The 104,661-nt window shown below is 42.5% G+C and overlaps 3 protein-coding genes across 19 annotated transcripts; 2 read left to right on the forward strand and 1 right to left on the reverse strand.

Annotated features, from left to right (window-relative positions):
- Positions 1 to 294: 294 nt before the first annotated feature.
- On the forward strand, positions 295 to 53,531 carry mprip (myosin phosphatase Rho interacting protein). 7 transcript variants are annotated; one of them, XM_062560273.1, is made up of 24 exons: positions 295 to 521; positions 12,307 to 12,384; positions 15,730 to 15,816; positions 18,791 to 18,856; positions 33,989 to 34,140; positions 34,226 to 34,310; positions 34,412 to 34,580; positions 35,291 to 35,726; positions 37,052 to 37,178; positions 37,573 to 37,671; positions 39,651 to 39,707; positions 40,139 to 40,207; positions 40,287 to 40,376; positions 41,042 to 41,151; positions 42,805 to 43,369; positions 43,664 to 43,789; positions 46,782 to 46,929; positions 47,124 to 47,241; positions 49,149 to 49,308; positions 49,397 to 49,510; positions 49,689 to 49,775; positions 49,876 to 50,038; positions 50,630 to 50,715; positions 51,483 to 53,531. In XM_062560273.1, the coding sequence occupies exons 1-24, from the start codon at positions 363 to 365 to the stop codon at positions 51,552 to 51,554; spliced, it is 3,423 nt and encodes a 1,140-aa protein (XP_062416257.1). In that variant the 5' UTR covers positions 295 to 362; the 3' UTR covers positions 51,555 to 53,531. The 7 variants fall into 7 exon arrangements, with proteins under 7 accessions (XP_062416257.1, XP_062416258.1, XP_037318687.2 ...); XM_062560274.1 differs by having other exon boundaries at positions 37,579 to 37,671; XM_062560275.1 differs by having other exon boundaries at positions 380 to 1,215.
- Positions 53,532 to 54,185: 654 nt separating this feature from the next.
- Positions 54,186 to 102,090, forward strand: si:dkey-94l16.4 (retinoic acid-induced protein 1). Of its 11 annotated transcripts, XM_037462858.2 has the most exons (7): positions 54,186 to 54,576; positions 55,544 to 55,681; positions 55,763 to 58,167; positions 59,438 to 59,531; positions 59,816 to 59,868; positions 60,014 to 60,076; positions 61,266 to 62,770. In XM_037462858.2, the coding sequence occupies exons 2-7, from the start codon at positions 55,549 to 55,551 to the stop codon at positions 61,302 to 61,304; spliced, it is 2,787 nt and encodes a 928-aa protein (XP_037318755.2). In that variant the 5' UTR covers positions 54,186 to 54,576; positions 55,544 to 55,548; the 3' UTR covers positions 61,305 to 62,770. The 11 variants fall into 11 exon arrangements, with proteins under 11 accessions (XP_037318755.2, XP_037318742.2, XP_037318743.2 ...); XM_037462845.2 differs by having other exon boundaries at positions 54,189 to 54,576; positions 55,544 to 58,167; XM_037462846.2 differs by having other exon boundaries at positions 54,189 to 54,576; positions 55,544 to 58,167; positions 59,819 to 59,868.
- On the reverse strand, positions 83,824 to 86,911 carry LOC119213942 (uncharacterized). The gene is made up of 3 exons (XM_062560216.1): positions 86,432 to 86,911; positions 85,009 to 85,089; positions 83,824 to 84,831 (listed from the first exon to the last, which is right to left on the reverse strand). The coding sequence occupies exons 1-3, from the start codon at positions 86,909 to 86,911 to the stop codon at positions 84,025 to 84,027; spliced, it is 1,368 nt and encodes a 455-aa protein (XP_062416200.1). The 3' UTR covers positions 83,824 to 84,024.
- Positions 102,091 to 104,661: the final 2,571 nt, after the last annotated feature.

A 104,661-nucleotide genomic window follows, 5' to 3' on the forward strand; every position in this document is an offset into this window, starting at 1 on the left:
GTGACCCTGAGAGTGCATGCAGCCTTTTTAGCAACATCTTTGTGTGCTCCGGGTCATACACAGCCTCCACTCATTATTATTATTCTATTATTGTTCAAATGTAATTGCAGTCTAGCGTTAGCATGCATGATTATATTTAATACTCAACAATACTATCACATTGATTTCATAATTAGTCATAATTATAAGATACTAAATGGGCTTCCATAAGATCCACAGAGGTAACATGACGAAGAACTCACCATCTGTGCTCTCGCTGTAGGCGGCCACAGTGATCGGTCATCGCGAGACTCGGCCACGGTGGTCAGTCATCGCGAGACTCGGGAGTGGAATTCCGGGCGCTCCACCTTCGCTCCGTTGGGATGAAAAATACACTTACTGCTGCTAACCAGGCTAGTAATGGAAACAAGCCCTTAAATACCTATGCTGTCCTGTTTGACTGGCCAATAGATGCTTTCCGTCCATGCATCGTCTACTTGCGAGCAAAGACTGGAGAACTTTGCATCTTGGACATCTTGGACGTATGTTAAATTCGCCAGTCCGTTGACATTTTCATTGCTAACATATTTGCAAGTTAGCCAACTGGGCTAACCGAAGCACTGGACGAACTTCGCAGGGGCTGAATGCTGCGACTGGGAGAGAGGAGTAGGAGGAATACTGTCGAACTGCAAGTTTTCTTTGCTATTAAGTCCTTCACATGAGAGTCTGTCGTTGAAGCTCAAATGTTTTGTGTCGTAAGCCACCTCATTATTGATGTGAAAATCCCACTGGTGAGCTAACAGGATATTAGCCAGCTCTCTCGACACTCCGCTTTTTGGTCGCAGGCCATGGACTGAAACGCATTCAGTGATGCGTAGGCTGTCTTGATGGCAGGTAATTATTTATTGGGAAGAAGCAATTTAATACAGCTAAACAGACAAAAGGCCCGCCATATTTGAACCCTGCTCCCAAACCACTTGAGAATGCATCCAAGTCATAGAGCTTTGTCTACAGTGAAATAGAACGCTGAAGAACATAGCGGGATTAACGGGATTTTACTCCACTCCGCTGTTGATAAAAGCTTCACCTGGAATTCAGAAGGTGGGAAATACAATGTCTGCCGCGAAAGAAAACCCTTGTAGGAAATTCCAGCCGAACTTCTTCAACAAAAGTAAATGTCAGAATTGCTTTAAACCACGAGAGTTGCATCTGTTGACGGACCAGGACTTGACCCAGGTAAGCCGTGCTAACGTTACATATACGACCAATACTATCTACATTAATAACATGTATATTCTCCTGTGTCTCCAATGAATTAACATTAATGTCCTTGCCAGTTTGTTCACCGTGGTTGTTTGTGTAAGCCTCAGCTGTTGTTCATTTTCAGTTGTTGGTTTTTAATGTGCACACATTGCAGACTACTGACCACTAAGTGGGAACTACAGGGGAGTTAATGGAAGTAAAAAGGTGTGTGCTATTAAGATGAAGAGCAGTTCAATTCAGCTGTCGAGATCCTACTATCAGCATCTCTTATTTTAAATCATTAATTTAGATTAGTCTTATATCCTGTAATTCACGCTCCTCACTGAACGGTTTCATGTTACAAAATATTATGAATTGTGAGGGACAAGCTCACGTAATTGGAAGAGAATCCGGTAATTTTTCAAAATAAAACATAACATTTTTTCTTCTTTCTTCGGCTCTGTACCAAGGGGGTGGTTGGTGACCCCTGCTGTAATTAATCCCAGACCTGAGACCCAGATTGCCCTAAAAAAAAAAAACCCGGCAGCATCAGCATTCTAGTTTCCTGCGAGTGTGTGGGGTACTTAAGCCTAGTTTATCCTTCTGCATTTTCAGAGAAACGCAAGAGCCCATTGCGCGCCCCATGCATGCTTTTTCATCCCCGCTTGCTTGCGTGCATCAACTAATTTTTCTAGGCTTGAGTCAAAAGCTACGCAAGCTCACGCAGCCCCCAAAGCTGTGATTGGTCTGCTAACTACATCCTTTCCGGTTCCATAGCATAATTCCATAATTAGAAGATTTTTTACAAGATAATTGATAAGTTTAAAGAGCTGTATATGACCACTTATACAACGTCATTGGTGTCATAAGGACATGCAGATGGCCTCCAATTCATGGAGGGAGATCTCAGCAAACGTCTGTTTGCAGGGGTGTACAAAGTTGTGGAGGAAAATACGGGACAAATATGTCTGACAAAAAAACGATGAAAAGCAGTAGTGGCGATGCAGGGGGCGAAAAAGTCTCTGATAAATAAATAAACAAACCAACGACTTCCACACTCAAAGACGTCACTCTCTAGGTCGTCTTCAATAAAAAACTTGATCTGCCTCACCAAATATGTAGATTATGTCAGCACTGCATTACTGAACATACCCTAATTTTTAAATAATGAAACACCAGGGTGTGCTGCAGTTAATCACTCAAAATCTGCATTTCTAGTCTATTTTCATTGTTTTAGGGAGTTGTAAAAGCTCAAACTCCTCCCAGAGATTCATCCTGATGCTTTTATATTAGGGCAGTGTGATCTGGAGAGCTTTACCTTTTAGAACTTGTATGAAGATGGAAAAGATATTTGGGCTATCAACATTAACACGTTAATCTATGCAATTAATGTGGCCGAGATTATAGGGCTGCAACGATTAGTCGACGTTATCGGCTAAGTCGATTTATTAAAAAAATCATCAACGCAGATTTCTATCGTTGATGCGTCGTATATTATAAAAAGATTCTGAGCTGCGGGTCTTTTTCATTCAGCATTGCAATACACTACAGGAAGTACTGGGGGCGCTATTGTCTATATGCACCAAGAAAAATAAGTCGATCAAGTTGAACGGGGGAGAGTCCAAAAGAGTATTTCATCCCGAAGAGTTGTTGTTTCACAGCAGCATGACGGCAACGGACGGATATTTAAAACGTGCTGGAGCCACCATGTCTTCACTGCGGTCAACTCGGCCGACAATCGGATTCGCGTGGTCAACTCAGCAGACGCTTCAATTTTAGTGCACGTTTATGCAGACATTTACGGCATTAAACACGTAACCGGAAAAAGGCTATTTAAATAGTAAATTCCGGACAATGATAGAAGTGTGTATGTACAGGACCTCTTTGACTACTCTTGTACTACTAGCATGATGAATATGAAGTATTTTTACTGTACAGATTTAAAAATATCTTCAAAGAAAAAGTCATATTTTTGCTGGTTCAAAAACACCATGTACAGGATCGTATTGTTGCTGTAATGTTGAGAGTCAGGGAGAGTTGGCTGTCAAGCGTCACATCGAGATTCCTAGCAGTCAATAGGGGCGTTATTGCGGAGTTGCCAAAAGTTAAGTCAATTCCTGGGTAAGAGAATCTTTTCACAGAAAGAAGTAGTTCACTCTGGTCGGGGTTGATTTTCAGATGGTGAGCGGACATCCACTGAGAGATGTCAGTCAGACAGGCAGAGATCCGTGCCACGACCTGAGTGTCTGAGTGAGGGAAGGAGAGAATTAGTTGGGTGTCATTTGCATAGCTGCGGTAGGAGAAACCATAAGAGAGGGAATGACAGAGCCAAGAGAGTTGTTGTAGATAGAGAAAAGGAGGGGACACAGGACGGATCCCCGAGGAACTCCTGTAGTAAGAGGACAAGGTTCCGGCCCTCAAGGTAGGATGAGAGAAGGGAGAGAGCAGAGCCTGAGACACAAAGTTCTTGAAGGGAGGATATAAGGATCTGGTGGTTTACTGTGCCAAATGCAGCAGAACGGTCCAGAACGATGAGGACAGAGGAGAGAGAGGCAGCTCTGACAGTGTGGAGTTGCTCTGAGACAGCGAGGAGCGCAGTCTCTGTGGAATGGCCTGCCTTGAAGCCTGACTGGTGGGGGCCAAAGAGGTTGCTACGGTTTGTAATGGAATGATTTTAAAAGGAAAAATGTAATGCATGTTTCATGCCGTAACAACTGATTAAATGGTATAATATTTAAGATGATGAAGGGAATGGCGCACATGCACATTACATAAAAGTGTAATTCAATGGCATGATCGGATAAATAATATATATATATATATATATACATATATATATATATATATATATATACATATATATATATATATATATACATATATATATATATAGTATATTTTTTTCATCTTTTGCATCGTTCGGAAGGTTAATATGTAACTCACTGTCAGGTATTAGGTGTGTAATTATCTATGTTATTAGGTTTTATGATAGCATTAAGGAGAATAAAAAATATGTTAAAGACAAGTCAACAAATTTGTTCTTTCAAAATATTTGAACATTTGAAATGGAATGCTCAAAGATGTCCTGAACACATGCATCAATCATAGTTTGGACTTGTTGAGAAAATAATTGTCATTGTCATTCAAACATTGAGAAATTACCCTTTTTGACATTGCAAAAATAGGACTACTACTTTGGATAATTTTCCTGAATTTGTACAGTAAAAATGTAGAAGTCAGAGAGGTTCTCAACCGATGTACAATGGTCTTTATTTGGAATTATTAAGGAGAATGTTTTATTGCAGCTCAAATCTGGAGGAATTATCTTTTTGAACATGTACTTATGGGACTTTTACTTTGGAGATATCTCCAAATTTCTACAGTAAAAATACTTTATATTCCGCATTCTAGTAGTCAAAAAGGTCCTTAACACATTTGCATTGGTCTTTGTCTGGAACTATTATATAAAATGTGACTTTTACTTTGAAGATATCTCCAAATCTGTACTGTAATAATGCTCCATATTCATCGTGGTAGTAGTCGGAGAGGTCCTTAACACCCATGCATTAGTCATTGTCTGGAACTATTGAGAAATCTGTTTTTATTGCAGTTCAAATATGGAGAAAAAATATGACTTTTGATATGGGGGCTTTTACTTTGGAGAAATCTTTATTGTACAGTATAAATATTGCATTTATTGTACAAGAGTAGTCAGACTGGTCCCGAACCAACTTACTTCAGTCATTATCCAGAATCTTTGATTAAAGAGCTTTTATTCCGGTTACTTTCTCAATACCGTAAGTATCAGCATACACGTGCACTAAAATTCAAGCGTCTGCTGAGTTGACCGCATTGTCTTCTCCTCATGGTAAGTTTAGCTAACTAAAGTAACGCTAGCCTTGTTAGCTTATTGTAAGGTTTACATTTATGTGTTGGAGAACATAACGTCTCTTTAAATGTAATGTACTAAATTGGTGAATTGTTGTAATCTGTCTTTTCGTTTGTTCTGAATAGTTAACGTTAACCTCCACTTAGCACTCTTCAAACACAAGATTGTGGAAAAAAAAAAAAAAAAGATCTACTCTGACATAATAAAAATCTACTAAAGCCTACAACGTGATAATTAAAGCTCTGTTTTTCTCTTTCTATTTCAGTACTAAGCAAAGGCGCGTGCACGTTCAGATGAAGGAGTCTGAACAGAGAACATCCCCAACATGTTCGACACTTGCAAAGACTTGATTGCTTTAAGTTACTTTTAAATGCATATTTGCACCTACATTTTGTATTACTATTCAATGTATTTATTATGATTACATTTGTATTAATGTGTTCAAAATCCAAGGTTATTAGATAACATTAACAACTAAACAACGGTGTCTAAAATACATACTTTCTAAATTGATTTAGTTTTTAGAAGAAAAAAAAACGTAACCCAGAGTTTTCACAATTATCGTGATAATTTAAAGAAATTCTATTGACAGCCCTAATATTGAACTAGGTGAGCCTGCGGCATCGGCAATTGAAAATTGAAGTGGGTTTAACGCGGCCATATATTATACAATCTGCTCTATTTCTCATATGCCATGACATCCATATAAATTTGAATCCTTGTCATAGCGCCACCTAGTAGCAACAGAGAAATTAATTATTCATCTTCTCACCGATTAATCAGATCCTCAATTTGTTAGAAAATAATTTAGCCTGTGATAATATTAAATATAAAGTTTGCAAAGCCTCATTTGCGGCGTCGCTCCACGCACTTAACGACGACTGACACTGCGGTGCCCTGTCCGGCGGCCGCAGGCATTCTCGGCCGCGCTTGTAGCCGTCTAGCTAGTTCCCCAACGTGCGTGGAGTAGCGAGGAGGTAAATTCCTGAAGGTGAAGTTAAGCATAATAATTAGGGCCGGGACTCGATTAAAAATAATCTAATTAATTAGAGGCTTTGTAATTAATTAATCAAAATTAATCTCATTTTAATTGCATAAATATTTGACCTGAGAACAGTGAGAAGTAATTTTTATCACATGGATTTTTATTTTTGTTCAACCAATTCCAAGTGTAGTAATAGGATATTTAGAAATATAGTACTTTCAGAAATTCAGGTAGCCTATAGGTAAGTAGACCTTCTGTAAACTATGTTTTTTTAAGTAGACCAATACTTTCAAGTACATTCAGAACATTGGTTATTTTTTCAGACGTGGACTTACCTTGGTCCTTAAACCAGTCATCTGGTGCAGTGTGGGTTGGGTGTGGGTCCTTGTACTCTGAGTCGGGCTAACGTCCACGCTAGCTGCTAATTGTTTTGCGTTGAGGTGATACTTGAGGCTCGATGTGAATTCCTTGTTGCATAGCTTGCACACAACCATGCTCTTATCGACGCTTCCATCTGTGTGTTTATTATAATAAAATTTCCCATTCACAGGGCCAACCGACACCGTCTCGTCAGCTTCTTCGTTCATGTTCACTGTGGTTTGTTGTTGTCTTAAGTCATGAACGCTAGTTGGTGCTCCAGTATAATCGGCCCCCCGAAACTCATCCAGTGAGAAACGTTCCGCTGTGCAAAAAATAAGTGTAAAAATGCGTAAAAAATGTTTAATGTGTTATTTTTTTGTGTAATTAATTGATCTTAATTCACATTGTAATTAATTAATTGTATTTACGCGCTAAAGTCCCGGCCCTAATAATAATCTATTTCTAATATGGTGGTATCTATTTGGTGGTTTAAAGATGGGTAGAAAAAAACTTTTGGTTTGTAATATTTTTTCATTCAAAATTATCGACACTCAGGCGGCGCATGGGCCGTCCAAATTATGCAGGCAGGCCGCACTGAACGGCCAGCCAGACACCGGCAGCGGGCCACACTGGACGGCCACAAAATACATTTAAAATCATCTTTGTTATCCAGCTCCTCGTCCCATCCCATGGTACCATGGGTGGCAGCTATAACACTGGACCCACAACACCAACTCCTCGGAGTGTTCAGGCAGGTCAGCTTCCCTGCACCGGCCACACTCTTTCTTCAGGAGTGTGACCTATTAACATAATTTAAAAAAATGTTTAATTAAAGAAAGTGATCACATTTCATGAAGTGACATGCAAAGAAAGTTAACAGTAACTACCGATGGATGTCATGGGTCCAGCAGAAGAGGAGCTGGATCACAGGTCCTGTGTCTGCAGGTTGGAAAACAGAAAAAGCATAAGCATCTTTTGTGTACTCTGAATTGTGTCGGCAACATCAGCATGTGTGCTTGTTTGTTTTTTCAGATTATATAAAGCATTTGCACTGGGAGGGAAGGGAAGAAGGTTGGGACCCATGGAGGCCACATTCAGCTTCCAATGTTGAAGGCTCTAAAATAATATTTTATTATCACAACATACGTTTGAGTCATAATAATTCATACATTCTGATTTAAGTGCACTGCCGTGAGGGATGGCGGGGATGAGGGACTGGCGATGGAGTGTCCGAAGCTGATGCAGCCCCGAGGGAAACCAGTCCTCTGCGGCTGGGGCGGGAGCCACCAGACAGGGTGGCGGAAGTCGTTGCTGACCTAGTGCCCGCTGCTGCTCTCTGTCTCTTCTGACCAGAGTTTGGGCCTCCCTCCTAGCTGCACGGTTCTCAGCCTCCACAATAACCCCAGACATCTCCTGAGCTGTCAGTAAGCTGGTCTTGGTGGTGTTCCTGGCCTTATCAGTTTGTTTGTTGTAATTTATCTCGGCCTCGACCGGGCGATTTGGGCTATACCACCAGGGACATGCCATCCCATTGTGTGTGAACTTAGTTGGACCATTGGACAATGAGCCCTAACACACATCTAGGCTCTTTAAGGGCTATTGAGATTGAGATTGTCTGTGGTGAGTTGGACCGCAAAGTAAAGGCAAAACACCCAACAAGTGCTCAGCACCTCCTTCAAGACTTTTGAAAAACCATCCAGGTCAATATATGACCTAAGATGACCAAAGCTGATTAAAATAATGCCAGTAGTGGGCAAAGTCATCAAAGCAAAAGGTCTAAAACAGATCTGGACCCAGGAGCCGTCCCATCCGGAGCTCGACCAAAAGCTAAAAAACAACGGTTGTGATTTACTCCCCTTTACGGGCTTTGAGCACTGACCAATTACATTCAAGTTAAACCACCACGTGATACCACTCGACCAATCAAGTCATTACATTCCAGGCAGGACGATGATATTGTCTCCATACTGTGGACAGGCAAGAGAGGTAGCGGCAAATTACAAATAAAAAGACAATAGGAAGAAAAGAAAGATAGCGAAATTTGAGACGGGTCAGACGCAGAAAGCGAGAGAAAGGAAAGGAGGGAGGAAAACATTTTGTTGATGTATTCAGGCCCAGGCTTAATTCTTTCACCCACCAAAAAAGACGTTAGCCCGACTCCCGAGTACAAGGACCCACACCCAACCCACAATGCACCAGATGACTGGTTTAAGGACCAGGGTAACTAAGTCCACGTCTGAAAAAATACCCAATGTTCTGAATGTACTTGAAAGTATTGGTCTACTTAAAAAAACATAGTTTACAGAAGGTCTACTTACCTATAGGCTACCTGAATTTCTGAAAGTACTATATTTCTAAATATGCTATTGCTACACTTGTCTGCTAGAATTGGTTGAACAAAAATAAAAATCCATGTGAAAAAATTACTTCTCACTGTTCTCAGGTCAAATATTTATGCAATTAAAATGCAATTAATTTCGATTAAGTAATTACAAAGCCTCTAATTAATTAGATTAATATTTCTAATCGAGTCCCGGCCCTAATATATATATAAATTTACAGAGCCTGTCAAGTCCAAATGTGAAGCAGAAAAGGGGAAATTCAAGCGTATTTTCCCATTACTTTATTTTGTTTTCTGAATTGAAGCACTTAATTTGAACATGCAGAAATGTTCACAATTAATTTATTATTTTGAAATGCAGCCCTACTTTTATTTAGTTAATTGAGAGAACATTATATTTGCAGTCACATATACACTCACCGGCCACTTTATTAGGTACCCCATGCTAGTAACGGGTTGGACCCCCTTTTGCCTTCAGAACTGCCTCAATTCTTCGTGGCATAGATTCAACAAGGTGCTGGAAGCATTCCTCAGAGAGTTTGGTCCATATTGACATGATGGCATCACACAGTTGCCGCAGATTTGTCGGCTGCACATCCATGATGCGAATCTCCCGTTCCACCACATCCCAAAGATGCTCTATTGGATTGAGATCTGGTGATTGTGGAGGCCATTTGAGTACAGCGAACTCATTGTCATGTTCAAGAAACCAGTCTGAGATGATTCCAGCTTTATGACATGGCGCATTATCCTGCTGAAAGTAGCCATCAGAAGTTGGGTACATTGTGGTCATAAAGGGATGGACATGGTCAGCAACAATACTCAGGTAGGCTGTGGCGTTGCAACGATGCTCAATTGGTACCAAGGGCCCAAAGAGTGCCAAGAAAATATTCCCCACACCATGACACCACCACCACCAGCCTGAACCGTTGATACAAGGCAGGATGGATCCATGCTTTCATGTTGTAGACGCCAAATTCTGACCCTACCATCCGAATGTCGCAGCAGAAATCGAGACTCATCAGACCAGGCAACGTTTTTCCAATCTTCTATTGTCCAATTTCAATGAGCTTGTGCAAATTGTAGCCTCAGTTTCCTGTTCTTAGCTGAAAGGAGTGGCACCCGGTGTGGTCTTCTGCTGCTGTAGCCCATCTGCCTCAAAGTTCAACGTACTGTGCGTTCAGAGATGCTCTTATGCCCACGTTGGTTGTAACGGGTGGTTATTTGAGTCACTGTTGCCCTTCTATCAGCTCGAACCAGTCTGGCCATTCTCCTCTGACCTCTGGCATCAACAAGGCATTTCCGCCCACAGAACTGCCGCTCACTGGATGTTTTTTCTTTTTCGGACCATTCTCTGTAAACCCTAGAGATGGTTGTGCGTGAAAATCCCAGTAGATTAGCAGTTTCTGAAATACTCAGACCAGCCCTTCTGGCCCCAACAATCATGCCACGTTCAAAGTCACTCAAATCACCTTTCTTCCCCATACTGATGCTCGGTTTGAACTGCAGGAGATTGTCTTGACAATGTCTACATGCCTAAATGCACTGAGTTGCCGCCATGTGATTGGCTGCTTAGAAATTAAGTGTTAACGAGCAGTTGGACAGGTGTACCTAATAAAGTGGCCGGTGAGTGTATGTTCAGTTCTTTGGGATCTTTTATGTGACAATAAATATTGTTAAAGGAGAATCATACTGAATTAATTTGATTTATTGTGTATTGATTACATGCAGATGTTTATACAACTCTATTTATTCACATTAAGTTGTCACATTATGATCTTCCGGACCTCCTGCTTCTAGAAATATTCTCTATCTTGACCTCTTCACATTTTAGATGAAGAACCCCTTGTCTAAAATATAAAACGCATTTGGGTTTGTTGAGCATTTCCGTTAAACATATAATTCTGTGTCAATTCCTTCATAGTTATGTTGGCGTTAATATTTATCTACAATGTACTGTAACAAGTGTGTTTAGATTATAAAATGTAAGAAACCTTGGGAAGAACGACCAATAAGGAATCCCTCTACCAGGATGTGTACAGAATGAAGATCGTAAAAGATTGACAATATGAATAATGCAAATGACACATTATTAATATATTGAATAGTAAGCAGAGTAATAAAGATATCAACATTGCTATTTATATAAGTGTGTTGTTATCTGTTAACTATAATAACACAAGTAGTAATGGCAGCAATGGGTTAGAAAGACTACATCGTTGCATTATTAAAGATGTAGACTTAAAATGCGAATGCAAGTATTGTGGATAGTTCTGCCTGCTTTTAATGTTGTTCAGAGGAATTGAATGGAGTTGAGAATTGTACTAAATGTTGACAAGTAAATGGATGTGCTTCTCTCGGTGAAAGAAGCCAGCTGGCGATGCCTGTCACACATTTTTTTAATAAGTTGATCACACTAGTTTGAATGCATGAATACTTTGTATATTTGTGAAATGACATGAACTGTCTTACAGAAAATACTTCAGAAAGAACTGCTGCAAGGAATACATAAACCCAATAGACATAACTATCAGCAATAGATCATGATTTTTTTTTAAATCCATTGATACCAAGCCACAGTCACCTCCACCGGGTACTCTCTACTGCTACTCTTTTGTAGCAGAATTCTGCACACACTCGAAACAACATCCCCTATTCTCTGGATTTGTGACAGTGCTCACAAAACCTTTTACCTCTGGTTCTTTGGTCTTTGATCTTCTCATGATAAACCAGCATATGTGTACCTCTGAGACACATTTGGTGTTCCAAAGGAAGAACACTATGGATAAAGTGTGTGTTTCACCGCCTGTGGTGTTTCTTTATGCAGGAGCAACCTACTGATTGCTACCTTTTGATTTAAAGTGCATATCTTTTGCTGCTTTTATGCCTTACTTCCACACTATTCCCAGTTTATGAAAACTATGTAACATAGTTCAAAATCTAAACTTTTGTATGTGTGTGTGTGTGTTAAAACATGGTGGAGGTTTCCAGTACAGCCTTTTATTTGTAAAGACAACAACACGGTCTGTATTTCCCCTAGGTTAATAACTTTGGGGGTTGGGGGGGAAGCCCAATTTAATGCTAGGGGAAACACGATGTATTTTCTGTCAATAAGCCACCAATGTAACTGTTTACGATAACACTTGCATGCCCAGTATACATGTTGATTTCATGTTTCATGTGTGTTAGTATGGACAGCGATGACTGCTGAAGCGCTTATGACAATGGATATTGCTTTTGTTTTAAAACAGGGTGATAAAATATTAGTGGGAATGTTGCCTGAATGATATTTGATGCAAATGTCTCTTGATACTTTTAATTGTTTTTATGTATGTTTAGTCTTTTTATTTGAATATTCAGTTAGACACTGCCATTTTGGCCAGGACCCCTTGTAAATGACATTTAATCTTAGTGGGATTTTCCTTTTTTAAATTAAGGTTAAATAAAAATAAGTTTCTTTTTTAGCTCTCATACTGCTTCAGCTAATAATAACCCATCTTTCTTTTACAGGCTAAACCTATATATGGTGGATGGCTGTGCTTGGCCCCTGAGGGAACCAACTTTGACAATCCTACGCAGAGATCCCGGGTATGAGAGAATGCATCAGAGGCATGGGTGTTTTTTCCCTAAATGTGTGTACAAATTATGTACTAGTCAGTACACTGCAAAAAATTTAGATATTCTTCGGTTCCCGCAATTAGGGGATAAAAAAGAGCTCTCTAGTGCCCCCCATAAGTGATTCCTATGGGGACATTTTTTCCCACATTTACCGATTTACTGTACTTGATCCTTTGCACACAGGTGCTCTTGGATGTGCTCTACAAAAAAGTCAATTATAGTAAGCAAATGCGCCTGGCGTTTTTTTCCGCCATTTTGAATTTTGTGAAAAACATGTTTTTGCGAACTCCTCCCAGACGCTATGTCTGATTCTTACGAAATCTTTGGCAAAGTGACCCTTGGCTCAATGCCATCAAACGTTATTGAAAGAATGTTTATATCTCATTTTTCATTAAAGTTATGAATCGATGAATTTTGTAGGGGTGTGGCCTGGAAAGGAAAGACCTATAACTTCAAAAGTATAAGGCCTGTCCTCACCAAATCTATAGGACATGTTCACATTGAGTCTTAGAACATCCCCAAATTTTCCAAGAATATTTGAACATTAGAGGGCGCTATAGTGATTCTGCTTGTTTTTTGCACTTTCCAGGTTTTTTGCATTTACAAACAAACTAATTCCTCTGAGAGTTTAAATCGGATCGATTTCAAAATCAGGCAAGTTGATCCTGACAACCGTGGGGTTAAAAGTTATGAAAATCAAGAGTTTTCATAAACTCCCTGGGCGTGATCTTGCGTCCAGTTTGGACGATTTTCTTCAAAATGTAAAATTTTATAACTCCAAGGAACATTGATATTTCTGGCTAGAAATGTTTATTCATGATGCTTGTCTAGGCCTATAAGTATTGCCATGCAGTGATTTTCAAAAAAGTATAGCGCCACCTATTGGCTTAGGTCAATGCAAATTTCTACAGTTAGATGTCCATCTCCTAGCCCTTTAATCTGATCCACTTCTGGGAATATAAGCCTTAAGACTGTGACGATAGGTTACAGTGAATATTGGGAGTTTTGGACCAACTTTGTTGCCGTGACCAAGCCATCTTCGCATGAAAGTTTAAGCACATCTTCTGAGCCTCGGCAAACTCCAAAACACTTGAAAAGCTCTGCGAGTGTCCTAAGTGATGACCTTTACAGACCTGATGTGGAGTTTTGGATCAAAAGTGAAAAATTGCCTCCATAGCGCCCCCTGGAAGTTTTTGACGAAGCAGCGCCGGCACCCTGTTTGACCTACAAGTATGGTGATTTTTTAACAAATGTATTACAGGGAGACTTTAAAAAGTCTCTGAGGACTATGCTCTAAAACGAATAAGAAGTCAGTTATAATTTCTTTAGTGTGAATATTCCCTGTATTTTAGACGCAAAAAACCTATTTGAGTGACGTTTTGATTCTGAATTGCAAGAAAGCCCCTTAGCCGTTTTGATTTTGCATCACAAGTGAGCCGATGGCCCAGTGGTTATATCTGCGCACTGAATGCTGAAGATCTGTGGTTTGAATCCTTCAGAGCACAGATTTCTTTTCTTCTATTTTCAATCACTTGTCCAGCTGATATAAGAAACAAAGTTACTTTTGATATACTAAATATGCTCCATTCTTTACTCAACTTGTCTTCCACAATAAAGTAAAGACATAGTCACTTATGATTTTAATGCTTCCACATTTGAATTTTGCTTGGTATTTCATCTAACCTGCCCCAGCACCTGTTGTGATCAATTCTTTCCCACGGTGTCAAGTGTGTACCTTGATTTTTTTTTGTTGCTCGTTGCAACCCTTCTCTGCAAGGAGGGCTAACAATTCATGGTGCTATTCATTAAGGAACTGAGTAAAGAGCTTGTCACGCCACATGAAAAGGTTCATGGAGAGCAATCTTGCCTTGACTGAATGGGGGCGATAAAAATTATTTTAGTGACGTTTTGATCATTGATTCACAACAAGTCCTGGGTTGTAGAGGTTGGCTTGATGCTTTGGGATCTGTAGACACGTGGTCATCCAGTGTGTAGTTAAAAGGTTAATATTTCTTGATGGAGCAAAAGTGGTGTGATTAGTGGTCATCCTTTGCCTTGACTGAACCAAGGTGATCCTACATTTCATTTACTATTTGCAGGTCTTTTGCAGCTCGGCAATAGCCTAGTCTTGGTGGATTCCATTTATGAAACCACAGACTCGGGTTAGAATGCCAGCCCCAAGAGTGATTTATTTTGTCGCTTTAGTCTCTTTTTGACCCGCGTGTCCTGCTGACCGCTGCCCCCCCCCCCCCGACTTGCAAGGAGAGGTGAAGGCCCGTTCATCGCTGCTCGCAGCTTTATTTATAATTACTGTTTTAGCACAACAAATACAAGTTGGTTTTTTACAGTGTAGTAGTCTGTCCACTGGTGGTCTCTGTCCGCTGCGAGCGCCACGTGCGTGCATATGTGGACATAAAAATATATATATATATATATATATATATATATATACACATACATACATACAGCGGGTGAAATCAGTATCGAACACGTCACCATTTTTCTCAGTAAATGTATTTCCAAAGGAGCTATTGACATGAAATTTTCCCCAGATTTGTTAGTAATACATACAAAGAAAACTTTATTTCTGGACTTCTATGTTATGTGTAATAATGTGAAATCACACAGGGAAAAAGTATTGAACCCCCTTACTGATATTTATACTTTGTACAAAAGCCTTTGTTGGTAATGACAGCTTCAAGATGCCTCCTGTATGGAGAAACTAGTCTCATGCATTGCTCTGGTGTGATTTTGGCCCATTCTTTCACACAGTCTTCAAATCTTGATCTTCAGTTCTTTCCATAGATTTTCAATGGGAGTTAAGTCAGGTGATTGGCTTGGCCATTCTAGCAGCTTTATTTTCTTTCTTCGAAACCAGTTGAGAGTTTCCTTGGCTGTGTGTTTGGGATCATTGTCTAGCTCAAATGTCCACCCTCGTTTCATCATCATCATCCTGGTAGATGGCAGCAGATTTCTGTCAAGAATGTCTCTGTAAATTTTCCCATTCATCCTTCCTTCAATTATGGGAAGTTTGCCAGTACCAGCATACTGAGCATATGAGACACTTGTTTAGTGCTGCAATGGAATGGGAAGTATGAACAGAAACAAGTCCGTTCATCGAGGATTAAATTCTCTAATTTTGCTGTCCATTTGTTCTTAATTTTTATCACCTGTCCCTTTCTCTCGCTTTCCAATTCTTTCTTTTCTTTCTACCGTATTTTTCTTTGTAATTTGCCACTACCTCTCCCGTCTGTCTGCAGTATCGAGTTGATATCATTGTCCTGGCACGTTTAAATCACAACAGTTTTTTTCTAGCTTTCAGTCTGGGTCCGGATTGGACGGCTTCTGGGTCTGGGTCCGAATCCGGACCGCGGTCTGCCAGTTAGTAACCTCTGCCTTATGGTGAGACCTGGGCTTTAGGGTAATGGGTATTGATACATTCGTAAGTAAGCACACGCATAGGTCACAGACGTGACATGCATATGTGTGTGTGTGTGTGTGTGTGCACAAATCAGTTTCTTTTTAAACTAATTGTATAAATTCATGACATCATTTAATTCTTGAAAAGCTATCCCTTATCAATATATTACTTATATCAAAAATAAAATATATTTTATGTTTTTGCCTCACAAACCCTGGATATGTAGGGTGGTGTGACTGTCCGAGCAAGGGAACAGACTATTAAAAGTTTTAAACAAGGTATGTAAATATGAATCCATTCAAAATAAAATAGTATGGCATACTTATATTGTTAAAACACATTAAATAAATTGTTACCTTTTGAGATTTTTTTTGGTTTAAAAGACGTTGATGGCCGACGTTGCAAAGTGGTTCAAAAATGAAGACGTATCAGTCTATTTATACATGTGGAAATTTAACAATTTATACATTTTAAACACGTTTCATTCTCTACTTTGTAAACCTCGAAAGTAATGATATAGCACAAAGAAACAACGTTTTGTAAGTTTCCGGCAAATATAAAATCTGCAATTAAAACTGGTCTAAACATAGACGTCTTTTTTGACGCCTGTAATTAGATTAGATTAGATTAACTGGATAATTTTAACCAATTTTCAACGCCGGCCATAGACTTCTTTTAACGGATAAATTGCTCGCTGGGAACATACATGTTATACATAGTCATAGTTGTTAACTGAAATAAAAACGAATTTCCCAATAGTTGCTAAAAAAAATAGGGCTTTTACTCTCAATTTATATAAATAAATCAAATGTGTATATGTATATATTATATTTTAAAATTCTTCCTATTCAGCATTTTAGTCATCAGATGTCCTTAACACATGCATTGGTCTTTGTCTGAATCTATTGAGAAATCAGTTTTTATTGTAGTTTAAATATGGAGAAATTATCTTTTTGAACTTGCAAATATGGGGCTATAAACGGAGAAATCTCTAAATTTGTCCAGTAAAAATATTTCATTTATTGTACAAGAGTAGTCAGAGAGGTGCTGTACATCCATACTTCTATTATGGTGTGGAATTTGCTGTTAAAATAGCCTTTATTCCAGTTACATGTTTAATACCGCAAACGTCAGCATATACGTGCACTAAAATTCAAGCGTCTGCCGAGTTGACCACGTGAATATTTGTAAATAGTGTTTACTTATTACATTATAAACAAGATAACAGTTCATCTGCAACCTATTACATTTCTGGAGTAACATTTCCAGGTATAATTCACAGTATCATACCATTTTTGCTTTAAGCATGCACTAACTTACAATATATTTTACAAAGTAGAACTTGTTGAATTCAGCCCTTCGCCCATGCAATCTGTATTTAGCCCAAATTTCTTAAAGTGTATTTTGGATATGAAATACATATATAATACAATTATTTTGTATGGATACAGTAATAACCCAACCCATTAGCAACACCAAACACACAAATATTCTGGGATGTTTTGTAAACATGCTGAACGCTAGCATGCTCCTAGCCAGCATGCTCCAAGCTAGCTATGCCAACTTACAAACTAGCTGCTTTAACGCTAACTAGCTGACTAAAAAGAGCAGTCCAGCCCGTACAGAGTGGAAATCACAAGTAAAACAACTGGTTATAGTTACAGGTGTGCTCACGTACTTGGAGTATTGGAGCCTGTAGCCTTGGTGACTTGTCGCAGAGGAAGCAAATTTTAAACGGGCGGTGCGTAGGACGCAAAAAAAGTGAACTGAGCGAAGCGAATGTAATTAGAACGCCCCGTCAATCTACGTTTGCCACCCGTACCTTAAAATACCAAATCGGCCAGTAAATTAAAATAGCGAATCAATACAGGACGGGTTTGTCTGAGTTTTTTTTCTCTTTTTTCTGAGTCTCCAATGCAGCATCCAATGCAAATAAACCCACCCGAATTCTGTGACGACCCGTCCTATTCAACCCCTGATGGGTAATACTCGCTGCCATCGTTGGTTTAATTGGCTGTGAACCTGAAACAAACCAGAGTCAGAGGTCGCACCCTACCCGCCCTGTAACGTCCACTTCCGCCCCCGGTCGGACGTAGAGTCACTTATTTTTCTGTACTAAATGTGGCAACCCTACCGGAGACACACACACAGCTGAGACTGAACCTTTGTAAGCTAATTGGTGTCTAACCGAACCGACACAACAGGTCATCAAACCGGCTCCTGGTTAGCCTTAAGTAGCGCTGCAAGCGGAAGTCATCCAGACGCACTTCCTGGAGTAAATTCAAGCTGTGTGCGGCGACGGTTAAAACCCTACCAAAAAAAAATTGCAGCATCAATCAGTTTCAGTAAACACCCCAGTATTATTCAATGCAAAAAAGGTATCAAACATGCATTATTACTTTGCAATTAAATATTTAACATTTATTCCAAAAGTGAATAAGGCAAGAACTTGCGCATGTTCGTTAAAGATATGAGCAGAGTTACGTATTTACAAGTCACTCAAATTCAAACTGCCTGCATTACGTTCTTAGATCATCTACACAGCCTACAATTTGATATTTATGACTTTTGAAGAGAAATATTGAATACGTTAAAATCACGTCTTCCAAATTTTTTCGACCAATTCATTAATTATAAAAATCGTAATGTTAATATCGTCTCTCTTTCAACCTTACGTTATTATCAACGAATTAGCGTTTTTTAAAATGTTTCATCCGCTTTTTAGCCGGTCGAAATCAGGTCTGAGACGTTCAGACCTAAATTTATCCGATTTAAACCATATTTTAATGTTGAAATTACGTCTAGTGCTCACTGGTTACACCCATTACTGAAATAAGGAATGTGAGGCTTAACACGAATGCTTAATTCTTTTCTAGTCTGTTGAAAATGAGAAATGTGTGTTTTTGTGAATTTTAAAACTAATCATCCTTCCTCCTCCTTCTTTTTACCTGACAGAAATGGCAGAGGAGGTTCTTTGTGCTGTATGAACATGGATGTCTACGCTTTGCCCTCGACGAATCGGTAAGCAATGCATCCTATCTACTCACCAGACTTCTTTCTCTAATCTCTAGTGCTGTTAGCATAGCTAATCTTCAGTTGTTGATTTAAACCAGGTATCGGCAGATTGCATCACATTTATTTTACAATTACTAATACATAGTGGTTACGTTATTTAACATTTTTAAAGTTACACATCACGACTGATCATCAGAAGTGGGGAATTTAAAATCACTTAAAGCAGTGGTTTCTCAACTTGTCTGGCTCCGGGACCCACCCATCACCCCTTAATGACAAGCTGCGACCCAAATCGTCCGGTCAACGGGGGGGGGGGCTTCGCGTTCTAATTGCTGCGCTGACTGAAAACATGGACGGACGAGCCGAAAAAAAACCCGACACTCCGCTGTCCCTTCAAAATAAAAGCACATGGTGAAATTTTTTTTTTTTATTACATTTTTTTTTATTTTTTATTTTTCCATGCAAAGACCCACTACAAACGGGTCCGCGAGAAACACTGACTTAAAGCCAGTAAACCACGGAAAGAACAAACAGTAATAAAACATTTGTTTTTTTCTGTCAAGATGGGGTGCTGAGTGTACATTAATGAGAAATTAAATAAAACATTTCGATTTTAGCAAATGGCTGCAATGAAACAGAGTGAAAAATGTAAAGGGGTCTGAATACTTTCTGTACCCACTGTATATAATGATATCTTGAAATCATGTGTGTTCCTTTTCATTATGGACACAACAATTATTCAAATAGTCTGTAGTTCCAGAGAAAAAACCCTTTAAGTATATGGATGCATTTTTTGGAGCAGAGGCCTAAAAATGGTGCTAGGATGTGAATGGGTCATCAATGTGCATCCATGGCAGACCTCTGCCCACTATGTGGAAACTGGCAACTTAATTGAAGAACAAAGGCGTTCCGGCTAAAAGGGGGTGGCGCTGACCGGCTAACTGTACGGTTGACGGGTTGCTGACGGCGCGGCTGTCACCGGGCAGGCCGCACACACTCTGGCGGGAATCGCCTTGTGTGGAAAAAAAAACATTTTATTCCACACTTTGTCAGGGGGGCGGGGGATAATTTCAGCGGGAAGGCGCTGTTAAAACGGTAGAGGAAACACTTGACTTACGATAATTCCAACCATTTAGCAGAGGTGGGACAAAGTCATTGTTATGCAAGTCACAAGTAAGTCTCAAGTCGTTGCCCTCGAGTCCCGAGTCAAGTCGAGTCAAAGATGAGGCAAGTCCCAAGTCGAGTCAAAAGTCAAAGCCAACAAGTCTCAAGTCGAGTCCAAAGTCTTACCATTTTAGTTTCGAGTCATTTCAAGTCCTCTTATTACAGAGATAAAATGTATACAAATCATGTATGTCTGTAAGATTTGTATCTGTTTAAACCTATTTATACAATGACAATAACCAAATACAGTAAGAAACAGAAAATGCAATTGTCACAAAAAAATTCAATCTACGATGCTTTTGTTCATCTGGTATTCTTCATGCCTGTAACAGAAGAATATGAAACAGATGTCAGAAAATCCCCTATAACTAGGGATGAGCGAGTACAGCATTATCTGTATCTGTATCAGTATCTGTTGAACCATATGAATTATCTGTATCCGTATCTGTACTCGGATTGGGCGGGGCCTAACCCGGAAGTAGGAAGGATTTACCCCGTAAGTTGTCGGGTTGTCTTGAAATGGGCGGGGCTTTAACCGTTATGCTCTTTTTTAAGCATGCAATTGACCCTTCGCAGGGAGCTTGATTAACAGGTGATATGACCAATATAAAACATGAACTTTGAAAACAGTGTACTGTACTGACGCATTTCTGCGGTTAAAACAGCATTCCTTCTTAATTATTGTGGTGTGTGAGTGTGTGTGTGAAGAGAGCCACCAGACGGTAAAAAAAAACTCCGGCAGAGAAAGAGAGAGAGGAAAAGAGAGAGTAGGTCAGTGCGTGAAGTAAAAAAACAAAAAACTGGTTCGAGCCAAATGAAAAAAAAAAGGCAGAGACGCAACGCAAGTCGCATTCTTACGAACCACGTCTTAATAAACCCCACGTTTACCTAAACTCTACTAGTTAACAACAACCGAAGTAAAAAAATAATAATCTGAAGCCGAAGAAATCCTTTAAATTTATCGCGAAAGACCCGCGAACCTGACGACAGAGAGGGAGAGAGAGCTGTTCACTTCTCAGTGTTCTGTGTGTGAGTGAGCCGAGCGGGACACGACAACACAAGCAGTATGTGTGTAGGGGAGGGGCGCTGTGACTACCAGCCAATCACAGAACGCAGACACAGACAGCTACCCAATGAGGACTTGTATTCAATCCGAGGACAGATATTGACTCGTATTACTCGTATAATACTCGTACTCGGCAAAAGTGCTTTATCCGTACCGGATACTCGTTTCAGCCGAGTATCCGGCTCTACTTTAGAGCTGCAACTAACGATTATTTTAATAATCGATTCATCTGTCGATTATTTGTTCGATTAATCGATGAATCGGATAAAAAACGAAAACAAATTTAAAAACATTAATTTCCAACCCTTTATTGAAAAATAGAACTGACAGTGCAAAACATTTAGAAAGTGCACAAACAGATGCTCCTTGAACATCCCTAAGTAAGCAAATAAAATGGACTAACACAAAAAACACACATCGCATGATGTATACTTTACAGCTGCCAAATTAAATAGATTAGGCACAAAAAATATTTAGATTAGATTTTTCCAACATGTTTCGGTTTAAGGTGCTGAATCATCGCCGTGGTGCTCCCGTGCCAGGCCATGTCGCTTTTGCATATCTTACAATCAGACTCCCGAATTTCAAAGCCCCTCCCGAAAATCTCCCGGACCGACCTTTCTCCCGAATTTCTCCCGATTTCCACCCGGACAACAATATTGCTGCACCATCCGTCACTGGGCGCGCCGTTTCCGACCGAACAATAATAAAGGTTACACCTTCAAGTCAAGCGCGGCGATTAGAACGGAAAAAGATGAGACTGGCGCTGCAAAGAAAAGCGCTAGCACCCGCCCCGTGAAATATCCCCATACCTGGGAGGATTTAGGTCGCATTGGTTTCTCTTCCTCCGCATGTTTCAGAACAGTATTACGGGTCTCTCCGGGGGTCTTTCCTCTACCTCAGCGCTGCTCTTTTTTATTTATTTTTCTTAGCAATGCTCTGCTGGGCGGAGCTTTTCTTCTTTTCTGTTCTGCTGCGCGAGCGCTCAACTTTCTTTTTCTCAGCTCTGCGCGGCGCGCTCAACTTTTTTTTAATACTCAAACATAATAGTCGCGCGACACAACGAATTGATAATGAAATTCGTTGCCAACGCTTTTAATAATCGATTTTAATTGATTTCATCGATTCGTTGTTGCAGCCCTACTCTACTTATAACCACATGTTTTATTTGAAACTACTCTTTACTCATATCAATGTTGTGTTAATATTCATTGTCTATTGTACACTAAGGTATACGATAATACATTTCCGTTTATGCAAAATTAAGAATATTTTCACTGCTTCAAAAGCCCTTCTCTCAAGAAACCGAAGTCATATGCTTTAAAGCAGTGGTTCTCAACTTGTCTGGCTCCGGGACCCACCTTTACCCCTTAATGACAAGCCACGACCCAATTCGATCTGTCGACCGGGGGGGGGTTGCACTGACGGCAAACATGGACGAACGAGCCGGAAAAAAAGACGAAGCTCCGCTGCATTACAAAAAGTCCCTTCAAAATAAAATCACGGGATAATTTTTTTTTTTTTTCATGCAAAGTCCCGCGACCCACTACAAACGGGTCCGCGACCCACTAGTGGGTCGCGACCCACCAGTTGAGAAACACTGCTTTAAAGCAAAGTGGGGACGGGGAACCATGGGTGATGGTGCGCTGCCTCACAGACCTAGACTACGTAGGGAAGGGAAGGGTAATGGTGGATCGACTGTGACTGTGTTATAGTACTTTAAAACGGACATTGACATAATGTTGGCGAGGATTTCCATCGTAGTCTGAATCCGGGTTCAAAAATCCCGATTTTTGTAAGCATGAACGAGCTGTCTCGTTGATACGGTAAAATGCTAGTGAGTTTCGGTACATTTGATAAGGTGCTCAGCATTCATTCAAAACTTACCTTTCTTTGTGCAACTTCAGGTGTCGAACAAAGTTGGACGTTGTGGCAGCTCCGTCTGTAATCTTCTACCCGCATGTTTTGCAAATAGCAACTCGTTTTTTGTCGACTACCTCGTAATTTTTATAGCCAAACGAAACTATCTTCGGTATCATTTTTCCAACCCTTTATTGATAAATAGAACTAACAGTGCAAAACATATTTAGAAAGTGCACAAACAGATTGCTCCTTGAACATCCCTAAGTAATCAAATAAAATGGACTAACACAAAAAACATACACACATCGCATGTATACTTTACAGCTGCCAAATGAAATATATTGGGCACAAAAAATATTTTGATTCGATTTTTCCAACATGTTTCCGTTTAAGGTGCTGAATCATCGCCGTGGTGCTCCCGTGCCAGGCAATGCCGCTTTTGCATATCTTACAATCAACCCTCCCGAATTCCAAAGGCCCTCCTGAAAATCTCCCCGACCGACCTTTCTCCCGAATTTCTCCCGTTTTCCACCCGGACAACAATATTGCTACACCATCCACCACCTTGGAGGATTTAGGTCGCATTGGTTTCTCTTCCTCCGCCATGTTTCAGAACAGTATTACGGGTCTCTCCGATGGTCTTTCCTCTACCTCAGCGCTGCTCTTTTTAATTTATTTTTCTTAGCAATGCTCTGCTGGGCGGAGCTTTTTATCTTCTCTGTTCTGCTGCGCGAGCGCTGAACTTTTTTTTTTCTCAGCTCAGCGCGCGCAACTTTCTTTTAATACTCAAACATAATAGTCGCGCGACACAACGAATCGAAGTCTGGCCTTGGTTTGCTGCATTTTGGTCAGAGTCAGTTGTTTCTCTGCCAGACCGGCCCTTTCAGTCTCTTTGCAGAAGTGCCTTGTAATCATCATCTTTGTTTGATGAAGGGCGCTTCAAGCCTTTCCTCTGAGATCCTGTGGCAACTTCCACTGGCTCAACCAATGAGGATCCAGCTTCTTCCTCAGGAACAGAGCTGAGATTCAATATAACGCTCTCTGGATCAGCCTCAGGAGGAACTGGCAGATTCTCCTCCTCCTCAATCCAAGGCTCGCCATCCCCTACAACACCTTGAATACCATGGAGAGCTTGCGACTTCTCACCTCCAATGATGTCGAGGACCACATCTGTGTAATCTCGCCTCTTGAATGGCTTGTTGCCTGTTTGTGGGTTTTTGGCTTCAGCATGGTCCTTTGTTGCCCTGGCCTTAAGATTCTTCCACCAATTTCCTTCCAATTTGATTTGGTCTGTGGTCCTCCTCGGGCCAGTCCCTATGGCATTCACATTTTGTGATTAAAACCCAAACATAATTTTTCTTTTTGTTGGTATCCTTAGCAGAATTTAAACTTCCAACTATTGTTCCATAATGACACCGAACACCCTCTAGTAGTGCATTGGTTTCAGCAGCAGTGAAGTTACAGCTTCCTGAGTCCATGGTTCCGTTGCTTTACACAAGCCAAAACTAATCAGTTGTAATAGGTGTGTTTGAAAAGACTAACTACACAGCCATATAAATCAGGACTCAGAGAGAGACAGTGAAATTGCAGGTGTTGTCCACCGCCACCACCACTTTGGCAGGAGAGGATACCGTCAAAGGGTGTATGTTTAACGTATCAAGCCACTGGAGCAATACACCACTGAGGAGTATGTCCGGTTTCGCTTTGGGAAGGCTGATATAGAGTACCTTGTGAACCTTCTCAGGCCAAAATTATCAACACAGAACGCAAAGGAGTCACGCTCTGTCTGTGGAAGACCAGATCCTCATTGCTCTCCGATTTTATGCATGTGGGACTTTCTATCAAGTTGTTGGTGACACAGCTGTGTGTGATGTGGTGAGAGATGTGTCAATCGCACTGGCCAGCCTGGTCAATGAATTTGTTTCTTTTCCAAAGGACAACCAGATTGCCCAGGCCAAGCGCAGCTTTTTTCTTTTGGGGAATATGCCCAATACTATTGGAGCAATCGACTGCACACATGTGCATATACAAGCACCTTGTGAGAATGAATGGGAGTTTATGAACAGAAAGGGGAGGCACAGCATCAATGTCCAACTTGTGTGTGATGCTGATCTCATCATCACCAACTGCGTTGTCAAGTGGTCTGGTTCTGTCCATGATGCACACATTCTGAGGGTGAGCGCTCTATATAGAGACCGCCAAACCAACCGACCGGATGGCATATTAGGAGACATCCACCATTACCCTTCCCTTCCCTACGTAGTCTAGGTCTGTGAGGCAGCGCACCATCACCCATGGTTCCCCGTCCCCACTTTGATTTAAAGCATATGACTTCGGTTTCTTGAGGGAAGGGCTTTTGAAGCAGTGAAAATATTCTTAATTTTGCATAAACGGAAATGTATTATCGTATACCTTAGTGTACAATAGACAATGGAGTTCTTAAGAGGCGCTTTGCATGCCTTAACTACCTGAGAGCGGAACCACAGAAAGCATGCAACATAACCCTTGCCTGTATTGTCCTGCACAACATCGCTACTAAGCGCAATGTCCCTCTCTGTGCTCACAATGATGCACCTGAGCCCCTTGGAGACTCTAACCAACCTCTGAATTCTGCCAGAACGAGCAAACAGGACGTGCAACAAGGGACGCAATAGTACACTATTTCTGATTTGGATTTGTTTTGGATTTCAAAAATCAGTGATTGCCATTCTTTGCATTTTTTGGTTATTCTGTAATCATTGCATGCATCACTAATAAATATTCTAAACAAACATATTTTCGATTGTGATGAATATATTTATCATATAATATATAATATACTGTATATCAATTAGTGACAGAATAAAATGTATTGTTTTTGGTAAATTTTGACAGCTGTTTGGGGGATTATTTTATGAGGCCAAACTCTTTCTACTTTGCTGTAGGCCTATACTAAAAGGCTGAATATGTTAAAGCCTACCTAATCACTGTAGCCAGAAGAACAAATAAAATTAAAACCTTATGAATAAATAGGATATCTTGTAAGATACTGCATGATCCAAATATAGTATTATTTGATACATTTTTAAAGTTTTCATTACATTTTGGGCATGAAATCCACGCTGAATCCACCCTTCTGATGGGATCAGTTTAATCCAGATATTTTGGATCAAAGTGATCCAAATCTTACCAAAAAGTTTTGAAAAACCCAAACCAAAGGTTTGATCCAGATCAAAACCAAGATTGGATTACGTGATCTAATCCGATTATGTAATCTGTTTTTTCTTTTGAAAAACCCATTCTCAAGATTTGATCCAATCCGTTATCCAAAAGCCTAATGGATTACTTTTGAAAAAACGGGGCCCAGGAACCGATGACTTTGTCTGCTATTTTTTTATCCTGCAGACTGTTTCTGAAGCAATGGCATTTTATTGCCAAGATATTTTCACTGTTTGTGGAGGAAAATATGTGCTCCCATCTAAAGCAACATTCCTCCTCCAATGTAAAAGATGTACAATACATTCAATTTCTCTAACAGAAATGATACAAATAATTGCAAGTAGCAGAACAAGTGTACGGCAGGACCACTGCAGGGACAACCACCATCAGGTCGAACCACCATCCACAGAGGCTTCTGTGGGAAGGGAGAGCAGAAAGATGTTGGTTTATGATGACAGTAATATGAATCATATTTAAAGTAATGATGATGGCAGCAGCAGGTTTTAGCAGAGCCCTGCCAGGAGTCAGAACCGGGGTCTGCACGAAACTATGATCCACGGAGACCTGCTAGGCGAAAAAGCACAAAACTCCCAGAAAGAAGCTTAATTAGTGATGTACATTAATAAAACATGGATGATTGTGGAAGGAGAGAGAGAGTGTGAGCGTGAGAGAGGGGCTCGGTGTGTCCTAAGAAGTCCCCGGGCAGTCTAAGCCTAGAGCAGCTTAACTAAGGGCTGGCTCAGGTTAGCCTGGACCAGCCTAACTATAAGCAATATCAAAGAGGAACGTTTTAAGCTTTATCTTAAATGAACTGACCGAGTCTGCCCCCCGGACTGAAAGTGGAAGCTGGATCCACAAAAGAGGAGCTTGATAACTGAAGGCTCTCGCCCCCATCCTACTTTTTAAAACTCTAGGAACCACAAGTAGCCCAGCATCTACGGAGCGCAGATGCCTTGTAGGGCAATACGGTGTAACAAGCTCTTTAAGATAAGACGGTGCCTCACCAGCAAGTGCCTTGTAGATGAGGATAAGTACCTTAAATTCTATTCTTGATTTAACAGGAAGCCAGCGCAGAGAAGTTAATACAGGAGTTATATGATCCCATTTCTTACTTCTTGTTAATACATGTGCTGCAGCATTCTGAATCAGCTGGAGAGGTTTAAGCGATTTACAAGAGCAGCCTGATAACAAAGAATTACAGAAATCCAGTCTAGAAGTAACAAATGCATGAACTAGTTTTTCTGCATCACTTTGAGACAGGAAGTTCCTGATTTTCGATATATTACGTAGATGAAAAAAGGCAGTCCTTGAAGTCTTCTTTATATGAGAGTTGAAGGACATATCCTGGTCGAAGAGAACTCCAAGATTTCTGACGGTGCTGTTGGATACCAGAGCAATTCCATCCATAGAGACTGTATCACGTGACAGCTGACTTCGAAGGCGCTCTGGGCCTATCATGATAACTTCAGTTTTTTCCGAGTTTAACATCAGGAAGTTGCAGGTCATCCAAGTTTTGATGTCTCCAAGACAATCCTGAAGTCTAACAAGTTGGTTGGTGTCTTCTGGCTTGATCGATAGATACAGTTGAGTATCGTCTGCATAACAATGGAAGTTTATGCGGTGTTTTCTGATAACGTCGCCCAAAGGAAGCATGTAAAGGATAAATAGAATCGGTCCAAGCACAGAACCTTGTGGAACATTGGTGGTCCTCGATGATTCACCGTTCACAAACACAAACTGGGATCGATCCGATAAATAAGATTTAAACCAGCTGAGTGCAGTAGAAGTGTTCCAGTCTCTGCAGCAGGATACGGTGATCGATGGTGTAGAAGTCAGTTGATCAAGGTTGATGGAAGAGAAACCATTCAAGTAGGTATCAGGGCCCACGGCTGCGTCCCAGGTTCCTACATCCGAGAACGGGTCGGCTCCGGTTGGGGGTAGTAGACCATCAACTTTCTCTTTGATAGTCAGAATCTTATTATTGAAGAAGTTCATAAAGTCGTTACTACTGAGGTCCACAGGAATACACGGCTCGACAGCGCTATGACTCTCTGTCAGTCTGGCTACAGTGCTGAAGAGAAACCTGGAGTTGTTTTTATTTTTCTCAATTAATGATGAGTAATAAGATGCACTTGCATTACGGAGAGCCTTCTTATATGTTTTAACGCTGCCTTGCTAAGTAAGCCTAGATCCTTCTGATTTGGTGAAATTCTTCTGAAAGTCAGACTTTCAAATGAGTTATAATCCAGTTTAGGTTTAAGGTTTATTAAAAGGCAGGAGTCATAAATAGCTGCCACTCCACCCCCTCGGCCTGTGCCTCGGGGGATATGAGTATTAACTAGGGCTGTCCAAAATAGCGCGTTAAAGACGTTAATTAGTTGTTTGTTGTTAATTACGTCAATTTTTTTAACACATTTCACACATGCGCAGTGTGACAAATTATTCAGGTCAGGAAAGTACCTCTTCTTGTAGGGAATCCAGTTCATCCTAACGACACATTACTTCCACCTGTAGGCATATGTCAGACCGTCAGGTTCAGCAAGTCGTTTGCGCCAGTCCACGCTGAATGTTGTGGACCGCGGGGGGGGGTGCGGGTGCTAGCGGTCAACTGGGGGGTGCTAGCGGTTTTCTTTGCAGCGCCAGTCTCATCGTTTTCCGTTCTTATCGCTGCGCTCGACTTCAAGGTGTAACTTTTATTATTGTTTGGTCTGAAACGGCGCGCCCAGTGACGGATGGTGGAGCAATATTGTTGGGGGTGGAAACTGGGAGAAATTTGGGAGAAAGGTCGGTCCGGGAGATTTTCGGGAGGGGCTTTGAAATCCGGGAGTCTCCCGGAAATATCGGGAGGGTTGACATGTCTGGTCATCGCAGCCCTGGACCATCAGCAGCACAAACACGTTTTGCGTGACCCTTCTAGAACCATGCAGGGAAATCAGTCTGTAACTTATCAAAAAACATTGATTTGATTATTTTCTGGAATGAATTAAACCAAGTCAAATATCAATAAACTGTATTTATGTAAAAAATAATAATGATGATACTAATAATGATAATTATGTATCTGTGTCCTGTTATTTCTCTTTAGTATGCATTTCAGAAAGAAAAATGGTTAGGATTAAGGTGTAATCGCAAATAGTGATTAATCATGATTAATCCACTGAAAATTCTGATTAATTTGATTACAATTTTTAATCATTTGACAGCCCGAGTATTAACGTGACTTGGAGGAGTCGCTTCGTTTAAGCTAAAGTACTCCCCATTCGATAGCCATGTTCCAGTAAGACAGAAAATATCAACATGGTTGTCAGATATTAGTTCATTTACTAAAACAGCTTTAGAGCACAGAGATCTAATATTCAAAAGTCCCCCTTTAATTCTCCTAGTTTGTTGCACAGTTGTATTGTTACATTTAACTTTGATTAAGTTATTAAATATAACTCCTGGGTTGTTTACCTTTAACTTAAATAACGGTGTCCGTGGGGCATAAACAGTTTCTATAGAGTTAATTACACTATGGCTGAGTGACTGCTCGGAAGGAAGCGCAGAGAAGTGTGTAAGACTTCGACTCTGCTTCCTGGTCTGAACTCTGGGTCATGGATTAAGTCCATTAAGAAACTGGGTCAGGTTCTTAGAAATGAGTTGAGCTCCATCCAAAGTTGGATGGATGCCATCCCTCCTAATCAGACCAGGCACTCCCCAAAACGTCTTCCAGTGATCAACAAAGCCCACATTATTTACTGGGCACCACCTCGACAACCAGCGGCGGAATGACGACATGCGGCTATACATGTCGTCACTGATCAAGTTTGGGAGGGGGCCAGAGAAAACAACAGCAGTGGTTCCAAAACCTTTTCTGTCAGGGCCCTCTTTAAGGAAAAAAGAAAATCTAACAAAAAAAGGATTGTTCCTTCTTTTCTTTTCTTTTATTAATTATATCATAATATATAAACTAGAAAAAAGTGTTTTTATTCATAAAATGAGTAAATTTCACATTTCCAATTAATAGTTGTATTACATTTCGCAAACATATTTTCAAGTAAATGTATTATATTAAAATTGAAGCTGAGAACAGTGCAAAAAACTACATTTCCACATTTAACAGGATGTTTTTCAAACCATTTTTTACTGTTTTTCTGATGCTGCGCGCTTCGCTGTATCTGTCTTTTTGTTGGATCAAATGAGACTATTGAATAACCTTGCTGGAAAAAAGGAAAGGCCTCTGTTGATATTGTTGTCTTTGGTAAATAAAACTGTTTACATCCAGGGTCCTGGCTTAAGTACAGTTTCAGTTAGGGCTGCAAATAATGATTATCTGCATATTCTATTCCCAACTGAGCAATTTTGGATGTTAATTATTAACCATATACATTACATTACATGTCATTTAGCTGACGCTTTTATCCAAAGCGACTTACAATAAGTGCATTTCCACATAGAGATACAAACTCAGAAGAACAAGTAGCATTCTGGATAAGCTGCAGTGGTCGAATGGCGGTAGCAGGAACCCCTGCCAGGAGAGAGTTACAGTAGTCAAGGCGGGAGATAAGAGCCTGAATCAGTACCTGCACCGCCTTCTGAGTGAGAAGGGGTCGTATTCTCCTGATGTTGTAGAGCGTGTATCTACAGGATTGTGTTGTCACTGTGATGTTGGCAGTCAGGGAGAGTTGGGAGTCAAGTGTCACGCCGAGGTTCCTAGCAGTCAGAGTGGACGTTAACACAGAGTCGCCGAAGTTAACAATCAGGTCCTGAGTGGGAGAGTTTTTTCCGTGAAGAAAAGTAGTTCAGTCTTGTCGGGGTTGATCGTCAGGTGATGAGCGGACATCCACTGGGAGATGTCAGTCAGACATGCAGAGATCCGTGCCGCCACCTGGGTGTCCGAGTCGGGGAAGGAGAGAATTAGTTGGGTGTCGTCGGCATAGCTGTGGTAGGAAAAACCATGCGAGCGAATGATGGAGCCAAGAGAGTTGGTGTAGATTGAGAAGAGGAGGGGACCCATGACGGAGCCCTGAGGAACTCCAGTAGTAAGAGGACAAGATTACCCGATAGGTGCGGCCGTCAAGGTAGGATGAGAGAAGAGAGAGCGCGGAACCTGTGACACCAAGTTCCTGAAGGGCGGAGATAAGGATCTGGTGGTTTACTGTGTCGAATGCTGCAGAAAGGTCCTGAAGGATGAGGACGGAGGACAGAGTGGCGGCTCTAGCAGCGTAGAGTTGCTCCGAGACAGCGAGGAGAGCAGTTTCTGTGGATTGGCCCGCCTTGAAGCCTGACTGATGGGGATCAAGGAGGTTGTTACAGTGGAGATAGGAGGTGGTTAAAGATGGCTCGTTCAATAGTTTTGGACAGAAAGGGAAGACGAGATACCTGATATGTCTGTAGTTGTTTTCTTCAGAAGGGTTGAGGGTGGGTTTCTTCTTCAGAGAGTTGGGGAAACAGCCAGATAACAGCATTGTCAATGGAACAGGTGAGGAACGGAAGAAGATCAGGGGCGATAGACTGTAGAATGTGGGATAGAATGGGGTCGAGGGGGCAGGTGGTGGGACGGGCAGAGGTTACCAAGGTAAGAACTTTGTTAGGAGACAGGGGTGTGAAACAGGGAAGCGAGGGCGATAGAGGTGAAGTGTGTGGGATACAGTTGGAAGGAGGTGGGTTGGAGAAGGAGGAGTGTATGTCAGCTATTTTCTGGTAAAGTAGGTGACAAAGTCTCCTGGAAGAAGGGGGGAGGGGGGAGGATGACTGGGGGGGATCGAGGAGGTTAGTAAAGATAGAAAATAGTTTTTCGGGGTTGGAAAATGAGGACTCAATTCTGGATTGGTAGAAAGCGCTTTTTGCGGCAGAGATGGAGGCAGAAAAAGAGGAGAGAAGCAACTGAAACGCGTGCAGGTCGTCAGGTTGTTTGTATTTACGGCATTTCCTTTCGCAGAGTGGCTCTCACAGCACGCACCGGTTCAGACAACCACGGAGCCGGAGGGGATCTGCCAGCCCGTCGAGTCTTAAGCAGACACATCGAGTCAAGAGAGGAGGACAGAGTATTTAGGAGAGTCTCTGCGGCAACGATCGAGGATGCAAGAGTGCAAAAGAGTCGGTTGAGGGGAGAGCCGATAGAACAGAGGAGGCCAGGGAGGGGGGAGAGAGTGAGCGAATGTTGCGGCGGACAGGTATAGAGTCGGTTGATGGGGTGGAGTTGTTAGTTGGGGAGAGCGGAAGAGAGTATGAGACAAAGTAGTGATCAGAGACATAGTGTGGAGGTACAGTGAGGTTAGTTGTAGCGCAGTTCCTAGTGAAGATGTAGTCAAGGTGATTGCCAGCTTTGTGAGTAGGAGGGGAGGGATTGAGTGATAGTGCAAAGGAAGAAAGTAGGAGTATGAGGTCAGATGACTTCTCTGTCGGGATGTTGAAGTTTCCTAGGAGGATGAGTTGAGGGCCATTTTCAGGGAAGTTGGACAGGACGATGTCCAGTTCTTCCAGGGAATGACCCAATGAGCCTGGCGGACGGTAGAAGACAACAATGTTTAATTTTACCGGGCGAGTAACTGTCACAGCATGGAATTCAAAAGACGGGGGAGGAGGAAGATATAGGGTACGGGGAAAAGATCCATTTTGGTGAAATGAGTAAACCTGTGCCACCAGGTGGGTCTGGGTGTGTGGCTGAAGGAGAAGGCAGAGGAGAGAGCAACTGGGGATTTAACTGTCAACTTAAGTGACCGATTTATGCTATCATTTAAAATATAGCAATAGGGGGGTGTAGGGGAGGGCTTGTTTAAGGTCTCTCTTTGGGGAATTTTATCTCTATAGATGTTCAGTTTGCCTTTGCTTACAAGTCTAAGTGAAATATTTAACCTAGACCTAATCATTCTGAAACAAGATGTTCTTTCTTTATAGTAGAAGAGACTCTTCCACAGCGTCTTAGCTCTCAAGTGGGATGCAATGTCGTTGCCATCTTTGGCAAACCTATGGGGTTTACAGGCATATCTTAAAAAGGCTGGGTTCTGTTCAGTGGCCTTAAAAGGAGCTGAAATGTGACTCTTCACCTGTTTACATTTGCAGCAGCAAAGCCTGATAACAGAGCCGCAGGGTTCAGAGCAGACACACTATGAAAGATTCTTCCTCGAGACTAGTGTCATATTATTAAACAGGATATTTATTAAACATACTTGCCAGTAGGAACACTCAAAACATGTACATGACGGGCTGCTCGGATGTCTGCGTCTCAGCCCCTGTATTATCTAGCAGTGTTTCCCCTACCATTGAACAAGGGGGGGCGCCCTCTCCCATAGCGCCCCCTTAAGAAAGTGTGTAATAAAAAATAGCAGTTGCCCTGGCACGCAAAAATGTCCGTGCATGCGCACACGTGGAGAACACAAACCAAGCCACAAAGTCAAAGGATTTGTCTTTTGACTTCCGAGACGGGGAGGTATTTTGGCACACATTTTGGGAGGGTACAGAAAAATGTCTTCAGCATTGAAGGTCCCAATGAGCACATTATCTGTAAATGGAAAAAAGTATAGAACCACCACAACTCTTCTTAGAGTTAGCAGTCTCAGCGATTGGGGAAGAAGTGTCCTACAACCCGATGGTCCTTTGACGAGAGCGTTGCCCTGAAAAGAGAGAGGGGAACCTTTTTTATGAAGGACAGAGATGCTAGAAGGCCGAAGGAAAGTAACGCCTCATTAAAAGGTACATAACAGCCAGCCAAAAAGGCACCTGGAGAACTGACCATGAGAAACTAATCTCTGGTCCACTGCCTTTAAAATTGAATCTTTGGAGTCTTGTATAAACAAAATGTATATTTTCATTCAATTCAAAGATTAGATAGTACTGGCTTATATGTAATTTTGTGTCTCCTCTAGCCAAGCACGCTGCCACAGGGCACAGTGAACATGAACCTCTGCACTGACGTCATAGACTCCGAGCCCAAGACAGGTCAGAAGAACTCCCTTTGCATCATCACCCCGGACCAGGAGTACTTTATCAGAGGAGAGAATAAAGAGATCATCAATGGGTTAGTTTTCTTGATGTGTCTTTTGATGGGTTGGAGAAAATATGATGTGCATACACATTTAAAAACATGTTTCCACTGTTTCCAGATGGAGTGAACAGCTGGTAGTATACCCCCAAACTAACAAACAGAACCAGAAGAAGAAACGCAAGGTGGAACCAACAACCTCCCAGGTAATTCTTCTTACGACACAACCGGTACCGGTCATAGCTTGATTTTCTATTCCACTTGACTTGTGCCATTGTTTTTTACTATTTCATGTGTCCATATCTAGGAGCCAGGTCCAGCCAAGGTAGCAGTGACTGGCTCTGGTATCCCAGAGGCAGAGAAGGTTCCAAACTCAAGCTCCCTTATATGGCAGGAGGAGCTGAACCAGAGAGAGGCTGAAGGGGCACCAATCTGGGCCTCTGACCTGCCTCCAGGATCACCGCTGCCCCCTGCTGGTAAGGAAGAAGGCCATCTTTATATATTATATATTTATATAGGACCTCTGTGTTATGTTACTTCATCCTCAGGTGTGAGCCTAAAGGTGCATTCACACTAAACGTAACACAAAATATTCACGCAACAGCATTACACACTAATTTACTAATTACTTACTAATTTGGCAACTGTTCTATCAGAAAAAATAAGGATAAATTAAGAGTAAAGTTAGCTGGGTACCCCGAGCTGTTTGATACATCCTCTTCCCGTTATTGCGACCAGTCCAGGAAAGACCTTGCAATTTTAAAACCGCATACTCAACATTCTATCACTGCACGGCATAGTACATTATAGTGTAGGATAATTGTATTTTTAAGGACACTACTACTAAATAATTAAGTAATATGGCAGGAGCTTTGCTCAATATTTAACGTGTTGGCTCTTAAAAGAGCCGTTTGGATGTTCTTAAGCACACAGTGTCTTGCCATGGGACAGTTCCCTCTGGGGATATTTATGAAGTAAAGGCGGCCAAATGAGCAAACAGGTTATCAAAATGGCTACTAGCTTTTGCCGTCCAGGTTAGGAAACCGCTATGTAGGTTAATGAAGACTTAAATTAAATCATCATTAAATTAAAAAATGTAACAAATGTTATCAATATAAGTATTAAAAAAACAGTAAAGGAAAAATTATTCTTAATTATCAGTCATGATTTTGTTTCTTTTCTGTAGTTGACTCTGCCTCCCAGGGCTCTGACTCTGGCTCACTGAATGGCGACGAGGTGGATCAGGGTGGCCTCGCACTGCATGGCTCTGCTCCTCAGCCGCCCAGAGACCTGGTCTCCCCAACAGGCTCATGCTCAAGTGTGGGTGGGGTCCCACACTGCCTCTCCCCAGCCCCCAGCGACCCCTTCCCTTCTGGTAGCTCCCTGCTCTCTAATGGCTCACACATTAGCGGCTCAGTCAGCTCTCTGGACTCTGATGCCAGCGAAAGCACCGTGACTAGCACCGAAAGCCACCCGGCCAATCAGAGGGGCAGCCACTCTTATAGCCACCATGACAATCCACGCTCCCGAAGACTGGAGGCAGAGGCTAGAAAGGCTGAGAAGAGGAGCCGGTTTAGGAGCCCAGACAGGCCTGAGATGAAGGTCCTCCCACGCCCCGAGAGGTCTGTGTCAACCTATTTTCTCTGCTGATTCTGTTCCATAAGGGTTCATACATAACAGTGTTCATCCATAACTATGTTCATCCGTAAATTGGTAACTTTTGGAGAAAGATGTGTTACAATGGGATTATATCATATTTTATGATTATTTTACATAGGTATTTTCAGACCATTGCTCTCCCCCCTTACTACTTTGGACTGTGTCTCCAGCCTGTTTCACATTAGCAGAGTGCCCACAGTGAGCTGACTGGTTGGACACCATTACCTACTCTCCCGTACCTTTTTTTCTTTAAAGATTCAGCTGAGCTCCCTTATTCAGACTGACATAATAACAGGCATCAACGAAGGGTACATGGTTTCCCCAGACTCGTGAAAATGTTTCACTCTTCCTGCTGTAACTCCTGTATGCACAAAGAAAGCAATGACCTCTGCCCCTCTTGCCAGTCATCTAACTTTCGGCCCTCTAACTTTCTTTGAAGTCACATTCAACGTTTCTGCAACCAGCCTCAGGGATGCTTCAATACCGGCGTTAGTGCTAATGTTGAGGGAACTTGAGCCACTAGTGTCCACCCTGGTCCAAAGGCGCCCTCACCCATGTCGGAGACAATGTAGGAGGACCCACTATACTGTCCCAGTGTTTGAAGTGCCAATGATCTTCTGACATTTAGCCAGGACGTTTTTTCCAAACCACTATCTTTTAGGGACACATACATTGGTGGTCCTCTGCAGGGTAAATGTTGAGATGAAAGTAGCCTAGCAGCTCGCTTAGCCTAGCGTTGCGTAAAGTATCCCTCCTCCTCCCTTCTGTTTGACACGTGGAGGATTTCCGGATTTCCGTGCATTTCAGGGGTCAACTTTGTTTACTTACGCCTAAACCATGTTGCGTTAACTGTGTTAAAATAGATTATTGTATTAATCCCAGTCACATTAATCACATAGATTAGAGTATTCGTTTTGACAGCCCTAGTTTATTCACGTTTGCTCATCGACAAAGGACATATAGGAAAGAATTGCACCTTATATGGACAACTTCACATCCTCTGTCTTGTGGTCTTTGTAAGAAAAACTATTTTTTAAACTGAATTAATCTTGATTAATGAATTTCAAAATTTTAGATTAATTAGTTACTTTTTATGTCTCTTAAAAGTGCCACTATGTGTGTGTGTTTGTCAAAGGCTTCCAATGTTGAAAAAAAATCAGATATTATAGGTATTATAGTATAGTATAGATAGTTTTGATATCTATCTTTGAAAAAACTGATAATATAAGAAATACTTAATCGGTTGTAATTTGTTTAATCCACCAGTGTTTTATGTGTTTATCTGCAGTCGTTTCGGTGTTATTGAGAAGTTGGAGGCCTTGGAGCTCGAGAATCCAGAGAAAATGGAAGTGGAAGATTTAATCAGGAGGGGAGCCAGACAGGGCCGTAGTGAGCACAGAGGCTTCCACAGAGAGGTAACGCATTTGTTTGTTTGTGTGTGCGTGGCTAAATTACAATACATTTAGCAGTTGATATAAATACTAGTGAAAAAGTTTGTTTTTTCTCAGCTGAGCTTGACCCACACAGCAGAACAGATGTGGGCTCGCCTCTCTTCTATCCCCTGCATTTTTTTCTCTCTTCATTCTTTTTTTTCGTTCTCCTTTGATTGTTGTCATGATATTTCATACATTGCAGCTCACCTAAACAGACTAAATCTAATTACGTTGTTATTTCTGTATTTTGCATGCTTAGTATCAAATAGTAAAAAAGGGCTGTAATGTTATTTATACATTGTATTTTGTAGATATTTTCGTTAATTAGCCATGCTCAGTTCTAAAATGTAGACAAACTTCCCATTGTGATGTTGAGGTGCAGAGGCAGGACGTGGGTGCGGACTTTCCCTCATCTCTGCCACCTCTAAGAAGATCCAAGTCCCTCGACAGAAGGACCACTGAATCGGTCATGACGGTAAGTGTGCTCTAGTTTTTCCAAAACAGGAACTTTTTCCACAAACCTAAAACTTAGATGTAGATGTAGTTAAAAGCTGTCTTCTGAAAGTCTGTGGTATGTAACAGTAGTCTCTCTAGCAATGATTGAGAAACCAGATAAAAGGAGAGAAGAAAATTTCTGTGAAGATTTCTCCTGAAAAAAAAAAGAATTAGTCTGCACATCCAGATGTTGTTTTGAGACGTCAATGCATCAGGGACGTAGTATATGCACTGTTATATCTTAAATTGTAAAGAAAACCCAGATGGAGCTCTTACCGAAGATATTTGGTGTTGTGTGTGTGGTGAGGCTCTCATTCCTGTGACGTAAGAATCACATTAAGCAGATTTGGATTGCTACATCATGATTGTCATTCATACTTGAATTTATTTCTTAATTGAAGATCCTGAAGCAGTTTCTTTCAAACAATAACTGACTGCATAACTTGTACTGCACATCATGACCCACAATTTGCCCAGAAACCCTGCAAATGAGTTGCGAACAAACTAGTAATTCTGCAGAGGAAATTTGAAAAATTATGATAACATATGGGTTAAAATGTGTTCTGATTGTTTCAACATTAACCAACACTTCTGTCTGAAGGCTAATGTGTTTCTGTGTGTCTCTGATTTGGCAGAATAAAGCCCCTCCTGTTTGTCTAGGCTGATCATCATTGCCAGGTCTTAAGCTGTGTGGAGAGAGATTGCTGATTGTTGTTATTGGCGCTGTAGCTGACAATCTACATTCAGTTATGTAACAGATGAGATAATAGAACTTCTATTTCAACCGGCACAGCTTTGGTAGTCTTTACAGTAGTGGGTTAAAGCACAGACCGATTGCATTCAATTTAAACCATCCCACGTGGTACTACTCAACCAATTGAGTCTGTGATTCCAGGCAGGATGATATCTACCAAATCTCAATTCGCACCCTTACACACTCACAGACTTTGAGTCGCTTCTGCTGACTCTATGAGGGTTTAGTTCGGTCCATTGTCAGATCATTAAGTGTTTGAGGCTCTCAGACAGACATTTTAAGCCCATAATGAACCTTTTCATTGGATGTCAGCATTGGATGCTATTCAAACTGTCATAATAAAATGTACACATTTAAAACTTCAAGAATTGAATATGGAGAAAAAAGCACTTTAAATCAGACCATTTTTATTCATCTACATAAAATATAAAATGTCAACACTGTATAAAAATACCTCATTTTATGAGGAAAGAGAGAGAAATAACTAACAAATGGCACTCTCCAAAAAGAGAAAAGTGGACTGCAAATATAGAGCATTTAATCAGACTCATTTCTGATTATACTTCCCACTGAGAGCACTACTTAACACACGTTTACATTGATAATTAATTCTGGCTGAGACTGTCTTTATTGATTTATTTGAACATGCACAATTTTCACAATTTATTTATTTTCTCTTATTTTGAAATCCAGCCCTACTAAACATTGTTTAGATTTGCCGTATATGTATGTATACATGTTCAATTCTTTATTACCTGACATCGTACTGAATTCATTTGATTTGTCAGTTGTGTATTGATTAACCCTAACCCTATTTAATCACTCTAAATTGTTACATTATGATCTTCTGGACCTTTGCTTCTAGAAATGTTCTCTAGTTTGACCTCTTTACGTTTTAGTTGAATACCCGTGTTGTAGGCAGACCTCCATGCTGCATCTCCTCTGCAGGTTATCCTCATTCAGGTTCCTCTGTGCAGGTTTGGCCTGCTGTGTGTATTCATTGCATCCAATGTCATTTGGTTCATTTTTTCATTCCTGTCAGCTGGAGAAGCGACAGTTTATATGTCTGTGTGACTGTGTATATCACAACTTGCCCTTTATGCAAGACTTTCAAAAATAAGTCAATATTTTGCATGTTGAACAGTTTAAAATAACACAGAAAAAATAATTGTGTAGTGCCAAACATGTTTTTTTGTTTTTTTTAGCCGGATTTACTGAACTTCAAGAAAGGTTGGGTGGTGAGGCTGGATGTGCAAGGCCAGGTAAGTAATTAAGCTTTAGTCTGCCTTTGTCTGAAAAAGTACTCATTATTAAATTATCTATGTGGCCAAATAAATTATTATTTGTGTTTGTGTTTGTTTTATCCTGAGTAAAACCTCAAATTAAAAGCAGACACATTGCAATAATGTTTGGGTAGTAAAACCGCATAACTGACCACAATGAACCCGTGCATGTATGTAGAATTCTGTGGCCTTTATATGTGAGATCATAATCTGATGTTGTGTCTTCAATGAACATTAAAAACGGGTGTAGCCTGAATGCTTTTTATATACATCTGTAAAAGATACCAAGGCATACTCTGTGATTGTAATGCAGTTATTATTGACTGGCTTGATGTGTAATATATGATGATCTCTTCCATTTTTCCAAACATGCCGTGGATGTGAGAACTTTTTCTTTGTCCATGTTTTAGTGGAAGAAATACTGGTTTGTTTTGACGGATCACAGCTTGAGATACTACAAGGATTCCATTGCAGAGGAGGTAGGCCTATTATTGTATCATTTTGTTGAACATTCCACATTGTTTTTATTCCAAATTGTCTTTGTTTGTGTTTGATCAGGCCTCTGACCTGGATGGAGAGATCGACCTGTCTACTTGCTATAGTGTAACTGAATACCAGGCTCAACGCAACTATGGTTTCCAAATACATGTAAGAAGCTTTGCCTTGGGGTAAATGTTTTCAGGCATGTTTTATATCTTAAGAAAAGTGCTTTGTCTTAACTAACCTAGCTCTTTACTAGTAAAGCACATACAAAAGCCTTTAGACATTTTGTGATTAAAGGGGCAAAGTCTGCCGTGATACTTGACTGTTAAGTTGTAATTGTAATTTAAAACTGTTCCCTAGTTACAATACAAAGTATTGTTGTACTGTTTTTGTTCTGGACCTTATGTTTAAAAACTGTATAAGGAAAATTAACCAGATTAGAAATAGTTTTTAGCTAATCCAGTGAATTAAACACAAATTCCTCAGTGGAGTCATGAATGTGGCTTCCTCTCGGCATGTCAAAGTGTCGTTGATGGATACATTATACCTGAGGGAGCTGCTCCTGATGCTTAGGAATAGTTAAATGCATAGGTCACCTTTCATGTATGTACCTCTATTTACGTGGTGAATAAAATAACACATAGTAGTTAGTAATAACGCATTACCAAAATCTCTCATGTAATACCTTAGTCAAATGTATCTCATTTCCCCATGACATCCTTAAACTAAACAAAAACAGAACCCCTTGAAATGAGTTGGCAATTAATTCACCATTTAGCATATAACAAATAGGATCACATCTTAATTTTGTGGTGATTTTAAATGTTTAGACTCGGGAGGGAGTGTACACTCTCTCGGCCATGACAGCAGGTATACGCAGGAACTGGATCCAGGCAGTCATGAAGAACATCAGACCCTCCACAGCCCCTGATGTGGCAAGGTGAGCACAAATATGTCAGCACTACTGTGCACACATTTTAACTAGGAAAGAGGATTAAACCTCTTAAGATGGAAATCTGATTAAGCTCTCGGCAGCAGGTTCTCGTCATGGCACCGCAGCTGTCAGTGTTCATATCAAAATAAATGGTATTCTTGTATACAATACCAATAATATTATTGTATACGCCTTCCAACATATTTCATTTTTTACAAACATATTTTAAAAATATATATATGATAGCAGATACTTTGACACTATATTAAACTTTATTTATATATTAGCATTCTTTGTCGTGCCTTATAGACTTTGGAGTGGAAGTGACATTAACAAAAGAAAGCCAAGTGTTCTGTGTGTACATAAATGTACACTAAATAAACTAATGAAGGCGTTGGAAACCTATTGTGAAATTAGCAATATTAGAGCTTATTTACATTACAAGTCATTTTCAATGCTTTAGAAAGACATGTTTTTTTTTGTTGTTACAAAAATAGATATACAGTGAAGACTACTGTAGTCCATGGGTGTCAGACTCAAGGCCCACATCAGGTCACCACGCATGCATGGTCGACCGCGGGAGCTAACAGAAAACTTGGTAATGCTATTTAGTTATTGATCCTTGCTTACTAACAAACCCATTAAATTTCATTCAAAAGCAACCCTGACTGACTCCAATCAGTCATCCAAGTAATGGTCCGTTTCCACCGAGCGGTACGGGTCGGGTCGGTACCCTTTTATTTGTGTCTCCACTGAGAAAAGTACCAAATATCCGCACCGTACCGTACCACTTTTTGGGTACCCTTCCGTTGGGGTACCTGGCACAGTTGTTTAGTACTAAAGGGAGGAGCTAGACTCACTGCAGAGCGTTGATTGGTTGAAAGAGTGTCGTCATTTGAGTGTGCCGCAAGGGGAAAGACAACACACGAAGGAACACCGTCGCACACTGTCGCCGCGCAGCATTTACTTTAACAGCCACATATCGAAACGCAAGAACAGGATCGGCTGTATGTCCTCCATTGTTGTTTGCGGTTAGCTTTCAGTTTTCGCGCGATCGAATGACGTCAATCTACTTTCCGTCCAATACCACGCCTATCAAGTAAGGGTACTGTTGGCGGTGGAAACGCTCGCCAAATCATGGTTAACAGACCCGACCCGTACCGTACCGTACTGCTCGGTTGAAACGCGCCATTAGGTAATAGCCAAGAATGTGTGGAATAACATAGTTGTGACTGTTCCCTCCCTTCTGACAGATCAGATGCTCGTTTTTCTATTTAAAATCGTTCTGTTTTGCAGTTACGGTATGCAGCATCGTGGTTCCGTTTGGTTGCCTCTACTACTCATTATTATTTTTCCGGCAAACGGGCTGACGGGAGGGGTTGAGGTAGATCGCTATGATTTGGTTGGTTGAATTAGGAATGCCTAAATATGTTAAGACATACAAGGAATTTGACAGTAGGTTGCGAGCCAAAATAAAGTACTGGTTTGGAACACAGAGTTTGACACCCCTGAGTCTAGTCAATATGTAAAGTATTACATCATTCTAATAAAGCCAGTTGAGTCGATATGGTTAGGGTAAGTGCAACACAACCACACCCAGTGGACTTTAGGGTTTAGGATTCTATAATGTACTTGCCTGTTTTTCTCACTGACTTCCAGCTCAACTGAGGATCATAGCACCTTCTGTGTTTTGGAGGCTGCAGTTAGGCCAGACATTACGCAAGATTCTATCTTCTCTGAGGCTTTGTCTGTGGGGAGAGAATCCACTCCGGCTGTCACAAAGAGCAGAGCACGAGAACGCAGAAGAGAAGGACGTTCTAAGACCTTCGACTGGGCCCAGTTCAGACCCATCGCTCAGGCACTGGCTCAGCAGAAGGCTGAAGAGGCCGGGAACCTCCATGCAGACCTGGACGAGTTGGAAAGAAGTCAAAGAAGCGAAAACAGGTGGAAGAGGTGTGAGTCTGTGTCTAGCTCATCAACAGAACAAACATCCATTGACAAAGGAGGGCGAAAAGACTGCAGTGGAGAGGGAGTTTTACAAACCAATTCAGGTCCCGCATCCGTGGGGGGGAAGCAGAGGGTGGTGGAGGAGGAGATTGAACAACACTGGCAGCAACTGGAGAAGACACCCATACGGGATGAGAGGAGAGTACCTCTGCCTGCCACTCTGCAATCTGGAGACACTGTTGAGCTACAGAATCTAGTGGAGAATCACAAGCAAGAGGTATATTCATTTTCTAACTTCCCTTGTAACTTGATACTGTCAGCTTTTGCTCAGCTACCAACCTACCTGCCTGCTAGCTTCCTCTCTCAAATGAATAACAAGTGAGATACATATCATTTTGTATTTGTAGTTACAACTAATCATCATTGCCAAAATGCACAAAGAGCATGGTGAAAGCAGTTAACAAGGACACAGCCAGACTTCATCATCATTTGGAAATGTGATACTTTGAATTGTTCAGGCCAAACAATGGTCATTGGTAATATGTCCGCACTTTCCCTGCTGCTCCTATAGATTGAAGACCTGAAGTCCCAGCTGGAGAGCTGTCACCAGCAGCTTATGGACTCAACCAGGCACAAGCAGGAGCTGGAGCTTCAGCTGAGAACGTCTCCTGATGTCCGGACAGGTTACATCTCCCCTGTGAGTTCAAAGTCTATCCATTCTGTGTATAACTGCATCGCACTGTTGTTACTCCGCTATGATGCAGTCATGTAATAAATTACTTACGTATATTCTCAAATGACCAGTGTTGTCTCCTCCATGTTGTAACATTGTTTGTATTTTATTGTAGGAAAACATCAAACAAACATATCAAAGCAACAACGTGGCTACACAGATGTGCCTATGCATGAGTTAATTGCATGCAAAAAAAGACTGAGATCTTATTACTACTTATTAGTATAACTACTTTCTCTCCTGCCTTTGTATCATACGTTTGCACTGTATCTGAACTAACACATTTCTGTGCTTGTGTGTGGATGGATGAATACATGTTTTTTAGGCTGAATTATTACTTTTAGATGATTTAGTTGGTTATGTTTGAATTGGAATTAGGCTGTTCACTGATTATAGATTGTAGTGTATGCAATTTTTGTCTTGTGTGTTTGTTTTGCGTTGGAATGCTAAAAGCTGAAATTCATTTAAATGAAATTGCCGAAAATACAGAAATGAGAAAAGCTGAAAGCAATTTTAAAGAATTGCAAATAAATACGGAAATACATTGTTGAAAATAGCTTAAATGAATTGCTGAAAATACAGAAATAGGAGGAGTTGAAATGAATTTTAATAGTGAAAATACGCGGACGAGAAAAGCTTAAATGAAATACAAAGAATTGCTGAAAATACACACATGGCAGAAAACATACATTGCAGAAGCAATACGAATTTCAAAAGCTAAAAATACAGAAATGGCAGAAACTGAAAGCCGACAAAAGCTGAGAAGAATAAAAAATTATATATTTTTTGTAGTAATATTAGTAGTAGTAGTAAAAGTTATTGTGATAATAGTTGTACGAGCAGTAGTAGAATTAATAGTAATTTTAGTATCAATAGCAGTAGGAAAACTAGAAGTAATAGTGTTAGTAGTAGTATTAGTATTAGCTGTAGTACTAATACTATTAGTCATAGTAGTATTTGTAGTAACATTAGTAGTAGTTGTCATAATAGCACTAGAAAGACTAGTATTGATAGTAATAGTATTACAACCAATGAATCAGTAGTAGTAATATACGTAGTAGTAGAATTAACAGCAGAATAAAAAATAATAGTACTTTTTATAGTAGTAAGTAGTAATTTCAGTTGCAGTGTCACTACTTCTGGTAGTAATAGAAGTAGTAGTAAGAGTGTTTTATCTATTAATACTTTTCTAGCAATTTAAATACTAGTAGTATTAGTAATGGTAGTGACAGTATCAGTTGTAGAAGTACTACTAGTAGTACTAGTAATATTAGTAGTAGTTGTACTAGTATTTGAAAGAGCAATATGTATTTTATTTTTAAAGGATGGAATTGGGTGTGTGTGGGGGGGGGGTTAGAAAAGGAGGACCGGGAGGAAGGACTCAAGGCAGGGGAGAACATCTGTGAGTCGGGGGAAAAGGCAGTGTTAGAAAATGGGTTAAAAGGGGGGTGGGGGGCTTATGTATGGGAAGGGGTTCAAAGGAGGTTCTGAAATGTTATCTGTCAGAGCTGAATACCTTCAGGTCCTGTTAGGCTGCACTAATCAGCTCATACGTGAGTCACAGACAGAGCCATGCGTCTGTGCGTATCCACGACAACGGAGCACCTGCGATCACTAACGAGCTCAAAGGGCAGAGAGAGAGAGTGATTTATACAGAATCCACACCTCAAACAAATGTCCTCTGGCGCAAAACTATAAGGGTTATATAAAGAATGTGTTATATTTAGAATATGATTTTGAGAGACCCAAGACTCTACCGAACGCGCATGTGGTTTACATGTCTGTCCGTTTTTTTAAATGGCCATAGCAGCAGTTTACAAAACGTGTACTTTTACTTTTTTTGGAGAAATATGTCAGCAGATTTGTATTGGAGCCTATGTTGTCTCACTCTCGGGCTCCTCAGGCAAAAATAACTAGATGAAGCCTGAAAGGTGAATATTGTGGCCGTGAGGGCAGAAGTGCCATATTTTATTTTATCGGATTCTGATGCTGCTGCCCACTCTAAATGTTCAGCCCTCACTCTAAGAAACGCAATACACACTAATGTAAAACTCAGAAATGGACCCAAGAACTAATGAAACCCAATCAGTCATTGTGAAAAAAGTAGGATATCAAGAAGCTGTTTTAAAAAAAATAGTTGAGACTTTTGTCAAAATTTTAAAGTTTAAATGGTGTCTCTATCTGAAAAATGAAAAAGTTTAAAGTTTGAGGATTTGAAAATGAACTATATTGGGAAACCATGTTTAAAAAGTTGATGATTTTAATTCATATAACTTCAATTATAAGAGCAAGAAAGCTCAAAAGTCATATCTGGAAAGCAGTGTTAATTTTGTTGACGAAAACTATGACAAACTATGACAAAAAATATTCGTTAACGACTTTTTTTCCATGACTAAGACAAGACTAAGACGAGACAAAAACAGATCTTAAAAAATAAAAACTGACTACATCTATGCTAACTTTCGGAGACAAAGTCACAATACTTTTTTAATTCGCGAGCACCTAACAGACATGGGCAACGTACGGCGGGCCGTAACGGCGGTTATTAAAGTGTCATGATGACATCATCCACGGACCCAGACCGCCCAGCACTGTAGGGGCAGCGGTTGTACATTTTGCCTGGGAGCAATTAGGGGTTAGGTGTCTTGCTCAAGGACACTTCGACATGGCACATGTCACAAGCCGGGATTCAAAACCAACAACCTTGCAGCTCCCAGCGCATCACACTACTCCATGCGCCACATCTTGAGTAGACGGTGTTAAACCGTGGGCTAACCCACTTTCTCATAGCTAACAGGTGGTAGTTTGCATGTTTATGTTGACATGAATGAAGATGGCTTACATTGTTAGGGCCCCGGGTTTGTTCCTGCTCGACTTACATGGTCAGGGGAAGCTTTTGGTCCATTTCCAAATGGCCCATGGACTCACAATTGCACCATGTGTTCCTGACTCATAGACCACTTGTGAGAGGGGCTTTGCTGCCATGGAAGTGTCCCATCAGAAGGTAATAGATGAGCTGCAGAGGAAACACCAGAGAGAGCTGGAGAACCTCCATGAGGAGAAAGAGCGACTGCTAGCCGAAGAGACTGCAGCCACCATTGCTGGTATCTATCTTAAATCCAATAACCTTTGACCTAACAGGATAAACCCAAGATAGCATAGAGCTGCAATTGTGCTCATTTATCACTATCATCATTTTAAATGTTTCCTTATTTGCTTACTCTACCATGGTAATAAAACAGTTACCGGATACATTATGAGGTTGTTTATAATTATTCAAGCTTTTTTGTTATTTTAGCCATTGAAGCAATGAAAAATGCCCACCGGACAGAGTTGGAGAAGGAGCTGGACAAAGCTCGCAAGGCCAACAACAACACCGAAAACGCAGACATAGAGGAGATCCGCAGACAGCATGAGTAAGTCGTCCATGCTATATGTGAAGTATGGGATTAGGAATTATGCTAATATTGATCAAGGTTCCCTAATCAATTGTGTTCTTAAAATACTATGCTTCCGTCTGTCTACTAATTAAGATTATATATGAACACAATCAGGACCAAGGTCCCTAATTACAGTCAGAAAGCATGCAAGCAGAATATGTTTGTGCTGAAAGGAACACAACCCACAGAAAGTTCAAATTATAGGATGGACTGTAAAAATGTAAAAGGTTTTTCATGTTTACAACTTGATTGCATCCATGTGACCAGACAACTCTAAACAAATGATTACCGTATTTTCGCGACTAGAAGGCACACTGGATTATAAGGCGCACCTTCAATGAATCGCCTATTTTAGAACTATTTTCATATATAGGGCGCACCGGATTATAAGGCGCATAGAATAGAAGATACTGTAGTAAAACGTTTGACTGGGGTTGCGTTATGCATCCACTAGATCGGGCTGTGCTAAATCAAACTTTATTAAGCGTTCTGAAAACTCTTCACTCCCATGGTAGCGTTGTTCAAACGTTAATGTGGATATTAACAATATCCTTTTATTAATTAACCTCCAACTTTTGTTCTTGATTAATTAAAACATTCTTGGCAAATGCTTTCGTCCATCTTGCACCGAGAGGCAGCGGCTGGAACAGACGGTGGCGCCTCGTGGCGGACCGTCTGTCAGGGTGGGTGCTGGTGCAGGCGGAAAGAGGCAGGCCTCAAGCGAAGGGTTCAAAGTTTTCCAAAATGTACTCTTTATTCAGCACAAAACCGAACAGAAGCAAAAGACCGTGCGCCAACAATGACTGACTAAGACATTAACAATGACGCGACGAGGGACAACAGGCACACAGGGCTTAAATACACAAGGGAGGTGCAGGTGATTGGACACAGGTGGGAACACTCAGGCAATCACAGGACAGGACAGGAAGTGAAGCTCACCCAGAGACACGAGAGACAAGAAAACTACAAAATAAGACAGGAAGAGGACCCAAACCGTGACACCGTCAGCTCGATCCTGAGATCCAACTACGAGCTTTTTAACTACAACAGCTTTAATATACGCTATTGGAGCTGAAATTACCGCGGCTGCTGGCACCAGACTTTCCCTCCACTGGATCCTCGTTAACCAGTATGGATCAACCAATTGATCCATATATATGGCGCTCCGGATTATAAAGCGCACTGTCGTTTTTTGAGAAAAAAATATATTTTAAGTGCGCCTTATAGTCGCGAAAATACGGTAGTCAGAGAGTCGGTCATAATGATACTGCATTGACCAGCTCTCCATCCAATACAATTATTACATTATTCAATTATTTATTACGATAGGCCGTATACAAAAGAACAAGAAAAAATGCAAGGCAATCTCATCTGTAGCCATATTCAGTCTCTCAAAATATTAACCTCACAACCACTATCTACAGATTGCTTGTGGCCATTTGTATAATAACTTCTTACTAGTGTTTCCGACATAATGTGCTGCTGTAAGCATAAATATAAATCCTACATAAATTTAAAAAGTTAAAACAATATTGAACCACACTATGTACAGATTTATAGTATTTCCTGAAATATCTAATCTGACGTGGATCTCAATGATCCAGTATCTGCTGGTCTGTACTCTTACATGTTCTTATGTACTTCTAAGACTACTCTAACTGCTGGATTAAGTAAGGTTTCATTTGATTGATAAAGTAAAGATGTTGCTGTTGTTGCTTGTGACTTCCTTGGACATCTGTTTCTGTACTTTGAGTTCCAGCTCCCATGTTGTGTTATGGTCTGTGCTCTTGGGAGAAGCGCTCATTCAACTGTAAGATTGAGTGATTCACTAAATCAGAGCCTTAACATCTATCTATTTGTTGTGGCATTGTGTTATGTTTTAGGGAGGAGCTGTGTTCTTTCCAGCGGGAAATTGAAGTGTTGTCAGAGCAGTATTCCCAGAAGTGTCTGGAAAACGCCCACCTGGCCCAGGCATTGGAGGCCGAGAGGCAGGCCCTCAGGCAGTGTCAGAGAGAGAACCAAGAGCTCAACGCACACAACCAGGTGCAAACACACACTGTGAAACAAAATTATAGGTACAATCTAGTACACCTGCCTTTCTGCTTAACTCCTCTAAGCACTTGCTTTTTAGGAGCTGAACAACCGTCTGGCAGCAGAGATCACAAAGATGCGCTCAATGACATCTGAGGATGGTGGGACACACACACACACCACCATACCAGGAAAAGAGCTCTACGAGTTAGAAGTATGTTCAAGCAAAAAACACTCAAACAAATCAATGGATTATAAAGATTTTCAGAAATCTGGTATACAAAGGAATGTGTATTAACAAGCTGGTACTAGGGAAGTTTTACAAAGCAGGGTTAGGGTTTGGAGGCAAGTTCCTGCATCTGTTCATTTGTCATTCCAATATTTTTATCTAGGTGATGTTGAGGGTCAAGGAGTCAGAGGTCCAGTACCTGAAGCAGGAAATCAACTCCTTGAAAGATGAACTCCAAGCTGCCCAAAGAGTATAGTGCTTTTTAAGATATCACTGGAACCTCCATGATTTTCTTACTAAGAGATGACTTATATACCCTTCTTCTGAAATGCAAAAAAAATTGTTTTCAGGACAAGAAATATGCAACAGATAAGTACAAGGACATTTACACAGAGCTGAGCATTGTGAAGGCCAAAGCCGAGCGGGATCTGGGTCGGCTCAGAGATCAGCTGCAGATTGCTCATGAGGCACTTGGGGAGCCGTCGCTAGAGGAAGTGGAGCGAGGAGGATACGGTATGAACAAAAAGACTCCGGGGCTTATGCTAGGATGAGAAAAGCAAAGGTAACCTCTACCTTTGCTTTTCTTTCATGAGTCCTGGTACAAGTGATCCAAGTCACATTGATCAAACTCGGGACACAAGTTGACATGTGTACAGATTGTAAAGCCTTCTGCAGAATATTAGTGATTTTGATTTATAAATAATTGAATTGATGCCCCCAAATTACCATTTAATGCTACCTGTTCCAGATTTGGTGTAACTGTGGTTCAGTGTGGGGACGCAGCAGTTCCTTCAGGCTCTACCAAGACAGGTCATGTGTCCTTAGGCAAGACCCTGCTAAATAGTTCCTGTAGCCTGTCCCTACGTTGTATGACTGGGTGACTACCGTGCAAGGTGCTAGTCCTGATGTGCAGGAAGCATCTTGCATCAGTATAGGAATGGGTAAATAATAACATGAATACTATGAACACAGCTCGCTAAAATCACTCAAATCTGCTGATTAGGAATGACTGACTGAATGACATAAAGGTGTCAATTAAATTACCATTGAGTACACCTGAGGCCTAGATCTTGTGTCTAAACTCTAATACATTTTCCTTCTTAGATATCATGAAATCCAAGAGCAACCCGGACATCCTCAAGATGGCAGCTGCTGCGGCCAAACGCTCAGAGCGCACAATAAGGTCAAAGGTGGGTTTATTTTAGTCCATTTTGAGTCAAATTGATCCTTCATCCTCTTGTGATTAACAGAGCTGTCTTATTGCTTAAGCAGCAACGCTTCACAAATCAGTCATGACATTGAAAGTGTCCCACCAATTCCAGGCTGAGCAGTTTCATGTGACTTACTGATCTACTGGTTGCTTGCGGCATTGCATGAGTGTAGGAGGGGCGGCTTTTGTTTAACCAATTCTGTCTCATATTAAAACTGCCGTCTTGGGATAGTGATACAGATTAAACACCACGTTAGTCTAACTCACACTTGCTGGTGTATTTTCCCTTCTGTCCTCAGTCTGTGAGTCGAGACATGCCCTGGGACAGTTAGGGCTGCTGAGGACGTGTAGGCCTCCTTCTTTTTTAGGTAAACCAAAGCAGACTCACAAACCAGTGAATTAAACACATCCTCTTGTTCTCCCACTCCAAAGCACTCCATAGATCTGAACAGTGGTTCACGTTAATGAGCACAAATAGTCTGCTTCATGGACAGGTCAGGTCAAGACTCTATCTGAGATATCACTAGCTATTTAATAATTAATTAGGCCGTGGGTAATTTCACATTGTTGGTCATATCTGGATAATGCTAATCGGTTTAGCTTACTTTGACAGGATTGTGTTTTGAATGTCATGATTCTAATTACCGGGTAAAAACTGATTTACACTGCCTCAGGAACAGCTAATCTGTCTGGAGAAAGCTTTATTTAATTATTAACGTCTCCTCTTTTTTCTCGACACCCTTGCAGAGTCTTAAAGAAGGACTGACAGCTGAGCAGAGACTACATCTGTTTGAAAATGAAGACCGTAAGGAATTCTGAAAATGACTAATGTATACTGACATTGATGCATGTTTAGAGGCCCACTATATTTTAGCTCTGTAATTTATTTTTTAGTTGCACTACACACTGGTTAGAAAACACAGATCACATATTATTAAAGAACCATGTTATGAAGTTTCAATATCATGTCTAGACTTTGCATTCAATGCACTTCAGTTTACTGTGACATTTTTGTACTGTTATTTTTTTCTGCCAGGTCTTAATGTAAATACTGTTTTAAATTGAGCAACTATTCTGCATATATTAAAACTATGACCGTGTAAGCTACTGTTTTAATTGGATAGAATGTTTTGCGAGCCAAATACATAACTGTGATGCTAACTGCTAAACACAACTACTTATTGGTGAGTGATACTTGCTTTACAAAACCATAGGAATGAGTTTGGTGTTCAGGTTAATGCTCCACCACTACATCATCATTCCAAAACGAATGGAAGAGGATCTCCGTAAACCCGCTAATGAACTAAAGTGGTGGTCTGCATTAGAAAGCATGTTGCTTGACCCTCTGACTTCTATAATAAGATCATCAATGTCCTCTGCAGTCCTTGGATCAAATGTATTTATTTAAATGGTTTGGATTTTTCTTTCACATTCCCATTCCTGTGTACTTGTAAATAGAAAGCAAATATACACCGACTGACTACAGGTTTATAGGCAATAAATATTTTTGCACCCTTTATGATTTGGGATTGTTTGGAAAGTTTCAATCAGTTTTTTTTTTAAACAGGAAAATGACAGTACATATATTTAAAAAACAGTGATTAAGATAGCATTCCAATTTAATGAATTATTGATGCTCTGCCACAGGTTTGAGGTGTAACCATATAGCCTATTTAATTGATATTTTATTAATTCACTAATTTGTCTCAGAGGGCTATGCATTCTGTACACAGGTCCCTAGCAGTCAGGGAGGGGTTGGAAATGAGTTTTCAAAGATAACAGTCAGATCGTTGGTGGTAGAGCCTTTCCCTGAAAGGAAAAGAAGTTCAGTCTCGTCAAGGTTAATTTTCAGATGGTAGATGGCCATCCACTGAGTGATGTCAGTCAAACAGGCAGAGATATATTACTGCTACCTGTGTCTCAGATTGGGAAAAAGAGAAGATTAATTGAGTGTCATAAGCATGGCTTTGGTCGGCTTCCGTTAAGAAAGATGAAGAGGACTTTTACCCTTCAGCACGACAACAACCCAAAGCATACATCCCCATAAACAAGAATGGCTTCACCAGAAGAAGTTTAAGGTTTTGGAGTACACTTGAATCCAACTAAACATCTGTGGGGTGATCGAAGAGGGCTGTGTACAGGAGATTACCTCGAAACCCTATCAAAGAGTGGGCTAATATTACCCAGTCAAGTTGTCCCATGCCTATAAACCCCTCCCCAAAGAGACCGAGTGCTGTAATAAAATCAAAAGGTGATTCAACAAAATATTAGTTTAAGGGTGTGCAGATTTATGCACCCAGGTTATTGTATGTTTCTAATTTTTTTTGTTCTTTTTCAAATTAATAGATCATATTAACGGTGGGAAAGGTTGAAATGTGATTTGTCTTTGTTTCATTTTTTTACATCACAAAAACCTGGCATTTTAAGGAACAATTTTGTGGTTGCTTTATCAACATTGAGCCTTCTTAACAATTAGCACCAGGATGTCGTGGGTGTGAGGGGTAGGTAACAAAACCGTCAGACCTCTCCATCACATTCAGCCTCATCTCACCCAAAAGAGAGCAGCCTAATCTAAAGCTAGCTAACTAGGCTTAAAAGTGTTCATAACTTTGAATCTGTTGTCAGAGACTGTTATTTGTTCCCCGGTAATGTAACATTTGTTTAAGGGCAGAGTTTAGATTCATTACTTAATGTTTTAATATCAAGTGTTTTTGCTTCTGACCCTATTGTTTGCTTTTATGTATTCATGTGCATTATAACTAACAATGTTTAAATTAAAGGACATGCATGACAGGAGACCCGGATTGTCATCAAAACTCTAAAACGGCAGCAGGACGGTTCGGGCAGCTTCAAAGAGACTTGAAATAATGATAAATATTTTCCAAATGGAGTCAGCTCCTTGCTTATATCCTTGAAAATGTTTCTATTTATTTCATTGTATGTGCACAAATGACAGTATGTGCACATATCTATGAACTAACATAACAAATACTATGAAGTGAAGAAATAAGATCTATCTATCTATCTATATCTTAGAGCAGCCTCATTCACTATCACTATAGTATATACATTAAGGTTACATACATGGGGTTAATCACTATTAATGTAGTGACACAAGTACATATACATTTAATTTATATCGATGTTTGTGCATTGCAACTGGACGATGGCTACCACCCTGATTATTGTCCTCTTTAAGTTTGAGTGACAAGAAGAATGTCATTATATATATATATATATACAAATATCATTATTCATTTTGTTTCATTTAAAATGAAAACGAAACAATCGTTTAATAGTAAATATACTTAACAGTCAAGAACTTTATTAAATTCATTAACAAGACCAGCTGACGTGGTGACGTCATCAAGTCAGCTGCAGTCTCAATTACACAAATAGGACCGTTCTCGTAAATTTAGACTCCCGAGTACTGCTAATAACGCGAGTTTGTTCTAGGGATTGAGAAGCGGCTGCTGTGTCCTAACGTCTTATGCAAGAGGCTGGTTCAAGGGGAAATTATTCAGACTAACGAGATCAATATACTGATGTCCTGCTAATATTTAATAGAACAATGCTTTATTTATGGTTTAATTGTACATTTGATGATTGTTTTATTTGTTTAAGAAAGAAAAACACTAAAACGCATCAATAATAATTTTATTGTGAAGGGGATCCGGAAGTTTGAGATTACACTCAACGGAATTGACATTGGTGGTATCAGAAGTGTTTTCCTGGAGAGCGTGGATCTTTGTTTGACGTGGAGCTGTCTGTCCTCGGGCTCGTGTAGAGTAGATGTGTTGTTGAGGGTCAGACCCTTTCTTTCTGCATCCCTTTCGTCCGGGTAAGTTTGATAAGCAACGCCGCGCTTTGCTGTACATTCACTCGGTCTTTGTTTCACCAAGCCGGGCCTTGCCCAGAGGCACACAGCAATACATACGATGTGTTGCCAAACTTCATGAAAGTGTTCCACAATTATGCGACATCTTTTATTTCGTTCTATTCGTGCACATAGTAGAAATCAAAACGGTACTCCTCGAACCGCTGCCATTCACCCTTCAATTCGGTGTGCATGTAGCCACAAGAAGAAGGCTCTTTGAGGCAACATGTGACATTTTAAAATGGTGTTTACTAGCAAAAAAAGTTACGAGTCATAACGTTAGTGTACAAACAATTGCGCCACTAAGCTATTCACGTTAACGATAGCAGCTGGTATGCAATAGTAATAATGAGCTATACGTTCAGTAGAGCTAGCCAAAATGAAGAGTGGCATCCATCTATCTGTTAGTAAAACATGTGAAGGAGTTCAGTGGGTGGCTTCCTGTCTTTATTGAGAAGCACTTTGAGATGCCAGATATTGTATCTAACTTAAGTTAGTAAATAGCGACGTTAGCGGAGTTACAATAAGCATAACTAGCTAGTTAGCAATGGCTAGGTTGAGCTAACTATATTAGTGACCTGTCAGTGTTGGTGGTGAGAAAACAGCAGTTTAATTTTTTTCATGTTATTTATTGAAACTATCAAAAGGGTATTATGCATATTGCGATTGATTATATGAATGTAAACTGTAAATCAGTCAAATCTCACATTTTCAATCAATGCTATGTTCTCTCATGAAGTTATAGCGACCCAAAGCGTCCTTGCTAATTACTTGATGTAAGGGATAATTACGGATTAAACATAACTGACAACTCAAGCTTGGTGGTCAAAGGAGCTTCTTTTGTCAACCACTGTAAGAAAACATAAAGGCAATATGTTTAAGTCCTCGCTGTAAGCTTAACACATTATTTTCGTCTCTCTATTTACTGCAGTTGTGATGGAGCAGCGACCTATGAGTTTAGGTCATCTACAGCCTCAAGACCTCTCCACATCCAGCATCCCCAATGTGATAGACCTGACCAGGAAAGGCGAGGAGTGCGTCCTCAACAGCCCATCCCTCGATCCTCTGAGTATGGTTAAGAACCCTTGTTGGTACCCAAATTCAGTGCACAGCAACCCCAAATTACCGTTCTTGCTTTCTCGCTCCTCAGAAACTACTCTCCAATCAGGGGATCCAATTCAACCAGACGATGCCTTCTCGCACACTACAGTAACCCTCTCTTATATGAGCAGGTCTTGTGTTTTCTCCTCTCATGGTGTTCCGCCTATTGGCAAATTGACCCTTCACTCTCCTTGTGGCTTGGATAAAGGGCGTAAGGAGTCTGGCTATGCACTGAACCAGCACTACTTGGAGCCGGCTGATGGGTCCATGGACCTTGCTACTCAGACAGACTTCTTTCAGTCATTGACTCCGGCTCAGGTGGGAGCCGAGAACCATGGGGGGGTATGTCTAATGCAGGAGTCTCAGAAGTTCAAAGGAGGACTCTACTGCAAAGAAATTAACACGCCCAGAAACGGCAAGGAGTATCATGGTCTTCCTTTGGACAGGATTGCGGGTTTGGAAAATGAACGTGATGATAATGGCACCAGTTCTGGAGCCTGTGCTGATTCCTCAATCGAGAAGCTCACCTCTGTCGCAGGAGAGGATCAGGGAAGGGGCACTTCTGAGGCCCTCTCTGTTAATTCTAACAAACAGAACCCACGAGTCCTCTTAGACAATGTGAGTGATAGAGATGTCTGCTTGCCAAGCAGGGACTACATCAGTCCTCTGGAGGACCCTGTATCCCCCTCAGCTACATCCTTGGACAATGTGGAGGATTTGTTTGTCCTGCCTCAGGCGTCCAGCTCACCCAGTGGTGATAACTCTTATCTAGAGACATTAAATGAAGTTACAGGGGATGGCTTGAGGACAGAGCGAGCCATTCAGAAAGGCTCTGGCATTAGTGATACCACTTCAAGGTTAGAAGCAAGCGCTGAAAATAAGCAGCCGGTCAGTCGACTGAAGGCAGTGTTGGAGCCCTTGATTGTCTCGACCGATGATGTTTGTGTGTCAAATGTTTCCAAAAATAAACCCAAGACCGTCACCTCTCACATGAATGGGAATGCAAAGGCAGTACAGGGAATGTTAATTGAAAAGAAACGTCCTGGTAGAGGTACACGGTTAGATGCTATAATTATGAACATAAATTCCAGGCAGTATAAAGTGTCGGGATGCATACGTACAAATAAAAAAGCAAAGACTTCCCAATTAACAGGTGGGGATCCTAAATTAGCCACTTCTGAGAGAAATGCCACCCTGTCAGCGGAAAAAAGGAGAAACCGAGGGAAGGCTCCTTTCTCAGTGAAAACTATGAAACAAACAGCAGTAACTTCAACAAAAAGGATTAGAACCAACATGAACACTGACATTTGCAAAATCAATACTGATTCTCAATGCAATTATTCTACAAAGTCTAATGGCAACATATCTCCAAAAAGCAGTATTTTTTCTGTTCACAAGAAATCAAAGCGAGGGCCAGAGGATGTTCCTAATCCTGCACATGAAGAACAGACCAGCCCTGTGGGATTAAAGAGGAAACCCCCCAGTCCTCAGTTTGATGTGCACAACAACTCAAAGGAGCCAGAGCATATATGCCACCCTGAACCCTTAATGGAAATTCATATTGCTAGACTTGCCCCAAGACCATCTCCAAAGAAAAGCCAAGGCCAGACCACAAGTAGCAAACAATTTCCCACTGTTAAGGCTAAGGCAGATGGTATTCACAAGAAAAGGAAAAAGAAATGCACATGGAGCCAGTATTCCTCCATTTTCTCCCGGAAAGAGCCAGAGATCAAGTTGAAGTACATCAACTTTAGAGAGGAAAAAAAGGACTATAGGTTGGACAGTTTAACTCCATTTGTCCACGTAGAGGGTTGGCAGTCAGCATCATCACTGTGTACTATCATCAACTACCCCGAGGAGGTGAGTGCACAACACAAGAGGGGCCAACAGCAGCAGGCGCACCACTTTGGCTTAATTTCTGCAGTCGTACCCAGCACATCATCGCTGCAGCTGGGCCGGCCGTCCACACTCAGCAGGCAGCAGCGCGCTCTTGTCTGCTGCCTGTGTGAACAAGCAGCGAACGCCATGGACTTGGGTGACCTTCATGGCCCCTATTACCCAGAAGGGTACCAGCGAATCACCAAAAGACTGGGCCTCAAAGTGGACAGGGATGACTACAGTGACACAGACTCTTCGTCCTACAGTGTCAGAGGCAAGAGGAGGAAATGTGCCATTTCACTCACACCAGGGACCCTCGGGCTGTCTCAGCCAAAGCAGAAGGGCCTGGACAGTTACCAGGGGACAGCTAACAAAACAGCCAGCACTGAAGCTAAACAGACGCGGTCAGATGGGGGCCGCACGGATGTAGAGGACTGGTACAGCCCACCTGTGTTGCCTCAGCAGCCCTGCGAGTACTGGCTGCACGAAGACTGTGCAATCTGGACGGCGGGTGTGTTCCTGGTCAAGGGCAAAGTGTACGGACTAGAGGAGGCTGTCAAGGCAGCCCAGGAGACGGTAAGAAGTAGTCTTCCACTATTGCGTTTGGTATCGTTTAGCAGAAAATTAATGAAACGTGGATGATAATGGATTCATACTTTTGTGATAAAACTAAATTTGTGATGTTTATACACATTAAATTGAACTGAATTGTTGAAATTGAACATTTTTTGTATGTATTATCATCCGTCAGATTTCGTTTTGAATTACAGCATCTTTCAAATACTGCCCTCAAGTCTCTTCGAAGGAGTTAATGGGATCTCTAAGCGAGAATCTGATCTTTTTGAGTTTTACATTGTTTAAGATCTCGAGGCGTCTAGCTAGGAGTGTCGTAAAGGTCAGGAATAGTCTTCCTGTTGATGGCAGATCGACTACCCCCGGCGGCTGGATGCTGAATAGAGCTGTAAAGGGTCTAGTTTTGTGCCTAGCACTGTCCCAAGTGTTTTGAAATTCTGACCCAACGTGTTCAATTTTGGGCATGACCAAAACATGGGTTTGATTGGCGGGTGACAGTTTGCAGCTGTCATTTGTACAGCTGCAAACTGGAAAGAGATTTTGGTAGTCCCTTGGCTGATGCATTTATGGGGAGAAGCTCACTTTCATGAAAATTCGATAGGATAGGAGATAGGATTAGACACATCCAGCAAGAGGTCATCCGCATAAAGTGATAAACCCTGGAATCTTTCCTCCCCCTGCAGCCATATGGCTAGAGGGTCAATAACCAAAGCGAATAGATTCGGCGAGCAGGGCCAACCTTGTCTGGTGCCACGGCGTAAAGTGAAAGGGTGGGATTTTATACCGTTAGTGAGAATGGAGGCAGTCGGAGAGTTGTTTAGCAACTCGATCCAGGCTATAAAGTCTGGGTTACCAAACCTTCCTAAAATATATTATCCACTGGACTCTGTCGAAGGCCTTTTCTGGATCTAAAGATACTATTGCTTCAGCGGTGTGTATGACTATTTTAACAATGACAAAAACTGATAATGATGAAGGGGCAACGTGTCATTGTTGTTCATTACATATAACCAATACGTTAATTTGAATTTCAAGCCTTTATTCAAGCCTTTTTTGCCGAATGCAGATGTAATCCGCTTTGCATGGAGTTAAAGCGCGAGTTGACATTTTCAGCCAGGCACTTTAGTATTTTATGACCTCAATTTGTTAACAAATCATGAAGAGTCCTGTATTTAGAGAGAGAGAGAGAGAGAGAGAGATCAATAGAGATCGATCCGTACAGTTCTACTACTGTGGAGTATCACATGCTTTTCCTTTTCTCTGCTGTGTTTAGAGGTGCTCAGCGTGCAGTCTTCATGGTGCTACACTGGGCTGCTTCTTCAAAGGCTGTGCCAACAAGTACCACTACAGGTGTGCTCTGGAGTCAGGTAGGTGCTGCAGTCTTCCCTCTCTGTGCATGTTCAATAGTGTGGTGTGCTATTTTAAATTATCAGTTCACCAAATTCATTTTATTGACATCTAGCCACGCAGTGATGTTTAGATTTTGATACCTCACCATTGTTTCTTTGATAATATCATGTTTAATCCAACGATAAGGAGAGCCTTGCGTGATTTTGTGAAGTAGCTTTATTCCGTTGGCTGTTATCGCTTGGCCTAAGCTTGTGTGAGGTGGGGCATCGTTAACCTCTGTTCTGTTCTGTTCTTGTTCTAGCAGACTGTGTACTAATAGAAGATAATTTTTCCATGAAGTGTAAAAAACACAAGGTGAGCATGAATAAGTCAAAATATAACCGTTAATCATAATAGGTAGGTATTAGGTGTGGTTCTACTATCAGAAACCTGCCGTTTTGCTGTTTAACAGTCATGTGTGATTGTATTATTAGCTACATATTGTCCATTCCCAGAACAGGATATTCAGAACCCCTCCAGGGAACCAATGAGAGGACAGGTGACACAGCAGAAACCTCATCAGGTTGGTAAATACTTGCTCTGTTAGGGTTTTGGGGTCCAATGAAAGACGCTAAGGAGTTGTGTTGTAGGAAGTGTAGAATGCTTTTGGACCTCAAGCCATACTAGGAACTAAAAAGTCTGGATTTGCTAACCTCAGCCAAATGTTTTTTTTTTTATGTACAAAAAAGATCAATGTGATAGCCCTTTTACAGCCTTCATAACTGGGTCAACACAGCTGTAATCAATGTATGTATGAATGTATGGTTTAGGTAACAGAACCACTTGGTTAGGAAATAGTGTGGTTGTCATGAATTGGATTTAGATCTAGTGTGAAGAGACACACATGACTAGCAACTTACAAGATTACTAAGGGACGCGCAACTTGCGAGACCCACGAGCAGCAGTGAGCTGTGTATTCCCCGTCTCTGCCTTCAGTCGTGTTTTACACAAGCCTACTTATTAATCCACCGCCTAACACCATCGACCAACCTCTTTTAATGGGACATGAACAGTAACCTGTTTGACCCACCCACTTCCCTATGTGGACTATCTTTATTAAAATATGTCTGTTAATCTACCCCTAATGCAGGTGGGTATGTTGCCTTTTGAGAGACGAGTTGGTCATCGACATCTGAACAATGATTTGTAACATACATAAACGGTGAAACTCCAACATTACATTCCAATTAATCCCCTTTCAACTCCTACATGGCTGTTGTTGAGATGTGCAAATTAGATGATGAAACCAAACATTAGGAACACAGAAAAAACTATGTAGCTGATTCTGATGTTCCTGACAGCCCAAATGAGTCACTGTAACACCGTGACACTTTCTGCTGATATGGTGCAAATGTCCACCTCTGCTTAAGGATGAACTTGTTAATTTGTCATCAAAGGTCAATTTCTGATAAGATTAAAAGAAGTGATTGAAATGAAGTGATTTTAGACTAACATAGATTGTCCGTTGGTGGAGAAAGTAATCCTATTAAGTTTTTCGCTTATTTTAAGAAACAAATGGAAAGGTTTTCAGTGCGTACTTCATTTTTTTTTTTCCTCTTTTATTTATCCAGACATTCACACACAACACCCGATAGGGGCTCTACTTCAGTCTGCTGGTATTCCTGGCAACTGTGGTGCAGGGTTCTTCTGACTGAAAGCTACCACTGGTAAACCTTAACTTCCCCCCTTGCTCTTGTTAACTCCCCATACAGTGGCTGGAAACACCCGTCACCAAACCTCCCTCGGTCTGAGGCTACTCGATGTTCTTGTGAAGTGCTCAATCCTTCATTTGTGTCTTCACTCTGTAGTTATTTATATTACATTTTTGTTCATGTATTAAACATGAATTACAACATTTTGAAGAAATTAAATTACTTTGATTGTAAGTGTTTGATTTACAAGTTTATTTAATCCTGGAATTTTCTTTACAGTTGTACAAGAGGTTTGATTGTGTGTTTCTAGGTTACTGGTAAAGTTTAAATACCAAGCCAGTCAATTAGCTGCTGGTGGGTGGAGCTATGACACATGATTGGGTGCAGTCAACATGAAAGGCTTCCACAGTAAACACGTAGCAAAAAGTCCCATCCTGGACACTGGGCCATGTTTTTGAATGTATTCACTCCATGTTTCTTTGCAGAAAGCACTTTGGTGTGACCTTGAACATATTGCCCCGCCCCCACACCTGCCCTGTTGTATCATTGGTATGCGTTCCGTCATGCAGCTCTTTTGCGTTTCAGAGCTTATGCTTAAAGCCATTAGACGATTCAAATTTGTTGTTCTGCTCAACCCAGTTTGGATTTTTATTTTGAGCTTTGCTGCACATTATTTAGACTGTACCTCTTTTGAAATGAAAGGACCACTTGGCTTCCCCTGATTCACTGAAGTCTAAGAAGCGTCTTTTTTCAGATTTCTGTCTTGACATCTTTGTATTATTTCTGCCTTAATTTCAATAAGAATGGCCATGGTTGTATAAAGATCCCCGATCGTCTGCTGGCATTTATTTTCTTGACCTTCCACCACAACCTTTCTGTAACAGCTGATCGTTTAAATACAGTTTTTCCGGTTTCACTATATTTTGGATGTTCACCTTATTTTGGGCTTCATGATGACTGAAACAACTTGAGTACACTGTTCTGCTGCATGCTATTTTCTTATTAATGCTGGGGGCAATGAACTCTTGACACACGGGTACAACCCTGTGTTAACCGTGTACTGAGAATATCATTGCTACCTGTGTTCTTGAGGTGCTTTGACCTGCCTGTTTGTTGTAGAGAAGCCTCTGTGTACTCTCGCCGCCAGCGCTGTGCTGTTTGAGACAAGTGAGCCAAGAAGCCAAGAATATTCACTCATACAGACACACAAAAACAAAATATCCTTTCATTTCTGCCATTTATGTTCTGTGTATTATAAATTACGGGAAATGTTTCCCATTGTATTCTAAATGTTTATCATAAAATGTTAAACGTTGCGTTAATCTCAGGGCTGGATTTCAAATGTTTTATTGATCAATATAGTGTTTTGTGACTTGTTTTCTGGAACAATGATGCATCCCATTCCAACCCCTCAGTGTGTGCTTTGTGACTTTGGGTTCAACATGGGATGAGGACAACTGGTGTCCCTTTAAGGGTCTTTATTTTATGCCATATTTTTGTACCATCTTGCTCACCTCTTAAGGCATCAGAAGTCTTGGTCAAAAATAAATATTTTGTTCAATGTAGTATTTCTCTTTATTTGAATTTGTTTCAATACTTAGTGAACCTTTTAATCATTAGTCAATATCTATTTTATTCTGATATCGCACCAGTCAAGTCAAATTCCTCTTTTTGTATGGCAGTACAAATCATGACGTTAGCAATAATGAAGCATTTAGCAGCTAGCCAATTACCTGGCAACCATTTGTTTATTATCCTTGTTTTTTTTCACCGATGTTTTTTTTGCCGGAGGAACATCTTGATAATGAGCAATTAGATGTAATATAATCCAGTAGTTATAGAGCGGACATTTTGCATTCGTGTCTGCATCCACAACATCTCCATCTAGTAAGAGCTGGATAATTAAAAATGTTTTTATTAACTAGAAAATGCATTTCCTGCTGAAAATGTGGAATGCTAAAAGCTGAAATTATTTGAGAAAGTTGCTTAAAATACAGAAATGAAAAAAGCTGATATTAATTCTAAACATTGATGAAAGAATACAAATAGAATATTTATAGAAATTATAATATTTATAGAATAGAAATTAATTTAAAAATTGCTGAAAATACAGAAATGAGAAAAGCTGAAATGAAGTTGAAAGAATTGCAAAAACAAATGGGAGAAGTATATGAATTTGAAAAAATAAAAAATGCTGAGTATTTAAAAAAAAAATTGTAGTAATATAGTAGTACTATTTATAGTTGTAATTGTGGTACTAGTGGTAGTAGCAGTAGGAATAAGTACTAGTATTTGAAATTTACCCAGAATTCACACCTAGGAGAAAAGGAAAGGAAGGTTCTGAAATGTCCTCTGTAAGACGTGAATACATTCAAGTCCTGTCAGACTGCACTAGTCCATCCAGTGTTAATTTCGTTAACGAATATTTTTCGTCATAGTTTTCGTCAACGACCTTTTTTCCATGACTAAGACGAGACGAAAACGGATCTTAAAAAATAAAAACTGACTAAATCTATGATAACTTTCATTGACGAGACAAAACGGTTGTTGGTGATGAAGTCACAATACTTTTTTTAAAATTTGCGTGCACCTAACAGACGACCCATACGGCAGTTATTAGTGTCATGATGACGTCATCTACGGACCCAGACTGCTCGGTCACTGTGGGGCTGTCACAGGGTGGACAATTGCATGTTTATTGGTTTATTTTATTCATATTGCTGCATGTTTTATGTTTGAATACGTGTTTTGTGTGTGGCGATTTGTGTTTGCAGTTTTGATTGGCATTGTGTCCTTAATTGACATCGATCGGCCCCAGTGACACATCAACAATCAGCCGCTAATGGGCAAAGGGACTTTATCATATTGAAAAACTCTTGAAAAGTGCAAAAAATTTAGATATTCTTGGGGTCGCGCGATTAAGGGATAAAAACATTTTTTGCCCACTTTTACCAATTTACTTGAACCTTTGCACACAGGTCAATGATAGTATGCAAATGCGCATATTGATTTTTTTTTCCCGCCATTTTGAATTTTGTGACAAGTTTTTGCGAACTCCTACCAGACGCTTGATCCAATTCTTAGAAAATCTTCAGCAAAATGATCATTGGTTCAATGCCATCAAAAGTTATCGAAAGAATGTTTAATTTAATTTTTCATTAAAGTTATGGACCAATGATGTTTGTAAGGGGTGTGGCCTAGAAAGGAAAGATAACTAAGGCCTGTCCTCACCAAATCTTTGGTGAGGACATGTTCACATTGAGTCCTAGAACATCCCCAAATATTTTCAGATTATTTGAACATTAGAGGGTGCTGTAGTGATTCTCTGTATTTTTGCTTGTCTTTTGCAATTTGCATCGTTTTTTGCATTTACAAACGAACAAACTCCTCCAAGAGTTTAAATCCAGTCGATTTCAAAATCATGCAACTTGATCCTGACACCCATGGTCTTTCAGTTATTAAAATCAAGAGTTTTCATAAAACTACCTGGGCGTGAACTTGCGTCCAGTTTGGACAATTTGACTATTTTCTTCAAAATGTAAAATGTTATAACTCCAAGGAACATTGATATTTCAGGCTAGAAATTTTTATTCATGATGCTTGTGTAGGCCTAAGTATTCCCATGTAGTGATTTTCGAAAAAGTATAGCGCCACCTATTGGCTTAGGTCAATGCAAAATTTCAACAGTTTGATGTCCATCTACTAGCCCTTTAATCTGATCAACTTCAAATCTGTGAAAATAAGCCTTAAGACTGATGATAGGTTACTGTGTATATTGGGAGTTTTTGACAAACTTTTTTGCCGTGACAACGCCATCTTCGCATGAAAGTTCAAGCACATCTTCTGAACCTTGGTAAACTCAAAAACTCTTGAAGCTCTGAGTGTCCTAAGTGGACCTGATGTGGAGTTTTGGATCAAAAGTGAAAAACTGCCTCCATAGCACCCCATGGAAGTTTTCAACGAAGCAGCGCAGGCACCCTGTTTGACCTGCAAGTATGGTGATTTTTGAACAAATGTATTACAGGGAGACTTGAAAAAGTCTCTGGGGACCAGGCTGTAAAATAAGCAGGAAGTCAGTTATATATTTTTTTGGTGTGAATATTCCCTCTATTTTTGCGTTTCACATTTATTGCATCAAAAACTATATTGACGAAAAATGTTATTAAAGTGACTACAAAAACTCTTAGTCTTAATATTATATCAACCTAATAAATTAAACAATAACATTTAAGAATGAATAGGCAAATAACTGCAAATGAATAGTCCCCACAGATCGCATTCTCTGCCCTGACGGAATAGAGGTGATCCAATCTATTTGAGTGACGTTTTGATTACGCAACTGCAAGAGAGCCCATAGCCTCGAGGTTTGCTGCTGTATACTCGGGTTCAAGTCCTGTATGAGACATGATTTTTCTTTTCTTCTTTTCTTAACCTCTTCCTTTTTAGATGAAAGTAAATGGCTTAACTGATTTAATTTACCAAAATATAATGCGCTAAATTAAGTGAAATAAGGAGAAGATTATCCTCCCTGTCTGTATTTTAAATGTTTTTTTTAGGGTTTTACGGTTTTTACTGTCAAGTGCAGCAGGTTGCTAGGCAACCACAACAGTGGAGGTAAAGGTGATGACTCAAGCAGGAAGTCCTTCCGTAGGTCCGACCGTCCCATTTGAGAGACCGCTCGGTAATTGACTACAAAAACTCTTAGTCTTACTATTGTATCAACCTAAAAGAATTAAACAATAACATTTAAGAATGAATAACTAAATAATAACTGCAAATGAATAGCTCCCACAGGTCACATTCCTTGCCTTGACTGAATAGCGACGCATCACCCCGACAAGACATGCAGGAATAACCGCAGTAGCGCCGAGTGCGGAAAGTGTTTGGTGGAAGGATCCTTTTTCAGAGCGGCACAAGCCGATCTCAGTTGGGTATTAAGCGGCATGCAAACTCCATGTAACGTTAAATGAGTATCTTCATGACCATGGGTAAACTTAATTGATGATCTGGCACAACAAAGCGACTTGCAAATAGCGCACAGTCTTAAATAAAGGGATGTACGTCCTAATGCGAGGATTTAGAAATGAACACAAAGGGATCCTGTATTTGCTCATAAAGTCTGAAACGAGAACCCATTTTTTAGTGACAGTGTTACGTGCCTACTGGCCCTGGAGGAGAAGCGTATCTTACTAAATGTATTAATAAATTAATTAAGCAAAGCTCTCTTCAGGAAGACAGCCACGTAGTAATTCAGTGTGTGTAGCAGAGATGGGGACTCGAGTTTGAGACTCGGACTCGAGTGCGACTCGAGTCGCACACACGCGTGACTTCCGACTCGACTCGGACTCGAGCTTTGGGACTCGTGAACAATGTTTAATTTTAGGAAAAATCTGATGAGCTCGCTATACCGCTCCCTCCGTTACCTGCCTACGTAACACGTACATCGACATCTATTGCTGCGCGGCCACACACGAGAAAGACAGCAGCCGCTGCTGGGTGGCGCTGACGGTGGGGGGGGGGGGGGGGGGGGGGGCTGGGGCTGAGGGTCCGACCGACGGTTCGCTGACGTCGGGACGTATGCGTTTACTCTGCGATCTCCTTAAACTGTCTCTGCTCTGCTCACTGAAGCAAAACAATACGTGGACAAGAGCAGCGAGTGTAGTCAACTACTGCTGCTAACACATCCCGTCAGACCAGGCTTATTTATTTATATCCGTTCATGAACTTTTCTCCTCTTGTTACCCTGGTAACCGCTGTCATTAGAAGGTTGCGTCGATTCTTACTGTGAAAATCTACGTACTTCCGGTTTAGCGGCTACGCTTCGTATTTTCATTTTATGGGAAAAACCACAAAAAAAAACATTAAGTAAAGAGTAAAGGAGGAGTAAAACGTTGTTGGTATGTTTTTTTAGGGTAAAAGGGACGTTGATAAGAGATGGGGACTCGAGTTTGAGACTCGGACTCGAGTGCGACTCGAGTCGCACACACGCGTGACTTCAGACTCGACTCGGACTCGAGCTTTGGGACTCGTGAGCATCTCTGGTGTGTAGTTAAAAGGTTAATATTTCTTGCTGGTACAAAAGTGGTGTGGTTAGCTGTCGTCCTTTGCCTTTACTGAAAGTGATTCCTACATTTCATTTACTTTTTTCAGGTCTTTTGCAGCTCGGCAATAGCCTAGTGTTGTTGGATTCGGTTTATGAAACCACAGACTCAGGTTTGAATACCAGCCCCAAGAGTGATTTATTTTGTCTCATTTTGACCCGCGTGTCCGCTGACAGCTGGCCCCCCCGACATCCAAGGGGAGGCGAAGGCCCGTTCATCGCTGCTCGCAGCTTTAATTTTAATTCTCCCACGAGTTACACGTTAGAAGACGTAGCTAACGTATGTTATTTGGGGGTTAAAAACCCGCTTTGCATTTTAAACGCTATATATTCAAATAACTAGATATTTTCTAATGTTTCTTCTGAATTTCTAATATCATCAATATGCAATATTACGGCAAGTGAATACTCTAAATGTTATATATATATATATTATCGGGACGATTTGTTTGAGTAATTTGTTTGTATAGGTTTTTTATGGTAAGCATCTCAACAATTAGAGTTAAATGTTGTTTGGTGTCATATTAAAGAGGGGTTTGTGCTCTTTAAAGGGATAGTTCACCCAAAAAGGAAAATTGTGTCATAATTTACTCACCCCCAAGTTGTTTCAAACCTGTATGAATTTCTATATTCTGCTAAACAAAAAGAAAGATATTTTGAAGAATGTCGGTAATCAGACAGTTGATGGACCCCATTGACGTCCATAGTATTTTTTTTCCTACTATGGAAGTCAATGGGGTCCATCAACTGTCTGATTACTTTGTGTAGGCCCTGCTCCACTGCCAGCTTTGATCACCAGGGACTGGGAGTCAATCAAGAGAGTGTGAGTACACTGGTCCATGGCACTTACAGTAGTTCTCAGCTTTGTATGGGTTTTTGAGAACGGAACAGTAGATATGCATACTCACAGGGACCGCAAGGATAGTGTACTGGTTGGTGGTTGTGTCTGACCGATTGTGGTGGGCCGGTCTGAGCAAAAATGCCAGGGCACTTTTTTTGTCCCAGTCCAGCCGTGGTAGATTGACATTGGAGCTCGGTTGGTCAACAGCATAGTGCAGTCGTACTGTAACGTATTGCTGTTTTGCTAGACAGGGTTCGAATCGTATGAAGAAGTACATGAAAGAACATTTATTAAAAGTTTGCCACAACCTGGATTCGAACCCTGTCGAGCAAAATAACATGCTGTAGGGCGGCTGCGCTACGTCGTCAGCCAACCAAGCTTTTAGGATGGTTTGCTGATTTGTATACTTGTAATAAAAATGTATATCGTCAGTGGCAAGAAAACGTTTTGGTTTAGGGTGAACATTATGTTCTTTTATGTATTTCTTCATATGTGGTCACACTGATGGCATTAAGGAGAGTTAAAGCCCCGTTATTATTGGACATGGCTACAATCCGGTCACCATGCTGCCGACAAGCCGAAGTTGTATTGGGTGCTCGCTCCTTTTGCTTGACACACGCTCCTGATCTTGAATCTAGAATTGATCGCTCTTCCTTGAGATCCCGGATGTTGTGGTTGAATTTTTTGCGGTTACATTTTTTTTTATAGATTTTTTTTGCACTATTTTAACGTTGAAAAACATTCAGATACATAATTTCAATGTGTAAATATTCAGTGCTAGAAATTCAATCACCTTTTTCTTTCAAAACACGATGACACAGATTTACTTCCATAACTTTGCTGTTTGTTAAAAGCCAAATCTGTTCATGTAATGATTTTTAACATGTCATTTATATTATCTGTGAACACAACGACATGAACTTCTTACGGAAAGGCTAGGGCCTCTCTTTCAGAGGACGGACCCTACTGATTGGACAGACGGACTGACTGACTGTCTTTTAACAGGGAGTAGATATGAAAACACGGAAACACGCCCTCTTTGAAAACATGGACTACTCCCGAAGAAACTTTTGCTAATATTACAAATTATTTTGATGCAGGGCTTACATACAACGTGATTGTTGATATGTTGTCCACCCATCACAACATCAGTATGAGTATACGCACTTTGAAGTCACGTTTGAGAGAAGCAGGATTGTACAGAAGGATAAACTATTCACAACGGGATGAAGTGAGGCGTGCCGTTGTTACGTGCCTACTGATTTTTGAACCTACTGGTTTGCCTACGCGTGCGTGTTTTTTTCCCCCCGACAGTGGCAAATGTTGTCTGCCTCGGTCACCAATCGCAAACATATTGCTGAAAATGTAAAAAATGCATCACATTTCCATTGCAGCGGTTACGATTGTATAAGTGAGCACTACATCACTGCCACGTATGGAGAAATACATAAAAAAATCATAATTTTACTAAAGGTCGCCACAAATTTAAAAATCAGTAGAGTGACATTGGAGCTCGGTTGGTCAACGGCATAGTGCAGTCGTACTGTAACGTATTTCTGTTTTGCTAGACAGGGTTCGAATCCAGGTTATGATGTTTCATTAGTTTTGTCAGTCCTCTTCTGAGTTTTACATGGGTTTCTATGTGGAGAGCTAGAGGGCATCTTTGGAATGTTCTGGAAATTTTGAGTAAGCAAAGCATCAGATTTCCCGTAAAATCTTTTTCCGTCACGGCCACAACATTCACTTTTCAAGGTTCATTTTTGGATCAAAACGATGCCGTGCTTGTGCTGGTCGGACTCATGTGAGTATGGAATCCCACAGTTACTTTTTGCGTGAGGAGCCCGAGAGTGAGACAAAGTCTTTCTCGAGCCCCTTTCATAGCTGAAAGTGTGAAGGAGTTGAAACGTGCCACAGAAGAAATAGAAGAACTAGACAATGCGTTGGAATGCATAAAGCTGAAATTAATTTCAGAAAGTTGCTTAATGTACAGAAATGAAAAAGCTGAAATTAATTCTAAACATTGCTGAAAGAATAGAAATAGGAAAAGCTGAAATTAATTTGAATGAATTGTAAAAAATATAGAAATCACTTTATCACTACATGACATCATTCACCCATTCATACACTAATGACAGGACCCAATGTCAGGCTGCACTAATCAGCTAATATGGATCAGCTATTAGTCACAGACAGAGCCCGAGCGAGATGCCGTGACAATGGAGCAGCCGCAGTCACTAACGAGCTCACAGGGGCAGACAGACAGTGATTTACTCAGAATCCACACCTCAAACAAATGCCCCCTGGAGCAAAACTAGCCGGGTGATCCAAAAAATAATGTGATTGTGAGAGACACACGACTCTACCGAACCCATGAGTATAGTTTTCATGTCTCTATGTTTTTTAAAACTGCTCAACTAGCAGTTTACAAAACATGTAACTAAACTAATGAAACATAGTCAGTATGATATCAACAAGCTGTTTTTTTATAACATTTTATAAAAAAGACTCATGTCAACATTTTAAAGTTTAAAAGGTGTCTCTAGCTTGGATTAGATTGGAAAAGTTTTGTTGAAGAGGATTTGAAAATGACCTTCAACTTTGAACTTTTTCAGCTTGCTTCAGCTGAGCTTCTTTCAGCTAGAGACACCATTTCAACTTGAGAAAAGTCCAATAGTCTACTATTTTATAAAAAAAGCTTGTTGATATTTTACTTTTTTCATAATCCAAAATTATGTTTAATTAGTTTTTGTGTCTGTTTCTGAGTTTTACATTGGTGTGTATTGCATTTCTTAGAGTGAGAGCAGTCAGAATCTGGTAAAAAATGGCACTTTTGCCCTCACGTCCACAATATTCTTTTAATGCTTCATTTGGAATGGAATCCCAAACTTATTTCCTGTTTTGCATGAGGAGCCCGAGAGTGAGACCACGTCTGTCTCAAGCCCTGTTGCCTCTTGGGGGAGGGAACGCAACGACCCGCCGCTCATGACTAGGGTTGGGTATCGGGAACACCAAAAGGATTACTCAAAATCACTTACAGAAGCACGGACAAATTTCTAATCAAACATCATCAGAAACAGTCCCATAAACTCCAAACACCTGTTCTCCACCATAAACCATCTACTCAAACCACAAACAAAATTTCCTGGCCTTTTTCAAAACAAAATTAAACTCAATTCGTTCATCCTTTGCTGGATCGTCACCACTGCCCACCCCGAACGTCAACCCACATCCTACAATCTCAGAGCCCCTACACTGCTTCCCAGAAATCTCACAGCAAGAGGTTGAGAAGATAATTAAAAGGATGAAACCCACCACCTGTGCCCTCGACCCTTTTCCTACAGCACTAGTGAAAGCAAACATCTCTGTGCTAAGACCTTTGATTACCACTGTAATAAATCACTCTCTCCAGTCTGGCAATGTTCCATCTGCCCTAAAAACAGCCATAATCAGGCCCCTTCTCAAAAAACCAACCCTTGATCCAGATGCATTTGTAAACTACAGGCCCATTTCAAATCTCCCGTTCCTCTCCAAAATACTGGAAAAAGTTGTTGCCGCTCACCTCCATGAACACCTCGATCACAACAACCTTTTCGAAAAATTCCAGTCTGGCTTCCGTTTAGCCCACAGTACTGAGACAGCCCTGGTTAGAGTTACAAATGACCTACGAATGGCAGCTGATGCTGGTTCTCCTTCTCTCCTCATACTTCTCGATCTGTCTGCTGCTTTTGACACTGTGGATCATGGCATACTCCTGAACCGCCTACATCAAACCACCGGACTCACTGACACTGCTCTTACCTGGTTTAAATCATACTGTACTGTGTGGGTAGCTCGGGCTCCGGACAGAGGCACGGGACACCAGGGTGGCGGGGTTTAAATACACTTTTATTGTGCGTACTGCTTCAAAACAACGCGCCGGCGTCCAGCTCGCTCGTACTCCCGTCCTCCTTCGCTCGCCGCCTCCCTCGGGGAGAGCACACACATTCGTCAATTATTACCAGCTGGTTCTAACCACCACATACCCCCACCGCCCGATTTAGGCCGGGGAGCCGTCCGGCCTAGCTTATTCCCCCCCCCTCCCTCCAGAGGGCGGGAGAGGAAGTCCGCCACGACCATCTGCGTCCCCGGCCTATGGACCACCTTGAAGTTAAACGGCTGCATGGCCAGATACCACCGAGTGATCCGGGCGTTAGCATCCTTCATGCGGTGGAGCCATTGGAGCGGGGCGTGGTCCGAACAGAGGGTGAATGAGGAGGTAGTAGCGCAGGGAGCCCACCGCCCACCGGATGGCCAGGCACTCCTTCTCCACCGTGCTGTACCTGGCCTCCCTCTCCGACAGTTTCCGGCTGATGTAGACCACCGGGCGGTCGACCCCCTCGACGCGTCGGTCTGCAGCACAAACGGGAGAGAAAAGTTAGGTGTGTGGAGGAGCGGCTCCCCACAGAGAGTCTGTTTTACCTTCTCAAACGCCCGCTGGCACTGCTCCGACCACTGGACCGGATCTGACGCACCTTTCCGGGTCAGGTCGGTCAAGGGGCTGGTGAGGTCCGCAAACCCGGCGATGAACCGTCTGTAGTAACCTGCCAGCCCCAAAAACCGCCTCACCTCCTTTTTCGTCTTGGGGCGCGGGCAGGCTGCAATTGCCGCTGTCTTGTCTACCTGGGGACGCACCTGCCCCCCCCCCCCAAGTGGTACCCCAGATACCGTACCTCCCTCCGTCCAACTGCACACTTCCCCGGGTTGGCTGTGAGCCCGGCCCGCCTCAGCGACTCCAGCACCGCGCCCACCCGCCGCACATGCTCCGCCCAGGTGGTGCTGTGGATAATGACGTCATCCAGGTAGGCGGCCGCATATGCGGCGTGCGGCCGCAGCACCTTGTCCATGAGGCGCTGGAACGTGGCCGGGGCACCGAACAAGCCGAAGGGAAGCATGGTAAATTGGTACAAACCATACGGAGTGGAGAAAGCTGTTTTCTCTTTGGACTCTGACGACAGGGGAATCTGCCAGTAGCCCTTAGTTAAATCCAGGGTCGTAAAAAAACGTGCAGTGCCCAGCCGGTCCAGGAGTTCGTCGACCCGGGGCATTGGGTAGGCGTCGAATCGTGACACGTCGTTCACCTTGCGGTAGTCCACGCAGAACCGCACAGTCCCATGCTTCTTGGCCACCAGAACGATGGGGCTGCACCAGGCGCTGTTGGACTCTTCTATTACCCCCATCTCCAACATAGCCGCTAATTCCTCCCGAACCACTTTTCTTTTGTGTTCGGGTAGTCTGTAGGGTCGTGACCTCACCGTCACCCCCGGGGGTGTCTCGATTCGGTGTGCTATCAGGTCGGTGCGGCCTGGCTGGGGGGAGAACACATCAGCAAACCGCTCCTGCAACTGGGCAATGTCTACTCTCTGGTCCTCAGAGAGATGACCCTCACACGGGAGCGGGGTGGGATTGGCCGCTTTTGGCACCTCCGGCCCCAGGTCCTCTCTTTCCGATACTGTGGAAATCAGAGAAACAGACTCCGCCTCCCTCCAGGGTTTCAGGAGGTTGAGGTGGTATATTTGTGTAGCCCCGCCCCTGTCAGACCGCACCACCTCATAGTCAACATCCCCCACCCGGCGTGTGACCTCGAAGGGCCCTTGCCACTTAGCCGGGGAAGTAGGGAAGAAGGAAGTAATATAAGTACCTTTTCTCCCGGTGTGAATTCTCGCAGCTTGGCTCCTCTGTTGTACAGCCGCTGTTGTCGTTCCTGGGCCTGGAGCAAATTCTCCCGTGACATCCTACCCAGTGTGTGGAGCTTTGCTCGTAGGTCCAGGACGTACTGGATCTCGTTTTTCCCGGGGCTCGGACCTTCCTCCCAGCTTTCTTTAATCAGGTCCAGCACCCCTCTTGGTGATCTGCCAAAGAGAAGCTCAAAGGGGGAAAACCCGGTGGAGGCCTGGGGAACCTCCCGGACTGCAAACAACAGAGGGGCAAGCCATTTATCCCAATTACGTTCATCGTCGCTAATAAATTTACGAATCATGGACTTCAGCGTCCTATTCATCCGCTCCACCAACCCATCAGTCTGGGGATGGTAAACGCTGGTGCGGACGGACTTAAAGTTCTCCCAGTGTGCGCGACATGAACGAGGTGCCCTGGTCTGTTAGAATCTCTTTCGGGATTCCAACCCGGGAGATGACCTGAAACAGAGCCTGCGCGACACTCTTTGCAGAGATATTGCGCAATGGCACTGCCTCCGGATACCGGGTTGCGTAATCCATGAGGACTAGCACAAAACGGTATCCGCGTGCGCTCCGGTGGAATGGCCCGATTAGATCCATGCCGATGCGCTCGAACGGGACCTCCACCAACGGTAGAGGCCGCAGCAGGGCTTGCGGGATGGCTGGTGAATTGACCAACTGACACTCCGGGCAGGACGCACACCAGCGGCGCGCGTCCGCCCGGATGCCTGGCCAATAAAATCGGGCCATTATCCGGTCTAGTGTTTTCCCGTATCCCATGTGACCCGCCATCGGATTATAGTGGCACCAGTAACTGTGTTTTCCTGCCCCGTTCGAGTGTCACGACTCACTCTATACAGTCTCTCCCTAATCAATGAGAAGTGCGGGTATGACTGTGCTGCGTCAGGGCGCACCAAATGACCATCAATTCTTATCACCTGGTCGTAGGCTGAGCGTAGAGTATCGTCACGAGACTGCTCGAGTGGAAAATCCTCCATGGAGCGGAACTCGGGAACCCGCCGGCGTCTCCAGCGGAGGCACCGCCGGTTCCCCCTCTCCCCCGGCGGCGTTGGATGACCTCGCGTCACCGCTGAGCACCGCACACATACCGCATGTCCCTGTCGGTCGTGAACGCACCCCTGCCGCCTGCCCCATTAGCGTGTTAAATCCCTCCCAATCCGTTCCCAAGATTACGGGGTGCGTCAGGTGGGAGCTAACCGCAACCTTTATCCTATATTTTTTCCCCCTGAACCTAAGTTCAACGGCCACAATAGGATACTCGTGAATGTCCCCATGCACACACCTAATTTTCACCCGCGACGCCTCCATCAATGCCCCGGGCCGAACCAGGCTCTGGTGTATCATGGACTGCGAGCAGCCCGAATCCACCATCGCCTGGCGTGTACCCCCCTGGATTCTTACCAGAACGCGGTACGTCGCTCCCGGGCCGGGGGAGGGTGATGGAGCGCCGGCAACCCGGATCACCTGCCCCACCTCCATCAGCGGGCACTCCCTCCGCAGATGACCGGGCTGCCCACACTTCCAGCACTCCTGCCCTGGCGTTTGAGAACCTCCGGGTGGGTCAGGAAGAGTGCCGGGGCTTGCTGCGGTCGGGGGGTCCCGGTGTCGGATCATCGGCTCCTGCCGTGGGGCTGGTCGGGGTCGCCCTGTGGTCAGCTGCTGGCTCCATCCCCGTGGTGCGGCTGCTTCCAGGGTCGATTGTGGTGCGCCCTCCCGGTCGACCCGTCCGCTGTGTTGCACCGCCAGGTGGTCCTCGGCCAGGGTGGTGGCTGCCTCTAGCGTCGGTGGGTGGTGGTACCGGACCCACGCCGCCGTTCGGGCCGGGAGCCCCTCCATAAACTGCTCCAGTACCACCTTTCCCAGCACCTCCGACGCTGTTCCCACCCCATTCGGCAGGAGCCACCTGGCGGCCGCGTCCCGGAGCCGCTGTCCGTAGGCGAATGGCCGGTCCTCCGGTCTCAGCCTGGCACCCCGGAATCGCCGCCGGTGGTCCTCTGGCAGCAGCCCCAGCCGGTCCACTACCGCCTTCCTCACCGCCTGGTAGTCCCGCCGGGCCGCTGGAGGTAGCCCTATGGCGGCCGTCTGTGCCTCCCCAGTCAGCAACGGGAGCAGCCTAACGGCCCATTCCCCCACCGGCCATCCGCACGCCTCCGCTGTTGCCTCAAAGGCCTCCAGGAACGCCTGGGCATCGTCCTCCGCCGTCATGCGGTGGAGGGTCGGGCTCGCCAGTCCTGTTGGCCCCGGTGGTGGTCTCGCCGCCAATTGCTCCAGTGCCTGGGCCTGTCTCCCCACCTGGGCCTGGAGCACCTCCATGAATTGCCGGTTCGCCTCGGCTTGCTCGCGCTGAATCCCCGCCAGCTCCCTGATCATCTGTGCCAGCGCGAGTGCTGGTTGGGTCGGCATTCCCTGTTGCCCCTCGTCCGACATTCTCCGCCGAGTTGGGGGCCACTGTACTGTGTGGGTAGCTCGGGCTCCGGACAGAGGCACGGGACACCAGGGTGGCGGGGTTTAAATACACTTTTATTGTGCGTACTGCTTCAAAACAACGCGCCGGCGTCCAGCTCGCTCGTACTCCCGTCCTCCTTCGCTCGCCGCCTCCCTGTGTTATATCTCGGGGAGAGCACACACATTCGTCAATTATTGCCAGCTGGTTCTAACTGCCCTCACCTGGCACGGTTCCCCGAGCCACTCCCCCTCTCTCCCCCCTGCAGCCGAGCTGAAACCACGCCCGCCACCACACATACCTTACTGACAGATCAGAGTACATCTCACTTGGAAGTGCAAGGTCCCGTCAACACACAGTCACCTGCGGGGTTCCCCAGGGGTCAGTCCTTGGTCCCATCCTCTTTATCACTTACATCCTCCCCCTTGGTCATGTCATTAGCCGCTATGGAGTCTCATTCCACTGCTATGCTGATGACACACAATTGTACATGAAAATGGAAACACAGGCAGCTTCATCAACATCATCATCCCCGTCTTCAAAACTTACTGCCTGTGTGGAGGAAATAAAGGTGTGGATGAAACACAACTTCCTCCAGTTAAACAGCTCCAAAACTGAGGCAATTCTTGTTGGCACCTCTCATTAAATCCAGTCTTCTTCCATAACCGGTATAAATATCTCTAGCCACGACATTCCCCTCTCCAAATTTGTCAACAATCTTGGTGTAAGATTTGACTCACAACTCACCTTCGACGCCCATATCAAAAATCTCTGCAAGACCTCATTCTACCATCTCAGAAATATTGCAAAACTCTGTTCCATATTCACCTTAGCAGGCGCTGAAAAGCTAGTCCATGCTTTTGTCTCCTCCAGACTGGACTACTGCAATGCACTTCTCATCGGGATCCCTAACAAAAGCCTGCAGAGACTGCAATATATACAGAATAGTGCTGCTAGGATCCTGATGAGAGTGCGAAAATACGACCACATCACTCCCATCCTTCATTCACTTCACTGGCTCCCCGTTTCCGCAAGGATTGAATTCAAGGTCTCCCTTCTTACCCATCAGTGCATCTATGGAAATGCCCCACCGTATTTGAAAGAACTACTCATCCCCCTAACTACAACTCGATCCCTCCGTTCAACGACCTCAAACCGCCTCCTCCTCCCCAGGACTAAACTCAGCACCATGGGCGATCGGGCCTTCTGTTCCGCCGCTCCGCCGATTTGGAATGCCCTCCCCGACCATCTAAGGGCTCCACAAAATACTGAGACTTTTAAAAAAGAACTTACACATCTCTTCAGTAGAACTTATCAGTTTTAATTAAGCTTTTATGCATCATCTGTTTTATATTGATGTTTTTATGAATTTATTTATTTTCCTTTCTTTTATGACCGTAACTGTAGCACTTTGGGATTTGTTTCAAATGTAAAGTGCATTACAAATAAATTCTATTATTATTATTATTATTATCGAGAATCGATTGGAATCGGGACTAGCTTTGCGATTTACCCGGTATCGTTCAAAAGTTTAAAATTCGATTCCTAGTTTCGATTCTCAGTCCGCCGGCGCCGACCGGAAATAGAAACCGCTGAACACCAACGAAGAAGCGTCCACCGGAAGTGTTGGCATAACAGCGCGATCGAACATGGATAGCGTCCCTGTTGTTGTGAATTTGTGACGCATCAGACCAGTGTGCGCGCGGGTGCCGGGTGGCCCGAGCAGAGCTGTCCTATCTGTTAAAATGAGCAGTGAGGCTGGCGCTGCAAAGAAAAAAAAGGTTGTGCTAGCACTCCCCGCGTCAGTGTGCCCTCTGTTTGACGCGCTGCGCCGACCTTCCTCCGCTGCCTCTTCCTCTGGCTCCAAGGGTTCGCCCATCAGTGGGAGCAAGGTAACGTTTAAGTACCTGCAATATTTTACACTCGTGTAAATGTGTTTTTGTGAGGTTTCAAAAATAAAGCTCTCTTGAGGAAAGTGTACCCCTGTTAAAATATATTAATTTATAATGTTTATACAATATTCAAGTTCATAGTTTGATATTTATATTGTAGTTGAAAACAGCCCTGTTAGAAATTCATAGTAAAGTTAATAAAAAGTTCATAGAATTTACATTGATTGAGAAGGTCAGACTATTTCCTTCAGAAAGACCCTTGGTTAGCTAGCTCATATCTTAAACTTAAACTTTTTTGACCCTGCCTCTTAAAAGAATCGGAATCGAGAATTGCTGGGAACCGCAATCGAAACAAGGAATCGGAATCGTTCAAATTCAAACAATACCCAACCCTACTCATGACCTCAATGCAGCAAGGATGAAAAAGGTGCAGCGTGTGTAGGTGCACTGACACCCAGAACACATATAACCCGTAAAAAGAAATCGTTATTAAAAAAAAAAATGGGTTGCTTGGGAAAAGGTGCTGGACGGAACCAAAACAAAGAACGAAACAAAACAGTCCCTCTTGCCTACCTGACCTGAAACACCCCCCAACCTAGCTTTGAGCACTAGCAAGGCTCACTAACCAAAATACAGAGGGGTGGTCCGCCCAGGTCTTGCCTAGTGTTTCTAGACAGGAAGATGACTACAGGTGGTGTAGGCCCATGGGCAGCTTTCCTACACACTCCAAAAGGTGCTCCCCCTCTTTCCTGGGAACAAAAAGAGGGGTAAATACTAGGGGCGGGACTTTAGCGCGTTAATTACGATTAATTAATTACAATGTGAATTAAGATTAATTAATTACACAAAAAATAACACATTAAACATTTTTTACGCATTTTTACACCTATTTTTTGCACCGTGGAACGTTTCTCACTGGATGAGTTTCGGAGGACCGATTATACTGGAGCACCAACTAGCGTTCATGACTTCAGACAACAACAAACCACAGTGAACATGAATGAAGAAGCTGACGAGACCGTGTCGGTTGGCCCCGTGAATGGGAAACACACGGATGGAAGCGTCGATTTTTGTCGAGCATGTTTGTGTGCAAGCTATGCAACAAGGAATTTGCATCGAGCCTCAAGTATCACCTCAACGCAAAACAATTAGCAGCTAGCGTGGACGTTAGCCCGACTCCGAGTACAAGGACCCACACCCAACCCACACTGCACCAGATGACTGGTTTAAGGACCAGGGTAACTAAGTCCAATGTTCTGAATGTACTTGAAAGTATTGGTCTACTTAAAAAAACATAGTTTACAGAAGGTCTACTTACCTATAGGCTACCTGAATTTCTGAAAGTACTATATTTCTAATAATGCTATTGCTACACTTGTCTGCTGGAATTGGTTGAACAAAAATAAAAATCCATGTGAAAAAAATTACATCTCACTGTTCTCAGGTCAAATATTTATGCAATAAAAATGCGATTAATTTCGATTAATTAAAAAAATATTTTTAATCGAGTCCCGGCCCTAGTAAATACACAACTGAAAATGCGCTTCCCACAGCAACACAGAACAAAGACACAGCATCACCTCTCGCTCTTGCTACACCCCACACAGGACACCTGAGAAAGTGAACCACAACAAGTGTAATCACTTATATATCCTTCCGAGGGTAGGAATCCAGGTGCAGCCACTGATGAGCGGGTGGGGCCAGATCTCCAATCTGGGGACGGCTGCTCCTGGAATCAATCACCTGAGTTTTGGAAAAAAGCACACCAGACACAGAAACTGGGTAACATAACAAGCCCCATAGGATCCAATATAACAGTTACTCACAGACACACGACTCACAGCTGATCCGTATTAGCTGATTAGTACAGTCTGACAGGACTTGAAGGTATTCCGGTCTTACAGAGGACATTTTAGAACCTTCCTTTCTAAGAACCTGACCCAGTTTCTTAATGGACTTAATCCATGACCCAGAGTTCAGACCAGGAAGCAGAGTCGCAGTCTTACACACTTCTCTGCGCTTCATTCCGAGCAGTCACTCAGCGTAATTAACTCTATAGTTTCTGCCCCACGGACACCGTTATTTAAGTTAAAGGTAAACAACCGAGGAGTTATATTTAATAACTTAATCAAAGTTAAATGTAACAATACAACTGTGCAACAAACTAGGAGAATTAAAGGGGGTCTTTTGAATATTAGATCTCTGTGCTCTAAAGCTGTTTTAGTAAATGAACTAATATCTGACAACCATGTTGATATTTTCTGTCTTACTGAAACATGGCTATCGGATGGGGAGTACTTTAGCTTAAATGAAGAGACTCCTCCAAGTCATGTTAATACTCATATCCCCCGAGGCACAGGCCGAGGGGGTGGAGTGGCAGCTATTTATGACTCCTGCCTTTTAATAAACCTTAAACCTAAACTGGATTATAACTCATTTGAAAGTCTGACTTTCAGTCTTTCACAACCAACCTGGAAAATAATCCAGCCGGTTCTCTTTGTAATATTGTACAGGGCCCCAGGTCCTTATTCTGAATTTTTTTTGTTAATTTTCACAGTTCTTAACGAGTTTGGTCCTTAAAACGGACAAGGTAATTATAGTGGGTGACTTTAACATTCATGTGGATGTCGATAACGACAGCCTTGGTACTTCATTTCTCTCTTTGCTGGAATCAATTGGTTTCTGTCAGACTGTAAACAAACCAACTCATTGTTTTAACCACACCCTCGACTTGGTTCTTGTGTATGGTATTGTGATAGAACACTTAACAATCTTTCCACAGAACCCTCTCCTGTCCGACCATTGTCTGATAACCTTTGAATTTCTACTGCCAGAATCTCCTCCTCCTGCCAAGGGTTTCTACAGTCGATGTTTATCGGACACCGCTGTAGCCTCATTTAAAGAAACCATTCCCTCTGCTCTAAGTTCAGTGTCCTGTCGCAAGATATCAGAAGACTCCTGTGAAAACTTAAGTCCGTCACAAATCGACCATCTTGTCGATACTGCCACAGTATTGCTCCCCTCAAAAGAAGAATGGCAACAAGAAGGAAGTTCGCCCCTTGGTATAACTCTCAAACCCGGAACTTAAAGCAAACTGTGCGGAAACTTGAGCGGTTATGGCGTTCCACCAAATCAGAAGGATCTAGGCTAACTTGGCAAGACAGCGTTAAAACATATAAGAAGGCTCTCCGTAACGCAAGAGCATCTTATTACTCATCATTAATCGAGAAAAATAAAAACAACTCCAGGTTTGTCTTCAGCACTGTAGCCAGACTGACAGAGAGTCACAGCGCTGTCGAGCCGTGTATTCCTGTGGACCTCAGTAGTAATGACTTTATGAACTTCTTCAATAATAAGATTCTGACTATCAAAGAGAAAATTGATGGTCTACTACCCCCAACCGGAGCCGACCCGTCCTCGGATGTAGGAACCTTGGACGCAGCCGTGGGCCCTGATACCTACTTGAATGGTTTCTCTTCCATCAACCTTGATCAACTGACTTCTAAAATTTTGAAATCCAACTCTTCCACTTGTCTCCTGGATCCGATTCCAACTAAGCTGCTTAAGGAACTTTTTCCGTTAATTAGCACATCCCTACTTGATATTATAAATCTGTCTTTGTTGACAGGACATGTACCACAGTCCTTCAAGGTAGCTGTAATTAAACCTCTTCTGAAGAAACCTACTCTAGCTCCAGAGGTGTTGGCTAACTACTGATACGTAGATACAGCTTCTATAATCATGACGGAGGCTCGGTAGTTTTACTGAACTTTGTTGTTCAGGTTTATTGAACAAAACACAGTGGCAAGTAACAACCTTTTCTGATTCACATTTTTGTTAAGATGGCGTCATAAAAACTAGAACAGATCCTGTTTTTCACCCTTCACAATAAAACACTTCAGTTTCTTCAAATTAAAACCATATGGCACCTTTTTACCGTACCTTGTAATTTGGAAATACGATTGTACCTATGTTACAATTAATAATCAATGCTTAATGTCTAGAACTGTAAATAAGTCACAACATCCTCCCGCCCAATGAACAACTGTTCATACGTATCAAATTGACCTTTAACCTATTTCTAATGGGTATAGTAACTGAACAGGCCTTCTTAACACGCTGCCTGTAGAAGTGCAAACATTACATTAACGTATGAGGCCATCTCTGCCTGGAAAGACCTCTACGAGTCTACCCATCTTCCATGTCTGTCTGGGTGTGTTGTCCTCCCCAATGAGAACAACATCTCCTACTTTAAGTGCTGTTGGAGTAGGAGTGTCCACTTTGTGAGCGGATTTCAAGTCCAATAGATAGTCTCTGCGCCAGCTGTTCCAAAAGCTGGTCAAAAGTCTCTGCTGGTATTTCCACCTTTTACCAAGCTCCTCACGGTTTGCTGTGAGCACCTGAGCTGGAGAAAGAAAAGTCTTTGGTGGCAAGGAAGTCAAGCGTTTACCAACCAGGAAGTGTGAAGGGGTAAGTGGCTGGGGCTCTAATACATCACTATGTACATACGACAGAGGCCTAGAATTCAACATTGCCTCAACCTCAGTAAGTACAGTTGTGAGTTCCTCATAGCTCAAAGAGGCTTTTCCCAGTACCTTCTTTAAGCATGTTTTAACAGATCTCACAAGCCTTTCCCAGAAGCCCCCCCACCAGGCAGCCCGCTCAGCAATGAACTTCCAGGTGATCCCTTTCTCAGTAAAAAACTCTGTGAGCTTTGAACCTTTAATATTTTGCCATAACTCATTTAAATCTTTGTCTGCTCTTTTGAATGTTTTAGCATCATCAGAGTAAATGATCTTACATAGCCCTCGTCTTGCAATGAATCGCTTTAAGGCTAATAGAAAGTTCTCTGTAGTCTGATCTGAAACCAACTCCAAATGTACTGCTCTCGTTACTGCACATGTAAACAGCGTGATGTATGCCTTTACTGGCTGCCCCTTAGATCTAACATACAAGGGTCCTGCAAAATCTACACCTGTAACTTCAAAAGGAGGTGACTCAGTTACTCTATCTCGAGGTAAAGGAGCGGTAATCTGCTTTGCTGCTTTAACCTTAAGTTTTCTGCAAATGTAACAACTTGAAACAATGCGTTTTACAAGCTGTCTCCCTCTCAAAATCCAGTAATGTTCTCTGAGTTGAATCAGTGTATCTCGTACACCAGAATGCATCACCTTTTCATGACATGAATGAACCAATAGCTCAGAGTACTTGTGATTTGTTGGTAGTACCCAGGGGTGCTGTTCTCTGAAACTAAAATCAGAGTGCTGTAGTCTTCCCCCAACACTTAGCAGACCATTTTCATCTAAGAATGGTTTCAAGTCTTTGATTTTAGAGTCTCTTTTCACATTTAGTTTTGACTTTAGCTGGGATATTTCAGAGCTAAAACAACGCTCTTGCGTAGCCTTTACCCAGTACGTTTCAGCTGCAATCAGCTCTTCTGAGGTTAACTCTCCCTGAACCCTTTGACAAGACCTTGTGTTAGTTACAAAGCGTTTTACCCATGCAGTGATTCTTAACACAGTCTTAAGCCTGCTGTACCTTTCTAAGTTCAACAGAGGTACCGTTTGTTCAGCGCTAGTGAATTGTACAGTCTGATACTTAGATTTCAGTTCAGTGTTTACCTCATTCACCACATTGTCATCATCAATGTCCAGCTCCTTTTCAGCTGTGGACAGTGAAGCTGGTCCCCTCCACCACAACTGGCTCTCAATAAGACTCTGTGCATCCTGACCTTGTGTAGGTAAGTCAGCAGGATTCATTTTACCAGCACAGTGGGACCACGTCTCCGGGTTTGTGAGCCCTTGTATTTCAGTCACTCTGTTGGCCACAAAGGGCTTCCACCGCTGGGCTGAGCTGCGGATCCAGTGAAGAGTGATCATCGAGTCCGTCCACATTTGAAGTTGGCTCTTCTCCATGTTCAGTGGTTTGAGAAAACTGTCCTAATCTTGCTCCAATAAGTGCACCCATAAGCTCCAGGCGAGGTAATGTCATTTTCTTTAGGGGTGCGACTCGCGACTTAGAGGCCACAAAGCTTGTAACAGTCTCTCCTTGTTTGTTTTTTCCTTGTAGATATGCCACAGCACTGTAAGCCTTTTCACTTGCGTCACAGTAGACATGCAACTTTACCCTGTGTGACTCTTGCTGGATCTCAATGTGGTACCACCTGGGAATAGCCACCAGGTGGAGCAGTGGTAGCTCCATACACCACTGTTCCCATTTTTCAGTCAAATCAATGGGTAATGGTTCATCCCAACTGAGCCCTCTCTCCCACATTTCTTGGAATAGGCACTTCACTCTGATAGTAAAGGGAGTGAGAAACCCAATGGGGTCAAATATGCGAGCCGATGTTTGTAGAACACTTCTCTTTGTGTTTTCTTTGTCCTGTAAAATGTCAATGAGTCCCTTTTGATCAAACACAAAATCATCTCTCTCTGGTCTCCAAACGAGTCCTAGCACTTTGAGCACATTTCCACAGGACTCTGTATCTCCAGTCAACTCTACTCCAGTCTCCTTCCACATGGCTCTCAGGTCAGGTGAGTTGGTAACCCATTTGCAGAGGTCCATGCCTGCCTGAGCGAGAATGTCTTTTGCTGTTGTTGTCACATGTAGAGCTTCCTGCACAGTAGGTGAGCTTGAAATAAAGTCATCTACATACAGAGAGTCACTGAGGATCTGTGCTGCCTTTGGTTGTTCTGTGTCAAATAGTTTGAGGTGTTTTCTGATGGTGGCAGCAAGCAGGAATGGGCTGGGAGACACTCCGAAAACCACTCTGTTCATTCTCAGGACAGATACCTCATTCTTGCAGTCTTTGGTCGGAGGTCCATGCATCCACAGGAACCTAACAGCATCTTTATCCTTTTCTGCGAGGGAAATCTGAAGAAAAGCCTTGGTTATATCAGCAGTGAAGGCAATCTCATGCAACCTGAATGTGATGAGTACCTCTAGCAGGTTTGGGTTTGGATTAGGCCCTGTGTGCAAACATTCATTGAGGGATGGGCTGTCTGCATCATGTGAGAACGCATCAAATACCACTCTCAGTTTAGTTGTGGCCTTGTCCTCTCTTACAACAGCGTGATGTGGCATGTAATATCTTACAGTCTCTTGGTTCCCTGCCACTGTTTTGTCCTCTAAAACCTCCTCACAGATCCCTTGCTGCAGGTAGTCCTGTATTACGTTGTTGTACCTGGCATACAAGGCTGCATCAGTTTTTAGTTTTCTCATAAGGCTCTCAAAACGTCTCTTTGCTACCTTGTTGTCTGGAAGCTGGTCTTTGTCAGATCGCCATGGTAACTCAACTTGGTAGCGTCCATTTTCGAATGTAGTAGTCTGTTCAAAGCTTTGTAAAATGTCTGAGTCCTCTCGGCTCTCCGCCTGTTTGTTTACAATGCCCAGGGACTCGACCTCTCGACCTCTCTTCAGTCAAACTTATGTGCATGCAAGTGGTTTTTGTAACGCTGGAGGTAGTCACTGGCCCCTGCAAAGCCCATCCAAAAATACTCTCAACTGCCACTAGTGAATTTGTGACCTTTTGGACCTTTCCAGTGACTGCTTGCCAGTAGTAGTCTGCTCCTATTAACACCTGCAACTCTTGATCGTTAGCACCCTCTAGTGGAAAGTCTGCAAGTTGAAGCCCTCTTTTCTTAATCTCTGCTTGAATGGGCTCGCTTGGGACCTTTATCACAGCACTGCACACCTGAGGAGTCTCTACAGCTTCAATCTCAAGTCTCTGTTCAGTGTTCCACATATTCTCGAGCTCAACTCTCACAACATTGCGTTTCTCTGTTACAGGAGAGGTGGAACCAAAAACATGGAGATTTAGTGTCTCTTGCCTTACAACTGGGAGCCATAAGGCTCTGACGACGTTTCTGTGAATGAAACTTTGCTGGCTGCCTCCATCTAATAGACAGCGTGTTATCTTCCTCTCCTTTGGTCCTACCGTCTATGTCTTAACTGTCTGAAGTAGTACTGTGTTCTGAGTATTGGTCTTCACCTTTACAGGGCTTGTCAATGACGACAACACAGCTTCTGTATTTTCACTACTATTGGTAGTGTTAATATCTAGCTTGGCTTCAGACTGCTCACAAACTGACAAGTGGTGTTTCCGGTTGCATAAGCTGCACAAAACCTTTACTCTGCAGTATTTTGCAATGTGTTTTGGGCCTAAGCAGACATAACACCGTCCAAGTTTTCTCAGTTTATCCTTGCGTGCACTTACTGTATGGTCGGAACAGTTCTCTGGTTTGTGGTCGCTACTGTCACAATACACACAGGTCCGGGGCACGGCACTGGCGGTGTGCAAGGCGGTCGCTGACGGGACACTCCACTTTCTGGGTTTATCGCAGGCGTAGGATGGCTTACCCACATTCTTGTGTTGTGGGCTCGGATCCTTCGATGCATGGCCTGGTCTTGTAAGCTGAAGCGCTCGTTCTCTGCTTTGCACCTCATTTTGTAGAAACTGAATCAACTCTGGCACCTTCCATTCGTTGGTCGCGTTTGGTTGGCGGGTGTAGGCGAGTACGATGTCCTCCGGAATGAGCTGCAGTAGCACTGGACAAAGCAGGCAGCCGTACGTGTCACTCTGGACTCCAAGTGACTCCAAACTGCGTATCTGGATCTCACATTCATCATACAAGTGCCTCAAAGCTGTAACATCGGAAGATCTTTTAACAGGGTTTAAGTTCAGTAATTTGGACATATTCGATGATAAAACTGCCAGAAACTCGCGTAGTTTGTCAGTATCTGGTCTTTCCTTCCCCACCTCGTCCTCTAGGCGGGTTAACAGCCTCGTCGTAGCGGCGCGAATAGTCGCCCGCTTCCTTTTCAGCCGCTCGAGTCCCTCCTTTGGGCGACGTTATCAGAAAACACCGCATAAACTTCCATTGTTATGCAGACGATACTCAACTGTATCTATCGATCAAGCCAGAAGACACCAACCAACTTGTTAGACTTCAGGATTGTCTTGGAGACATCAAAACTTGGATGACCTGCAACTTCCTGATGTTAAACTCGGAAAAAACGGAAGTTATCATGATAGGCCCAGAGCGCCTTCGAAGTCAGCTGTCACGTGATACAGTCTCTATGGATGGAATTGCTCTGGTATCCAACAGCACCGTCAGAAATCTTGGAGTTCTCTTCGACCAGGATATGTCCTTCAACTCTCATATAAAGAAGACTTCAAGGACTGCCTTTTTCTCATCTACGTAATATATCGAAAATCAGGAACTTCCTGTCTCAAAGTGATGCAGAAAAACTATTTCATGCATTTGTTACTTCTAGACTGGATTTCTGTAATTCTTTGTTATCAGGCTGCTCTTGTAAATCGCTTAAACCTCTCCAGCTGATTCAGAATGCTGCAGCACATGTATTAACAAGAAGTAAGAAATGGGATCATATAACTCCTGTATTAACTTCTCTGCACTGGCTTCCTGTTAAATCAAGAATAGAATTTAAGGTACTTCTCACCTACAAGGCACTTGCTGGTGAGGCACCGTCTTATCTTGTTACACCGTATTGCCCTACAAGGCAGCTGCGCTCCGTAGATGCTGGGCTACTTGTGGTTCCTAGAGTTTTAAAAAGTAGGATGGGGGCCAGAGCCTTCAGTTATCAAGCTCCTCTTTTGTGGAACAAGCTTCCACTTTCAGTCCGGGGGGCAGACTCGGTCAGTTCATTTAAGATAAAGCTTAAAACGTTCCTCTTTGATATTGCTTATAGTTAGGGCTGGCTCAGGTTAGCCTGGACCAGCCCTTAGTTAAGCTGCTCTAGGCTTAGACTGCCGGGGGACTTCTTAGGACACACCGAGCCCCTCTTTCACTCTCACACTCTCACTCTCTCCTCCCACAATCATCCATGTTTTATTAATGTACATCACTAATTAAGCTTCTTTCCGGGAGTTTTTTGTGCTTTCTCGCCTAGCAGGTCTCCGTGGATCATAGTTTCGTGCGGACCCCGGTTCTGACTCCTGGCTCATGGCTCTGCTGACACCTGCTGCTGCCATCATCATTACTTTAAATATGATTCATATTACTGTCATCAAAAACCAACATCTTTCTGCTCTCCCTCCCCACAGAAGCCTCTGTGGATGGTGGTTCTATCTGATGGAGGTTGTCCCTGCAGTGGTCCTGCCGTACACCTGTTCTGCTACTTGCAATTACTTGTATCATTTCAGTTAGAGAAATTGAATGTATTGTACATCTTTTACATTGTTGATTCTGTACACATGACATCCATTGCAGTCTGTCCATCCCGGGAGAGGGATCCCTCCTCTGACATTCTCCCTAAGGTTTCTTCCCTTTTTTCCCCATTGAAGGGTTTTTTCATATTTTGGGGAGTTTTTCCTGTGCCGATGTGAGGGTTTCGGGACAGAGGATGTTGCATGTGTACAGACTGTAAAGCCCTCTGAGGCAAATTTGTAATTTGCAATTTTGGGCTATACAAAATAAAATGAATTGAATTGAATTGAATATACTCCTGGCTTTGGAGAGAAGGGATGTCACAACCCTGCCCTTCTTCAGTGCTTTGATCACCACCAAGTGAAGCGTATGGGACACGCAATGGATGTGCCCATATTCAGTCAAAGCTTTCACCATGTTCGCAGCATTATCTGAGACAACAAACCGTATTGGGAAAGCCTGATTGGCTGAGGACCTCAGGATCGTTAGTGGCTGCACCTGGCTGGAGCTCAATAGGCCATAGTCTTCAGGCCCCTGTCTCTCGCTCCACATGTGAATCTGTATGATCAGACATTTGTCTTGCATTTTGGGGTGGATTGACTGTTCTGTGAGTGTTTTAGTTTTTGATATCTGTTTTCATTATTATTACCTCCGTTTTTGACTAACAACCGTGTTTTGTTTTTCCTTTTCGTTCCAGGGGGAAGGGAGCCGTTGTGGCTAGACTAGAGGCCCATTTTGTCAGAATGCACCAGAATGCTTCGTTTGTATGTGAAAAACAAGTCTTTATTTAGCCCCCCCTACAATAAAATTCACCAGCCACCACTGGAGATATTTAAAATGTCAGGCAATTCACTGGTACTGCCTTGGCATCGCAATCAGGGGACAGTGCCAGGGGATCGCCTGCCATTGATTAAAAAATCACATCACACATGCGCGGTCGACCACGACAGCTAACAGAACCTAATGCTGATTAGCGTTCATTGCTTACTATCAGACACATTGCATTTAAATGCGGGTAATGACCAAGAATGTGTGAAATGGTTATGACGCTTCTCTCATTTCTGACAGATCAGAGGCTTGTTTTTTTTATATTGATTTGCTGGCGGAATTCAGCGCTGTTTGGTTTGTTATTGCTACTATGCGTTTGCCTGATCCCCATTGTTTATCCAGAGATTCTTCATTTTTAAACATGACAGCACCAACATGCAGTCAGTCCCCTAACTCCCATTTCCAGTCTCCCAGTGCTGTGTCCTCTTAGTCTCACCTTCTCCATCCAATTCACTTCTTCCTCCTTTCCTATTCCCCATTTGAAATCACACCCTCTGTTGTGAGTCAGATTTATCCCAGCAACACGTACACTAGATTCAAACGCCCACAGTAAGCCAGCTGTGTCTTTCTTCTTCTTTCTCTCTCTGTCTCAGCACACATTCCCCAGTGTCTCCTTTATCTAGTTTTTGGAGAGCCTTAACAAGGAGGAGAAAAGAAGGTATGCAGGCTGAGGCAATTATGTAGAAATTTAATCTGCACACATCTCCCAGCTGCACGTGCCCGACTCCACCTACAAGTGGATCACTGACTTCCTGTCCGACAGGAAGCAGCACGGGAAGCTGGGGAAACATGTCTCAGCCTCTCGGACCATCAGCAGAGGTTCCCCCCATGGCTGCGTTCCTTCCCCTCTGCTCTTCTCCCTGTACACGGGAAGCTGCACCTCCAGTCACCAGTCCGTCAAGTTTTTTAAGTTTGCGGATGGCACCACCCTCATTGGACTGATCTCTTGTAGGAATGAGTTCGCCTACAAGTGGGAATCTGACCACCTGGTGTCGTGGAAGCCAGAACAACCTGTAGCTCAATGCTCAAAGACAGTGGAGATAGTTATGGACGCAGTCATCCGCTCTGCAGAGAGGGTGATCGGCTGAAATCTGCAGTCTCTTCAGGACTGGTTTGCTTCCAGGACTCTGAAGCGATATATACATGCTATTTTTTCAGAATTTTTGAAGATTAGGGGGTGCTGCATTTATTCATTAAAGATGTGCCTTTTTATTAAACTATGTGCGTAGGGCGCAGATTTAAAAAACACCTTTTAAAAGATTTTGCCCCCAGTTGGGTATGGTATTTTGAGAGGCTTTTATCTTGGGATGGAACATGTCCTGGTTATCCGTAAGTGTCACCTTGGGGATGTCAACTATCAACCTGAAGTGGAATGGTCATGAAAGTATTGATTGTTTTCTTTTAAACCTAATCTGAAAAGGACCAAATGTAGTCTGGTGATAGATTTTGAAGGAAATTGGCTCATGTATGGTATTTCAAGAGGCTTTTATTTTGGACTGGTACATCAGAATGTCCTGGTCATCACCAAGTCACACCATGGTGATGTGTACTCTCTGCCTGAAGTGGAATGGACATGAAAGTATTGATTGTTTCCTTTTAATTATATTTATCGCTTTCATTGAATAGGTCAAATATAAAAAGTGAAATGGTGTCAGCACCTCAATAATTCCATGTTGGAATCATGTGCTCAATGGGGTTCTCAAGATAATGGGCAGCTTTGGGTTCAGGGTTCATTTTGGTCACATCTGACCATAGCACCTTCTTCCACATGTTTGCAGTGTCTCCCACATGACTGGTGTTAAACTCCAAACTGTATTTCTTATGAACTCGAGACATACTTCATCTAAACTGCTCCATATTTCTTAATTCTCATGACATCCTTACCCTACACATCCATATTATAATCCAAGCCTGGTGGAAACATGAACTAACATCACTGACTGACACGAACGCCACGGGCGTCCTCGACCGCATGTCTAACCATCTGGCCAGTACCCCAACGTGCAAGGAGTAGCGAGGACCCGTCCAATCTTAATTTTAAGATTCTAGTTTTACTTATATTTTAATGTTACTGATATTTTGTGAGTAGAACTTTATTCTTTGATCGAACAAACATTTTTTTTGTATCATTTAATTTCTCTAAATGTTTTCTTCCTGGAACCTCATCAACGTCCTCCTTACTGTCCACTTCTTCAACATCTAACTCCCAATGAGTTATGGAACATTCATTTCCCGAAAACCCAGTCGGGAAATGAATGTTCCATAAAGAATGCTATTGCAGTAATTTAATGTATAGGTGATGACGGCATGGACTAGAGTTTCGGCAGCAGATGTGGAGAGTGATTGGCGGAGAAGGGCAGTTAAAGTGATTTGTTTAACATTGTGTTTGAAGGAGAGGTTGCTCTCACACATGACTCAGAGGATACTCGAACAGATCTTTGGAAATGAGGTGGGTTTTGAATTGTGCAGCAACTACGCGTTCCACATTTTTGTGCATGTATTCTGTATTCTGTAATGTAATACGTTTTGAAAATAACCTTCCCAACACTGGTTATTCGATGTTAGTTGTTGTATTACTATGTTGATTGATTGATGATTAATAACTGCAATATGAAGTAAACACAATGTATAGAGATTTAAGTTATTTAATTGCTGTACACATAACATTCAGCCAAAATATAAAGTTAATTAGTATTATTAGTTATTAGTTTATTATTATATTATAGTTATTACTATTAAAGTGTGTAATAATGATGATATTATGCATGCTATGTTTATATGAAGGGTGGCACAGTGGTGTGGTGCTCAGCACTGTCGCCTCACAACAGACTCGCCCCGCCCATTTTAACGGGCATGCATCGGAGCAGGCTCGTCTGTTCTTGTTAGAGCCAAATATTCCAGAATGCATTTAACCTCAGCAACAGGCAATAACGACAGAGGAAAATAAACACAACTTTATGTCGAAGTTTATAAATACTACTTTATTTAAGTAACGTAATGTAATGTTATGACTGAAGTTTTTATTCATTTTTGTTACAATCTGCTCCGTGGATGGAGATGTGAGGTGTAGTTAACGGACCGTCAGACCCTCCAGCACCGGGCGGTCAGCTCATCTCAGCCCACAGAAAGCAGCCTGTTTTCGGCGAGTCTTCTGTGAAATATTCCGCCGGTTTTCACGTCTCCGTAGCGGTTATACATGAGATTTAACTGTACTATAACGAGTCTTCATACGTTTTAATGTGGTGTCAGAGACTGATGTTGTTCACCGGTTACATCTGTTTGAGGACAGAGTTTAGATTCATAACTTCATGTTTAAATGTAACATTAACTTATTGTCTGTAACCGCAGAGTGCAGCTTGTTTATTGTCCATCATTGATTAAAACATCGTTAGTTTTAATGCACAAAGGACATGAGGAGACCGTCATCGAGACTCTAAATCGGCAGCAGAACTTCAAACTCTGAAGCTCTGAATTATAACAATGAATAAAAAAATTCCACATATGAATTATTGTATAGTTCTCTGTAAGATCTTTGATGTGTGGTCAGCAGCTTGCTGTATGAGGACCACTACACGGATTATCAGCCTCTTGATGTTTGAGTAAGACAAACGGTAGGTGTGTGTGCATTCAAATATTTTAGTAAAATAGTTAATTTTTTGTTACTGTATCCAACCTCCTCCTCCTAAAATGATAAAGCTAATTATTTTATGACTGATATATATATATATATATATATATATAGTGCTCAATATTATATATACCATTTCTAATTTTAAATGTAAATGAGACAAAAGCTTAGCAATAGTAAAATATTTAAGTCAAAAACTAAATTAAAACGTATTAGCAAGACCAGCTGACGTGGTGACGTCATCAAGTCAGCTGCTGTTCCAATTGCGGAAATAACCGTTCTCCGTTCTCCCGAAGCTGCGAGTCAGGACTCCCGAGTCTGTTACCCGAGTCTATTCTCGCGGGAACGCAACTCCATTCTTGCCGTCTTAGGTATTGAGAAAGGGCCACTGTTGTTTTTGGTAAGCTAGTTAGCATGCTAGCTTATAGCATGCTAGCTTGGATCATGCTAGCGTTCAACATGAACTGGACCAAAAGTAAACATCATAGAGTAAACGTACAAATGTGGACGTCATTTATTTTTACACCTATAAAATAATGCAATAGCACAAAGTAGAGGACAACATTTAACCGTATTAAAAATCACGTTGATATGTGGTCTAAACATAGAAGTTCACTTTTGCAACGTCTTTTCAACGTCGGGCATAGACATTTATCTTCTCAACCAAAAAATGCTCACTGGGTGCACAGAACTCATTTTAGCGAGATAAGATAATGTGATTCAGTATTCCCCATACCATTGAATAAGTGGGGCACCTAGCCACCCCAAAAGGGGTGTGGATTTTTTTTTTTCACATCCACAATTTTCCTTTCCTTGTGTACCGGGATTAATATTTCCACTTGCCATCCCTACAAATACAATGGAATTGAGACAGGGTTGGCTTTCATGTTGGTGGGTGTGATACCCTGGTCTCCATAATGTTAGTCTGCGTCATGGGCAGGGTTTGGGGGATTGTGGTAAAACAGATGGCAGAATTTAAAAAGAGTTACAGTTAAGAACAGTTACTTCACACATGTCCTGTGTATTAAAGATTACATTGCATGTCCCTTTGGTGATGCTTTTATCCAAAGCAACTTGTGTGCCCAGCAATAAGTACACACTGTCGTCAGTGAATAGGAGCCTTGGAAAACCTGCTGGAGCAACAATATTCAGCAAAATGGATGCCTGGATGAGCATCACCTCAGCATTTCTAGTGTACGATGGCTAAGGTCACAGAGGGGCTTGAAGGTCTGATATGCAACATCGATGATATACTGGTGTGGAAGTGGGATCAAGGAGAACCTGAAAATTCTTACCTCAATTGGCCCACAAAGACAATGCACTTCTCAACGCAATAAGCTATTTTTTCTTTAAACGAAGGTTGTGATTTCTCACACCTGGTCCACTCACATTGTTGACCCTTTAAAATTGATTTTTGCCCGCCATGGCATTCCAGAGATTCTGATGTTGGCATTTTAGACTGTGAAGAATCTTCTGAAGAAGGTAGGTGACCCCTACCTGGCTGTGATGGCCGTTACAGCCACACCCCTTCAGTGTGGTTATAGCCCGGCTCAGTTTCTAATTCTAAAATCACCATGCTGCCGACACTCAGCTGGACGCTGCGATTGTCAGCCTATTAGTAATGAAACGGTGTGTTTCTAGTTTGCGGTGATTAGTCTGCTGTGCCATTTATTAATTGCTGTGATCTTTTTTACTATATTGCATCTTTTATCCCCCAAAACCAGCTGTATTTTATGAAGGAATAAAATACATTCTTACAGCCAATGAGGGGTCCTAGCAGGACTTGATCTGGAGCTGGTGGGACAAGGGGTTAGCTTGGTAGGGGAACATATCATAGGTCACGTGGAGTCAAGAGCCAATAGCAGCCACGGTTAACAAGGCCATGACTGGAGTCCGCTAGAATGGTCGCATCAGGTTAAACTACAGGGCTGTCAAGTGTCACGTGACGACAGTCACTCATTTCAGTCATTAGTCACGCACTCCCGCCACACATCCAATTTCTGACGCAAAAAAAAGAAAATTAACTATGGTTCGAGCCGCGTAGGTTCCTCCTCAGTCGTCGGACGTAGCGTCCGCCCCCTGTCGACCGTATTGTGGGAACTATTTAGAGCTGAATCACACAGCATGGAGAATACGGCCACCAGGTAAAGGAAATGCAAAATACACAAAGATATGTGAATGCTGCCATCAGTAAATGCATGACTTAGCAGAACTTCTAAGGCTTTCCTGTAACCATCTCACCATCCTTGATGTTGATGAATGTGGGGATTGCAGCAGCTCAACTTCCCATTAGTGGCAGGGATGAAGAGATCTTCGTTTAAGTAGCTGCTCCTAAACAAATGCCCTGCGGATGATCTAATATTTCAGCCAGCTAAGAAAATCATTTTAACCCATTGTTTATATTAATGGCCGCGCTTGAGTGCTTGATTGTCACGCTAAATGGAATCATCTGAAGAAAGGAGGCCATGGTCTAGCCAGCCGTGGCTTTGATCGAACCCCCCTCCAAACCCCAAAACACAGATGGCCTGCATTGTCTCCATGTTGCTGAATTATAACCGCTGTTGTGGCTGTTACACTAACCCATTGAAACCACTGACATCCAAGCTCTGTCAGTACTGCTCCTGTTCCCAGATTCGGCTGCAGCTGTCTGGAGAAATAAGACGCCATGTCCTGCTAGCAGCATGGAAATGCACGTCCCCACGGCATGTTGCGTATGGCGAAAAAGCCACATTACCCATGCAGTGAGTGGCCGGAGGAGAGGAAAACTGGCCGGCTCGTTAGTGCGACTCCACAAGCGTGGTTCTCGCACAATGGTGCCAGGCATCATTCTCTCCAACGTGCGCTCACTGTGCAACAAACTGGACGAACTTCAGCTGCTGGTGAGGAGAGTCAGAGACTTTTCTTCATCCTCTGTTTTGTGCTTCACGGAGACGTGGCTCTATGGATCAATACCAGATTCCACGCTCCAGCTGGCGGCCTTCCAGCTGCTCAGAGCGGACCGCGACACAGAGCTCTCCAGCAAGACGAGGGAGGAATCTGCTTCTACTTCAACAACGGATGGTGCAACGACGTAATAGTGATCCTGTTCTCTTGATCTGGAATCTTTTATCATCAACTGCAAACCCTTCTACTCCCCTGTGAGTTTGCTTCATTCATCCTGGTCGGTGTTTACATGCCGCCGGCGGGCAACGTGCACGAGGCACAGCAGACACTCACCGACCAGATACGGCGTGTGGAGCAGACCAACCCGGACTCCTTGGTTATTGTCCTCGGGGACATTAACAAACCTTAGCCACGAACTTCCTAAGTTCAAACAGTTTATTAAATGCCCGACCAAAGAGGAGAACACGCTGGATCACTGCTACACTACAGTAAGCAGGGCTTATCACGCCGTCCCTTGTGCAGCGCTAGGACACTCCGACGTCATGGTCCACCTGATTCCTGCGTACAGCCAGAAACTAAAGCTCTGAAAACCTGTGGTGAGGGAATCCATGAAGTGGACCAGGGAGGTTCTAGAGGATCTTCGGGGGGCGTGTTTTGACTGCACAGACTGGGATGTTTTCAGGACTGCTTCTGACAATCTGGATAACTTCACAGAGGCTGTAACTTCTTACATCGGCTTCTGAGAGAACAGCTGCGTACCATCATGCACCAGGGTGAGTTAGAACAACGACAAACCCTGGTTCACAGCGGAACTCAGAAAACTACGACTGCAGAAGGACCAAAAAGGAGTCAAAATACAGGTTCAGCAAGGGGGTGAGAAAAGCTAAACGACTGTTCTCTGAGAAACTTCAACAACAGTTCTCAGCAAGTGACTCTGCTTCAGTTTGGAAAGGCTTTCAACACCTCACAAATTACAATCCGAAAACCCCCCATTCCATGAATGATCTCCGCCTGGCAGACGGGCTGAATGAGTTCTACTGCAGATTTGAAAGACAATGTCCTGACTTCATCCTCCACAACTCCTCCACCCCTATGGAAGTAAATCTGTGCCATCGGGGGTTGAAATAAAAAGGTGATTGAATTTCTGGCACTGAATATTTATGCATTGAAATGATGTACCTGAATGTTTTTCAACATTAAAACGCCGCAAAAAAATTCAACCTAAAAAAAAAAAACGGTTGAAATATTCAGCCGCAAAAGAAATGGAGGTTACAATATTCAACCCAAAAAATGTCAACCTTGAGACACCAACATCCAGGACACTAAGGAAGAGCAATCGATTATAGATTCAAGATCAGGAGCGTGCGTCAAGCTAAAGGAGCGAGCACCCAAAACACCTTCGGCTTCGGATTGTAGCCATGTTGTTAAGGATTGTGGTGGTGTTTGGACCCCAAAGCAGAGACGGAGGAGCAGGTTGTGATAAAGGTACAATTTTATTGTCTGGAGGCCGTTGCACGCTGGAGCGGCCGGGTGCAGGCAGGAGGCTGGAGGTTCCTTCGTGCGAAGGAGATGTCCAAGCTCAATGGGAGCATCAACGGAATACTCTGGCGCCGGCGTGTTGCGCGGGCCTGATCCTTATAGAGGGGTTGATTGTAATAGTGTCAAGTGTAACTCCAACTTCGCTGTGCTTAACCCGCACTTGATCGGACGGTATCCATTCCTGAATGTTAAAACTGGGTTCCACTCAATAACCAGGTGTAATGGCAGAGCAACAATCTACATCAGATATTGTTTCCCTCTCTTTCCACCCTGAGGGAGTTCCCCGGGATGCAAAACCTGTGTTCCAAACCCCAATGATTCAAGTACCAGGACACTCAGGTCCCATACTTGTTTTCCGTCCTTGGACTGATACGGATGTCAGAGCTGCAATGGCTCATCTCCCGCCGATACAGAACTCGGGAAGAGTGTTTGCTGAAGCATTCATGGACTTCTGTAAGCAGTTCTTGCCCAACTTTGCTGAAATTCGACGTGTTCTGATGAGTCACGTGGGTCCAACTCACTACCAAAAGCTCAACCAGCTGGTTGCAGGAGACACCAGTGCGCACAACGTCGATTGGAGTACAAATGAGAGAGCCTCACTTTGTCTCCAGGAACAGCTCCTCTGCAGTATGTTGATGACTGTTTAATTGCAGCTCCAACACAAAAACAGTGTGAACAGGACACACTCAAATTGCTTCGACACTTAGCAGCAGAAGGACACAAGGCCAGCCTATCCAAACTACAGTTTGTTTCACAAAACGTTCATTTCCTAGGCCATGACATTTCCGGTGAAGGGAAGAAACTCTCACCAAAACGCATTGCCTCAATTGTAACACTTCCAAAACCACAAACCAAGAAACAGATGATGTCATTTTTGGGCATGTGTTCCTATTGTAGGTCATTTATTCCAAATTACTCCCAACTCGAGCAACCTCTGTCCGCATTGATACATGGGAAAAATCTCAGCGCGCATGATAAAATTCAGTGGCTCCCTGCAGCCTCTCAAGCTTTCACGGACATGAAATGCGCGTTACAAGTTCCTCCGACTTTGTGTCTTCCTGATCCTAACAAACCGTTCACACAAACCGTTGACGAGCGTTCTGGCTGTATGACATCAGTGCTCCTACAATCTCATGGCGATAAACAACGACCAGTAGCTTATTTCTCCGCAAAACTCGATCCGGTAGCAGCAGGCTTACCACAGTGCCTTCGAGCTGTGGCAGCGGCTGAAAAGGCTCTTACAGCCTCTCGTGACATTGTAGGCTATGCTCCGCTAACATTATTAGTTCCACATTCGGTGTCACTGATTCTTCTCGAACAGAAATCGTCTCATTTATCTGCAGCGCGTTACCTTCGATATCACACATATCTCCTAGACATGCCAAATGTTACAGTAAAACGCTGTAATGTCCTCAATCCTGCATCTCTTCTCCCCATTCCGGAGGATAGAGAGGAGCATAATTGTTTGGCTGAGCTGGAAGCTCAGTGCACACCTCGACCAGACCTCGCAGATACACCTCTGCTCAACAGTGACCTGGTAATGTATGTTGACGGATCTGCTTCACGGGATCCCATGACTGGTACTAATCTCGTGGGTTTCTCTGTTGTTTCAGACTCAGCTGTTCTGTGTTCCGGCCCTCTTCCATGTCACCTCTCAGCCCAAGCAGCAGAATTAATCGCGCTAACAAAAGCTTGTAAACTGGCTAAGGATAAAACGACAACCATTCACACTGATTCCAGATACGCTTTTGGCGTGGTTCATGATTTTGGCGCGTTGTGGAAACACAGGAACTTTCTCAAATCAGATGGCAAACCAGTGCTACACCACACCCTTATAGCAGAACTATTGGACGCCATTTTGTTGCCCACAGCTATTGCCGTTTGTAAATGTGCAGCGCACACATCCGACACGGGCGACATTGCAAAAGGGAATGAGCGAGCAGACTTAGCTGCAAAAGCGGCTGCTAGATGTCCTCTTCCCATAACATCACGCCCAGTTCCTGCCATGTGTTCTCTTCCCTCCTCTCTTGCAGCCGTGCAGTCCCTCTCTACTTCAGATGAGAGACGTCTATGGTCCTCCTCCAACTCCAAATTCATAGACGGCATCTGGTATGGTCCAAATGGTAATCCATGCTTACGTAAACATTTCTTCCCTCACTATGCGAAATTGACTCATGGGTTAGACCATGTGTCAAGAGGAGGAATGTTAAGTATCATTGATGCAACATGGTTCACAAAAGGCTTTGCAGCTTACGCACAAAGGTTCTGCCAAGCATGCATAACATGTGCAACTCACAATATAGGTCGTTCAGTGCAGGTGTCACATCATGCAGCACATCCACCGCCTGCAAGACCGTTTGAACATGTAATGATGGATTTTGTGGAACTCTCCCCATCGGAAGGTAAGAAACACTGTCTGGTAATGGTAGACATGTGGTCTAAATGGGTTGAGGTGTTTCCTTCCAGTAAGCAGACAGCCTCCACAGTGGCTAAAGCTTTGATTTCAGAGATCATTCCTCGCTGGGGAATCCCAAGTAAAATTTCTAGCGACAATGGTTCACATTTCGTCAACCAAGCAATCACAGAATTAAGTGCATACCTGGGTATTGACTTAAAAACACACTGCGCATACCATCCGGCCAGTGGAGGAGCCGTAGAGAGAGAGAATGGAACATTGAAAACAAAACTGGCCAAATGTTGCGCAGACACAGGTCTACCTTGGACAAAAGCGCTGCCATTGGTTCTGATGTACATGCGAATGAGGAAACGAACACGCAGCAACCTAAGCCCATTTGAAATCCTTTTTGCAGTTCCTCCCCATATTGGTGTGGAAGCTCCAGGGACACCACTTCCTTCCACCACACTGTGCGAGAATGACATGTTAACCTATTGAAGTCGACTGTCTTCCACTTTGTCTGATGTAAGAAAACAGGTTGTAGCTGCACTTCCGAGAGAAGCAACGGGTCCGTTACACCGACTGCAACCAGGTGACTTCGTGGTGGTGAAGGATTTCAGAAGAAAGAGTTGGAAAGCTAAGCGGTGGCAGGGTCCATTCCAGATTCTCCTGGTCACCCAAACAGCTGTCAAGGTAGCGGAAAGGGCAACCTGGATCCACGCATCCCATTGCAAGAAGGTTCCGGATCCAGTACCTGTAGAGGGCTCAGGCGACCCTACCCCCACAACAAGTGTCAATCAACCGACACCACCGTTGCAGTGACCACGGACGGGTTCACAACGGGCAGTTGACCGACAGACACACAGTGCATTGTGATCTGTGTTGACTGTCTACAACGCGGATGCCTCACAAGAAGGAAGGTTGGCAGACTCCACATCCCAACGTGTACCTGCGGACCAACACAAGAAGAAGAACACGACCAGGACCCCTCCACATAGACACAGTAGTCGTTAGTGTCACCACAGTTTTATTCATATTATTGCTTGCTTCAGTTTCATTGTATCTCAGCATCTTTTCGTGATTCCGTAGTCCACTACCTAAAGAGTGGTTCTTTCCTTATCATGGAGCGACAACGCCCATGGAGTCCCCTCAGACGACTGGGGGGAACTCGGGTAACCATCTGTTTATTTGCAGGTGTCATTTTATTTGTGCTAATTCCATATTTTGTCCTCCACCAGAAACATTTAGACAACTTACGTGACCAACGCGACAACAAGACTGACTCTAACTCGACCATTCACAACCGCACCAAGCGAGGACTGACCCGTTTAGACAACTGGTTTGAAAATGGGATAAACCCATTGAACAAATATTCTGCAAATATGTGGTGGCGCTATGCTAAACACGTAGCGACAAGAGAAAATGCTTCCAACTGTTATGTATGTTCTTTGCTACCCATTAGCTCTAATCAACCACAGTTAACTGTAGCACCCCTGGGGAAGTCTGAAGGTTGTTTAAAACAAAACCATATTAGCTTGCTAAACAAGGAGAAGTGAAATTCTCACAAAAACAGCTTTTATCCCCGCATTTATTAGTGTGTCACGAAAGTATGATTGATGTAATGCCCTTTTCACAATATTTTTTATCTATATTGTGTGATAGTAAATCAAGTTCCAGTATTGCGATTTAAACTTTTTATTTTCCTATGAGTAAATGGTTATACTGTTCACATGACATCTGGGGTGTAATGCTCAATCCTGGGAGAAGGTTGTCAGTCTTTTCTTCTCTTAACAGATTTCTTCCTATTTTCCCCCATTTTGAAAGGGTTTTTGTAGGGAGTTTTTGTTCTGTGACAGGCCAAGGTTTGTGAGCGATGTCCGGATGTGCATGTTTATGATATTTGATGTGGTAAATATCAGATCGTAAATGTTTTAGAGTAGGCATCCTAAATTGATGCATAGTGTGTGATTATTATATAATCAAAAGAGTGGAATGTAATGGCAAAAATATATGTAACTCTTCTAAAATGATTCATTTGTATAACCCGTTTATTAATTGCAAGTGCTGAGATAGAAAGGCCATGGTATGAGAGCTGAAGTGTTCTGCACTGATAAATGTCCTCAGCGTCCTAGCTCTATAGACTAAACAAAGTAGGTCGTATGTGAGTAACCAGATTTGTTTTCAAGTGTTAGGAGGGCGAGTCCATGGTCAAAGAACTGATGTGTCTTACATGAACTAGCTGTCCTGAGTATCCTGGCTGTAGAGACTCAACAAGGTGGTCAAGGTTTCTGTTGACGCCACCGATAACTGAACTTGTGTATAAGAACTGCCTCGTTCTGTTAGGGGGCAAGAAGTTGGTTCATGACAGTCTGCAGAGCATGTAGCTGCTGTGACCTTTTCTTCCCTTGCAAGGAAATAAACGGAGAAAGACATATTTGACTCGGAGCCTTTGTTTCTTACTTCACGATTGTCTGTGCAAAATCTTCCACCACACAGGCCACTTTGATCTTTATCCTCCTTTCTTTTTTATTTAGTCTTTTCTCTTGGCAGCCCAGATATTTGCAGCTTACAGCAGCTCACAGCAGTTTACAGCAGCTTACAGGTGAAAAACCTTAAAACCAGAAACATCAACCGTTTTACCAATTTGCACCTTCCTTTAACCAAACAGATTTGAAAATGGTACCCAAACACAATGAATAACCAACCATTTGAATGACAAACAGTGAGATTAGCACCATGGATAAATAACCATTTAAATAACCAAGTAGTGACTTTAGCAAAATGAATAAACAAACCTTTAAATAACCAAGCAGTTGAACGCAATGAATAAACAAACATCTAAATAGCCATGCAGTGAGTTTAGCACATTTAATAAATAAACATTTAAATAGCCACGCAGTGAGTTTAATGCAATGAATAAACAAACCTTTAAATAACCAAGCAGTTGAACGCAATGAATAAACAAACATCTAAATAGCCATGCAGTGAGTTTAGCACATTTAATAAATAAACATTTAAATAGCCACGCAGTGAGTTTAATGCAATGAATAAACAAACCTTTAAATAACCAAGCAGTTGAACGCAATGAATAAACAAACATCTAAATAGCCATGCAGTGAGTTTAGCACATTTAATAAATAAACATTTAAATAGCCACGCAGTGAGTTTAATGCAATGAATAAATAAACATTTAAATAGCCACGCAGTGAGTTTAGCACATTTAATAAATAAACATTTAAATAGCCACGCAGTGAGTTTAATGCAATGAATAAATAAACATTGTTCTATCAGAACGCATACCAGAACCACACTGCATCAAGCAAACCACAACACAGGTGTTAGCTCACAATCACAGGTGCATTATCTCATCTGCACCGCGACGCCAATGGCGTGCAAAAGTCAACAAAAGTCCGATGAACGGTTCTCTTACCGGCTGTTCTATTCAGTCTTTGAATGGTCCTAAATCCTGCACAGCTCCAGGAATGCTTCCGTGAGAAACAAATCCTCACGTCCCGTTAGCGATTTCCTGGTTCAAACAATTAGTCTCTCCTGCCCTTAAGTTGGAGCCGCACGCACCCTTGATCTGCTTGGGTGCGCGCAGGTGAGCGATAGTTGGCTCTGCCTATTTCCTGATGAGAGAGGGCGTTCGCCGTGACAAATAGACTGCAGGTGTGCCTGCAAGGGGAAACAGGGAAGGGGAGGTGGAGAGACAAAATACCACAGCGAGCGGCTAACCAGATCCTCACACATGTCCAATAATAATTAACTCTTCTTCATGCCATCAGTGTGGTTTGTGTCTGTAAGATTCCGTAATAGACAGCTGACATTTGTACATTAACAGACATGAACTAAGCGGAAGTTAAACGAGAGCGTGCAGCCGCTCAGAATACGCCTCTTCTTCTAGTTTTGAATTCATTTAATGATGCTGAGATCCTTCGACAAGCTGTTAGGAGTGATTGGCGGAGTTTTGAATCCAGGAATGCGCTTGAAGAGGCACATGCACATGAGCCGCTGTAGCGTAGTGGGGGGGCAGACGCATAAACCTGACAGGATATGCAGGAATAACCGCAGTAGCGCCGAGTGCGGAAAGTGGTCGGTGGAAGGATCCTTTTTCTGAGCGGCACAAGCCGATCTCATTTGGGTATTAAGCGGCATTCAAAGTCCACGTAACGTTAAATGAGTCTTCATGACCATGGGTAAACTTTATTGAGGATCTGGCACAACACAGCGCAGAGTCTTACATAAAGGGATGTACGTCTTAATGCGAGGCTTTAGAATTTATCTCATATTGTATTTGCTCATAAAGTCTGAAACGAGAACCCATTTTTCAGTGACGGTGTTACGTGCCTACTGGTTTTTGAACTACTGGTTTGGCTACGGGTGCGTGTTTGTTTTCCCCCGGCAGGCAGGTGTTGTCTGCCTCCGTCACTTGAGTCGTCACACATTTGCAAACATATTGTGCTGAAAATGTTCAAAAATGTATCCCATATCCATTGCAGCGATTACGATTGTATAAGTGAGCACTACGTCACTGCCACGTATGAAGAAATACATAAAAGAACATTTATTAAAAGTCCGCCACAACCGGGATTCGATCCGTGTCGCGCAAAATAACATTGTGCCACAAAGCGGCTCGCTACACACTTGGCCAACCAAGCTTAGAGGATGTTAGCTGATTTGTATAGTTGTAATAAAGTTGTATATCGTCAGTGGCAAGCAAACGTTTTGGTTCTGGATCGCCTGCAGTTCGCCTACAGAGTCAACAGGTCTGTGGACGATGCTGTCAACATGGCCCTCCACTTCGTCCTCCAGCATCTGGACTCCCCAGGAACCTACGCCAGGATCCCGTTTGTGGAATTCAGCTCTGCCTTCAACACCATCATCCCGTCTCTGCTGCAGGACAAACTCTCCCAGCTGTACGTCCCCAACACCACCTGCAAGTGGGTCACTGACTTCCTGTCCGACAGGAAGCAGCACATGAAGCTGGTGAAATATGTCTCTGC

This window comes from Pungitius pungitius, chromosome 21, assembly GCF_949316345.1.
Source record: "Pungitius pungitius chromosome 21, fPunPun2.1, whole genome shotgun sequence".
Lineage (NCBI taxonomy): Eukaryota > Metazoa > Chordata > Actinopteri > Perciformes > Gasterosteidae > Pungitius > Pungitius pungitius.

Coding starts and splice junctions, on each gene's coding strand:
- si:dkey-94l16.4 (XM_037462845.2), top strand. CDS start 55,549: ATGGAGCAGCGACCTATGAGTTTAGGTCATCTACAGCCTCAAGACCTC. Junction 59,532..59,815: donor CAGGTGTGCTCTGGAGTCAG/GTAGGTGCTGCA, acceptor TTCTTGTTCTAG/CAGACTGTGTACTAATAGAA. Junction 59,869..60,013: donor TGAAGTGTAAAAAACACAAG/GTGAGCATGAAT, acceptor TTCCCAGAACAG/GATATTCAGAACCCCTCCAG.
- mprip (XM_062560273.1), top strand. CDS start 363: ATGAAAAATACACTTACTGCTGCTAACCAGGCTAGTAATGGAAACAAG. Junction 35,727..37,051: donor GTCCTCCCACGCCCCGAGAG/GTCTGTGTCAAC, acceptor GTTTATCTGCAG/TCGTTTCGGTGTTATTGAGA. Junction 37,672..39,650: donor CCACTGAATCGGTCATGACG/GTAAGTGTGCTC, acceptor TGTTTTTTTTAG/CCGGATTTACTGAACTTCAA.
- LOC119213942 (XM_062560216.1), bottom strand. CDS start 86,911: ATGTCCAAATTACTGAACTTAAACCCTGTTAAAAGATCTTCCGATGTT. Junction 85,090..86,431: donor AGAACTGTTCCGACCATACA/GTAAGTGCACGC, acceptor GCTTTTCTTCAG/ATTTCCCTCGCAGAAAAGGA. Junction 84,832..85,008: donor CCAAAGACTGCAAGAATGAG/GTATCTGTCCTG, acceptor CCTACTGTGCAG/GAAGCTCTACATGTGACAAC.